We start from the raw sequence: 139,013 nt of genomic DNA, 5'->3' as shown, positions 1-139,013 counted from the left end.
AGACACCGTCGCCGGAAAGCGCCGGGCCGTAGTCGACCGGTCCGGCGCCCAAATCGATCCAAATGTAGCGGTCCGACCCGGTCCAAACGCTGCCCAAGCACTTGGTGAAGCCAGGAGAGGAGTCACCAGATCCATAGCTGTAAGCATAGCTCTTGGATTGGGGCCCCAAATCCAAGAAATAGAGGTAAACGCCGTGGACCGGCTTCTCTTTCTCGAAGTCCTGCTTGATGATCCGGTCGATTGAGTCGTAGGCGACGGAGACAAGCGGCGATCGGAGACTGGCGGGGGTATTGGCGAGCTCGGAGGCTAGGGTTTTGGAGAGCTGAGAGGCGAGGGAGGGGGAGTGACTGACGTCGAGGTGGAGGGAGTGCTTGACGGCCAAGCGGTGAGAGTCGGAGGCGTCGGCGGGGGTGATGACGTGGAAGTGATCGGAGGTCTGGGAGGCGGAGAGGAAGGAGGAGAGGAGAGTGGCGGAGGAGGAAGGGAAGGAAGGGCCGACGAGGCGGACGTGGAGAGAGAGAGGGATGGTGAGGGAGAGGATGGAGGAGAGAGAGTGGGAGAGAGACGGCGAGGAGAGAGAGAGGGAGTGGCGGAGAGTGGAGGAGAGAGACTGGAAGGAGTCGTTGGAGGCTTGCCGGTCGTAGCGGGACTGGTGGGTGAGGAAGGTGTCGAGGCCGAGAATTGGGGCTGAGGTGGAGGTGGAGGTGGCGACTAGGGTTAGGAGGAGGAGGAGGAGGAGGGTGGTGGTGGTGGTGGCCGTGGCGGAGGACATGGTGGTGGTCATCGACGTGACCGTGGACTCTGGTTGGGACTGAAATGAGAAAAAGTGGGAGCTTTGTTGGGGTCAATTGAGCTCTTTGGAGTGGTGGGACTAGACTCTTGTAGAGTAAAAAAGAAAATGAAATTTCACAGTGGGGTAAAAGTTTAACTAGCCTCTTCTAATTTTACTTTCATCCCACACTTTGACGACCTGAGTCAGAGAACGAACACAAATAACTACGAAGAGAAACCTCTAACACAACTTTAGCAAAGTTAGCTTGGAAAATAATTAAATATAAGGATAACTGGTGGTCTCAAATTATGAGAAGAAAGTATCTAAGAAATGTTTCTTTTTTTTAGGCCAAGAAGAAACAGAAGAACTCTATTGCTTGGAATGGCGTCTTAGATGCAAGAGACCTGATCATGAAAGGAATGAGGTGGATTGTAGGCAACGGTAAGAATATAAAGTTCTGGACCTTTAATTGGGCTTTTGATTGTCAGTTACTTGAAGTTATTCCTGATAATAGACAGAATATGATTAATCTAGACGAGTCAGTGGATGAGTATATTGTTAATGGTAAATGGGACAGGGCAAAGCCAGCTTCTGTCCTAGACCCTGATATTGTGAAGCAGATTCTTGGCATTCCTTTACCTGTTTGTGAACAGGAAGATGAATATATTTGGGGTCCTTCCTCAAATGGAAGATTTTCTATTAAATCTGCTACGTGGCTGCAATATGATCTCTTCATAAGCATAGCCAATCCAGGTTGATTAGTAAGCTCTGGCAGCTTAATGTTCAGCCAAAAATTAAAATCTTTGGCTGGCTGTTGCTTAGAGGAAGGCTCAAAACAAGGGATAGGCTTTCCAGGTTTGGAATTATTAATGATAATTCTTGTCCTCTTTGTAATAGAGATAATGAGACTGCTGACCATTTATTTGGTTATTGCGATTTTACTAAGGAAGTTTGGAGGCTGGCAAACATTAACACCTCTGTGGACTGGGAGGATGGGTATCTCAAAGTTTTTGAGGAACTATTCTTACTACAACCTTACAACGCTGACCTGTTTGCAAAAATTATTACTTTGTGCTGGCAGGTTTGGAATACTAGAAATAATGTGATTTTCGGAGCAGCTACTGCTAATCCTATGTCAATTGTTATGACAGTTGAAGCAATAATGAAAAGCTTCGCTGATTTTAATACTAGTACTAGCGGAGCAAAAACTTCAAACATTTCAACCACAATTAAGTGGTCTGCTCCTCCTAGTTCTTTTGTTAAAATCAACTTTGATGGTTCAGTTAGTAGAGATTCAGCTGCTAGTGGTTTTGTTATTAGAGACCATGATGGAAGACCAGTTATCGCTGCCACCAAGTATATTGGCAACTCTACTACCCCTGTCGCAGAAGCTACTGCTCTCAGGGATAGCCTGGTTGCGGCCAAAGACAAAGGTTTCACAAGAGTTGAAGTTGAAGGAGACTCGAAGCTGGTTATCGATGCAGTTAATGGAAGGGTGACCCCACCTTGGAGGATGCTCAAATTAATTGAAGACATTAGAACTATTGCAACTTCCTTTTCTCAAATTTCCTTTAAACATATCTATAGGGAAGCAAACTTTGTAGCTGATGCCATTGCAAATTTAGGACATGGGGCTGTTTTTCCTATGTCTTGGAATGATAGGGTTCCTTGTGAGGCTTCTAGTGCCTTATTGTTTGACGTTGTAAACATTGGTTGCCCAAGAGTTAAGGAAGCATTTTATTTTCATCAAAAAAAAAACTTTCCCTCGGCTGATTAAATCTAGAAAGAGAAACCTCTAATACAATTTTCGTTGGGCTGATCAAATTGAAACGTTGGACAAATAGGAAGGGGGAGACAATGAGATCAAATTGAAACGCTATTAGCCTAATTAGTAATTTTTCGTATTATACGCAAATACTTACGTTTTTTTAAAAAATACTTCCGTAATTCGTATTTTTGAAAGAGACTCGTTAAATTTCCTGTACTTTTGAAGCCAAAAGTATTATACATGTACTATACACGATTTTTACTTTTTTTCCGTATTTTACACATATTATTGAATAAAAATGAATATAAATGAATATTTTTTAATTATTTAATTAATTAAAAATATTTTGCCGAACTTTTCAACGAACTATTTGATAAAATGTCCGAATAATACACGTACGTATTTTTCGCGTACTATACATGTCCCGTTTTTTACTAACTATGGCTATTAGTAGAATGACCCAAAATAGCAATAACATCGACGAGAAAATTAAGTTCTTTGTACATATCCAAATGCTAAGGTCGTTCTTTTTTTTCTTTTTTTTAAGGCCCCCAAATAGATAATATGTGTATACAAACATAAGCATAGTTTAAAAATCTCATTCCAAAGTTCATACCTACAATCATACGTACCATCATCAAACTCGATACATCTCCCCTGCTTATAACCAAGAACACAAAAAGTACTAAGACAGTGATATTTGAAACTACAATTGCCTTTCTTTTACATTTTGGTGGGTATAACTAAAGGAACCGTTCTTCCGGAAATTCCAATCTCGTGAGAATCATCATTCAGATTATTGATGCATGAGTGTTTAGAATCTGATCCAGCATCTAGGCCATCTTTTTCAAAAAGAACAAAGAAATTATTTTCTATGTCTGCTTACTTAGTTATTGGCATTTTATAAGCCAGCATAAAAAATATAGGCTTCCAAAAACATCTTTGGAGTGAACTCCATCTATTCTGCTGACTGTGCCACTCGTTCAAATTCATAGTCATGGCAAAAACTGTCTTTGGAGTTTCAATCAAACTCATTCGACACTCTAGTCACACTCTCCTCGGCCTCAACCTAGTTCCAATTGTATCGGTTTGCATTGTATATGTTGAGTAATCTCTTATGCTGCTTCAAAAAATCTAGTAGAATGTGCATCTATCTTGAAAAGCACTTTCCTCTTTTGGATCTTCATGAATCTAAATTAGTCCCGCGAAGTGGAGAATGGAAGCTGTTTATGCTCAGGAATCTCTTCAGTTGTTTCAACAAATCTAGTGGAATGTGCCTCTGTCTCAAAAATCACTCTCCACATGTAATAGCCTCCGGTTAGCTCTGTTAACAGATGTCCTGAATAATCAACTCTCCTCCATTTCCTACAAAATTGAAGAGTTAAAAATATATTTCTATACGTATAAACTACTGAATATAAAAATAAATACCAAATAAAAAAATACATACTTTAGTCGATTCTCCAAAACTTTTTTGTTGACATAGTCCGGCACATAGAACAAAAAAACCAATACTCCTTCGATATCACGGAAAGCAGTGGTATGCATGTCCAGTGATCCATCTTGAGTTGACTCCCTCTAGAAATGACTGACAAGTAAAGAAATATCATAGTATTCTCGATAAAGCTCAAGCACCGTCTTGCTCAACACTATCTTTATTCCATCTGGTCTGATATGAATCACTGTTAATGAAAATAAAATATTAGTAGCTGAGTATATTACTTAATATAAAGTGTTTTGGGAGAGAAAACTATCTGTCAATAATCCACCAGTGAAAGGATCACATAAAGCGGCTACAAGCAATGACCAGCTTATAGTTTGAATTAATGCCCTCTTTCAACGGCGGATCATTTCCATGTTCAATCCACCTTCGTGCCAATATGTTTCGGGCAGTTGTCGAGCCAGAGCCAATTGCAATCCAATTTTTAACTGGGGTCAATGCACGCACACGTTCTTTACTATTTTCCTTATTATCAATCAGATGAAAACATGTTGGACCCTGCATACAAAATTTAAAGTTAAAACCGAGCCTTAGATTGTCAAACAAATAACATGCAACTTCAATTTTTAAGAAAACAAATAACAAGTTTAATTTTTTAAAAACAAATACCTCAGATTGTAATCCAGCGATCAAGAATTCAGAGGAGTTGGCATCGGCACTTCTCTCCATCAAACGACCAGCCATGGCTACTCTCCGTACACAATCTGGATCTATTCCAGCTCTGACCTCATTGCTGATGGAAAGCACCATGTGCTTCCATGTTTGAGTGGATTCTAGATCGTAACCACACTTTGTAGCAAGCACAAGGTTGGTTATCAGTGTGAATTTCTCGACAATATCTGAGTCTAAAAATGTGAAATGTAGAGAACTTGAGAAGACAAGAATCCAAGAAAACGTAAAAAAAAAAAAAAATAAGAAAAAAAAATTAAGAGTTATTATTACAAATGGTACACGAACTTATCCATTGATAAAATAGATGATAAGTTCAGCTGTTCATGGGTCGTTTGTGATAATAACCCAAAAATTAAACAAATACACAACAACCAAATTTACCTATATTTCCATTCACTGTGGAGGATCGTGAATCACAACCAGCGAGTACGCATTCTTTTAAAACCCACATAAGGTTTGTTGTGCCTTTAACCTGTACATTATGCAAGATACGTGAAATTATGCAACAGAACTCTTTTTTTTTTTTTTTTGAATAGAAGAGGTCATCCATTATGCAGCTCAGCAAGCAGTACAAAAAACGATCCCCCCTATGGGGGCGACAGAAAGAACCGTTCCGTAGAAACTACTACAAAGCCAATCCTAACTAAAAGAGCAAACCAAACTAGTAATCTCCTAGTACACCCACCTTCTAGGATTAAGCCCAAACAAAGAAAAGTAGAGCCCTGAGAATTAATAAAACGCCCCAACGGATCGGAGCCCAACAGGGTCTCTCTTCACTTTGTGATCTTCTCTACTCAAGTAGACAGAAAAGAAACTAAAGCCTCCTCATAAAAAATAAGAAAGCCCACTTTTAAAATGAAAAAAAAAAAAAAAAAACCAGGACCCAATTGTGCCCATATTAGGCCCAATATCTTGTTTGGAGCCCAAACACTCAGCCCACTTGAAGCCCTAGCAGTTGAGCCGCCACACACCCAAGCCCTAGAATCAGCACCGCCACAGATGGCAATGTCACTGCTTGACACTATGCCAAAAAAGCTATCAGACAACAGAGTTCAGACGACAGAATGGTCAATTTCTGTCGTCTGAGTGTTTCAGACTAAACTCAGACGACACATAAATTAAATGTGTTGTCTGAATACAATGAGAAACCATGCTTGTTTCATTTTGAAGATATGGTCAGACTCAAACGACACTTAAATGTCGTCTGAAAAGATGAAAATTTCTTAGCAGAAAGTTTAGATTTCCCTCTAACAAGATTAAATATTTTCCCTCCCAAATGCCCAAACCCTATCGGTGACTAGTCAATGGAAAACTATTCAGACAACAGAGCCAAGAAATTCTGTTGTTTGAATAAGGTGAGTTTGACTTTTTTTATTTTAAGTCTGTTTTGACATAGCACAAAACCTAGCTTCGTGGTTTTCATTCCCACAAACACTACCTCTGTCTAAGACTCTCTTAGCAACCAGAAACTCGAAGCTCACAGCATCTGGAGGAAAACTTAGCCATCTATACCTCTCAAAAATCGGCCATATCTCAAATCTAAGAATCCTTACCCAAAACGCGAAGAGAGGTGAGAGAACCCTATTTTCTGGGTTGCAAGTCAAAACGCGAAACGCTCCGTCACTCTCTCTTCTGGGTTTTGTCGCTCCGTCGCTCTCTCTCTCTTTTCTACACTCTCCGTCGGCCAGTCGCTCTCTCACTATTCGACAGGCTCTCTCTAGATCAGTCGATTGACTCGATTCTCAGTCTCTCTCCGGCCAGCTCTTTAGCTCTCCAGCTCGGAGGTAAACTCGATTCTCAGTCTTTCTGGGTTTTAGTCTCACAATCTCACAATTTCTGGGTTCACACTTTTCAGGGCTTTCTAGGTTTGATTTTGGGCTGGATTTCTGGGTTTGATTTTGGGTTGGGTTTCTGGGTTCAAGGCTTCAAGGCTTCAAGCTCGGTGATTCTTCAACCTCGAAGCTTGGTGATTCTTCATTCTTCAAGCTCGATTTCTGGGTTCAAGTGGTGATTCTTCAAGCTCGATTTCTGGGTTTTGGATTCGGTGTTTCTGCAAGCTCGGTGAGTCTTGTTAAGTGGCTGGGCATTGAGTGATTTCACTGATTTGAGTCATAATTGAAGTGATTCTGGCCTTCTGCAAGCTCGGTGTAGTTGTGTATCTCATAGTCAAGCTTTGGATTTTGGACTGTGGTGTTCTGATTCATGATTGTTGGAGCTGTTTTGGACTTTGCTTACTGCATTGTTTTGAGATGATGATATTTGTCCTCTGTATCTATTTTGGATGGGAATTGAATTAGTTGATTAATTGAATTGCATCTGTTTTGGCCTCTGTGAATGGGAATTGTATCAATTGATTCATCTATTTTGCATGATTAGTGATTGATTACTGCCTCTGCTCAGTTTTTAATTATGCTCTATTATGGACTTTTTGAGTTTTTGGTAATTCATTTAAGTTTTGAATTAGGCTAAGTTTTGGTAAACTGAATTGCATATATAGAAATGGTCAAATGGCTGATTTTGTTTTTGTTTTTCATAGAAATGGTCAATTGCATATATTGAATTAGGCTCAGTTTTTGTTTTTCATTCCCATTTGTTTTTCATCTCTAAGTTTGGTGTGGAGGGTTTCATTCCCATTTGTTTTTCATCTCTAAGTTTCACTATGTTATATTCTGACTAGTAAGAGTTAGCAATTGCTCACTGAACCTTGTTCTAATTTATCCTGGCACTTGTTCTTGAGGGTTTGGGCTTTCTTCTAATATGGCTCTTTAGTTGAAAGATATTGAAATTTGACATTGAGTGATAGAATTATTCTATATATAAAGGATGAATGTTACTGTTACACTGTTGCTAAGAGTTGGAAAAGCCATTTTTATCCTCCACTGTTGGAGAAGAATATCAAGTTGCTAGAAAAGTCGTTTTCCTTGCTTTTGTTAGTGCTGAGAAAAGTTGTTTTCCTTGCTTATTTCAGTGCAGGTTTATAGGTTGTGAGTGAGACAGTGAGTTGCATTACCGAAAGAAGAGAGAAGCAACAAAAGAGAGAGATAGAAGAGAAAAGAAAGACGAACAGAATAGAGGAAAAGAGGACATCTCGGCGACAAGGTATTTCTGAGAATCGGATTTGTGGTTTTCTCAGTGTTGGATAGGCATAACGATCGGGGCAGGAATTGGAAAAAACCCAAAGAAGAGAGAAGAAAGAAAATAGAGATAGAATAGAGGAAAGGTGAAGATCTGGGCAAAAAAAAGTAAAAAACCGAAAGAAGAGAGAAGAAAGAAAAGAGGGATACAAGACAACCCATTGCAAAGCCGATCTGTCCTCTTTGGGAAGCCTCCATCCGAATCAAGGTTCAACTGACCTCAGAGTCGGTGATCAAGATCAAGAACAAGAACAGTGAGAACTTGGTGAGACTTTAGTTCTTTCAAATCGATGTCAACATCATCGTTATTATTCATCTATTAGTCATATACCCAAACTGATTTCGTTGAAATTCTTCTTCTATGATTTGCAGTCTCCATCAAAGTCCAAGCAATCAAATAGAAAAAAGGAGGATGGGTCACTTTCAGTTTTTTTTTCTGCAAAAGGTAGACATCAATATTTTGATTCGTGATTAGCTTCCGAAACGCAAGTTCTCATTCTATTCACCAACAAAGGTATTGCTTTTTTTCTTCTTGCTTTACTCATTCTGTAATGAGATGGGTTTTTTTTGTTGTGGTTGGTTTTGAATGGATATGGGTTTTGATGTTTTAGGGGTATTATTTGTGGCGGAGTTCGCGTCTTCGTTTTTTTGCTGCACAGAAACAGGTAGATCTGGAACTGGTCTACAGTGTTAGAGTAATGGTCTTCTGTTTGAAATTGAATTCTCTCTACTGATTTTGCTGGTTTTCTGTTAAGGGAAAGAGATACGTTGAGTCTGCAACTCTGATCGTGACTCTTTGACAGCCTGTCAGCTTTGTCTTCATCGATACCGCGAAGGTAAAATTTCAATTTCGGTATCATATAAATCTAGCATCTTTGACTGTCAGTGTATGTTTGGAATGAATTGAAATCGGTATCATATAAATCTAGCATTTCTGTGGAGATTCAAAATTTGTGTCGAATTGAAATTGGAGTATACGTTTGATGTGTTATATATTTTGGATTTTGTTGAGTTTGGTCAGTTTAAATAAGTCCAATTTAATTCCCTTTTTGTGACTTCATCAGGAACATGATTCATAGACAGATAATTATCATCAGAGTTTTGTGTAGGTTTGAGGGTTTTCTTATATTGTTCAGCTTTGGATAAATTAAGTGCATTTGAAATTTATTGCATATTTTTATTGTTATATTAAAGGGTTTTTTTTAGTTATGGTTTCTATTGTTTATAACTTGCATTTATGTTTTTTATTTAGTTTTGACTCATTAATAAACACGTCTTCCTTTTGTGATTGTGGATGTTGGTCATTATCTTGCCCGATTCTTATCGTCATTTCTATTTGTTTTGTGGTAGTTTTCAGAACTGGAAGGGGTACTTTATCTGCTTTCAACGTGCTAGCAACAATGGCTCGGTTTTGCTGGTAGTTGATCGTTTGGCGGTAAACAGGTCTTTTTCAGCTTTCTCTCATCTGTGTTTGGCTTCTTATTTTTTGAGAAACCTTCACAAGTACAGACTTCCTTCTGCTTATATTATTATGCAAATGGAAGCTTAATGTTGAAAGCACCTTAACGATGAAAACTGTGTGATTGAATTGTGATGCTAACAATGAAAACTGATTAGACATGACTAAAAATGGGTGAAGGTCATATTTTCAAGCTTTCCTTGGCTTTTCAGTTCAGATATTATTGGAGTGGTATTCTTCTGTTTTGACTGTGAGCAGACAGTACTATTTTGTTTTTTTTTTTTTCGAAACTTCATTTGCTTTTGTGTTGTGGTTAGTTATTTTGAAGGAGGTGTTTCTACAGATTTATTAATGTAATATCTGACTATTAACAAATTAGATAATGGCGATTAATGAAAAGAAGTCTGTTTCTCACATAATGGTGACTGATGACAAAAATTGAATTCGTTCTTACCCTCTGATTTCTTCATGCATTTGGTATGTCAAGTGGAGCTAATTTTTGAGGGCGCATCGATCACTAATTTTTTATGGTTAAGTAAGAGTAAAAATTTTTTGTGAGGTATGATTTATTATTATTATTATTATTATTTGGTTTTTCAATGTTAGAACTAAATTGTGCAGTCAAATTTTAAGTAAAGCTTTTCAATAAGGATTGCAGTAAATATTGCAAGAGAGGGTATAAATATTGCAAGAGAAATTAGCATTAGTCAGCCTTTTCTTATTCGTTCCTTATACTGCTGATTTTTAATTATGAGAATGATTTAACAAAAGATTTGGTAATTTTGTTAATTGAAAAGCTTGATAAAGATTGGCTTTCTATTTTATTAGACCTAATAAAACGTATTTTCTTTAGGGATTTTGTTGTTCGCCCAACACAGAGGGACGAGACGAAACAAAAGAGAGAGAGAGAGAGGAGAACAGGCAAGAACGAAAAGAAGGAGAAGAGAGAGACGGGAAGCTCTTGCTTAGATTGGTAAGATTTTGGTTTAGTAGAGTCAATACCAACATACTTTAAACTGATTTCCTTGAATTAGTTATTTGTATGCAGTTTTCTAGCTGTCCTAATCGGACTTTCTTTTGCAGTTGAGGGTTTTGTTTTCTTCTTTATCGTTAACAGTTAAGTATATATTGCTTGAATTAGTTATATGTATTCATTTAAGAAGCATTCTTGCTTACATGTATGTTTTGACATGTCTCAGGAGTGACGAACTCAGTTTATCATGGGGCTTTGCAATTCAGGTTTGAGCATATAAGCTTGGTGTCTATTGGCTTGCTGGTGAAGTTTTCAGGGGCTTAAAATTTATCAGGTATATATGAAGCTATATTGTATGCTACTTGGGTGCTGAGAAGTGAAAATTACAAAATACGAAAACTTTTTTATAGTCTTATGTACAATTGCATGTTTACAGGGTCTCGAACTTGATATTGACCGGTTTGATCTCCAGAAAGTAAAATTACCGGCCAGGTAAATATATTTTTTTTTGCCTCTTCTATATATATTCTTCCACAATCTGATTTTAGTCTTAATATAGTTATTGATCGTAGGTTGGTAAACATGAACATGAAATCCCTATATTTTGGTAACAGATGGATTCAAGTTGAGAACTTGAGATCTAAACATGGTCTTTGATCTTTCATTCTTTCATATAATGCAGTTCAAGCTTGATATGCTGGACTGTTTGAAGAAAGGTATGTTATATATGTTAACCTTATTCCATATTCCCATTGCAGTTGTCAAAATGTTTTCTTGATTATTGTGTCTTACTGCAAGTAATATAGTTTGGTTTTTTATTACGTCCTTCATAAACCAAAGAGCAACATTTTTTTAATCAAATGTACAATTTCCCTCGCTACTTTTGCTACCAAAAGTGAAAAGCTTTTCCAGAAGATTCATTCTACCGGCTTAGACAAAGTAACCAAAAGAAATGCATTTGCTTGAGAGAAGAAAAGTGTTTCATTGAGTGCCTTTGAATTTTTTATTTTTTGGTAATGGTTTTTCAATTTCATGCTAGGATATGTCTGCTGGAGCAAAGGACAACTTCCAAAACCAGTTTTGGGCTGGAAACCAAGATAGTGGCAGCATCCATTCCTTTTATGATGTCGCTGCTAATCCAGATTCGTATGGCAAAGGCACCAGATTTTTGAGACAAGTAGAACAATGTATAATGTAGTTTTACTATATCTAATGTATCTATAACGTAATTTCGATGTAAATTCAACCATATCAATAGTATACCCGCAGCACCGCGCGGGCATTTTGCCTAATAGGAATATAAATGTGACATTTGAAATACCATGCAACCACTAAATCAAAGTCAAAATATGTTGTTGGAGCTACTTAAGAACAACAGAATTTAGGAAAAATCTATTGTTATATTCCCACTCAAACAACAGAAAATTGTGGTCTCACAATCAAAACAAAGACAAAAATATATAAACTTCTGTTGACTCAAAATAAAAACAACGACATATAATTGTATTTTAAATGAATGTACAACAACAAATAATTGTTTTGTGTTAGTAGTTTAACTAACAGTTAACTGTTAGTTATTTTCCCACTCAAACAACAGAAAACTGTGGCCTTACAATAAAAACAACGACAAAAATATATAAATTTTCGTTGACACAAGACAAAAACAACAACATATAATTGTATCTTAAATGAATGTACAACAACAAATAATTGTTTTGTGTTGGTAGTTTAAATAACAGTTAATTGTTATTAGAATACGAAACAAACAACAGAAAACTGCTGTTGTAAGTCATTATAAATAACAGATAACTGTTGTCTGAATTCTCTAACAGACAACAGATGACTTGAAAACCTTCTGTCGTCTGATAAATAAGACGACAGAGGAAATCTGTCGTCTGATGCCCCAAGAGACGGCACCGTACTAGACAACAGAAATTTTTTTATCAGACGACAGATCTCCTCTGTCATCTGATTGCTTTTTTGGCATAGTGTGAACAGCCACCCCCGTCGTCGTATCGGCCACTACTGCTGCCGCACAAGCTGCTGCCAGCGTTCAAGCTACCAGCACCCTCCACATGAGAGTACATATCCGAAACCTTCCCTACCGTCATGCCCGCCGCCGTCAAATCCTCCCAAGAGTCGGGCACACCCAAACTAGTCCCATCGCCTATGAACGCGATCAAGAACCATGCACATGGAGCGCTCAGATCTCCTGACTCCTTCATCCACTCTGCAATCCGAGCAACCGAGACCCCATCTTGACCAAATCCACCTCGGGTTATCACCGAGCATACCACGCAATCAACGCCGCCAACCCCAGTTGCAATACCCACATCCGCAACAGAATTATCACCAAAACCCAACACCATCACAACATCATCGCTACCCAAAGCAAAAAGAAGGAGAATAAGCAGCCTAAAGGCCACCATGGCCACCATTGACAAGCAATGGGGAGATACGAGAAGCCGCCGCAAGAGGTAGTTTCTCAAACCCTAGCAGAGCTAGTCTTTGGACATCGCTGCAACAGAACTCTTCTAAGATGCCTTGGACTGAACTAATTAATTATAATCAACTATGATGTATAAGCATCATATATATCAACAAGAAAATTTGTATTTAGTGTACTTCCAGTACCTTGCGAGAATCAGAGTCATGAATGAAATATGATTCGCTTGTATTCTCATCCCCTGCATTGCACTGTCCCTTTGCATTGTCAGTCTCTCCAGCAAGCACATCAATATCATTCTGACCATGGAGTAGAGGATCTAGCTTCAAGAATTGAAGGAACCTTGGGTGCAAACAGTGTGCTTTATCCTGTGTAGAGTTCATTTCAGGATACCTAGAGGAGGGTTTCTCTTCCCCATGGCTAGTGACACTTGAGCCCCATATTTCGTCTTCAATACACTTTGAATCACTACCAGAGTCAAGTGAAAGGTCCTGAAGGCACTTTGAATCAACAACATTGTCAGCTGGAAGGTCCTGGATACACTTTGTATCACTGCCGCTGCCAGTTAAAAGGATCTGAAGACCCTTTGAATCACCACCATTGCCACTTGAGAGGTCTGAAAGACACTTTGAATCACCCACATTCACAATGAATGCAGACAAAGACAAAGTGTAAGGTGTTCTGAGTGTAGGAAGGAGTCGGCATTGAGGCCTAGAAAATTTTGGCCGGAGGGTCATGTGAGTTGGAGTTCCACGTTTGCATATGGGGAGAATCTCAATGGCACATAAATCGGAGACACACTTCAGGAAGTCACTGAGCTTAGAGTAGCCCACAAATGAGTGATCCAGTTCTAACCCAAATTTTGTCTTGAAGTCACCTTTTAGAGAAGAGAGAGCATAATTTGAATGCTTTGACATACCTTGTAAGAACCTAGGAAACCTGATGTAGAATGAATGGCAGTCCGAATTGAAGAACAGTTCGATTGTGCAAAAGGAGGTAAACCCAAGTTACTATTGCAACTTTGGCATTCGGTGTTCGATTCGCGATTGCTATAGCTTTTCCGGAAAGGGAACGACGCCAGGAACAAAACTCGTCGCTTAGCCACGACTTGTGGGCTTTTTCGGGCTTTCGGGGTCGTTTAGGGCCTCAAAACTGCAATTTACTATTTTTCAAAATTTTCGGTTTCCTAGTTTGTTTTGGATTTGTTTTATTTTTACCCGTGGGCTTTAGGATTTCTTTGTTAGTCTCCCTAGGGTTTCTTTTCTCATATATAAGCAACCTTAAACGGCTGCAGAACCTATCTTTTATCTTATTATCAATCAAATTGAGAATTTTCTCTTTTATCTGGTTTATTGCTTGTAAACCTAGGTGATCTTTCCGACTGCGTCAAAACCACTTCCTGAAAACCTTCAGCCATATAGGAGTGCTTGGGTCCTCAGAGCTCTTGGTAACATGTGCTTGAGGTTCAAAGGAACAAGCCGCTGGTTGTCCAAGGACTAATCTATCAGCCCAAGAACTTTGTTCAGGGTTATCACCTTCCATAAAATTCTCGTTCGACTTCTGAAGTGGAAGCTGTTACTGAAAATTATTCTCAAGCCTCAGCTCCCAAAACCAATTTTGGAATCAAATTTTTTATTTCAACTTTCTTGCCTCTCATGGTGATGTAGTGCGCTTGTATGGCTTCTGAAGCAGATTTCTCCTCTCTAAATGTGACAAATCCAAAGCCTCGAGATTGTATCTTGTTTTCAATTCGAGTTACAATAACTATAGCATCTTCCACCGATTCAAACTCTTTTTCACAGAGCTTTCCCAAAGCATCTGCCTCACAAAGTAAATACGTTTGTCCTGCTAGATAATCGTGATTAATACAACTTGAATTATTTTGACAAAATTTTCATAGGTGCATTACCAGAGTCCACTGAAAGAGGAAGTCCTCCAACAAAGACTTTGCGTTTTAGTTTAGCAGCAGAAGAATGATTCCAGTCTGCTTCCTCCTTCACTTTCTGACACTCCTCACAATGTGCATTAAAGCACTTTGCTCCCCTGACACATCCTTGATGCGAGTTGAAGAACTTACAAACCTCTGCCTTGGTGTTTGAGTTAACATTTCTAGCATTCACAGGGGTAGAAACATGAGAACTATGAACAAAGTAAAGATATAACACAAGTATGCCTGCTGACACACAAGCACATAAGACAGAACATTTTTCTTTTCTTTGAAACACATAACAAGCAACTTTGATGGATGTAACAAGGCTCACCTTTTGGTAGTGGTGTCTTCATCTGCCAACTCCAGAGCCATACATATTCAAGTTGATTGGGGAAGGCATGATCAACTGCACATGAGAAATTAGGGAAGTTAAATCAAATATACCAAAGATGGGTACAGTTGCTTAATATATTATTTCCACATATTTTAATATTGAACTTACTAAGGCTAATAGTGGTTGGATTCAGCAATATGTAACGCATCTCTTGAGAGGTTGCCAGGTCTATAGCTCTTTGCCTACTGGTATTTGAACAGTATTCCAGAAATTCATGTAAAAAATAAATTTTAGCGTTCAAACCATATATATCTACCTGCATTGATCTCATTCATTGCTTTCTTCACACGATCATCAGGCACGTACAATATCAACAATGAGAGTCTCGACGATTTCAAAACCATAAGCAGACATTGCCTGTAACAGAAATGTATATGATTAGATTGATGGTACTCAGAATGTGCTTATGCAGACATGTACAACTTAATGTTTATTAGTGTCACCTTTTCAAGCTCCTCTTCAACAGCTTTTGCTATGTCACTCTTCTGTTCAAACACAGCATCCAACTCCAATTTGGGTACACTTGCCCTGATAACTGAAGAATAGCAAAATGTTAGCATTCATTAATCTAGTACAAGCAACCATATTTACCTACTACATTCACTAAAACTCGTATAAGCAAACAACGCTGCTTACCATCGAAAACATAGGCCTGAATCTGAGCAGTGGTGTTAGTGAGCTTGTAGAAAGCATCCCCTACTTTCTCTGGTAAGGCACGGAATTGAATCGATGCAACCACATTGACAAACACATTATCCTGAAAACCAATGTAATATTATCAAAGCTAATTCGAGGCAATATTACATCAAACTTCAAAACACAATACATGATACAGGAAATGCAATGAAAGAATGTGCAAATTAACCTTAGTCTTAGTTTCACATTTAACTTGGAGTTGCCGCACACGCATTGATAGCACACCGGCTGCCTTGTATCCGAAACACCGAGGCAAGCAGTGACACCCTGGTTCAAGCACATCATCAAACTTCCCAAAATGTTCCTTCACAACAACTGTCGACTCCTTCACTAGAATACAACCAAGTGCTTGACGCCTTGACCCATACTTCTGCACAAGTATCAGTACTATCAGACTAGAAATCAAGTAAATTTATCTCCATCATAGATAAAAAACCCATCTAACAAAACTCCGATAAATATCAGAAAAGGGTTTATATTTTAGGCAGTACGTAACTTCAAGCAATGAGTCAGAACAAAGATGAATTCCCATTTCAATAACCCTTCAGTTCTTAAAATACATAGAATTTACAAGTTTCAAATCTCTGATTCATCTCCATTTTGAGCCAAAAGAACAATATGCACATTTCTTAAAAGCACAAAACCTGAAGGAACATACAATGATTTCAGAGAACACAAAAAGACCCATTTCAAATTACACAAAAATAGAACTAGTAGGCATCAAAATCCAGTAAAGAATCCAACTTTTTTTTTTTTTTTCTTCTTTCAATTTTTCTCAGAACCAAACAAGAAAACAGAGTTGTATGGTCATACATACCTTCTTGCAAAGTGAGCACTGCTTACTGTTAACTGCAAATTGTTATGCCTCTATTTCTTGGTGTCCAAGTGAAAATTGCTGATATTTAAGAGCAACACTGGCTAGAGGCCTAGAGCTCATTGGATATATGACTAATATGCCCTTCTATGCTGACTTGGCCGGTACTGGCATTTGGGTAAATTTCCTAGAAGACAAGGAGGGAAAGTAGGAGTCACTGAGACGAGTGAAAAGTCGAGAATGCCCTTGATCTGTTCTGTTTCCTTCCACTTTCACAGTAATGGTAGAAGAGGCAGTGAGTGCTTTTCCATTTTCAGAGTGATCGAACGCGTCGCTTCGTTCGGCTTAGAAACCCTAACTTTTACAGGTTCTTCGTTTAGGTCTCTCTCCTCTCCTCTCTTCTCTCTTTTTTTTTTTTTTTTTTTGGTGAGAAGTGAGGATCAATAAAGCTGCCTCAAGCTAGCCCAGTGGGCTGTGAAAGGAAGTCTGATGGACATGCCCATACAGAAAAGTACATAAAACTTACAACGAAAATTAATTTTCCCCTGGACTCTAAGAGACCCAGATCAGAAAATTAATTCATATAACAATAACAACTACAACAAAAGCCTGATAAGAGGCCCCGCCCACAACCGAAACCCTAGATATTGTCGTCCAGATTGCGCCGCTCCGAGGAGCCGCCTGAAACAAAACACTTAAAAATTTCGTCGTGATAAACCGATGCCAAACAATAACCAAAATACAGATCAAGAGAGCAACAACCAAAGGCTCTCTTTCTTTTGTCTTCACTCTCTGACAGTAAAGGAGACACGAAAATGGGAGGGAAGGTTTTGACGCGGACGTCAGAGGTTAATTGATTTGGATTTAATTGCCGTTGTAATTTTTATTTTTATTTTCTTTTTCTTGTAATTAATTAGAACGTACAATAGGTCCTGGCCTGGATAAACCAAGAGATAAAAGAGATACAAATTGATTTGTATCCCATTTTGGTCCTTGTTGATCTTTTTTCCTTTGCATCTTTAACTGCTTTGGATGATTGTCAATAATGTCAAGTTTGGTCAAATTGTCATTAATAGTATCACTTATCTTCATGTACAAGTTATTATCGGATTTAGAAATTTTTGATGCGTATATTATTTCATGCTAACTGGTCTATTCGCGATTTTTCTTGGGACGTATTTGGAAGAAAACAATGCAATTGTTATCATGAAGTAAAGATGGATATGGTAATTTTCTCAATATTGGTTATTTAAAACATATATATGGTGATGAGATTAAGATCGATTAGATTTTTCAGAGTCAATTTATACGCAGATTAATATCATTCCCAAAAAAGACAAACTTAGAAGATGTTGGCTGCCATTGCCATATCATAATATTTACAGAAAAGGAGGACAAAGTAGTTGTTACCAGACAAGGTTTGGGGATCAATCTGAAATTTTGAATCAAATGCAGACTCAGTGGGTCTGAGCCTCAAAATTTGAAGTAGAGCCGAATGAGATATAGAGACAACCTCGCATGGTAGCAGTGTAGCACTGCTCTAGCTATGGCAGTTTGGCAGAAGTGATCATCAAGACACTATAGACTGTAGAACTCTGATCTATACCCAAGTACTTTGCAATTCCTGCTAGTGTTATATGGACAAAAAATTGCAACATTTACTCTTGCATGTGATCCGATAAACCGGTTATTTTTAGAGACAAATTAAGACTAATCTTTTTTTTTTTTTTTTTGATAAGAATTAAGACTAATCTTAAGTTCGGTTGATTATTACATCTAGCTCAAGAGTCTTCCAAATTTCTTGGGTTCAACTCAATTTTTGTCAAGATGTCCTACTATAGCAAACTTCTTTCTTTCTTTCTTTTTTAATGAACAGTCTCATTATTTTTGTATGAACAAGTTTCATTTAAAAAAAAAAAAAACTAAATGCTAGCTTGCATAAAAATTCGTTTGTATTACATGACTGAATCTTAATTAGTTTTGTTTAATTAAAAGCTACCCGCTTCGTTTGAGCCACAAGCGCTCGTCCGTGCTATCGAGATAGACGACTTGACCTGATCAGACTCGTCTCCGCCTCGACCGAGTCGAATCGGTTTCGTAAATACTTGGGTTTAATTTTGACCAGCTGGTACGTACTTCACCTTAGCTTTCAGTTTTTCCATTTTAAAACACACAAGCAGCACAGCACTCTGTGCTTCCAGATATCACAAGAATCACAACCTGCAGCCATGGAAGCAAAGCTGCGTATGCTTTGTCTTTGTCTTTGTAATATTTTTTTTTTTTAATACCAAAGTAGATATCAAATTCAAGGCTGACCTATATTCTCTTGCAAGAAGTGTTATCACTTACCATGCATATGGAATACTGGAATAGTATTACATATGTGGGGGGGGGGGGGGGGGGGGGGGGGGGGTTATACGGAAACATACCTACTTCCAAGTTCCGACTTTGAGAGAGAGAGAGAGAGAGAGAGAGAAAAAAAAAAAAAAAAAAAAGGATGAGTGTAGTCTGTTCAATTCATGTACTATATTAATCCCACAGTTAACCGCTATAGTTAAGAGAGCACTTTACTAGTATCAAATATCAATGTCAGTGTCAACCTGCACTAAATCTCCCATGAGGACCTTCATCAATATGGAAAAAATACTACCACCGGCTTCATTTAAATATTTTCAAATTAAGTCTGGTTGTTTGTTCCAGTTTTGCTCATCTACAACTCGATCTGGAAGTACTTACCTGTGAACACACACACACACATATATATATGACTTATATTCAATATATATGTTCCATTGAAAACCAGAGATAGTAAAACTCTCAAGTCCCAAACAACATCAGAAGAAATTGTCTTGCTAAATGTAAATCTTTCAACGCACGTTAATGCTATTTGAACCTTAGACGTTGATATTATATATACACCATGTATCATACATTCATACTTACATATTTCTAGCTGCTAGGATGTCTTTTATTTCTAGCTGCTAGGATGTCTTTTTCGACTAGTCCAAAGTCCAAACAATGACATAATATTATGATTTGATTTTTTTTTCTTATCCTAAAAGCTTCATTTATTTATTGAAAATATATAGGTAAAGATTTCCCTTGATCAAAAATGGTAATCCTAGCTAGCTTTTGAATGGTCAACAAAAAAATTATAATAGTATATTCAATATTCATCTTCATCTTCTTCCCCTTCTTTATTTTTTCCCAAAGCATAATATAATTTCATATTTGTTTGACCTTTTGTAATTACTGAGTCATTTTTTTTTTTAGAAAGATATTGAGAGCTGGTCATCCACCACTACAAAATAATTCAGCATGTACTGAACCTGAAGTACGAAACTGCTCTATTATTCAAGAAGGCATGTTGTCCGTAGTCAGAAAACAAAAGTGCAACATATTTAATCAGCTCCATCTTCTTCTTCTTCTTTTTTTCTCTTTTTTGTTGCAATTAGCTCCATCTTAATGCCTTCAAATTACAGTAACTAAATTTTCAAGTCTTATTCCAAGAATTAGTTATAGATATATCATATATAGGAGGGAGGGAGGGAGGGAGGGAGGGGTGGAGAGAGTTTTGATTTGATTTCTAGGGATATGATGGCATATATTGTAATTCCTACTTTTATTGATGGCATCTTTTTAATAGATGAACACTAGGACAGATTTCCATATCATATAGTATGACCTTTTTTTTTTTTTTCCCCAATAGACAAAATAACATTAACATTTGAAATGTATCATATGGTATGTCCTTATTTAACATATATATGATCTATACATATGACCTTTTCTTATCAATGCCCCAAATTAAAAAGTTTTATATTGCCAAGTTAAAAGTAACAAACCATCTAAAGACGCTCCATCTTTTTCGGAGCTGAGTATACCAAAACCCTAGGGTTGTTGGTGGCAGGGCGACGGCAACTGGGTTTCCTTGCCTGTCAGGGGGGTCTTCCGGCGCCGTTCGTATCTGGTGTGCGACGCTCGCGTGTGCATCAGAGGGGAGTATTCTCAGATTTGGGATCGGGGACGACCGGCATCTCTGCACTTGAAGTGGGTGTGAGGCGGCGACGGATCTGGCTTCTGGTTGTTGGCGGTGCACCTTTGTCGGCATCTCTTCGAAGGCACTCCTAGTTTTTGCAACAGATCGGGCTTGTTTAGCCTGCGAGGCTATCTTCCAGGTCGGACCTAGGTCCCTCAAGGTGGCGGGGATGGTTGAAGATAGAGGTCGTCCGCCGGAATGGCAGTGGCGGCTTGCTTGCTTGGTGTGGTAGCAGTGCCTCCGGCAAGCTTCTTAGGGTTCCGGTGATCGACGGTCTGAGTTGCAGATTGAGGGCAGTGGGTGTGGGCTGGGCTTCTGGTTCAGTCCATTCTCCCTCCTCTCTCTTGTTTGGGCCAGCGGTTGGCCCGGGGCTCTTGTTGGGCTTGTTGTGGGCTGGACTTCTATATGACTCTAATTTGAGGCTATTCACTGCTTTGAACAGCGGAAGGGTACACCAAGATGGTCTTAGGCCCCAAGCCATTCATGGTAGATGCGGAGAATTAGGGTTGTATTTTGAAATAAACATAGTTGTTAGTTGTTTTTTCTTTGTAGTTTCCTTTTGGTTAGTAGCTTTGTAGTTTCTTTTTGGTTTTTAGTTTTCGCATCCCCTTATGGGGTATTAGTCTGACTATTTGTGTAGTCAGTTGAGCAGTGATTGTAATGGGTGATCTTCGGATCCCCTAGATTGACCTTGTACGGTCGTTATGATCTTTTCGATCATTGGAATATATTCCATTTCCCTTAAAAAAAAAAAAAAAAAAGTTTTATATTGCCAAATTTGGATATTTTGATCCAAAAAAAATGGGGGAATTTTACCAACCCTTCTAGCGGTAAAACATCAATTCTTGTGTATTTATAACTTGTGCACCAAGCCCTTACACATGAGTAAACCACCAAATTTGAACAAAAATTGTCCTACAAGATTGTGGCTCCATATGACCAAACATTTTCATATTATTTTTGTGGCTCCATAAATTATGTAGAAGCAAATCTATTCAGTCTCACTAATCACTATCACTATAAGATTGTGGATTCCAAAACTTTGAAACATGGTCACCTTCACTATTAACAGCAGGACATGAAGCATTGCTGAAGTCCCTATAGCGTAGAACTCCCGAATCTTCCATATGGCTGGTGTTGGCAGTAACAATTTGACACCCATTTACAGCTAGGGCATCCATACTTGCTTCCTCCACATCACAAGTCAGGGAACTGACGAGTGCACCAGTGTTGGACTCCCAAATATTAACATGAGAATCTCCCCTGCCTCGGCCTCCTGTAACTATTTTGTATGAATCCATGTTCAAGTGAGTCAATGGCCCAATGTGTCCACCATCCAACTCGATTACTGGTTCTGCTTTCGAGTTGGGGAGCTTGACCCTCCTGATATCGTAAAGCATCGCTCTGCATCATTACGTTTATTTGTCTCAGTAAGGGCAAAACTACTGGTAAAATTATGAATACTAATTTGTACTAATGAAACAAAAATACGTGAAATCAGAGGAATTCTGACTGATGTACCTGCCATTACTGCTGCCAACACAGAACAAGGATTTTGAAGGAATGGCATCAAAAGAACATAGCCTTTCATCTATCGAATATGGGAGAACTTTTCTCATTGTCCTCAGATCGATTACAGCAACAGAGGAACCGGCAGCAAGATAGAGCAATTGTTCATGGCACTTCATGTTTATAAGGGGACCAGGAATTGAAGTCATTCCCACACAAGATGAAGAAGGAACAGCAGACTGTGCAGCTGCATCCCACAACCTTACCTGTTAGAAACCACAATCATCAGAAAGCCAACGATATAAAACAAAATTGTCAAGAGGATGATCAGATCTGAGTAAGAATGCAGCATTAGATTGATGAATGAGGTAACAACAAAAAAGAAAATGAGCATACCTTAGAATCTCCTGTAACAGTTACCAAAATAGAAGTTTTATGCCTGCCGGGTAAAAGAAAAACACATTATCAGTGTTCCAAAGCACAAGAAACATAGCCAGATGATTAACTATGAGGTGCAGCTAATATGGACAGACTATCATGATTATGCCCCTATCAGCTCATCACACAAAAAGGATGGACTACTTAGAAAGAGATGTTAAAGAAACCAACGAATGTCCACAATGGAATGTTGAAACCCATACAGTTTAGATAAATCATAAATCAGAACATGACTTACGATACAAATCAAGCTATAAGCCCATAACAAAAGTAAATTTACTGAGATACCATGAATTTATAAATTTAAACCCAGTGATCATTAGTTCGTAAGCCCATACCAGGCTAATTAGAAAAGAAAAGGTACCCATTCCCAGATTCATCCTTATTAGGCTAACTGAAGCAAAAATCTACCTTCTGTTTGCTTTCCATCACTTAAAGCTCAGATTAGTTACGAGGCAATCCTTGTGAATTTATGTTATCTCTATCATTTTTCTTCTCCACAACTAGTTAGTTGGCAAGTTCAACATAAAAAAGTATACATATACATATAATTAAAAACAATAACAAAAGTTATCATTCCTACATCTTCAAGTCTTCAACTAAAGGGCAAGTACTTAAACGTATAATTGTGAACTCAAATAAGTAAAGTAACAAAGCAAAGCACTAGACAAATGGTAAAGAGAGAATAATGACACACATTTTTCATTTATCTAGTTTTAATAAACAGAAATAGCCTGAAGGAACCAAATCATACCCAGCAACTGACATCAATTTGATGGGTTTCTCATGACCATAGAAAGTAGCCTTTAAAGCATGCTGACCACGTCTTCCACTGGAAGTAAGAGACCAAAGGCGAACTGTGCCATCTTCCCCTCCACTTGCCAATACTTTTCCAGTGCCATTGCCTAACAATTTATCAGACAGGGTCGTAACTGAGCCTTTGTGACCTGTAAAACATCGTCGGCAAGCACCCTAAAAAGGAAAAAAAAAAAACAAAAAAAAGAGATTAACAGCTTTCAAGGATTCGAAAAGGCATGAGCAATAACCCGAAATCAACTATCATTCTCCTTGTGTCCCATGGAACTGAACCAAGAAAAGAAAAATACTGTTTACAGTAGAATAGTAGCCACTGAATCAGATAGAAAATAATTCAATTACCAACACTGGGTGTCTGTTAAATTGGCTTAGAGCAAAGAGTGGAAGCCCAAGTAATTGAAAGAAGAATTAACAATGAAAGAATCAAAGGTCAAAACAGCCAAATAATAAGACTGTATTCTTTAAGTTCTTGTAATACCTTCCACCATAGCCGGATACCATGATCGGAGCTTGAAGTTACCAAAACATTCTCTTTCTTTTGTGCTTCACTTCGATATAAAGATGTTTCATTAAGCGAAAACAGTCTGCAGTTTATGTCAAAGATGTTAGAATCACAAAACCTGAATATGCCAAGAACCTTTGGTAGAGTAGCAATTGAGACAAACAAAAAAAATCTAAATAATGGAATAGTCGTGACAAGCTCAAAACTAAGCAATTTCAAACGAAACACGAAAACATCATCAAGCAATCAATCATTTAAAAACATCAGCAGCAAATTAACAAAAACCACACACACACAACACCCACCTCATACAAGTAATTCTTGCACTGTGATCACTTAGTGTGACAACCGAATCCCTCCCACTTAACCAGTCATCAATCTTTATCACTTGTATCACTGAACCCTGAGGTCACAGAGGACACATTCGAAACTTAAACATATGCTCAGAAACTAATCGAAACTCAAAACAGGCTTTGTTAAATTGCTTCATACAATAATATGCTGCATTGCATATACCTTAGAGAAGATTATATTCTTTTCATTCAATAAAATGTGGTCAACAGGCTTTGTATCTGTGATGAAATCGGCAACCACCGGGTCCGAAAACTTGAATTGCAGCAAATCCGTGCGCCGCCGTAAATACGCTTCCCTAACTCCTGAAGTTGGCGAAGCAAATGCAGGTGTTTGCTGCGGCCAACTCTCCCTGTAACCAATTGATTTCGAAAAAAGTTTCAGTAAAAACTGAACAAACGCAAATTCCAAAACAAAAATTTGTACTATGCTCCAGAAAATGGTCAACAGTTGAAAACTCACAAGTAGAATTTTGAAGAAATCAGCACAGGAATGATGGAAACTTGGTATCAAATTCTAGTATGCTCGGAAAAGTAAATCTATCGGAGTCGTAAGGAGGAAGACCTGAAGAAGCGGCGCCAGATAGAGTCGGAGTGGGCGACTTTTTGGAGGTACTTGCAGGTCATGGCCATGTTGGAGACGTCCTGGAGGCTAAGGTAGCTGGTGCAGTGAGCCAAGGCGTCCACATCCACGTCAGTCATGTGCGTCGCCGGCCACGCCGAGCTTGGATTCTGGTTCTGGTTCTCACTCATCGTCGGCGGTGATGGCTCCGCCATTGGAAATATCAGATACGAAACTATGATTTCGCTCACAACAGTAAACAGTGAGAGAATAGAAACCAGTTTTGGAAGGTAAAGGTAACACGTAAAAATGATGCGACTGTACGGGCTATAACTACTTGTCATAAAAATGTGGTGTGCCTTCTCCTTCTACTAGTCAAAAAATATTCACACTATCAAGGATTCAAGCACAATTTCAGAGAAACCAACACACGACTTTGGAACGTTCATCTCTCAAAAAAAAAAAAAAAAACCAAATGGAGAAGTCTAGGAGCACTCTTTCCCTCCCGCAGTTAATAGAGATTAGTCGGGCTGTATTAGAGATCTTTCTCCTTTTTTTTTAAATTGTTTTTCTTATAAACGAAAAAAAAAAAAAAAAAACTTGTGTTTTTGCATATCTGGAAAATTTTCGTGTCACAATGAGAATTATTCCGACTGCAAATGGGAATGTAAGAAGGTCCTTTCGAGTATTAGATTACCAAGTCAATCTAATCCTCGTTCGATCAGGAGTTTATCTCTTCAATTCTTCAAAAGTACAAATGTGGAATAGAATTCGAATGCATTTGTTGAACAGAATTACATGAAAATTTTCATTCCACAGTGAAAACTAAATTGTCTCCCTTCTTGAATGCAGGATAAGATACAATCATACTAATGTATTTACCCAAAGATACGTATATCTCAAAATACAATATATAAAAATTCAATTCACCCTCGCAACAGAAACGTATTCGATACCAGACATTTTTTCCTCCAAAAAAAATAATTGGAATACATTCAGACGCAACTTATTTGAACAAGATATGCAAACAATGCAACTGCACCCATCTCTACAGTTTCATTGTGATGGGGGGGGTGGAGAGAAGATAGGGAAAAGATTTACAGAAGATTATGCAGGAAGAACATATAATAATCTCTAATGAACTGCTCTGAGTTTGAGTGTAGATGCAACTAAAATATGAAGACCACGCTGTCATGAACTCTGGACTTCTGGTTCTGAGCCACACACTCGGATATCCACATCAGATTTCTGATCTCCTGCTCCCTCAACCTCATGTACGCAAAGAAAACGCCATAATGAAACTGCAGTCACAGATGAAAACTGAGCATAAGTGAAACTACCAGTGTAAAGATAGAACTTCACTTTACTAAAATGTGATGATCTATGGAAAAGGATATGACTGCACAATAACTGAAGTACAGACCTGTTGCTCAAATGCTAAACAAAGCCTTTTCACCTCCTCTTCATAAAATGCCTTGTCAAGCATCTGGCTCTCTCCATAAGATAGTTTTGAAAATATAGACTGATAAGGAGGATACTTTTCCATGACACCACGAACCTACAAGAAAATAAGTTGATAGCTTAGACAAAAGCATTCCTGTAACTTGAGATGCTGCCTAAGGATGAATATATGGTAAAGAGACAATCAACTGATGTCGCTTTCAATGGAATAAGTACGGACATCATCCAAATAACTCTAGCAAAGTTGTAACATTTTAAATTTCATTATAATTTCCCTTCAAGCACATAAAAAAAAAAAAGTATTGCTGGAACTACGACTTCAAGAAAAGAGGGACCAAGAGCTGCAGCACTTATTTGGCAAGTACTAAAACCAATTGAAGCTCACACCATACCTGATCAATGTCCTCACAGATAGCAAGTTCCTCGTGACCATAGGGATAGCTGTACAAAACCAGCAAACAGAAGTCAGATATAGCAATCCTGTACAGAAACATAGTACCCAATCACCAGCAAATCACAATGTGAGCTTACAGTAAGCCAAAGCTAGAATACAATTTCTTGCGATCATCTCGAGTAAGCTCTGTTCCAATGCTGCATAGAGTGAACAACAATAGTAGAATGAGACCATGAAAAGAATCTTATAACCAAAACTATGAATCAAGAAAACGTGTCATCAATTCAGCACAACTATACCTGTTTATGGTAATATTGACAGCCCTTCTGTCAGCTTCAAAAGCAAGCAAGTCAGACATGATCTCTGCTGTGGCACCACCGAGTTTCTGTCCAACAAATGAAAAGCAGACTAATGAGGAACACAATCTTTAAAAGTCAAAGACTTCACAGACTGAAAGTAAACAAAAATCTTCACTTTGCAATGAATAGTTACCTGACAAAACCTGTAAAAATCTTCAAGGTACGCCTTGTAAAGAGTATTCCTCATGATTTCAATATTCATGTCATCCAGATCCTGAAAAAGAGAATAATGAAAAGACAATTAAAATCAGAAACCTGAGTCCTGGGACCTTACAAAAATTTCAATTCTTTATAATTAGAGTTTTTGGAAATAAAATGGTAAAATGGTGTGACTGGCCAGCTACTTATCACTAGCATATTGCCTACCATCAAACCCTTGATTTTTTTCCCCCTCTTATAATGGGATTTATTCAAACTATGAGATCGCTTGACCAAATAAAAAGCGATTCCTAGTTCTACTAGGTAGTAATTTTAGGACCCAATAGAAAGGTGAAACTTAATAGAAAGAAAAAAAAAAGTTGAAATAGCATCCTAATCTGTACCTCTGATGTAATGCACTCAGAAAAGTAAGGAGCAAGAGGTGTGTCAACAAGCACCAATCTGTAAAGCTCCCGCATATTCTGTGCAACTGCCAGGGTAGCAATGCTGAGGAGACAAAAATGAAAGTCAGATGAAGACTCTATAGAATGTAAAAAAAGTCATGAGAAACACTTCAGCTGGGTGGGGGGAGGGAGAGATGAATCAAAGAAAAGGAAAAGAAAAAGAAAAATATAATGCAATGATGATACCTGTCAAACATGCCCAAAGGGTGGCATTTTTCCAATAGTTCCTGGACATCTCTCTCATGCAAAGTTCCAGTAACGATCAGGACAACATTGTCTATCATATGACCATATCTGGATGAAGAAAAACATTAAATCCACAATTAAAACACTAACTTTGGATACAAATGATGATAAAGATCACAAAAGGTTGTCATTTCACAGTTCACAGTGCTACTCCAGCCTTGAATGGGCTGGACTAGTGCCCAATGTAATATGCTAAGTACTGCCCGGCCAAGACCCAAATCATATTTTATATGTTCAACATCTTTGCATAAGTTCGAATTAAACGCAAAAACAGATTACAAACTTTTGCCGATGCTAATGAGATAATAAAAAACTAATTTTAATAAAAACAATGCCGTGAAAAGACAGAGCTACCTACGTGATATACTCCAAAAATGTTGACAAGGGCTCTGTGGCTTGGCATAGCATGTGCTTGTACTCATCAACCAACTTAAGAGTGCACTTTTCCACAATAGTAGTTGTATGCAATGGAGATGGTTCTGCAAGCAAGCACATTTAAGGACAACAAACACTGATGTGGAAAACTATAGGGAAAACTATGCACAGAGATTCTATAAATAGATAATGCCAGGCAGTTGACACATCCACAGATGATCATGCATGTACAGCACATGAAATATACTCTGGTGAACTCAGTTCCTCATCTTCTATTTCTGAGATACCCTCAAAATCCCGCTAGCTACCTTTTTCAGGATATGTTCTACAAATTCTCACAACCACAACTTTGAATTAAATGCAACGCTTTCGAACTGATAATACGCCTAAAGGAGGAGAGATGAATCTATCTGCTTCCCAGTAAGTTGAGCTTCCCTTTTACTACAATTTCAGGCAGTTATACTGGACCAGTTTAGTTGTCATGAGCAATAAGACATGCTCTAATATACAACGACAATTCCCAATAAGGCTAAAATTAAAGTCTTATTTCAAATTCACTCTCCAAACCCCTTTAATCTACTGCACACAATACTAACACTAGGCAGTGAAATCCAAATCCCTCATTTTACTACAGACATCCAGATGCAATCTGTTAACATACATGCTGGCATATCTGGCGCATTCAGAGATAAACCACTTCCGATCAACTTAAGACATCATATAAGTGTTGCTCATACTAATTCTAAAATCAACACCCCCAAACACCAAAGCCAAATCATTACCTAGCGAAAAATAAAAATCCAGATCAATAAGCAGCATTTCAGTACGAAAATACATCAAATCAAAGCATCCAGATCCACAATTCAATCTCCAATTCTATTCAATTTCCTCAGCTACGGACAAATTAGAACACAAATAAACGATAAGGAACAGAGAGAGAACACCAAAACGCACCGTTTTGGAGGTAGGGGCCGTACTCGGTGGCAGAGAGGTGCATCTTAATGTCGTCGAGGGTCTCGCACTGGCAGAGGTTGTTGTAATCAGCGGCGGTGAGAAGACCGGCACGGTGTCCCCGGACGATAGCCTCCAAGTAGCCGCCGTGAATGTTGAAGGTCATCGCTTCGAAGCCGTACATTTTGTTCGATCGGAAAATTTACCGCGATCTGCCACTGGCCGATCCGAAATGAAATCCGAGAGGGATAGAGAGAGAGAGAGAGAAAGGGGACGATCAAAGAACCAGAAAGCCCCTTCGATTGAAGAAAGAAATCTGAAAACCCTAACGATCCAGACGGAGCTGAATTGCAGGTTTTAGGAGGAGGGAAGGGAGATCAAAAGCCTGGGTGGTGTTGAGAGCTCTGATCCTGTTTCTGAGAAAAAACCCGATCTTGGTTTTTTTCGTTATTAGGAGGGTCTAAATTACTTTTCTGCCCTCGTGAGTTCGGTTTTCGGACCGGTATGGTTTTGTTGTTGGATGGCGAGTGGCGCGTAACTTGTTGGGCTTTTGTTGTTTTTATGCAACGCAGTTCATGGACCAAGTGCTGAGCCTGATAAATGAGAGGTTTAGTCCCAGTCCATACTCTATAGTTTTTTTTTTTTTTTTTCGATACAACCTTTTGAAAATTACAAGGTACTACGAGCAGATTGTCAAACAAGAGAAGAGAGCATTACAAGCAGATAAAGTAGCATAAGGTCAAGGGGAAGCTGTAATTCTACTAACTATATCCGAAGGAAGCATGCATAGAGAGCAATTTATCTTTATTCCAAGAGCCATTTAAGATGTAATCAGAAACAGTTTCATTAGTATTGATATTGGTACGATCATTAGGGGAAATAAAATTGATTAGAGGAAAAGGAAAGATCCAATTATAAAGCCAGAAGTTTATTGAAACCATTTACTATATACTAAAGTTGGTGGGATGGGTACTTTTACTAAGCCGTGTAACGGTGCCGGCTTGAGCCAAGCCGGTCTTGAAAATGATGATTTTGCCCTCTATTTTTGTTTAATTACAGCCTTCCATTTGCCCTTAATTTGCATAAAAGATGATCATCAAGGTAAGGCTGACTTTGTATTTGCGCTTTATCGTTTGATGATGATGGTGAAGACGACGAGATAAGTGAAGAGGGCCTTGCTAGGTTTGAACAGAATTGTGATTTTGCAGGGAGCATGACGATAGTGGGTCAGTGCGTTTGTGCTTAAAGGAATGAGCTTTTTTGTTGTTTGAATACACTAAGATCTAATCGATGGCCAATTTGTTGATTCTGCATCAGGTAATAGTTCTTCTTTTCATTGAAAGAAATGCTCTATTATTGTTTCCCAATGTTTCTAGCTGTTAGTTGTCCAACCTGTAAATTCACGACAGGTTATTTCTTCATTTAGTATAGTTTAAAACTTTCAATTGAAAATTATTTCTCTAAAGGGGCGGTACTTCCTTAGAGTGAAAAACATCACTCTAATAATCATTCTTTTATGTAACTGAGGGTCTGAGGAGCGCCATCAATCACTCAAACATGTAATACTATTTGGTGCATTGTAGAAAAGAATTGGTCAGAGGTAGAAAAGGAAGATCTTCAATAGGGAATAAGACAACAATTTTAGGAAATGGTGCTTCAATCTTTCGTAGATGAATCAAGCTATCTTCACTCATTTTCATCATTTATGATGTCATGTAACAATAACATTTTGGAGTGCGTTTTGTGAAACAAATTGCAATTGGTGAAAGTTCAGAATGAACCTACATATGAATAGGTTATGTAATTTTTTAGCACTTGCTAATGGAAGGCACAAAGCCCTTTATATTCGATAATTAGCAGCTATATATTTGTGAATTTTGTTGGTATGTATAATTCCAACTGGATGCTTCAAAAGAGATTAGAACTGTATATAATATCCTTTGTTGTCTAGCTCAGGCCTTTCTTCAATCCAAATTAAAAGTGGAAATTTTTGGTTTAATCATGCTTATCTATACTGCATCGGTGTACATGGATTTGTGATACTCCACAATGTTTCCTGAACCTGCCTTCCCTGACTTCATTTATCCTTGACAGTTATTCTGAAACACCTCCTGGAGAGTCAATCGACATTGATAACATTTTGGCTTCAATCAAGGATCTTTAAATTAACCCATATAGCATTAGAGAGTTCCTGCCGAAGGTTAACTGAGAGCAGTTGCTTCCATGTATGTTCTTGGACGATCTGCTGAAGAATGTGAAGCAAGGTATGACTTTTTGTAATGGTACCCTCTCATGACATTGAATTTCTAATGGAGTTATTTGTATGTATGTTTGTAAGTTGCAAACAAATAAAAAAGTAAAACTCAAAATGTTGATAACCCAATTTACTAACTGCAGCTTATTGCATGATAATTTTTCTGCTTTATGTTTCTGTCTTTTGTTATTTGCTTTGATTCTTATTCTTTGCTTTATTCGTCCAAATCTACCAAAGTTATGTTTTGATTTGCATAAATGACTAAGTGGCAACTTTTACTACAAATTGATCAGTCTTTCCAAATTCACTGTAGTTATGGAAGCATGCTCGAGGGTGAGGCTAATGGACTCAAGGTATTTCTCATTTCTCTTACTTAGGAAACTTTCTTCAATTTGCATATGGTAATTTTTTTTTTTTTGCTATACTTCCTGCGGTGCTCATATCCAATTCAATTTGGATGAGTATGATTGAGAACTACTTTTTAAAGTTTTGGGCAGTCTATAAAACAAAAGTAAGATGTGATCCATACTGTATTTAATGACCTTTCCCATTGTCATGATCCCGCTTTACTCTTTGGAGTAACTTCTATCACCACATGCTTAGCATTTCCTTAACATTTGGGTAATCCAGATCAGTTACTAACACATTACATTGTGCAATCTTAATCTGCAATGGGGTTTTGGAATGGGCAGTGGGAGACCATCAAGAGCAGATTTGAGGTATAGGCCATGCTGGAGATGTGTCTCTCAATTTGTATTAGATCTTTTGTAATGCCAAGAAAGTATTGTGTAGGGTTTGTTAATTGAATTGTATAAGATTAAGGATTCTATCCTTGGGTTACTTAATAATATTTTCTTCATCTTCTAAACTTAATTCATTTCAAACAGTTCCTATTGTTATTTATCTACATGAGCATGTTACTAAACTGCACCTCATAATGTAGATAAATATTTTCATTACAATAATTTTTCTTCATTAACAACCTAGCTAGAATATATTACCATAATTAGATCAATTGACAATAAAACCCCGCGGCATCGCGGGTGCTCTTTCTAGTCATACTCTATCTCTATAGTTAGTAATATACAAAACATGACCCGCATGTCACAATAAAATATATTTTAATTTTAGCGTGATGAGGTAAAAATGCCCAAAAACAAAAATAGTTATTATAAAAGGTTAGTCCATGGGACTAGTATAGACCGCGCACAATTAATAGACACCACAAAGGTGGTCTACACTAGTTATTGGGTGCATATAAGAAATAGCTACACCATGAACTTCATCGTAAAGTTGATATCAAAGCTCCAAAGAAAGGTTGAGTTTTGCAAGACAATCAACCGGCATGTTCATGTGTTTACATGTATGCTTAAGCACTATTTCCTCTAAAGAAACTATTTTAGATATACTAAATATTAAGTTATAATTTATTAAGTGTGCGATTTATTTTTTTAAAAAAAAAAATAATTTTTTCTAAATTCTGAAATATGCTAAAAATAAAGTGTTTTGAAAACTAAGTGTGCGATTCATTGCAGCATCGTGTCATTTTATTCTTTGCTCTATAAGTTTAGCAAAGAAGATAATCAAAAGCCTCAAAATCTATCATCATCATCTCAAAAATCTTGAAATTCATTAGTCAAATGTTGAGCAACATCTTTAATTTATTCCTCCATTTTCAAAATGCAAGTCAAATTGTGCATGGTTCACGCGAACTCTAGAATTTACGCTTTAACATTAAATATTCAAATCAAAACTATCAATTACCGTGCTCCAACAATGATCTTAATAACGTTAGAGCAACTCCAACAGCTTCCCTATAATTTTTGTATAATAGGGAAGCAAAAGTCAAAACTTTAGCATCTTTTTCTTCTCCAACTCCAACAGATTCCCTATTTTACAGCAATATCTAAAATCTCCATATTCTTTCTTAAATTTTTAGAGATTGCTGTAAATATAGGGAATTTGGTTTTCTCTTTCCTCACTTTCCCTAAAATAGGGATAGTTATAGGGAATCTGTTGGAGCAAAATAGGCTCATTTTTCCCTAAAGTAGAAAAAAATCAAAATATGGGGAAGCTGTTGGAGTTGCTCTTATAATATAAGGATCGTTGTACTAATCGAATTGGAGCAAATCCCTGGGGAACCAACCACATATTTATAACAAAGCATAACACTGATCAAAGTGATTGGATTATATAATCTCAACCCTAGTTTGTTAAATATTTTCAAAGTGGTCTAATCTTTTTTTAATTATTTCCCCATAGCTTTGCCTTGTGGTACTCTGCCACGTAAAAGTTGTATAGAGTTCTTTACCACGTGAGCTACGAGGTTTTCCATGTGGAATCCGTAGGCCCAATGTCTTCCGCCATGTGGCCATTGCGAGCATAGAATAACTTGATATTAATGTGAGATTATTGGAAGGAGACCAACGATCCAAATATTACATTGCAGGAAATTGATGAATGTACTGCTACATGAATCACTTTTTTGGATACTATTTACAACTCACTTTATATGGCACAATCATCTTATTTAATGAAATTATCTTATTGATTGAGATTTATGCTACATCAGTTGTCACATAAAGTGAGATGCAGCTAGTATTTGGTTTACATAACATTACTCACTCAAAAATCAATATATAAGAGATATATATAGCTCACATGTTCCTGAATATAACAATATAAGGTTCGAGAGAAGTGATTGTCTGGACTTAAAGTATGTAAAATTGTCTTTAAAAGAAAATATTGAAAAGAAACAAGTTAATCCATTGATCAATCTACAATACATTAATATAGGAGAGTGAAATTCACACTCCCAATTTTACAATCCACACTTTTTTTTTTCATTCTTAATAATTTAAATTTTGTATTTAGTAATATAAATTTTGTTTTTTTTAGGGATGACAAAAATCCCCAGCGGGGCGGAGTCCATTGGATACCCGCCCCTAATGGGGGGAGAATTCGGGGACAAATAGGGGTGGAGATCCCCAATCCCCGCTATCTAAGATTGGGGATGGGGCGGGGATGGTATTGTGATCCTTATCTCCAAACCCACCCCAATAATATATACATATATTTAATTTATATATATATTAATTTATTTTTTTATAATAAATCACAAATATATACATTTACTACTTTACTTTAATGGCTACACTTTTACTTTAATGGTGTTTTGACTTTTTCACTCACTGAATTATGATTTATGAATTTAATCATGTTTTAATTTTATTTGTTGTAGATTTTGATTTTAAAAAAGGCAATATGAGAAAAAAATTATTTCATTTTATTAAATTCTTATTGGGGATTTAGGGCGAGTTTGGAGGCTTAGTCCCTAGTGGGGATGGAGATGGGGAATAACCAATATATTTTTATTGGGGATTGGGGTGGGGATGGGGATGGTATTGTGATCCCCATCCCCAACCTGCCCCATTGTCATCCCTAGTCTTTTTATAAGAATTTACAAAAAAAACACTAATCTATCGCCGCAAATAGCTGGCTTATAATTGCATGCAATTTGTCAGTGTTTTAACTTTTAATGCATCCAATGAGAAAGTTGTCAAAAGATAAACTCCAAAAATCCTCCCTGATAATTTTGTAAATCTACCCATCTCTCCATTCTAATTTGAGTCTAGGGTCTTGTCAAGCTTCCCATAAGAAAGTAACCTGAAATGGTCAATATCACTATAATTAGGTGGGGCGAATAACTGGTGTCACTTTGAATGTAGATAGTAACTTCAGGATAAACTTTTCCTTTGTCAAATTTAAGGATCTTTTTCAAAACCGAAGAAAATATGATAATAGTTGAATACCATCCATCAATATCCAAAACCGCCAATACCATTTTTAGGAGAATTAAGTATTTAAGGTCGCTTCACGGTCTTAATCAATAATACTTTATTGTTATTATGTTTATATATGGACGTCTATCTAATTTTTAGCCACTTTACCCAGAAAAAAATATATATTAAAATCTAGCTTTTGTAGGCTAAAAAAGACTAAAATAGTTTTAAAAAACCAAAAATGATGGTTAACTCAGCGAGGCTATGTAATATGTACCAGTAGTCCAGCACCATCAAAGCTCTCCTCCTTACTATGAATCCGTTTATGTTTATGTTTATGTTTCTGTTTTGTTTTCTTTTATGTATTTTTATTGATTTTTATGACTTGTGACGATTAGGAGACTCATGTAAATTGTAGATTTGAAAATATTTTGAAAGAGTTCGTCGCTTTTTATTATTTTTTTTAATGATTTCATGATTTTTAGTGACAACAGGATATATAGTGATTTTGACACTCAAGTTTTAGTTAAGTGACTAACTCATAAGTGTTAGTCTATCTCAATGTTTAAAGATGGATTAAGTGCAAGTGTTGAAGATAAGTTTTATATACACATCCCTATTTACTAGATACACAACCCTAATTTTTTTTTTTTTCCATATTCTTCTTTAAACTTCCTCTTCTACCCTTTTTTAATTAGAAAAAAATTCATTTACACATATCTAATTACTTGATACTGAAAACCTGATACTATTATATGATATTCCATGTACGACTATCACTCACTTCATGTTCTTCTAGTTTCAAAGAAGGTGAGAACGCAAAGGTTCTGGAGTGAGGCTAAAGGAGCAAATATACAATTGACTTTCACAACTATAATCAAATTATCATACAAACACAATTAATAGAGTGAGGAATTGATGAGGTACTTGTTATTGCCAGCATTTGTTTAATAATCTATCAAACATATTAATCCAATTGTTGTATTATTCTCTGTTTATGTGTGGGTCAAAATCAATATGAAGATTGAAACCTAAATATGGACTCTATTCCATTCAATTTCATTCAACAATGTGAACAACTGGCGGCATCAAAGGTGGGTGGTGTGGTAGAGGTGATGCGAGTACGAGGTGGACGGTGGTCGATTTAATGAATTGATGTAATGCTTTTAATTGTTTTAAAAGATGAAGTTTAAAAGGAAAATTAGATAAAAACATAAATAAATAGATATGTGTAAATAAAAGTTTCCTAATAAGAAAGAAGGGCAGAAGAGGAAGTTTAAGGAATATGATGGGAAAAAAAATTATGGGTGCGTATCTAGTAAATATGGATGTGTATATAAGACTTCTCAGTGTTCAATGAGGAAAAAAAAAGAGACTTCTGGAGGCCTTACCTAATGTCCAGTATTTTAAATAAGGAGACTGCTGTTATCATGCACTCGATTGATGTCACAGATAAGCCAAGTTTTCCATTAGTTTTTAGTTTACTTTTCTTTCCCTGCAGATTGAAGGAGAAAATTCTCAATGACTTCAAGGAGTCTTACTTGGGCTACTATACTGTAAGCACCTCAATTGCGAGCATTGGCGAGCATCATAGCCGGTTTTTAATGGATGAGGATAATCTACATCACTTTGTAGTTGCTTTGTTTTCTTATTTCCAGAAAGTGAGCTTCAATTTTGTAATTGAACAGCCATCCCAACGAAATATAGTCTGTTCTGCCTTAGATTTTCAATATAACCTTAGTAGGTCAATTTATGCTCCTGTGAATGTTCAGGATGCCCCTATAAACGATTGTAACCATCGTTGAGAATCAATATAAGTTTTATTTTATTCAAAAAAAAAATGAGAAAAAAAAGGAAAGAGATTATAAACTTTGCAGCACTTGTAATGGGAATTTTTGTACATATATAAAGAACTTTTAACTGCACCTAAATTTATAGGTTTTTTTGTTCGTCTCTTGTAACTTTTCGCATCATACGTTTTAATTAAGTGACTAACTCACAAGTATTGGTCTATCTCAATGTTTAAAGATGGATTAAATGCAAGTGTTCAATGAGAAAAAAAAAGAAAAAAAAAAAAGAAAAGAGATTATATACTTTGCAGCACTTGTAATGGAAATTTTTATACATATATAAAGCATTTTAACTGCACCTGGATTTCTGAGTTTCTTTCTTCATCTCTTGTAACTTTTCAACGCATGTTTCCACTAGGCAAAGCATGTTTCATGCACCTCCATGCCCCGACCGACACTCAAATATGATTTTATGTTGAAGAAAAATCTAATGTTAAATTCACTAGATCTTGATTATCAGATTTTTTCATTAATTGACTTTTTCATATTTTAAATATGTAACATGCATATTTATCCATGTGTCCATTGTTATGACGAACTTCATAGATTTTCTTTTCAATCAGTTTAATTTCTTTAACAAAAATGAAAAGGGTTAAGAGGGAAAATACCCGTTCAAGCACTGTTTTTCTATCATGCTAACTTTATACAAATAATTTGATCAAGTACTTTGCTAATTATATGTAATCCATGTTATCAAAATTCTTTAACTAGTACTGAGCAACCCTTTGCACAACAGAAGTTGTATACTTTTTGTTTGTAATGTAGAAAATAATAGCATATTGTGGTAGTGGGAATTATAAATAATTTGATGTGAATAAATAAGTTGGATAACGATGAACTGTTTAGTGTCCAACTCACTTAATAATGCGTTTTGTTAAGAGAAATGCATGACATGCGTGCTCTATTGGAAGCTAGCATAAACCATGGGAGTTCGAAGAGAAAACTGATTATTTAAAAAACCAAATCAGTTGGTTAACTCCACGAGGCTACCATCCCTAAAATGCTCAAAAGCTCACGAGGATAGTACTCCATCCGTTTCAGTTTTTCTTTGTTTTTTTCCAATGTGTTTTTATTTATTTTTTTAAATTGCAACAATTATGATACTCATGAAATGTGCGAATTTGAATACGTTTTGAAAAAATTTATAGTTGTTTTTTGTAGTGATCAGTGACAGCACAATTCAAAATACAGAGACAAATTAAGTGTGGATGTTCATTGATGAAAAGATTTCATGATGCTTTATAACACTTTGGACTAGGGTTTGTGTCTTTGTGATTTATATCAAACACCTATACATGTACTTGGGTTGTTGGGTTTCTTTATATAAATGAAAAATTTTCTTTTTCTTTATTTCTTTTTCATGCTTGCTTTCTCTAGCAATTAGCATACGCGTGTTCCATGCATAACCATACTCGATATCCTCCTTCGTTGACCCTCAAATGAAATTTCACTTTAGAGGACAATTAATTGCTATAATCGCTAAATCTTGATCATCAGATTTGTTCATTAATATATCCATCCCTAAAATGCTCAAAAGCTCGCGAGGATAGTACTCCATCCATTTCGGTTTTTCTTTGTTTTTTTCCAATGCGCTGTCATTTATTTTCTTAAATTGCAACAATTATGATACTCATGAAATGTGCGAATTTGAATACATTTTGAAAAAATTTGTAGTTGTTTTTTGTAGTGATTAGTGACAGCACAATTCAAAATACAGAGACAAATTAAGTGTGGGTGTTCATTGATGAAAAGATTTCATGCTTTAGAACACTTTGGACTAGGGTTTGTGTCTTTGTGATTTATATCAAACACTTATACATGTACTTGGGTTGTTGGGCTTCTTTATATAAATGAAATTTTTTCTTTTGCTTTATTTCTTTTTCATGCTTGCTTTCTTTAGCAATTAGCATACGCGTGTACGTTCCATGCATAACCATACTCGATATCCTCCTTCAGTGACCCTCAAATGAGATTTCACTTTAGAGGACAATTAATTGCTATAATCGCTGAATCTTGATCATTAGATTTGTTCATTAATATATCTTTTAATATTTTACACATGTAAGATTTGTATTCAAACCCTTGTTCAATGCCGTAATTTAAACTCCATAGATCCCTTTCCACTCATCTTTACCAGAAATGAAAAAGATCGAGAAGACTACCCCCTCAAACACTCTTTTCATATCATCATAACTTTACACTAATAAATTTAAGTGATGTGCTAATTACTTGCAACATCAGAGTGATCAAAGCTAGAAACTTGTACGTGTGTTGCAAAGCTGTAAAGGAAAATCCCTTTTTACCAAATTTACTGGATTCTCACGGCAAAGAGGAATGAACACGATAGCTACATTTGTAAATTAATTGGATGTAATTAAGTTGGGATAATCAACGGTTACTGAATTAAGCGTTTTGTTGTGAGCACTTCTTATGGCATGCGTGCACTACCGGAAGCTAGCGTAAACCGGAGTTACTAGTTACAATTGAGAAAGGAAAGAAACAAAGTGTGCTTCACTCGTCAAATTACTACAATGACCTCCTTGTTTAAGTTTATTTATAGAATTAGTAAATTGATTTAATACATGATAATTTTGTAAAATATTTTGTTTTATGGGAGAATATCACGAATTGTCACTTAACTTTTACCTATTCGACACTTTGGTCACTCACCTTTTAAATATATCACTTTGGTCACTCAACTTAAACTTTGTTATTCACTTCTTTAATTTTTTTCATTAAAAAAAATTATTTGCCACAATATTAATGATATTTTCCTCCAACCAATTGTGAAAAATTGAGAAATATATAATAGAATGATTGGGAGAAGTGATCAAAGTGAGATAAAATGCTCATTGGGTGACTAAAATGATTGATAGTGTAATAGTTGAGTGACCAAAGTGATATATTTGAAACTTGAGTAACCAAAGTGTCGAATGAGTCATAGTTGAGTAATCATTTGTGGAATTCTCCCTTGTTTTATATCTTAAACTCTAGGGTTAAAATGATCAATATTTTGCCTAGTATCATTGGTCTAGTGGCGTAAATCTCTTCTTTGTAAGTGAGAGGTCGTGAGTTGAATTTACAATAGATTAGTTGTTGTATATGAGTTGTTTATTTGATATAAAAAAAAAAATCTCTTGCTAATTGCTCGGTTGTGAATTTGAATCACAAAAGACTAGTTGTTAATGTAATAAAAATAACATTTCTTACTATTTTTGTTCTCATATATTCGGAGTCTACTTGTATTTGATATTTTGGTAGATAAATTAATGCCCATTTCGCTTTGCATTTTGAATTCTTCATTAAGTCGATATAGATTTTTAAATATATATCACCATTAACGGTGTTGGCATACAACTCGTTGACAATGTTATACTTTTTAGGTTTTTTGTCTATTTACCCCATTTTTAGAGATTTTTTTCCCACTTACCCCATTAAGTTTTTTTAATTCCCTCTTATCCAAAACACTCTAAGGAGGTCTTCCCTAATACCCTATTAAGATTTTTTTTTTTTGTTTTTTAATTTTTTTTAATACCATTTTACCCTCACCCCTTTGTTACTTAGAGAGAGAGAGAAAATGGAAGAGAAAGAAAACCATAGGAGACTTCGCCGGAGCCCGGTCACAGGCCGCCGGAATCCGGTCATCGTCAGCCTGAATCCGGCCAACTTTCGCCGGATTCCGGTCACCGGCCGCCGCTCACCGGAATTTTCTAAAAATCTCACCAGAAAGGTTTATTGCACCCAATAGACATCTATTGACCCCCAATAGAGGGGCAATAGACCTCTATTGCCCTCCAATAGACGTCTATTACCCCAATAGTCTATTGCCTCCTAATAGACGTCTATTGCCCTCCAATAGACGACTATCAGCCATGTATTGCCCCCCAATAGACGTCTATTGCCCCATAATAAGACTTTTAGTAGCTAGAATGGGAACTAATCTCCCTAAATTTAGACAAATAAAACTTTAATTACAGAAAAAAAAACAAGGAAATTACATCAATTCAAAACGTCTATTGTCATCCAATAGACGTCTATTGCCCCCCAATAGATATTCAAATTTTTTTTTTCCTTTCATTCTGCCCCATTACTTAAAAAAAAAAAAAGATTTGGGCACCCAGAAAATGCTCTGGGCACCCAAGTCGAGATCTGAGTTGAATCGAGCAGGAGGTCACCTTCGATCACTTCCTTCACGACGTACCCGTCCAATTGTTGGAGAAAGAGAATCGAGCAACATTCTCGAGACGAATCCGACCGCCGAGACCGAGACCAGGACGTACTCCGATGACCGTCACAAGCATCGCAGCAGCCAGACGCTTCCGGTGACCACCACCGCCAACATCGCGCTTGATCGGACAGTGATTCAAAGCTAGATCCCTCCCACGACAACAAATTTCGTCGTGTCGCCGTGACAGGTCGCCGGAGCTCGAGGCTTAAACGACGGCTGCTAATGGTTCTGCAAAAAGGAGCTGCGGTCCTTGCCTGATCGGGTCCTCGGGTGGTTTGCCGTATTTGAGAACCAGAGGAAGAAGCAGAAGCTAGACAGGAAAGAGAAGAGGAAATTGTGGTGGATTGCGGTTGGAATCTTCGTCGGAAAGAAGAGAGACGGCGCGGAGGGGAGAGAGAGAGAGAGGCTTGCCGGAGGAGAGAGAGGGGGAAGAGAGAGAGTGTGGGATCGGGATGAAAGAGAGATGAGTGGCAGTGGCTGTGGTTTCTTAATTATGTTAAGGGCAAAGTTGTCATTTATGTTTAAATTGGGTTAGTGGGAATAAAAATATGTTGGTGGGGTAAATGAGATAATTTTATCCAATTTTAGTGCTTTGGGTCAAGATCCCTACTTTTTATGCAAGAAATTATATTAATTCATTTTGGAGATGATATGGTTGCGTTGTTGGTTCTAACCATTTTGGTTCTTATATGCTTCCGTATTTACAAGGGATACTCTTTTCAGCGATTTTAATCACTAATTTAATGAAATTCTAAATTAAAAAAGAAGAAGATATGGTTGGGTTGTTAGATGAATTTCACATAGTAAGAGTTACAAAATAATTTAATGTAAAATAAGTGTACATATCAATATGCGATTATAGTGGGCCGATAATAAGAGTTACAAAATAAAAAACACAACCTAATAAGAAATTAAAGCTAAAGAATTGTAGAATACAAATTCCATAAGGATCAATATTTCTTATTAAACATCTATGATTGACAGATTACAAGTTAATAGCCACAATAGAGATATTGGCGCGGAGAAAAAGCAAAAAATCCCGAGGGTTTGTTATCTCCCGGCCGAACGCTGCCGGCGCCACTACCGCCGCTTTCCGGCCCTAGAGGGGATGCTGATGATGAGTAGCGGTGGGTTGTCTAAGAAGAGGCACAGTTTGGGAAAGAAGGCTGGGTCTTCGACCTTTGGCTGGACAGACAGATCATGTTCTATCCTTCTCGGATCGGAGACAAAGGCGGTTGTGGAGCAGCGACTCGATGGCCCTTTCCGGTGGTGGGATCTGGCGCTACCATTCCGGCGATCTGTGATGCGGCGGACGAGATCGAATCTAGGCCCGGTTCGGTCGCTGTTTTGGATCTGGTTGCGGTCGTATGCAGGTTGTCGGATCTGTCTGCAACGTGGCCAGGCGGCGCGGTGGCGTAGGGTTGCGGCGGCGTGGCGTGGTGATGCGTGGCGGCAGAGTGGTGACATTGGAGCTTGCCGGCGTCGGGAAGGATTGTCTGGGCGCTTGCTCTCTGTTGGGGAAAAGGGTGTTTGGGCTGGGCTTCTTTTCTTGGGCCTCACTGGTTTTGTGTTGTTTTCAGTTTCTTTAGGTTTTGGGGTTTCTGTCCGGTTGTTGTTATGTTGAAAATAAGTCCCTCCTCTTGTGAGCGAGGGTTTGGGGGGTTTTTTTGGTGTCGATGTCATTGTTATGGTGTCATGGTCGTTCTACTGTGTCATGGTCTTGTCTTTTGTCGGTGCTTTTTGGTTATCAACGTGATGGTGAATCACCCTTACACGTGGTCTGGCAGTTTTGGATCGCGGTGTCCGAACGGGTGAAAACATTTCATCGTAGTGTTGGTGGCTGGGTTGTATCGGTACAGATTTGGTTGTTACTCATTGTAGCTCGCGGGTATGAGCGTAAAATTTGGTTAGGGGTTGGGCCTTTTTGGCTCATGGAAGTCACTCATGTTGACGGTCCCGTAACTATGGATCCAATGCTATGTAATCTGTTTGGTTATTAATGGAATTTTCATCTTTAAAAAAAAAAAAGACAGATTACAAGTTAAGTATAAAGGGAAAAATGATGAAACATTTTCCATTGACATAACAATTGGGCCCCAATCCCACAACTTGCCCTTAACTTTGCAAGTAGCCCACGATTCAGCACACGAGCCTAGGGGTGGGCATTTTGTACCGAAAATACCGTTACCGACCCGAACCGCACCGAAAAAACGGTTCGGTAACCGCACCGAACTAAAACGGTTTCGTTTTATGATCACACCGCACCAAACCGTATAAAAGCGGTTCGGTTGCGGTTTCGGGTCATAAACCGCCCGATTTAAACTGACCCACACCGAATTTATTTTAATTATATTTTATTTATTTATTATTTATTTATTAATGGAAATGTTGGTTTTCAATATATAAGAAATCCATTTTTGATTAGGTTTTCAGTTTGTAATAAGTTGCTATGTTTGCTTGATCATTGATATATATATATATATACGGAGGCGTTTCAAAGAGGACGTCCGCACTTTCGCTAAAGTGCGGACGGCGCTGCTTCAACTCGGCTCAGGGCGCGACGGAGCGGCGGGGGTTGCCGGAAGGACACCAGGGGTCGGGCGGAGCCGTCTGCAGTCGGTGGAGTTGCCGGCGACGTCGTTGCAGCGCTGCCCAGAACCTGCAACCCCGACCTCCTCCGACCTCGAACGCTGCCCAGAACAGTCCGAGATGCCTCCGGCCTCCCTCCTGCAAGCCGTGCGCCGCCTTCGCCGCCTGGAATGCCTCCGCTGTGTCGTCGTCCGCACTCTAGCGAAGTGCGGACGTCCTCTTTGGAAGGGGTCTGTATATATATATATATATATATATATATATATATATATATGTGTGTGTGTGTGTGTGTGTGTGTGTAATAAGTTGCTATGGTCTTTCTGCAAGTTGCTTGATATTTGGGTGATATTTGCCGATTTGTGTGGACTCTAAATGCATTCAAAATTTATTTATACCTTATTGAAATTGTTAGGTAAAAATAAGCCTGATTTTGGCCCTCTCTTTCTAGTTGAAATTAATAAATCGCTCCAAACCGAAACCGACCCGCACCGCACCGAAAAATGGTGTAACCGAAATAATCGGTTCAGCCCTTTTGTAATGCGGTTGCGGTTTGATATATAGGCCAACTGAAAAAAGCGGTTTGATTGCGGTTTGGGCCTCAAACCGAACCGAACCGAACCGTACCGCGCCCACCCCTACACGAGCCCACGATTCAGCATACAAGCCAACCCACTAGGGTGATCAATACTATACCATACATGAGACAATACGTTATGAGATTTGATATATGGAAAATTATGTTAAATGAGCATGTTAGCACATTGTTTTACATCTTACACGAAGTTGGTTTTAGTCTTTTAAATGATTGTATTAGAGTTTGACACTGTACGATATGCATAGTTAGTAAAAAACGGGACGTGTATAATACGTGAAAAATATGTACGTGTATTATTCGGACATTTCATTAAATAATTCGTTGAAAAGTTCGGCAAAATATTTTTAATTAATTAAATAATTAATTTTTTTAATTTTAAAATATTAATTTATATTCATTTTAAGTTCAGCAAAATATTTTTAATTAATTAAATAATTAAAATTTTTAATTTTAAAATATTAATTTATATTCATTTTTGTTCAATAATATGGGTAAAATATAGGGCTGCCACTTGGTTTGGTAATTACCAAACAGACCGAATACCGACCGATACTTTAGGTTTGGTAAGCCGACTTTTTGGTAACCGAGACCGATAAAACCAAAATCGAAAATTACCGAAAAAGTTGGTTTGGTTTTGGTAAATACCGAATCTACCGATTATCTAAATATTAGCTTTTATATACTATGGTTTTCCATACACATACATGTATATTAAGAAATAAACATAAAAGCTTTCATAATAGTATGAACATTACTCAATATACTACATAATTAATAATACATGTATTTTGAGTAACCTAGTCCAAGATGGTTAAATAACCTAGTTTTATTGAAAATAGATAAAATTTGATGTCATATATACAAAAGAAAGCTATGATTAGTAGATGAATACGAAGTTTACGGTTATAAAATTGAAAAACCTAATTTTGTTCATTCTAATTTATATTACAAAGAATTAGTTATTCTAAAGTTGGTAATACCGAAATACTGAAATACCGAATTTTGTAGATATGATTAAAAATAAAAAATTTTGGTTGGTAATTGGTAACTCAATTTTGAAACCGAAAGCTTTGGTTTTGAAGTTGGTAATACCTATAACCGATTCGAACCGACAGAATGACAGCCCTAGTAAAATACGGAAAAAAAAAACGTTAAAATTGTGTATAGTAAGTGTATAATATTTTTGACTTCAAAAATATGAAAAATTTAACGAGTCTCTTTCAAAAGTACAAAGTACGGAAATATTTTTGAAAAAAACGTAAGTACGTGTTTTATTCGTCTATAATACAAAAAATTACAAACTATGATGATATGAGGCTATTACCATATATGAAAAGCTACTTTACGAGACTTATAATTATCAAGCACAAGGATTGGTAGATATTTTCAGCACACTGTTTTTCAGCGAAGTTTATAATACCGGTAACCTCGGATGAGACCGTTGCATGATTACAACACAATTAATACGAAACACATGATTATACGACTTTATATTCTCAAAAGCTGCAACCACTGAGCACGGACGTCTGAACACTGTTTTAGATTGCAACGAAAAACTAAATGAAATTTATTGCGCCTTAGTTGACTCCCGAATCCATTTTATACAAGTCTGACATAAACCGTTGGACGTATATTAAAAAGCAAATCTTTAAAAGCCGTGCATGAATTCTTGTACAAAAAGTTTAAGGTCTTACCCAAAATTAAAAACAGATTTTTGCATTCCCAAATCAAAATTTCTTCTTCTCTCTTCTTCTACTCAATGGTTAGCTGCTATCACTTATAGACCTAGCAAATTCCAAGTTTAAGAATATAAATAAGAATTAAGAAAATAAGAGTGGACTTGTGAAAATGACTAAAAGGAGGGGCAAAGATAGAAAAGAGCAAAGAGAAGAGGAGTGGATAAAAATCCGCTGTTGGAACAGCCCACTGGAAAGCCGAGCATGGCCCCTGGTTTTCACTCCCTCACGCCAAAACCAACTGTCTTTCTCTTTCAGCTAACCCTAACATCTCCATTTCCCTTGTCCCTTTTTATACCCATTAAATTCTCCCCACTCCTTCTCCTTCTTCAACAGAAGAAGAAGAGGCAGCAGAAGAAGAAACAGAGCTGCCAAATTTCACATCTCTGTCCTTCGCTCTCCTTTTTCACCACCCAACAGCAACTCAACCTGTACAAACCGTACCTGTTTATCACTATTCATTCCTTCTCTCTCCTCCCCTGTTCCACCTGCTCTGTTTTTCTCGTTTTCTGGGTTCGAATGGGCCATTACCCGGATTGAAATTTTGCATTTTGCTGCGGTTTCTGAAACACCCAGATCGATTCTTTCTTTTTTTATCGAGTGGTTTTTCTGGGCGTGTTAGATTCTGCGATTTTGGAGTGTGAATGGGGGTTGAGACGACGTTACCCAATCGAAAAGACAACAACAAGGTGCTTCATCCATCGCCGGAGGAGACGAATTCGATCAGCAAGTCCAGGAAGTGCCGGCGACGTCGTCGGAAGATGTCGCCGGTGCAGAAGCTGTACGAGACGTGCAAGGCTGTGTTTTCCTTGTGCGGCGCCGGGATTATTCCCTCCTCCGAAGATATCCAGAAGCTATGCTCTGTTTTGGGTACGTATTTTCTTATATTGCATGATGATTCACTGGTTTCCCATTTTACGGATCAATAAATGCTGAATTCAAAAGGGAATTTCGTAATTGGATTGAATTGAAGCCGGTTTTGGATCACAATTTCGCAACTGGTTAAATTTTTCTTCAGCAATATTTGCTTTGTCAGAGATGCCAATTTTTCGTGTCAGACAATGCACTATGTTTAGATCATCTCAATCATTCATTCATTCCTCTGTGCTTTGTTAATCTCAGTCTTGAATCTTTTTCTTTCAATTGCGTATACAAATATTTGTATGAATTTTGCATTGCATTGTTGGTTGTTTGTTTAGAGTCAGTTGCTTGGATTTTTTATTTTTTTAAATTCTGATCCCTGTCCTGGGATAATGGTACATATCTTCTTGGAGTTGGGACTAAATTTCTATATATAAAAAAGAAAATGTCTGTGGCAGTACATATGTATTGCATGGTTTTGTTTCTTTACAGCTGGAGTCTGGTTTGGTTACCCAAGTGTCTTTTAAGTGAAGGGTTTTAAATAGGTCTCATCAAGTGCTGTTTGCATTCCATCTGAGAAAACACTTGGCATTCATAGCACCATGAGGTTGCTGGGACATTGTATTGTTTGTTATGTTTTTAATTTGTTGCCTAAATTGCAAATGTGGCGCACAGTGTATTATATATGCAATGTCGTTCATATTCATGGCTTGTTTGGATGCAGATGCTATGAGACCTGTTGATGTTGGCCTGACTCGTGAGTTGCCATACTTTCGACTTGCAACAGCTGGGCGAACCCCGCCAATCACATATTTGCATCTGTTTGAGTGTGACAAATTTTCAGTAAGTAGGATTCTTTGTGGTACTGCAATGCAACATGCAAATTTAACCAACCATTGCTTATGTTCTTTTATTAAACCAACTATATGCAGATGGGGATATTCTGTTTGCCGCCGTCAGGTGTAATTCCGCTTCATAATCACCCGGGAATGACGGTTTTCAGTAAGCTTCTTTTCGGGACAATGCATATCAAGTCATATGATTGGGTGGTTGATGCCCCTGAGAAAACACCAACAATTGAGAATCAGCAACCGACAATTGAGATTCAGCAACCGACAACTGAGAATCAGAAGTCAACACCTGAGAATCCTATTCCTTCCCAAGGTATGTTCTTCCTTCAGAAGTTATGCTGGATTGCTCAGATTGTGTGTAGTTTCTGTTGTTGATTACTACTTGCTGCAAAAACTAGGGAGCCTTGACCAAAGAAAGAAAGATTAGAAGGAGGTACACTCGGTTGTTATAAGCAAGGAGTCCTGATTTTACTAGAAAGTCTTGAAAAAAAAAAACCATTCATTTTTGTGAAACAAGCACCTCATTTTAGGCACATTAGATGGTCATAGGCCTGGTATGTTGACCAACAGACCATCTGCCTATAGGAATTCTATGGGAAGATCAAATTTTACAAAAGTGCTATTTTCCCTTGATACAACCAAGGCTTTATGGATGGAGTCACGCACAAGACCTTTTCATGCTGTGAGAAATTAAGTAGCTGATCTTATGAAACTTTGACATTTTCACAATACTTCTTTGTCAAGTAAAATTTTTGGCTGGTTCTAGTCACTTCCTGTTACTTGTTATATATACGAGTACATATAAAAATCCCCTGCCTTTGCTTTTCAACCTTTATATTTTAGGTAAAGACTAGAGAGTGCTTGCTTGATGACTTGAGTGCTAAAATCTTTTTGTTGTAAAATCAAGTCATGAGGACCGCCTATTTGTGCAGTTACCATCTTCATTGTTCATAGAAGAAAGCTAAAATTACCAATATTTTGTGTTTGGTTTAATTTCTGCAGTTAATGCAGTTGCACCTCCTGCTACCCGCTTGGCAAAAGTGAAGGTTGATGCCGACTTTACTGCTCCTTGCGACACTAAAATCCTTTATCCAGCTGATGGAGGCAACATGCATTGCTTCACTGCTGTGACAGCATGTGCGGTGCTTGATGTGCTTGGTCCCCCATATTGTGATCCCGACGGTCGCCACTGCCAATACTACCTTGATATCCCATTTTCTCAGTTCTCAGGTACCAAATTTCGTTGAGATGAATAATCTCCTTTTAGACTCATATGAGGACCTCGATTACATTTGCTTGTATTTTGTGAATTTTCAGTTGATGGAGTATCGGTCCCTGAAGAGGAGAAGGAAGGTTACGCATGGCTTCAAGAGATTGAGAAACCAGACGAGCTAGCTGTAGTCGGAGACCTGTATAGAGGCCCTCAAATACAGGACAAATAACAATACTTCTCCCCTCCATAGCCATCTACATCATCACCATTCAATTTCCTCCTCACATCCATCCATCTACACCACAGACATTCCATTTCCCCGAAACCATGTCGTCGTTGTCATGTCAGCTGTCAGCTGCTGCCTCAATTCTGTGCATCAACAGTAGCCACAGTAGTAGAGTTTCTGTTTGTTTTTCCTGTTTTTCTCTGTATGTTTTTTTCTTTGTTGTTCGTGGGACATGAAGCACACTCTGTCTGTGCTTTTTTTATGATCATGTACATACTCAGAAAGGAAAAAACAACTAAAAGAAGAGAAGTACTATGTTTCCTGATGTAGTAGTTCCCCTGAAATGAAAGTTGGACTTAGTTTAACACACCTGTCTCTTTCCCTCCAATTCTTCAATATTTGAACAGAAAGAAGGGAAAAAAAAAATGTGTGGGCGTCAGGGCTTGGAATAGAATGGAATAGAAGGACGGTTTGGTGGGATTTACAAAACGATGACGTGTCATACCGGTTTTCTTTATGACAAGCCGACCAGGCGTGGTCAAAGTATGGACTAAAGGAGAGGAGAGAGGTCATTATCTTCTTGGTTGGTTTGTGGCGTCTTCGTCTTCGTCATCGTCATCGTCATCGTCGTCGTTATATTCAAACATGAATACGACCGAGGAGGTAAGGTGGTGGCGATCTGACGGGGATGGTTTGTCGTAATTGCCATTGGAGAAGGTCAGAGATTGAAAATTTTGGATGTCTGTGCCTTTAGAGACAAGTCGAAGCGTGACGTGATGGCCATGGCGGCTTCTAGAAGGGAGGGTAGGGTGGTTACGGCGGTGCTTGTGCAGGGGTCAATCAGAATTCAGAAATAGGCTAAACTCCCCCAATATTCAATACTCGCAGAAACTGCCCTATATCGTAAGGAAACCTGTATCTGTTGTTTTGCCAAATATGGAAACCTAGTATGAAGCGACAGGATCGAAGGTAGGTTTGGCTTTATCTCCATCGAATCAAAGCCGTACAGTTCTGAAATGAAAATGAAAGGAGGTCGTTGTTGGAGGAGTACTATAGCAAAGTACGTAACTACTGCAATAACTAGAAAGCTTCCATCGTCGATTATATATATGCTGATCATATTCGACAAGTAGAAACAACGAGGTAGCTAGGTGAAACGAACGAGCTATAGGGTTTCAGAAGGAGCCAGGGAGATAGATAGCCTAAATGTTATCGATAACCAGCTGAGCGGAGCATACGAAGATTCCATGTATATGAAGATTTGCTTTAGCAATTTGGCCTAATAAAGGAACCATATATATGAAGAGGATGGAAATTAGAGGAGGTGATCCATCCACTCCATGACCAATAAGTGCTTCCTCTTTTTTGTTTAGGAATAGCACTTATATATCTTTGCTTTTGCTTATAACTGCATGATGAAGTTGGGCCCTTCAGGTTAATTGCATTTAGACCCAAAGGGTTGAGGCCATTCCTATCAGGCTGTAAGAAGAGTTTCTAAGTGGGGCTTACATGACCCATGAGGTCATTTGAATCCTTCGTGAGAAAAATAATGAAGACAGAATTACATAAATTGTCACTTAATTTTAACAAATAAGATACTTTTGTCACTTACTTTTCAAAAAGAAGAATGAAATTTATATTCCCTAATTTGTAATCCAAATTATTTCTTTCATTTTTTGGTTAAAATTATCACAAAAAGACAAAATTTAAGTTATTAAAAAAAAGAAACCATGGAGTGTGCATCGTAAAATTAGGAGTGTTAATTTTACTCCCCTTCAAATATATCATTTTTGTCACTCAACTTAGATATCGTCTTTCACTTTAGTCATTCTGTCAATTTTGTCCGTTAAAGACTTGCAAATTTGCCCTTTATTTCTCTCTCTCGACCACGCCCATATACATTTTTTTTTCAAGATACTCACAATCTTAATTGAGATTCGAACTCAACCATTCTCGATAGATAGAAATAAATAAAAAAATAAGTTAATGAACAAATTTTGTTTTCTTTTTCTTTAAAAACTTGGACTAAAATACTCTCAAGATTAATGGTGTTTAACGGCAGATCTGACGGCAGTGTTAGATCAAAAGTGGACTCATCACAAGTTATCCTAAAGCAACTAGGAAACCATCAAAGCATTAAATCGAATACAACATGGATCTGGAAAAGAATCATCCTAGATATCTAATGTGATAGTGTATTTATCATTGGATTAGGAATCCATTAATTGGACTACAAGAAAGCCCTAAACTGTGATGCATTGGGATTCTTAGATACAAGACTTGATCCTTAAGGAAAACCTTTATGGGAGGATTCTTAGGACTAGTACTTGTATAAATAAGAGGTTAGGGTCCCTGTTATCACCACCGTCTACTAGCATTGTGTTCTGCCCATTCAGAAGCTTAAGTTGGTGAATAGCAGAAGACTTCGACCTCGTCTTCATCTTTGTTTTGCAGCTGCAGCAATGGCTTCTACTTATGACGTCAATGGTATGTTTAAAGTCAATAATGAACATGTAATTGTGTGAGCTTGTTTGTAATCTAATTTTACAATTGGTATCAGAGCTTAGGCTCACAAATTGTTCTTCAAATTTATTTTCGATGTAAAAATCATTTTAGGTTTTCAAAAAAAAAAAAAAAAAAATTTGCTTTGCAATAAACAGGCCACGTTTTGGCCACCTTCAGAAAACCCTTTTGGCCCACACGACAACACATGCTGATCCGAGCCCAGACCCGACCCAAAACCTCCTTCAGAAACTAAAGAAAGTGACCGTTATCACAACGGTCACATGAAGTGGGGATTGGTTCTGGGTATTCAAAAACGGAGACCCACAAGATGAACTCATCTTGTAGGGATTCAAGACCCCTGTGTTGCTCGATTAAGATGCCAATAAGGATTTTTTGCTGCCTTCTGTTATTGAATTCATGCTTCCGCGAAAGTTTCTTGCAGCAAAATTGGGAAAATTGCAAAGATCAGGTTTTTACAGAAAAATTCAGTTTCGATTCAATTTGTTTTGTTGATTGATGAGCACAAGAACCCTAGTAGCATTCCCGGCGTGCACATAGGCTAGAGTAGATGGTGACCGGATGAAATTTAAATTTCTTGGATGCTTCTGTGCCTTGTGAAATTGGTTTTGTGTTTGCATATCTATGTTGCTTCTGCTTGTGATTTGATATGCATGTTTAAGGTGAATTTTTTAGTTTTGTATCTGTGTTTTGGTATGACAATGTATGCAGAAATCTCCCAAAATTCTTTGGCATTGTTAAAATCTTACAGGTACAAAGAGCTTAGTTTCTTATAAAGATCATTGATCCGGATAGAAAACAAGTTTTCAAGCTCGTTTTGGTTTGTGTTTTATGTAGGTTTAAATGAACATATTGCACAAAGCACTCTTCATTAATTCTTGCAGAAGACATTGAGTTAACAAACCTGAAAATTGTATCTTGTGTTTTAAAATTATGCAAATAATTTTGCTTCCAAAGAAGTAGTACAGTATAATTTTAGAATGCAAATAGCAATATGCATAACTGTTGTTTTCAAATATGGATACTTAGAATACAAATTTCTGTCTAAAGATGTGATTTGTTTTCTTTGGATAACTTGTTTTCAACAGATATGGCTTATTGATTTGGAACCTTCAGAATATTATGTCTTCTACTTAAAAGTGTTGCATGATATTAATTTTAGATAAAAAGGGCTATTGGTTGAAATATGGCATTGCTTGTATTTTGTTTTCTGTGTTGTAGTTTATTTTGTCTTGAAATTACTTAAGTCACAGAAAACATCAAACTTAAGATAATAAGAACTTTTGGATTGAAAACTTACAAAAACTTTATTTTGTTTTTTGCTCTTTAGGAGTCCCTACTGTGACCTTGAACACCATTCAGCTTCTAACCGGCTATAATTACAAGAAGTGGAGAAACCAAATTGATTTTTACCTAGCCATGAACCAGAACATGGACCTTTGCTTAACTGAAGATGAACCTGAGATGCTTACTAGTGAGAGCACTGATGAAGAGAAGAAATATTATAAGGAGTGGCATAAAGCTAATAAGATGGCAAAGAATGTGATTAGGACTACTATGTCAGACACTGTCAGAGGTAGCATAGAAGAACCTGATTTAACCATGGATTTTCTGTATGCTATTCATGGCATGTATAGGGAAAGTGATAAGGCTGAGGCAGCTAGGCTGGCAAAGGAATTTAACGACCTTAAATACACTGGAACATGAAAAGTGAGAGAGCATATCATGAAGCTTATTGAGATTAATGCTCAGCTAAGGGACCTCAACATGGGGGTCACTGATGATTATGTAGTGCACACTGCACTGCATTCCTTGCCTAATAGTTTCAGCCAACTAAGGACCAGCTACAATGCTCAGAAGGAAAAATGGAGCCTCAAGGAGCTGATTGCCATTTGTGTGGATGAGGAGGACAGGATTAGGAAGGAAAAAGAGCCGAGCACCTCAGTCAACCTTGTTGAGAAGCCTAAGAAAAAATACCAGAACGGCAGAACCAGTCTAAGCTTAAGCCTACCAAAACCATCTACAAAGGATCTACCTCGGGAGTAGCTAAAGCCAACAAACCATTTAGGTTCAAGTGCTATTTCTGTAAGAAAGTAGGGCACATGAAGAAAGATTGCACAGACTTTAAGAATTGGTTGATCAAAAAGGGTAATTTTTCTAACTCACTATTTTCTTTAGAAATTAATTTAGTTAATGTTGAACCAAAAACTTGGTGGATTGATTCAGGAAGCCCCTTACATATTACTAATTCTCTGCAGGGATTCATAAGGAAGAGAGTCCCAAAAAGTGATGAAGTGAACCTGTGTGTAGGCAATGGCATGAGAGTGGCAGTCAAAGCTATTGGAACCTTAAAATTAGATCTTGGTTTAGGAAAGTTGTTAGTTTTGGATAATGTTTATTATGTACCTTCCATGAGAAGGAATTTAATTTCAGTTTCTCTTTTGGTTAAATCTGGATGTAGACTTCTTATTGACAATAATGGAATTATTATTTCTAAAGATTCAATTCAAATTGGTTCTGGTGTTATATTGAATGATTACCTACAGTTAAATTGTTCACACAGTCAACAAGAAATTTCTCTTGTTGAAAATAATAACACATTGAGTAACACTTTAACTGGTGTTAAAAGAACTAAATGCAATGAAAAGTCTGCATATTTGTGGCATAGAAGACTTGGCCATATATCAAAAGAGAGATTGAAAATTTTGGTTAAAAACAATATCTTGAATGAACTAGACTTTTCTGATTTACAAGATTGTGTTGAATGTTTTAAGGGAAAAATAACTAACTTAAGGAAAAAGACTGCATATAGAAGCCAAGCACTTTTAGAGCTCATACATACTGACATTTGTGGTCCATTTAGAACTCAAACAATCTGTGGCAATGTGTATTTTATAACCTTCATCGATGACTTTTCTAGATATTGTTATGTTTATCTACTTTCAGAAAAATCTCAAGCACTTAAAGCTTTTCAGATATTTAAGGCTGAAGTAGAAAAACAACTAGAAAAGAAAATCAAAACTGTTAGGTCAGATAGAGGTGGTGAATTTTATGGAAAATACACAGAGAGTGGACAACAAAAGGGTCCTTTTGCCTTATTTCTGCAAGAACAAGGCATCAAGGCTCAATATACCACACCATATAATCCTCAGCAAAATGGTGTGGCTGAGAGAAAGAATCAGACACTTTTGAATATGGTCAGGAGCATGATGTGCACAACAGGCCTACCTAGATTTTTATGGGGTGAGGCTTTAAGGACTGCAAACTATGTTTGCAATAGAACACCTAGTAAAGCTATAGAGAAAACTTCTTTTGAGTTGTGGTGTGGCAGAAAGCCTAGCCTCCACCATTGTCATGTGTGGGGATGCCCTGCAGAAGCTAGGATTTACAATCCAAACATTAACAAGCTTGATCCAAAAACTGTAAGCTGCTATTTTATAGGATATCCTGAAAAATCTAAAGGGTATAGGCTTTATGCAACTCATCACTCACCAAGAATTTTTGAAACACATCAAGTCAAATTCTTGGACGAGAAAATTCACAACACAAGTCTTGAGGATTTATCTTCAGAATTTGAAGAAATTGTGGATAATGAGCATACTGAAAGTGTATTGCCTATAATTCATGATACACAAGCAGCCATTAGTGTTCCAGAAACTCAAAATGCACAAGATCAACTTGTTGATCAAGTAATGCATTTTGCAGATGATCAAGCAAATCCTGAGCCCTTACCTGATCAACCACAGCCTGTAGAACCTCAAGATCAGCCTGCAGAACCACACCAAATTCAAAATCCCCAATTAAGAAGGTCTAATAGAGCAAGGAAACCAACTTATGGGGGGGGGGGGGAAGATTCTGACTATATTGTTTATTTGCAAGAACATGAAGTTGAAATTGATCTTGCAGATGACAATGATCCAGTCACTTTCAATCAAGCTATTGAAAGCAGTCAGTCAAGTGAGTGGAAACAAGCTATGGAAGCTGAGATTGAGTCCATGAACCACAATGCAGTTTGGGATTTAGTGAAACCTGACCCCAAACAAAAGGCTATAGGCTGCAAGTGGGTATTTAAAACCAAGAGAGATGCAAATGCGAATATTGAGAGACATAAAGCTAGGTTAGTTTCCAAGGGTTTCACACAGAAAGAGGGTATTGATTTTACTGAAACTTTTTCCCCAGTTTCAACCAAAGATTCCTTTAGGATCATTATGGCACTTGTAGCTCAGTTTGATATGGAACTACATCAGATGGATGTCAAGACATCATTCTTGAATGGAGAACTCGATGAAGTTATTTACATGAAGCAGCCTGAAGGGTTTATAGAACCAGGAACAGAAGATTTAGTCTGCAAGTTAAGAAAATCCATTCATGGTTTAAAACAGGCCTCTAGACAGTGGTATAAAAAGTTTGACTCTGTGATTTCTTCTTTTGGATTCATTGAAAATTTAGTGGATGAGTGTGTTTATCTCAAAACATCTGGAAACCAATTTATATTTCTAGTACTTTATGTTGATGACATTTTGTTGGCCAGTAGCGATTTAAAGCTACTTAAAGAAACCAAAGCTTTTTTGTCAAAGAATTTTGACATGAAAGATTTAGGAGAGGCATCATATGTACTAGGAATAGAAATTAAGAGAGATAGAGCGCAGGGGCTGCTAGGTTTATCCCAGCAAAACTATATTGCTAAAATTCTGAAAAGATTTGGCATGGAGACTTGTGCATCAGGGGAGGTTCCAATGTCTAAAGGAGATAAGCTCACTAAGAAACAAAGTCCAAAGAATGAAGTAGAAAAGGTGGATATGGAGTCCAAGCCTTATGCAAGGCTTGTTGGCAGCCTAATGTATGCTCAGGTCTGCACTAGACCTGATTTATCTTTTGCAGTTGGCATTCTTTCCAGGTTTCAGTCTAATCCAGGTCATGAACACTGGGTAGCTGGAAACAAAGTACTTAGGTACTTGCAGAGGACCAAAAACCACATGCTTGTGTATAGACAAGTTGAAAAATTGAAGCTTATAGGATATACAGACTCAGATTTTGCAGGAAATTATCCTGATTCCAAGAAATCGACTTGTGGATATGTCTTTATGCTTGCAGGAGGGGCTGTGGCTTGGAAAACCATGAAACAAACCTTAGTGACAACATCTACAATGCAGGCAGAATTTATTGCAGTATATGAAGGAATGTGTGAAGGGCTATGGATTAGAAATTTCTTGATGTAGACTAGGATTTTAAGTCATATAGTTTCTGATGCTCTTGTAATTCATTGTGACAATGAGGCAGCTGTATTCTTCAGTAAAAATAGTAAAAGGTCAAATAACTCAAAGCATATTGACCTCAAGTATTACAGTGTGAGAGAGAGAGTCAAGCATGGTGAAATTTTAATATTGAGTATAAGCACAGACTCTCAGCTTGCAGATCCCTTCACTAAGGCATTGTCAGTTGCAGCCTTCAAGAAGCATATTGAGAACATTGGTGTTTTGCCTAGTTTAGAATCTTGAGTTCAGTGGGAGCCTGATTTAGTTAAGAGCAAATTTTATAAGTTTTGTAATTTTCTGAGTTCTTGTAATTTTGATAGTTGTGATTTTCAATTCAGTTATTATCACAACTTTATGTATTATTGAATTTTGATTATCAATAAAAGTTCTCGAGGTATTTCATTCAAATTGTGTTACTGCAATTTTATTAAAATCCTCTGCAACTTTTATTTTGTGTTCTTGATTTACCTAAATGTCAGATGGTCTTGTAACTTCAGTGAACATGTTCCTTCAGTTTAAAGTACAAGCATTAAGACCATCAGTGTTTTCAGTTATGCTTGAGTTTCGTTTTGAAACATTCAGTTGGACCATTCAGGTATATGATCTTCTGGTAATACACGATGTTCATATACTGCATCATTTTGTTTTTAATAGCATATGTGGAATGCAGGGGCTTATGTTAGTGGTCTGGAAGTGCTGCATTTTTGTTAAAGTGTATGCTTTTCCTTGCTCTGCATAAGCTACTGTGTTTTGACCATGTTGAATGGATTTTGAGACTTTTCCTAATTCTGGTGCACACTACAGTTGGTTGTAAATGAGTTGATGTTATTCAGTTTTGGTTGTCCTAGATAACCAGTGATAGTCCAAGTGGGAGATTATTAGATCAAAAGTGGACTCATCACAAGTTATCCTAAAGCAACTAGGAAACCATCAAAGCATTAAATCGAATACAACATGGATCTGGAAAAGAATCATCCTAGATATCTAATGTGATAGTGTATTTATCATTGGATTAGGAATCCATTAATTGGACTACAAGAAAGCCCTAAACTGTGATGCATTGGGATTCTTAGATACAAGACTTGATCCTTAAGGAAAACCTTTATGGGAGGATTCTTAGGACTAGTACTTGTATAAATAAGAGGTTAGGGTCCCTGTTATCACCACCGTCTACTAGCATTGTGTTCTGCCCATTCAGAAGCTTAAGTTGGTGAATAGCAGAAGACTTCGACCTCGTCTTCATCTTTGTTTTGCAGCTGCAGCAATGGCTTCTACTTATGACGTCAATGGTATGTTTAAAGTCAATAATGAACATGTAATTGTGTGAGCTTGTTTGTAATCTAATTTTACAGGTAGTGGCTGAAATACGTGAATTGCAAAGTTAAATTTCAGTGACTAAAGTGATATTTTTGAAAAGTCAGTGATCAAAGTGTTGAATGAATTATAGTTTAGTGACTATTTGTGTAATTTTCTCAAAAAAGAAAGTACCGTAAAGTTTTTTAGGGAAGGGTTTTTGTCCATTTACCCCATTTCTAGAGATTTTTTTCCCACTTACCCCATTAAGTTTTTTTAATTTCCTCTTATCCAAAACACTCTAAGGAGGTCTTCCCTAATACCCCATTAAGATTTTTTTAAAATTTTTTTTTTTAATACAATTTTACCCTCACCTTTGTTACTTAGAGAGAGAGAGAGAGAAAACGGAAGAGAGAGAAACCATAGGGGACTTCGCCGGAGCCCGGCCGCCGACAGCCGGAATCCGGCCAACTTTCGCCGGATTCCGGTCACCAGCCGCCGCCCACCGAACTTTTATGAAAACCTCACCGGAAAGGTTTGTTACCCCCAATAGACATCTATTGCCCCCCAATAGAACTTTCGGTCACCGGAATGAGAACTAATCTTCCTAAATTTAGACAAACAAAACTTTGATTGAAGAAAAAAAAATGGAGATTACATCAATTCAAAACGTCTATTACCCGACGTCTATTGCCCCCAAATAAAACATTTTTTTTTTCTTTTTTCTTTGATTATGGGCGTTTTGCCCTATGTTATCCTTCTACCCCATGTTATCTATTAAAAAAAAAAAAACGTTGTCCAAAAAAAAAAGAAAAAGGAAGAAGCGGTTGATCTCAGACGGAAAAAAAAAATTGCAGAGGGAATCGTTCTTTAGGAGCTACATCTTCGTCTCCGGCAAAGAATCAACGGAAGGTCTAGATTCGGAGCTTTCTGGAGGAGATTTCGAGTTCCGGCTGGAAGATCTGGTCGCCATGCTTCCGCCGATGAGCTCTGAACGCAGCAAAGCTGGGATCGTCTTCTGATCCAATCGGGGTCGGCGCTCAGTTAAGGTCCGGCAGGGTCTGGGAGTAGTGAAGGTCCGGCGGTGGTGGGCTTCTAATTTCGGAGCCGCCATGGCGCAGAGAGAGAGAGGAGAGAGAGAGGTCAGTGGCAGAGAGAGAGAGCGAGAGGTCGGTGTACCTGTGTAGAGATAGTGGCATGATGTAATATATTAATTAAATTGAGGATGAAATTGTCATTTCAATTTAAATTGGGTTAGTGGGAATAAAAATCTGTTGTTGGGTTAAGTGAGATAAATTTAGTCTATTTTGGTGCTTTGGGTCAAGAACCCTTTAGGGAAATGTCATTTGCATCGTATGTTTTTCCACTCTTCTTACATAAGTGTAAATCAAGATGTGAATGAAGACTAAAGATAATAAGCCATTTGGTAATTTTTTTTTTCTTTCCTCGTCCTAGAAACTTAAAAATGAATGATTAAGTTTATTAAATTTAATTCATGATGATCTCACACAAAGGTAGCAAAAATTTCCTTTCACAAATGTCTATAGAATTTCTTAATATCAGTAGGCTTGTTAGTACTATATCATCAATTCATCAAGATCATAGATCTCAGCATACACACTAAACCAAGATAATACGCAAAGGCTGGAGCTAGCCTCCAGCCATATATTAAAGATGATACTCAATAATGATGAATTAATAATCATAAACGGCAAGTAACGTCTCCAATTGCTGAGGTAATACAGATGATTAATATTATACAAGGGGAATTACTATTCAATTTGAAAATTGCAGATTTGTTAAATTATTAAATGAAAGTGAGAGCATTGACCTAATTCAGTATAATAATCACCACATGGCCCTTAAGTCTCTTCCTATAATAGCAACTAGCAAGACTAAGACTAAAAAAACCTCATGTCTTGACAAACTTAATCTCCCTCTCTTTTGCTCTGTCTCTAGAGTCTCTCTCCAGTCTTCACTACGTAAATATATATGTAACCATCACCGTGTATATTATGAGAGTCAATTCAATCATGCAAACGCCAGTAAACTTCATGTTACCTACGCCCAAGACTAGGAGTCTAGGACTATATGTATGACCCCTATATATAGAATTATAGACTATCATTTTCTGCTAATATATACTAATAGGGACTAATAATTTTTTTTTTTGGGCGACGTTTAGTGGTAATCAATTGTTGGTCGATACATGACTAATACTTTTTCGATCTTTTTTTTTTTTTTGGGAATGAAAACTTTCATTAAAACAGAAACCAAAGGAAACAAGCAGAAGGACAAAGCTCATAAAGCCTCAAAAAGGAGAGGCCAGAGCAGAGGCCATTAAGGAGGGCCAGGGCACCCATCATACAACAAGATTTCAGAAAGAGAAGAAGGCGGGTGTGAAAGCCAGTTCACAGGGCACTTTCCTCTGCAAGCAAGAGCAGCTAGATGATCTGCTGCACAATTTGCTGATATGCTGGTCCAAAGCCAGCTGACTTGCCGGGTTTGAGCTAGATACCGGACTTGAGTGATAATGTTAGTAGCCTGCCAATCTGGGGGAACACATCTAAGAATTGGGTACATGTCAACAAACAAGCATACAATTAATCAACTGCATGCATAACGTACTTGTTGCCATTTGGTGTATCCGATCGATATACAAAAGTGTTAAGGGACTTGCTTAGTTAATCAGTATACTCAATAGAGCATCAAAGGTCACTCACTAAAGGTTCTCGAGCATCAAAGGTTCTGTTTTAAATTAATGGACCTAAAATTTAGTCTAATCATTAGTAAATTTCTCCATATATAAGGTGTTAGTAGAGGTCCGAATTCCACTCTTCCCTCAGATCTAGAACAGCATCGCTGTTATGTTCCTATATAACCAATTAACAATATACATCACCTAAGTAAACACCTTGAAGAGGCACTTCAAGTTATTTCCAATTTCAATTGATAGGTTAATTGTTTAACAGGTTAATATATATAGACTTATGGCTCCTTAAGAAACCATCAAAGCGACATGTATCACGCCTAAGATGCTATGACGACTTCTAATTCTTATATCAAAAGCCATCATTGTTAAAAATGCTGATTGAGAATAAAAATTGCAGAGAAAATCTCATGTATGTTTTGTAGAATGTGTTACAATTTTTTTTTTTTTTTTGTAAGGGGTTTGGAACCCAGCCTAGCTGGGAGGCTCAGCCCCACGCCCGGTTCCATTTATTGTATTAATAGTAAAATTTTGCATCGGGGGGGACGTAGCACCTATACCCCGAGCTACAGATAAATAATGACAATAATCCTCATAGAGAACATCTTGTATAATAGCAGGTGTCTCCCCTAACCAAACATCATCAACGGAACAACTACTAGCAAGATGTGCAAGCCTATTTGCAACACCATTTGCTTCACGGTAAATATGTCGGATTCTAATGAATGTGTTACAATTATATACAAAGGAAAAGAAAATTCTAGAGGCTGAGAATCTCATGTATTGCAATCAGCCTATAATTACAATAAGATATGACAATATTAATTGCCAGATTTGTAACCTATCAATTACAATAAAATCCCAACAATTAGTCTCATGTAATCAAGCTAATAAATCAATGATATTCAGTGTGACTTTCAACACTCCCCCTCAAGTTGGAGCATGAATGTCTAGAATGCCCAACTTGCATGAATGTGAATGGAAAAGCGTAGCACCTAGGGTTGGTAAATATGTCTGCAACTTGTTGGGTAGATGGCGTATAGGCTGTTGCAATCACTCCCATTTGAATTCTTTCACGAACAACATGACAATCCATTTCAATGTGTTTAGTGCGCTCATGAAATACAGGATTTGCTGCTATATATAGAGCAGCTTGGTTGTCACAAACCAACCTTGCAGGTTCTGGATGATGTACCTGTAAATCTTGAAGAAGATATTTCAACCAAGTGAGTTCACAAGTAGCAGAGGCCATAGAACGATACTCTGCTTCTGCTGATGAGCAAGATACAACACTTTGTTTCTTGGATTTCCAAGAGATAAGAGAATCACCAAGGAAAACACAATAACTAGAAACTGATCTCTTTGTTGTGGGGCAACCACCCCAATCTGCATCACAATAACCTTTTAGCTTTAAAGAACTTTGTGATGGAAACAATAAACCCTGACCTGGTGTGCCTTTTAGATATCTTAAAACTCGTAATGCTGCCTCAAAATGGGGTTTTCTAGGTTGATGCATGAATTGACTGAGGATATGAACTGAATATGTGATGTGGGGCCTTGTGACTGTGAGATAAATAAGACGACCAACCAACCTCCTATATCGTGAAGGGTCTTTGAGAATCTCTCCATCTGTTGCAGTCAATTTCAAGTTCTGATCCATAGGAAATTTTGCTGGACGTGCACCAAGTAAACCAGCATCATCAAGAAGATCAAGAGTATATTTTCTTTGGGAGATAGCAATGCCTTTCTTAGAACGAGCATCTTCCACACCAAGAAAATATTTCAAATTTCCAAGGTCTTTGATGAGAAAGTTGTTACTCAGGATTTTTTTTGAGATTATGGATGGCAGATTCATCATTCCCTGTAATGATCATGTCGTCAACATAAATCAAAACAACTGTAAATGAATTTTCATGTAACCGAGTGAATAATGAATAATCTGCCCTTGATTGTCGAAACCTTGCATTTTGTAAGGCATGTGCAAATTTTGAAAACCAATTGCGAGATGCCTGTTTCAACCCATATAAAGATTTGTCATCATGATATAAGAAATTGTTATTACTTGGTAATAAACATGATAGAAAATTCTATCTCAATCAGTTATTTGTCCATTGAAGAACACAAAGAGACAGCCTTGAGAGGTTAGGAGAACACAACGATAGCTCGATGTCTCTTCAAAAATTCTCCAACAATCAAGTTATAACAAATAATTAATTTCAGAAAGTTGGCAGCCGTGTTAGCTAGGGTTTTAATTATTGCATCAATTAGGATTAATTGCATGCTAACACATCATTCGTCAATTAGTAAATAGCTGGGTACCTGCTTCAGTTTGGTCCAATATTTGTAAGTTGTTGGTTTGGCTGGTATATATGCATGGTGTACTAGTTGTATGTCGGTTGGGACTAAGTGATCGATGGACTGCACTTCCTTGGTTCAAATTAATTAAGCTTTATCTGCAGAAAGGAGTCATACTAGTCATATGACCCCTTTGACAAGTTTTCATTAAAGGGTTGAAGGTGATTAAGCAGGTACAACTTTTTCAGTCTGCAGATGTTTCCATATGGAAATGGCCGGTCTTCCAGGTTGTTTGCCCTAGATGACAAGGTCACTGGTCTACTCTTATAAGTCAAGATCACTACATATAATTACATCGACTTAATTATTGGAAAAACAATACGACATATCGGAAGAAAATTCAAATTACTATAAAAACAACAATACGAGATCCATACTAGGAATACAATACAACGTATCACAAAACATAATCGAGTTACTGGAAAAACCAATCCGAAATTTTCCGTCATAGTTTGAGCTCTGGTAACTTACATAAATTTCATTTGCAGTAATCATAAATTATGCAGTTGATAGCTAATGGGAATGGGATCTGATTGTTTTTTTAAAAAGCTCGCGTCTGTCTTAGTTAGATGGTCTCTGTACGTAATAAATAAAAACCCTAAAAAGTCATATGTCTCCAAGACAATTTGGTTTGGATCAGTCTCTGAGATATGTTATAAAATTTGATTTATTTATGAACCATAATGATATCATGGTGATCGTGCATTTTAAAAACAAAAACAGTCATCTCTCAGAGTTTTAAAACTTCACTAATTTTCTTTATGGGGTTACAGTTTCAAAAGATCACGTACATTTTGATATTCAATTGTATATACATGGTGTGGGTGTCAATCTCAAACAGTAATGGATGAGATTTGCATGAGTAGATCCAAACAAATTATTACAAATCCTGCTATACTCAGATCCCAAGATGATTAATTAAAGGCTAGAACATGAAGAGGTGGCCGGCTTTTAACCTAAACTAGGTCGTTGATTGAAAATATGAGAGACTTTAAGAAAACCTTCAAACTTTCAAAGTAGTAGTAGTACATACGTACATGTTACATGCTTATATTTTTGAGGGAACATATTAACAAAATACTTATATATATTGTGTAAGAAAGTTGACTTGTCGATGGATGTTATAAGTGTGGCAGCTAGAACGAGTTGGCTAATGCGAAGTTATTTTTGTTTTACAGTTTGAAAACATAACATGTTTATATATATGTCTTTAATCTAATTATAAACCTAGAATATTGCTTTTGAATAATAGTATTGTTTATAAATTTAAATTAACAATCTAATTATAAATATTTTCTAACTTGACGCGTCTAGATTTTACCGTGACTGTATATATCTAGACCGCGTTCCGTATATATCTAAATCGCGTTTTCTCCTTCAATATTTTCTATTTTTCTATGATCAAATAAAATTTGGTCAATTAATGAAATATAAAGGTGAATGAAGTCTCACCTCGTGTATGGCAAGCGTATTGACTGCTGACAGTCATGAATAGGTTAATATTTTTGGGCAGCTGCCTTCTCTCGCTCGATCACCATTAATACTAATCCACTGGCTTGACTTAATTAGCCATATGAATCCAAACTTGTACGAAGCTTCAAAGACGTAGTACCACTACTACAAGTCTTCTCCTACATCATATAAATATGTATTTATGTATATGTTTATATATTTATATAATATATTGAATAATACATGGATACAAGTTAGCTGTCCCCGCGTATTAAGCTCTCTGGAAGCTCATTAATATGCCTCTCAACTGTGGAAATTGAAACATAAAAATCCTTGTTAATTTATTAGTCTTAGCTAATCTGGAAGAATAGGTATTAAAAAAAAAGACTGGCTTGCTGCAGAGAGTTGACATTTTTTCTGTGCCTGCGTAATGAGCGATCAGATGATTACCGGGTTCGTCGACTTCGATAATTTATACTAAAAATCTGAAATTAATGGGTAGTTAACCCCAGGTCTCATCTCTAGCTCCTATATAGATATTTATATTCAAGTTGTTTGGTTGTGAGCGAGAATAAATTGTGTTAGAGAAAAAGTACAAATCTGCTGGCTGCTGGCTGCTGTCTGCTGGCTGCTGTATATATAAAGCAAGAGAGCTACATCATCGAGAATGCCAAACTCTAATTCAACTGCAGCAGCTGAAGAAACGAAGGTTGAAGCCTTTGGCTGCCAAGAAGGGCACAGTGAGGAGGTATGTTGTTCATGTCTTACTTATCTTCATCGATCTCCTAATTTAATTGATGTTTTTGATCTCCTCCTAGCCGGGATCGATCGATCATCGTCGATCATATTCTGATAGTTTTGATTGAATCATCTTAATTATTCGTGTATGAAAGAGATGCATGCAGACAGTTGAAAGTATCTAATGTTAATTAAAGAGTCGAACAAATCGAGGTTCGTTTTTGATTGTTACATGGTTATTTTTATATAGGACAATTATGAACTTGTTAATGCCAAAGCCGAAATGAATGAGGTCAGAGAAGAAAATGCGAGACTGAAAAAGACGTTAGAGCATATGATGAAGGATTACCAGTCTCTACAGTTGCGCTTTTTCGACATCCTCAAACAAGAGTCTCATTCCAAGAAGGCTACAATGAGTGCCAGCACTTCTCATATCGAAATCGAAGAAGCTCATGATCAGCTCTTGTCTCTTTGCCTTGGAAGAAGTCCAAGAGACCCTAAAAATATTAGTGATGAGAGCAGACTTGTACAAGTTGATCATCACCAAGACTTGAAGGCCAACCTTACTCTTGAATTAGGCTCTAAATTGCAGTTGCCGACCGAGCTTGTATTGAGCGGTCCAATTCCCGAGAATAGTTCCGAAGAGCCTAAGGAAGCAGAAGCGTCCCCATCAAGTACTAAAACACCAAAGACAATAAGAAACGAAGATGATGAAGCTTCGCAGCAGGCCAATGCTGCAAAAAGAGCTAGGGTTTCCGTGAGAGCTCGATGTGATACCCCCACGGTACTACTACACTCCACATGAATTTGTTCTCTCATACAAGAATTGCTTTTGTTACAATACTTCTGCTTAATTTTCTACAGATGAATGATGGATGCCAATGGAGAAAATATGGACAGAAGATTGCGAAAGGAAATCCATGCCCCCGAGCATACTATCGATGCACGGTTGCACCAGCATGCCCTGTTAGAAAGCAGGTCAAATCCTTGTTACAAAGACGACATTCAAGTTTCTAAAACCACAATTGAACAGTTTTTAAAGCTAATATGTTAGTATTTTTCATATGATCTTTTTCAGGTGCAAAGATGTGTTGATGACATGTCTATCTTGATCACCACCTACGAAGGAACCCACAACCATCCACTTCCAATGACAGCCACTTCCATGGCTTCCACCACCTCTGCCGCGGCTTCCATGTTATTGTCCGGCTCTTCGACATCTCAGCTTCCAGGTCTTGGTTCCAGTTTTGGTCTCTTTGATAATTCCAGACAACAACAGCTCTACTTGCCTAAATTTTCCTCATCTCCTTTGCTACCCACAGTTACTCTAGACCTCACATCTTCTCCATCCCCTTCCTCAACCCAATACTGCACATTTCGTCCTAGTGTTAGCTTTTGTTCCTCAGAATCCAACATCAATTTACCAACCAGTTGGGGCAATGGGTACCCTAAATTCGGAACACCGTTTGACAGAAAGAACCAAGAGTGTTTCCAACCCAATCACCAAGCCTCTTCTCAGGTGTCCTTAACAGAGACATTGACCAAGGCAATCACATCAGACCCAAATTTCAAGTCGGTAATTGCTGTAGCGCTTTCATCTATGGTTGGAGGTGGTGCTGCAAGTTATGGAAGCCAAGGAATAGGGGAAAGATTAGGGCAACACTTGACACAGAATGCGAAAGGCCGCGCATCAAGCATTTTCAACAGTTTGTCATCTTCCGATTCTCAGAAGGGAAACTTGACGCTTCTCCAGCCTCCACTGCTACTTCCCGAGTCCAAGAGCACTTCGTCTTCCCCTGCCATCAGGGATAAAAGTCTCTAAATTATGTGATCGGAAACTGAATTTCCTATAGTTATAGTTGGACAATCTCAGATGTTATTTTGTCAGACCATCAATATGGACAATCAACCGTGTAAAATGTTACTCAAATGTGTGGTCTAGATCAATAATCTGACAATATCACATGTTGGATATGTCAATTACCAGTAGTTACTGTAATCAAGAGATGTAGGCGTTTATTCACAGGCTCACCCTGTTCTGAAACTATGATTGTCAATTAATAAAATTGCAGCACATTACCAACTGTTTGAGAGATACAAATTACGACTTGGGAAAAAAAAAAAAAACGGCTCTAATGGGCAATTCTTCTGTATGCATCAGAAGACAGAGTTGAAACTTAGACAGTTCACTCTACCCACCAACCAGACATTATTTGAACAGGATCTACGGAATCAATATATTACAAAGTGTAATCTGTAAGAAGAAATAAACCTATCATTTTAACGATCAAAAATGGTCTTTCTCCACTCCAAAAATTTGAAGCCAATGCACCACAATCCTTTCATTTTTGTTGTTCCAACAGCTTCCTCTACCTTGTTATGTTCCTCACCGTGAAGGTTAGCCAAAGTAATCTATATCTGAAAACCTTGAAGGCTGGCTCCTATAATAAGCCACATAAACTATAGGCCTACAAAAATGGGAATCCACATATAAGTGTGTAACATGAAAAGAAAACCTTGTCATTAATTTCACTAACCTAACAAATTAGAAATATTTGAAACTTTCTCTCATGCTACCAAAAATCTTGGAATGAAGGACATAATTTAGTCATGCAACCAAAAAATTTTGTAATGCTTCTGGTCCCATAGATCATTTTGACAACATAAATGCAAAAGGAACATAAAGTAAGAATCAGTCATTACCATCAGCTGCTTTTCTATGAACTCTTTAGTAGTTCATGAAATGCCTCCTGAGGTATATCTATAGAACCAACACGCTTCATTCGCTTCTTCCCTTCCTTTTGCTTGTCTAATAGCTTCCTCTTTCGAGAAACATCACCACCATAACACTTGGCAAGAACATTTTTTCTCATAGCAGAAATCCTAAGACAAACATAGAGAAGCTTAGCTGAACAGTATATGTGTGAATAGTCGTTGCATGAGAGGCAGAAACATTAAATAATACTTACGTCTCCCTTGCAACAACCTTTGTTCCAATTGCAGCTTGTATAGTTATCTCAAACATTTGCCTGCTCAGAATCAAAGATCCCATCATACAGAAAGAAGGGAAAAAAAGATGGAAAAAATTACAATTATGTATAGCTAAGCATACCTGTCTATATATTTCTTCAGCTTCTCCACCAGTTCACGACCAATACGTTGCGCCTTCAAATTATGAACAATAGTTGCCATTGCGTCGACTGGTTGTCCATTTAGAAGGATATCAAGTTTGACCATATCAGATTGCTGATATCTGTTTTATTTCAAAAGACATCAGAGGGAGTGAAATGAGTTTGTAGTTACCATACATAAAAAAAAATAACAGTTGTCTCTTGTCTATTAGATCTAATGATTGCAGTCAAGTATGAGCCATGAATAAAATTATTATAACAATATAAATGCAATACGGTTCTGGTTTTTCCTTCGAGTTTAAACCATCAACTACAAGAGGAATTGCTCTACCTAAGCATTTAATAGTAGTATGCTACCCATTCTGATTATGCTCAATTGAAAATTTGCAGCACCAATTTATCAGATACCAATTGATAGTTAAATCCCTTTGCTTGGCACTAGTATATTATCCTTCCTTATCCAGCCATTAGGTTTCTCTAGTAGATGTGTGTGTGTATAAATGAGAGAGTTGAAACTTACTCTGAGTCCTCATAATCAAATGTTGCATATCCTGATGTAATACTCTTCAGTTCATTGTAAAAGTCAACAACAATTTCCCTCAAAGGCAAGCGGTATTTCATGAAGGCTCGTTGACTGCATAGATCAGATTACAGTATCTCAATTACAGACGAGCTTAATAAGAAAATAAACTTTATGAGTAGGTAAGGCAACATCCCAGGGATTACTTATCTGTGTTGAACAAACCCATGTCCAGTAATAAACACAATTTAGATCTTATGAGCATGAAATTCATGCTCACCAAATTTTGGATCAAATTGCAACAGCTGATAACCAAACTCTGATAAAGTACTATTCTTTTATAAATAAATGTAAGCAACTGGACTTTGACTCAATGGTTGATGAGGCAGGAGACAATAAAGCAAGATGCTCAAAGCGACACCTTGAAGGATATTTTCATCTTTCAATTTGACATATCATTGAAAAATTACCTGTCTATGAATGTATACTCCAACTGCTGACCTCTCCGCTCAGAGCAGAGGGTGATTACAGCCCCCACATACCTTCAATTGGACAACAAATTAACTTAGGAGTCTGCTGTATGAATAAATGCCTCCCAGTGTGGAGAGGCAAAAGGACATGCTAAGGGTGTGCGAGAGCTTACTCACTAGGAATAATGATGGTAGCTAGAACTGTAGGTTCCCAACAAGCCGTTACTTGTTTCTTGGAGTTTGCGACCAATGCGGCAGGATTCTGAACTTCTACTTTGCTAGAATAGAACCCACATTATGTTCGGTAAACCATATGAGATTCTATGAGATTCGTAAGATTACAAAAATAGCATTAAACACATACCTCCCATCAGAATACTCATACATATAAGGAACAGTTGGAATTGTAGAAATTACATGAGCTCCATGTTCCTGTAATCCACAAATTTTGTAGGTGCATATAAGTGAATGTTAAATATGCAATCAATAAGTTCTTTGATGGATTTGTTTTCCTTCAAGAAAGGCTTTCGGATGAAAAATATCATAAACTTTTCATTCTGGTGTATTAAGAAAAGTTCTTATTTAATATTATGACATGAGGGAGAAACATTAGACTCTTAATTGTGCCTTTCTCATACTGAAGTGATACCTTCATTATGAAAATTTCTTTAAAATATCCCTAGAATCACTATTTGGTTACCTGTTCAAGCCGCTGGTGAAAAACATCCATGTGAAGTAACCCTAAGAAACCACACCTACAGTTCAACAAGATAGAAGTCATAACATTTAAAATTATATCAAAATAATAATTGAATATCAATCATGGTAGAAGCAAACCACTTTATTTTTGCAGTGCAAAAAGGTTTTACTGTTTTAGTAATAAGTTCCCTACCTAAAACCCAGACCTAGTGCTGTGCTACTCTCTCTGGCTACAGACACACTAGCATCGTTGCAGGTCAGTCTCTCAATTGCATGGTTAAGTGCCTCAAAATCAGATCCATCAGCAGGGTAAAGACCAGAAAACACCATATGTTTTGCAGGCTTGAACCCTACAATTTGAACACCATCAGTGATAATAGAATACCTTAACTATGAATAATAAATAGAATACCTGACAGGGGCTGGACAATGGTTTTATTATGATGAAGTGTGTCCCCAATACGTGCCTCTTTGGTCGAACGCATGCCACTCACAACATACCCAACTTGTCCAGTATGAAGGACTCCTGTGGAAGTAAGCTCGGGATGCATGATCCCAACATCCAAAATGTCATAAGCTTGGCCAGTTGCTGCGGATGCAATTTTGTCCCCCTTGCGCAGCATCCCATCAACAACTGCAACATGACATATAACTCCTTTATATTCATCATAGTATGAATCCAACAAAAGCATCCGCAAAGGTGACTCGCTCTTCCCAGGAGGAGGTGGTATGCGTTCTATGACTGCAGGAAGGACATGCTCAAGCCCCTGTCCTGTTTTTGCAGACGTTAAAAGAGCATCACTTGCGTCGAGATCAAACATTGATTTAAGCTGAGCTTTGACACGTTCGGGATCAGCAGTCGGCTGGTCAATTTTGTTGATGACAGGTATTATTGCCAAGTTAGATTCAAACGCAAGATAAAAGTTTGCCACAGTTTGCGCTTGAACACCCTGAGCAGCATCAACAACCAAAAGGGCACCCTGGCAAGCAGCTAGTGATCTCGATACTTCATAGCTAAAGTCCACATGACCTGGCGTGTCAATCAGATTCAGCAGAAAACTCGGTTCTTCACTGGCCCCATCTTTATCCGCACCATGAAAATTGTGCTTGTGGAACATGGTAGCTGTCTGTGCCTTTACAGTAATTCCCCTTTCTCTCTCCACCTACCATAACCCAAATCAAAATGAACATATGAAGCACAACCACATTTTCTTTTTCTTAATAACACACAACTACATTCCTGAAGTATGCTGAGAACATCAAGAGGTTCAAATGCAACCAAAGAAAAAAAAAAAAAAACATGAACTGTATGCATAATATAACAAGTAAACCACACTATCAAATGGGCATATGAAGTACAAATAATTTTCCATTTTCTTAACAAAAGTTCAAGAACTTCAAAGCAACCATTTCAATTCATAACCTTTATACACAAAACAGCAAATACACCACACAATTCAGCTCAACCAAGCAAGGAAAACCAATCCCATTTACCAAACAACCATTAAATCCACATATCCTAAACAAAGCAAGAATCTTTCTCTCTCTAAATGACAGAAACAATCATTAAAGTTTCATATACCTGCAATTTATCAAGGTACTGAGGCTGACCATGGCCTCTCTTAATGGTCCCAGTGAGCTCCAAGAGCCTATCTGCCAGAGTAGACTTGCCGTGATCGACATGGGCGATAATGGAGAAGTTCCTGATCCTCTCAGTAGGGTACTGGCTCAAATCCACGGCGTTTTCTTTGCTGTTTTGGCGAGAATGGGAGCAAAAAGCTTGGCTCAATCTCAAAGGGTCGTAGTTGAAGTTGGTGGAAACTGGGTTGCGCCTGAAAATAGAGGATAAAGGGTTTAAGGTTAGGTGGGTTTGTAGTAAAGATAGGTTCTTTGGTGGTTTCAGGGTTTTAGAGGCTCTGCTGAGAAAACCCATTTCGGGGTTTAACGAGAGCTGTGGAGCTGAGACTACGGCGGAGCTGAAGTCATTTACTTTTGGGATGGAGGTGCTTCGGACGACGCCGTTTTGGTTGAAGTGAAGTGGGTCTGGGCTAGACAGTCCAGTTCTTTATTCATGATGGGCCAAGAGGGCAGCTATGTTCCCCCCGGGTACCCGAACCCGATACCCGGAAATCTGCTCTTTTTGGGTGGAGTGATTCAATAACTTCAATGATGGGTAAAGCTCTCTGCTTTCTGTGAAGAGTGAAGAAAAGGTGTTCTCTTTTGTTGTTTCATGTTTGAATTATATTGTGTTTAAGTTGCTGATTAAGATCATAGATGGTTCAGTTACATTAATGAAGCTCTGCTGATACTTTAGTATATATATGTTGTTGATTAAGATCATACATTTTCTAATTTGCCTGTTTATTTTTTTTTTTTTCTGTTAAAGAATCTGTTATGGTTACTTAGCTTCAAGAATCTGCATGGGTTTCTTTCTGGCAAGATACTTGGTTCAATATGGTAAATAAATTTTGGTTCTTTATCATATGAATTTGCTTGTGATGTTATGAATGCTCACTGCAAATTGGTAGTCACAGAAAGCATCATAACTCCTGAGGCTGCTTGCACTCTAGCACTTATTAGTGGGTATTTGGTAGGAGAAAACCTAATTTTCATTCTGCATTCAGGGGATTGTTAAGTCATAGTTACTGTATCGTGGTCGAAAATATGAGAATTATTGTAATCCGAATGTGAGAATTGCTGGATACTTTGTTGAGAAACATGTAGGGGATTGCAAGTCACAGTTATTGCAACTGTGACTCATCTCAGCACTTCTGATTATGCTTCGTTTAGCCATTCTCCATACGAGAACCTTTCGCTTTGCTTGACTGCCAGTCAGTTTGCTTTCATTGATGTGCAAAATTAAACGCTTTCAGTTTGTTTATCTAGTATGCTTAGTTCTTGTAATAGCATTACATTTTTGCATGCACGTTGAATCCGATAGCTTTCCCACACTTACATTGTTCTGATCCTTCCTTTGTTTACCAGGATATCAAGTCTGGTTAAGCTAGTTGAAGGATCAAACCACTAGAAATGATATGCTATATGTTGGATAATGCTCTTATTTCTAAGATATCAAACACTGTGTACCTTGTGGTATTAGGCACTTCAGAAGATTCAATATTCTTAGGGAAAATCTCACAAATAGTACCTGACGTATCGGCCACTAATAACTTTCGTACCTTAAGTTAAAAAAATATCAGATTGGTACCTGGACTTTTAACCCCGACCAAATATTAGTACCTGGGAACAGTAAAGCTGTTAACAGGGTTAACTTTTCAAGGGGGTAAAATCGTCCGTACAGTACCTGATATTTTTCTCATTCTAAACTTCAGTACCTCACGTTCAGAAAATATCATAACGGTACCTGAGGTTTCGATCCCGACCGAAGATCGGTACCCGGTGCCGTTAGCTTCTTTTCAAAAACTAACGGCTGACATATTTTGATCATTAAATAACCAATTTACCCTTTTTTTTAATTACCTTTTTTTTCTCATATAATAAAAAAAGCAAATTTTTTTTTTTAAAGGGGGAATGCCAAAGTGAAAGGGCCGGGTCAGGAGGCTCGTAGGTGGGAAGGGCTCAGGCGACGGTGGCGGGAAGGTTCAAGTCGTGGTCGGGCACCAGCAATTTCAAGGCGTCGCAGCAGCACAACAGCACTCCTGCAGAGTTAGTGAGCAATCATCCATCAGCCACCATCACCATCACCGTAACAGCACTCCAGTAGAGTCGCTCGAGAGGCGGGAGTGGCTGGCTTCGATAGGAGGCGGCGGAGAAATATTTGGAAAGTCATCATCCATCAGCCACCATCACCACAACCACAACCACATGAGCCCGTCCCCAAACTTTGTGATTCTAACAACACCCATAGAAAATTTCAACCCAAAACACCACCAAAGTGGTTAAAGGAAAACAACCTGAGAAGATTTCCATGTCAATCACTTCGATTTCCCAAAACCCAGACAAAGCCAAGTTCTTGAGCAAGTCATTGGGTTTACTCCTTGGTCGGTTTTAAAGTTGGGTTCAACTCTGATTCAATGTAGAGCAAGAAGAAAGAGGAGCTACTAGAGAAGATGGTGGAGGAGAATGAGAGGATGGTGGGTCTGGTGACCGAGCTGGTTCACCGGAAAAACAAATCCGGCTGCTGGGGTCGTTGTCGCAGAGGGTGGAGCAGCTGGAGAGGGCTCTCATCAATGAGAGATTGAGGAGGAAGAATAGTGTTTGAACCCAAAATAACATTTAATTTTTTTCCCGACAAGGGGGACTCGAAGAGAACCGGGCCAATATCCGTGGCCGAAGCATATATTTTCGATAAGTTCGGAATATATTGTTTAGAGGCTAAATAATGCCTACTTAGAGGCCAAGCAATTTTAAAGCAAAACAGGATATTCACTGATTATCAATATATTTGATGATTTTCTTGATTACCAAGTATGTGCAAAAGGGAAAGATGGCAGCTACATATATATGGAGTAGGCTACGTGCAAGGAAGGAATCATGGTTTCCCATGCAATTAAGGGGGACGTGAAAGCAGGGGTTCTTATTGCAAAGGAATGTATGTATCATGGTAATTCATGTATGTATAATTGCTCATGCAAGTAAGTCCTATGGTGGGCCCATGTCATGCAAGCAATCAAGTCTCTCATGCAAATAAGGATTCATGGACGTGGTACAATTCAAGAAGCATGCAATCATGCTTAATTGCAATAAATAAGGGGTGATGTAATTGCATGCCGCGAGCTACGGGAGTCCCCGCGAAGATATATATGCAGTTAATGCATATCCTACCGCATCCAAGAGGAAGATTACATCCAGGACTCTAAGAGGCAATTAATCTTGCCTATATCCTAGCCACGTACAGAGGCGAATCTACGATAGATATCAAAACTATTAAGTGTTTTGATTTGATTCAAGGCCAATAACTGTGGCCTAAAATACAGCATTGCATTCCTATTTGGAAGGAGAAGCTGCAGCAGCCTATATATAGAGGCTAAAGACGACACAACAAGGGACCTCTCTCATATCAATCAATCCTAGCGATTACAAAGCCTCCCCGGAGCAAACCTTCAACCTCGTTGAAACCCGGTGACCGTGCGCCAGTCCTAGTCTCTCCGAGAGCCGACTGTCAGCATCACCAGACCAACCCGGCGACCGTACTTCCAGTCCCAGTCTCCCTAGGAGCCGACTGCGAGCGCAACCGCCACCGTTACTACCAGCGAAGCAAGGGTAACGCCCTCGCAATCCAGCGAAGCTAAAGTCACGCTTTAGCGCAACCCGTGCTTTCTCCAAACTTCCCAGTGATTGCTCTGCTCAACCTACAACGTTGGGTATCGATTCGGTGAACGCAAAGAGACCACAACCAAAGCCCTTACCAGTAAGGCAAAAAGTCCTTTTTCGAAAGGCATAGAAAAGAACCTTGTGACGAGGTTGGTGCTCTCCTCGTCCACATCGTTTGAGAAGAAGTCAGGTCAAGGGACTCCCCGACGACTGCACCCCACGGTGCTAGCACGCCTGCGCACACGCTCAAAAGAGACAGTTTGCAGGCCACATGATGTAGATTGCAGGGAAGGGTTCTTCTAGATTCTGAAAAATTGTTTATGGGTTTACATGAGGCAGGAAGAAGATGAGTTCAGCATATGAAGGAGATGTACAAGCAGTGTCCCAGAAATCCAATAAGACCCATCTCCATTTTATATAAAACCCAGATGAGAATAGAGCTTTATGAGTTTGTAAAGTTCAAATCTTTGTTCTTTTTTTCTTCAAACAAATGGTGTTGTGAGGAAAGCACTCTGGTTCAATTGGGTCTTGGAGCAAAAGTACCATTGTTGCAGAGAATAGGACGAGAGAGAGAGAGAGAGAGAGAGAGAGAGAGAGAGAGAGAGACAGTAGGGAGAGAGAAAATAGAGAAAAATGAATTAGATAAAAAAATTATGGATTAAAATATGAAAAGACGAAAATATCCTTCAGCTCCCAGTTTTTGTAACGGAACTAACGGCACCAGGTACCGATCTTGAGTCGGGGTCGAAACCTCAGGTACCGTTCTGATATTTTCTAAACGTGAGTTACTGAAGTTTAGAATGGGGAAAATGTCAGGTACTGTACGGACGATTTTCCCTTTCAAGGGTAGAGTCGCCCATTCTCTACCTATCTTCAACTCTATTCCTCTTTCCCAATTTTCAGACTCTCTCGGCAGGGACGACGACGTTGTAAACGTTGTGGGGAAGGAGTCTGTGAAGCAGATAAGAGGGTACTCAAAATTGGAGCTCGGGTCGGTTGGACCGGACGGCTCGTGGAGGGTCGGGGCGGAGATAGGGACAAGGGAGTCGAATAAGGAAAGTCTGAAGGAGTTGGTGAAGGCTGGGATTGATGTGGTGGTGTTGGATATCTCACAGATCTAGCTCATGGCATTGGTTGTTTGATGGTTCATTTTCGACTGCCATCAATGAACTTGCACGAAGACCTCAATTGTCGGCATCTTATCCGACCTACAGATTTTGGGAGCTAGTCATCTTCGTTCGGAGGAGCTAGCCGACCCTCTCTGATTTCATATAATGTCAGAGCAACCCCATAACAACCACCTCCCTCCAATGGGCTTTGTTAATTATTCAAAATCTCAACTGGGTTTTGTTGATTATATGAAATTTGACGTTTATTGTTAATTATGCTATTTTGTCTTCAGTGTTCAACTTAGACTCATTCAATTGTCAAACATAAACTGAGTTTTGTTATTTGTGTGAAATCTCAATTGGGTTTTGTTAATTATGTTAATTATGCAATTCTCGATTGAGTTTCTGTGATTGCATATGTGTTTGATCCATTTTATGATGAGTCTTGGAGCTAGAGGGAAGGAAGGCAACTCGCAGATGAGCTAGAGAGGATTTCATCTTCTCTCCCAGAAAGAAAAAGTTACAAATAATCAAATTCTGCTTCAATCCATTTTGCTATGCATCTACTCATCACACAACTACCCTTCAAAGAAAATTCACTTCTAGATGCAAATTAAATCCATATCATGATAACTACTGATACTCAATTGCGTTGCTTGTCTCGAAAAGTCAAAAGCATAATGGGGAGCTTTACCGAAGACAAATTTGGGTTTTTAGATGCCTATGAGGATATTGCATCAATGTCTAATGCAAGCTGTGAGAACATTGAGGTGTTGGATTCGACTTCTTCGACTATGAGTTTCTGGTGTTGCAGCCAGTTTGAAAATTGGGGAAGAGGAATAGGTTTCCCTTGAAAGGACATGTTTACCTTTGAAAAGTTAACCCCGTTAACAGCTTTACTGTTCCCAGGTACTAATATTGGGTCGGAATTAAAAGTCCAGGTACCAATCTGATATTTTTTGAACTTGAGGTACGAAAGTTATTAGTGGCCGATAGATCAGGTACTGTTCCCATATTCTTATTATTATTTGATCATTTTATCTAAGAGAAAAGATACATATTGCACCGAGGGGATATTTGTAGTTATTAAACACAGAAGGCATAGAACGAGGTTCCTGCAGTGTAATTTGGGTTCACAAATCCATTAAAGACCTTGTAACCATTTCCGAGGTAAATGCATCCATTGCTTACCGAAATCCCCCCATACACAGTTGCTCCTGTATCATACGACCACAAAATCTTTCCTGTCTTAGCATTCATTGCATATATTGGTCCTTGCCGGTACGTGGAGCCACCAAAAACAACACCATTAGCCACAGTAACTGCAGCCGGGGCGGTAGCATCATTAGCATTGGCTGTGGACCATAAGATATTGCCACTGCGAGCCTCCATTGCTACCCATCCACCAGCAATTGTAGTGTTCTGGGATGGTTTTAGGGTGAAGTTCTTGTGTTGGCTGTTGGCAATGTTAGTATAGACCCTCTTTTCGTCAGTGGCTGCACCCCACATGGCTCCTCCTCCTAAGCCTCCTGGTCCAGCTTCCTGTATCAAAGCATGTACGTTGTTCAGTGATTTATACAGAAATAAGACCAGTTTTAGTTAATCCAATAGTTCAACTAGAAAACTAACCGTAGACCACACTAAGCTACCAGTATCTCGGTCCAGAGCCCATGCAAACCCACTTTTCTGAACAGCAACTACTATATCTCTCTTAGTCCCATTAATTTTTGTGGTAAGCATCATTGGTGCTTCCCCAAAATCAGCGTCTGGACTTGGACCGGGAGGGCACCTTGGGTCCAAATGCCGATGGCATGCACCGAACCATATATCATAGCCTCCCAGCTGCTTGTACCATTTGATTTTGCCAGTGTCTAAATCAAGGGCTACAATAGACTCGGAGTGGTTGTCAGGCTCAATGCAGGCATCTGGTTGTGAAGGTATGGTTTGATTATTTTCCCGTTCCTGGCATTCAATTATACGCGGAGGAGCTGAATACAGGTTCGAAGTGGCAATGTAGACATGGTTACGCTTCACATCGATAGAAGGACTACTTCCCCAGATTGCTGCACCAGCGTACTCTCCAAACTTGCCAAAGTTGTCTGGTAGCATGAAGGTCTGCCACAAGATTGCTCCTGTTTGGACATCTAATTTAAGGAAGCTCCCCCGAAATGTGCAGCACAGATCGATGGTGAGGCCTTCTTCTAGAGAGGATGTTCCAACATAGTATCCCCTTTCAAAAGGTACATACAATAATTAGATTATAAATTGAAATTTGGTGCCTCTAAGGATTGTATATCCTAGTCCATGACAATATATGCTAATCACATTGTAGACTACCATTATAGACAGGTGGTATGTATATGCACTAGCAGTACTAGTGTACTACTATAAATTTAGTAGGGTTCGAGGTAAGTGATCACTTCAGTTTCACACAAAACAAATAGGGTGTCTAAATTGTCTTGAAAGGATCTAAACATTGTCATAAAATTAAACAAAGACCTGTATGTTAAGTTGGACAGAGTCTAACACCTCTGTTGACATATACAGAAACTACAATATAATTAAACAGAGACATGGGTTACAGCAAGCTATTTGGCACATTACTGAATACTTAATATATCAAGTTGGCATAAAAGATTCTCATGATTCTACAGAAGCAGGCATAAACAGCCACGAACCACATGCATGGTGTTCCTTATCTGTTTCCCAACTTCAACTTCTTTTGAAGTAACACCATTGACTTACTGATGAGTTAACTAGCACTGTATAATTCAAAGGGCTAAAACCATACTTTCAGAGAATTTCTAATCCTAAAATTGAAACTAAGAATTAAAACATAACAGAAAAGTTGACTAACCCATTGTAATATGTTCCAGACATGGTGACAAAGGCTCTGGTGTGGTTATCAACCCTGGTAGACCAAACGAGCTTCCCATTGGACCTTTTGACAGCAATGACAAAAGCAGGACCATAGATTCCAACAATGAGAAGGTCACCGGCGATTGTTGGGGTTGATCTTGTCACTGTGGAGTTGACATTGAGAATGAAGCCAGTGTTATTGAAGCCTGTCAACTTCTGCACATTTTTCTTCCAGACAAGGGATCCATCAGATTCTTTAACGGCATAGAGATATCCATTCCAGCTAGGGAAGTAGAGAATGCCATCAGAAATGGTTGGTGTTACAGTTATGTCACCTCCCACGGAGAATTTCCACTTCACACTGAGATTGGAAACTGTTGCAGGGCTTATCTTCTTCTCCGTGTTAGCATATCTTCTGTTATACAAGTCTCCTCCATGGTTCGGCCAATCTTGAGTGCTAGGCTTGTATTTCTCTGCAAAAGGCCACTGGAAACAAACAAGTGAACCAACAATTTGTGAACAACCAGCAGGTAATTAACAAATTAATGAGAGAGTGCGAGTGGGGCTTACAATATTGAAACCTGAGCTTGGTGTCATAGCTATAAAGAACATACATAGAGAAAGGAGAAAAAAAGTATTGGAGAATCCTAGAGGCGCCATTCCAGTGAAAGCTTGAAGTGGTTACTCTGAGTGCTTGGACTTATCCTGCGTATTTATATAAGATTAATAGCGTATAATTTTGCTGTTATACAACATTAATGCATTACATTTATTAATGACGAGATTATATTATATTACTAATCATATTTCTTATAGATTTAAGATACGTCATACATGTAGAGCCACATTACATTAAGAAGTAGGCATTCGAGTTGATAAGCTTATATACTAGAGTATATAATACTTCATTTTACATACATAGTAATCAAAGTTTATTCATTTGGTTTTACATCTACGTTGTTATTTGGAGATGCCTTATTATACATATATAGAGTTGCTTATGTTACACAGAAGGCGAACAACGAGGTTCCAGCAGTAAATGGAGGTCTATATCCATTGCCAATGTAAATGCAACCATTGCTTATGGACATGCCACCATACACGGTTGCTCCGGTGACATAGGACCACAAAACTTCGCCAGTCTTGGCGTCCATGGCGTATATCTCCCCTTTTGGGCTTGTGGATCCACCAAAAAGGACATCATTAGCTACGCTAACTGGTCCATAAGAAGTTGCATTGCTGGGATTCGCTGTTGACCATAGAATCTCGCCACTGCCAGAGACCATTGCCACCCATCCACCCGAAGTCGTTATCTTGTTCGATGGCTTGAGAGTGAAATTTTTGGCACCAGAATTAGCAATGTTGGTGTATACCCTTTTCGCATCAGTAGCTGCTCCCCAAATTCCTCCTCCACCAATGCCACTAGGCCCAGCTTGCTACACATCAATTAAAATAGTTGATTTAGTAGAATCGCATTGTAATGTACATGTATTTGATAACATAACTAGTCAGATATCATTAGCAATCTTGTTTTAAATATTTTGTTATTACTTATTAGCATGCAGTAACATTGTTTGATGAAATGAAAAGTTAGTCAAATTCATGTACCGTAGACCACACAAGGCTGCCATTATTCCGATCTAGAGCCCATGCAAACCCGCTTTTCTGAACGGCAACAACTAAATCTAGCTTGCTCCCATTGACTTGTGCACTAAGCATCATAGGTGCTTCCCCAAAATCAGCATCCACATTAGGTCCAGGAGGGCAGGTCGAAGTATTAAACAGACATTGCAAAAACCATACATCGTAGCCGCCCAACTGGTGGTACCATTTAATTTCGCCAGAGTCCATATCAAGTGCTAGGATTGAATTGCCATGGTTGTCGGGCTCAATGCACGAATCTGAATGAGTAGGCAAGGTTGAATTGTTCTGATTTTCTTGGCATAGACTCACATTTTCGGGGACTGAATACGTGTTTCCAGTAGCAATATAGACATGTTTTCTGAAGACATCGATGGATGGACTACTTCCCCAGATTGCAGCTCCGGAGTATTGTCCCAAGTCTCCATGATTATCCGGCAACATGAAAGTTTTCCACATAATAACGCCGGATTTGACATCCAACTTAGCAAGACTGCCACGAAATGTGCAACATTTCTCAACGGTGACAGATTCTTCTTGCGATGACGTTCCAACATAAATACTCCTGTAAAAATTTCAGCAGATAATATTACGTATTCTTTTTTTTTTTTATTTGGCAATCACACGGTGTCCTCAAAGGCTTCCTAGGCCCAGAGACTAATCCGTGTAAAAATTTCAGCAGATAATATTACGTTTTTTTTTTTTTTTTTTTATTTGGCTTTTTGATTTGGCAATCACACGGTGTCCTCAAAGGCTTTCTAGGCCCAGAGACTAATCCGTGTAAAAATTTCAGCAGATAATATTACGTTTTTTTTTTTTTTTTTTGATTTGGCAATCACACGGTGTTCTCAAAGGCTTCCTAGGCCCAGAGACTAATCCGTGCTCGGGGGACCTTATTGGGATTTAACTCCAATAAGCGTCGGCGGGATTCGAACCCGGGTGTGGGGGTTCCACACCTGAAAGCTCTTACCAACTCGACCACCTGTGGTGGTTATCAATGATCACAAGTTATCATTCTTTTAATCCAAATTACAAGCTTCAATTATATTGTGTGTACTAAAAGAACACATCTCAATAATTTAATTTGCAAAATGTATGGAGGATTGCATCCTCCATTTTGTATCCATTTAATTCGTGTCAGGAACAATTATATGACTATGAAAACTGTGATTTTGAAACAAAAATAATACATAATGGGGAAGGCGTATTCCAAATTAATTTGGCCACAATATACCAAAGTCAAACTATATTTATATGTTGCAAGTGATTATTATTCCATATATACAAATGAATTTTTTTTTTTGTCATTATAAGGAATCTCCTGTGGGACTCACTTTTTTATCACGTATCGGCATCTCGACCGTTCACTTTTTAGATTTCTATGAGTAGATCATCATATCTGTAAATTTTCAGCCAAGTTGATGGTCGTTTAGGTGTTCATAATCGTGATTTAAAATTATGAACATTAACGGTTCAAGTCGGACAAATTTGGTTCGTCCATTGATTTGATCTAGTTTGGTACCTTAATGATTATCAATTTGACCGAAATTATGCAGAAGTTATTTACTCATAGAGACCTAAAAAATGAACGATTGAGATGCCGAAACATGATCGAAAAATGAGTCCCACAAGCAATCCACTAAAATGGCTAAAAAAAAAGATCCTTTACTAGAAGAGTCCAAAATTTTATAATATATATTAGGGAAAAATCCTCATATGGTACCTGAACTATTGTCTATTGCATTTTTTGGTACCTTAACTTTTAAAACTACCCTAACCGTACATGAACTAAAGCATTGTTTCTCCATATGGTAATTCCATCCATTCTGCCGTTAAATTTGCCTACGTGGTGCCAACGTGGACATAAAAATGCCGAATAAGCTCTGGGCAAAGGGTAATTTCACCCACAAGCTTCGGTACTCACCGTTTAAACCCCAAATGAATTCCTTTTTTCTTTGAAACATACACTTTCTAAGCCCTAACGAGATTCGATTGAGAGGAAAAAAGATTCAAAAGTTAGCTTATGGTCCACTTGTGAAGGCTATGAAGGCCTTTACACTGAAAAGTGAGATTCGTGATGGTGGAAATTAATCAAAGATTTGGAAGAGTTTTGGGGAGAATTTAGGATTTTGGGTGAACCCATTATTTGTCTTTCAATTGGACGGTTGACAGTTAAGTGATGAGATCTGTGGTGAGAGCTGTCAATCGTCCGATTGAAATCGGACGGTGAGTGACCACACAATCCCTGGTCAGCTGCTGACCAGGGGAACATGACTGTATATTTGATTCCAATCTTTTATGCACGAAATTGATTGTTTTGAAGAAGATTTGTTGGTTGTATTGATGAGGTTGATGCGTGGATGTGGTTGGATGAGTGGGTATTTTTGAATGATGGGTTTGTGAAGCATATTTTGGCAGTATTGGAGTTTATTAATTGGGTCTTTGAATATATTGATGCTTGTGTTGGTATATGTCTATTAGCCAACACTTCAATTATTCCAGACGTATCTATAAATTAAGAAAGACATTAGTGTTGCTGCTTTGTGTCTTGTGTGTGGTCTGATTGAAAGTGTTGGGTGGTAAAACATGTGGTCTGACTTATTTCATTGTTTATGTTACTCTATTGTTTCTATCTTTGCAGTAGATGATAAAATTAGTTGTAGAGTTCCATGAAATGTTTTCCCTTTCAAGTTGCTGCAGAATTTGTGTAGCGGTATTTGTAGAATAGGTTCTTGTATGGAAACATATTAGACTACTTCATATGCTTCAAATTTCAAGGGAGTACATATATAAATGATGATGTTATTTTATTGAAAGGTGAATATGTTGCCAAAATAGCACCAATGAGGGGTCAGATCTCTAAGGCACCTAGTCATGCTACCCAAATATTATCGAATCCTTCATCAAGCCAACCATCACCTGCCACTTTCTCACAACAACCAGTGTTTCACAACCCACTCCAAAGGTGAAACCCAAAATGTCAAAGCAGCCACCTAAAAATTATGTATGGAAAAACTAAAGGTTGTCATACCTTGATGGAGTATATTTTTGTGGGAATTGGGATACGTTCTGCTCATTTATAAAAGTTAGAGTATAATCATGTAATGCCTTGTTTCTTGGTTAATATGTGATAATATTGTACTATTTTATTCAGGTGCAAGTGTGGTTTCACCTATTCATGGTCGTAGGTTATATATTCAAGTTATATTTATGTGAAGTTTGTATTTTTATGCAATTAAGTTGTAAATTATGAGTTTTTTTTTTGTCAAAAGGAAGTTGTGAATTATCAATTATATTTCAGCTACATAAAACTATTTCTGAACTTGTTAATAGGGACGACATTCAAAAAAAAAAAAAATTAATAGGGAGGATGGAAAAAAATGGCAGCATAGAATTGATTGTCTTCCCCTCTCAATTAGAATAGAGCAAGGTTAGATTTTTGGGCTCACTGGAATTTAGAGGGAAAATATGTGTTTTGGCGGGAGATTTGGGGTTTTTAGGAGGGAAATGACTAAGAAAGCTGAAGATGTATGTGCGTGCTTAGTGACTTGGCTTGTTGTTATGACTAATTTGCCCCTATAAGTATGGGCCACGTAGGCAAATTTAATGGTAGAATGGATGAAAGTACCATATGGAGAAACAGTGCTTTAGTTCAGGTACCATCAATATAGTTTTAAAAGTTAAGGTACTAAAAAATGCAATACACAATAGTCCAGATTACCAGGTATCATATGAGGATTTTTCCCTATATATTATTCTTAGACGGAAAAAGAATGTACAGATATTCCAGGATGGTGATGGACTAACCCTTTGTAGTAAGTGCCTGACATGGTTATAATACTTGCGGGGTGGCTATCAAGAGACGTTGACCAAACAAGCTTCCCTGTTGACCTTTCCACGGCAATAACAACCGCAGGTGCATGCAGTCCAATGATCAGCAGCTCATCATGATCACCAGCAATCGTCGGGGTTGATCTGGACACCGTAGTGTTGATGGCAAAAACGAAACCGGTTGTATTAAGGCCGGTCAAGGTTAGCAAATTCTTCTTCCAAATAAGGGATCCATCGGACGCTTTGACGGCGTAGATGTAACCGTTCCAGCTCGGAAAATAAAGCTTGTCATCGTAGGTTGCCGGCGTTGCAGTTATATGGTCACCTGCAAAGAACTTCCACTTCAGGCGGAGGTTCGAAACCGTTGTAGGGCTGATCTTGGTCTCCTTGCTGGCATATCTTGTGTTGTACAAATTACCACCGTGGTTTAACCAGTTCTGCGTAGCAATATGCGACTGGAACCAATCATCACCATTGGCCCCTGGAAGAGTAATAAGTAGACACAAGGTGGTGAATAGAGAAAGGGCTAGAAGATTGTTGAAGGATCTTAAAGCAGCCATGTTTATGCGCGCAATGTAGCTTACATATGTATGCTACAGGAAAAACTGATCTGTTTCCTCTCACTATATGTCTATATGTATAAGATGGTTAAATGCAACTACAAGATGCGTGGACTTGAGCTTAACGAATCATCTTAAACGATCGAGTCATGTATATATATATATAAAGGCAAATGGGATTATTATTTATTGTAGTGACGCATTACATGTACGATCGAGAAATATTTTGTTTAGGGTTTGACATAATTAACTATATATAAATCTCGTTGAAATCTCAGGTTGATCATGCGACACAGAAGGCGAACAGCGAGGTTCCAACAGTATAGGGGAATCTATATCCATTGCCAATGTAAACGCAGCCATTGCCTATGGACATGCCACCATACACGCAGGGCCGGTCCTGAGAATTCAGAGACCCAGTGCGAAAATTTAACCGAGGTCTTGTGTTCATTGCATAATGATTAGCAATGTTAGTGTATACCCTTCTCGCATCAGTAGCTGCTCCCCATATTCCTCCTACACCGGTGCCACCAGGCCCAGCTTCCTATATTGACCATTGTACAGGTAAATTCATAAGCTAGCTTATAACATAACTCGTTAGATATCCAATAATTAATAACCTTGTTTTAATCAGTAACTTAGTCGGACGTTACGTACCGTAGACCACACAAGACGGCCGTTATTCCGATCTAGAGCCCATGCAAACCCGCTTTTCTGAACGGCAACAACTACATCTAGCCAGCTGCCATTGACTTGTGCACTAAGCATCGATGCTTAGTGCACATAGGTGCTTCCCCAAAATCAGCATCCACATTAGGTCCAGGAGGGCAAGCTGAAGCATTAAACCCACACTGCACAAACCATACATCGTAGCCGCCCAATTGCTGGTACCATTTGATATTACCAGTGTCCAAATCAAGTGCCAGGATTGAATTACCATGGTTGTCAGGCTCGACACAGGCATCTGGATGAGTAGGTACGGTTGAATTGTTCTGATTTTCTTGACATTGACTCACATTTTCGGGGACCGAATACGTGTTCCCAGTGGCAATATAGACATGTTTCCTGAGAACATCAATTGATGGACTACTTCCCCATATTGCCGCTCCGGAATATTGTCCCAAGTTTCCATGATTGTCCGGCAACATGAAGGTTTGCCATAAGCTGAAGCCGGATCTAACGTCTAATTTGGCAAAGCTGCCACGGAAGGTACAACATTTCTCAACGCTGACGGTTTCTTCTAGCGATGACGTTCCAATATAAATACTCCTGTGTAAATTTTAGTGCATATATGTAACAGATCAGTTATCACAATTTTCAATTATTATAGAATCACAAGTTTCAATTATGTACACAGAAAAATTAAGTCGCATTCCAACAATATTTTTTCTTTCTAAAGTATAGAATGACTTAATTCGTAAAAATATAAATTTTAGATTCAATCCTTCATTTTATATCCATTTTATTCATCAGCAACATTCCAATATAATATTTCGTTTCAAATCAATTATGATCCTACCAAATTCTCTGATCTTTTGGACTCAGCAACTTTATTCTTCTAAATCACTGTTTAATAATCAATTCTTGATAAAGTCAATGGAATATGACATAGCTTGGTAGTTCTACTACTGCATCAAAGAAATAGATGATCTTGGTGATAGTTAGATTTTTTTCATGAACAAAGTTTTTATAGAAATGATCTCTAAAATGTGATTTAGAAGATAAGTTTTCATGACAAAACAATGCTAACTGTTAAGAAAAATAAAATAAAAATTTGGACAGCCATTTGTTTTGACCAAGTAATATGAAAATTGGTCTATAAAATCAAGGGAAACCAAAGTCTATCTTGCAATTGATGGATCAACTTGTTTTGATCACCTTGAACAATATTAAATACAGTGCACGCATGATAATGAACATGTATATATATAATATATTGAATATCGAAGTATATGTATATATAACATTGGACTAACCCTTTATAGTAGGTTCCGGACATGGTTATAAGACTTGCGGGATCACGGGATGTATGTCAAGAAATGTTGACCAAACGAGCCTCCCAGTTGAACGTTCAACGGCAACAACAACCGCAGGTGCATAGAGTCCAAAGATTAGGAGCTCACCCCGATCACCAGCAATTGTCGGGGTTGATCTTGATATTGCGGTGTTGACAACATAAACAAAACCGGTTGTGTTAAGCCCAGTCAACGTTAGCAAATTCTTCTTCCAAATGACATACCCATCGGAAGCTCTGACGGCGTAGATGTAGCCATTATTCCAGCTCGGAAAGTAAAGGCTGTTGCCATAAATTGCTCGCGTTGAGAAATTTTTCTATCCTACCGTAGAACCATATAGGAGTGCCAAATGGTATGACAACCCAATCAACTGTCGCCACGTGGAGTTTTTTAAACAACTCATATCAGGTAAATTAGCCATGCATTTAACAAAGAATAAAACCAAAATGACATGAAAAAAAAAAAAAAATATTGCTCTGCCTTCCGTTAGCTAACTACCGTTATCTGCAATGTTTTTCTCGTTTATCAGATCACCAAAGAAACCCTAAACAATCCATAATTCCAATGCCGTCGCTTCTCTCATAGCCCAAAGAGTTCACAGCTAATTCCTCTACAAAAATTGCAGTTTCACCCTCCAACAATGAATGAAGATGGAGCCAAAGATCATAATCAAGGTAAACAAAGCCTTTCAGATAAGTTATTTTAAGTCTCATATGATTACATCGATCATGCATGTACTTAGATTCATCTGAATTCTTGAATATATAACCTCATTATAGTATTTTATAAGTTGGGGAAGTTGGGTGCTTTTGCGAAATTGAAGAACGAGAAGATTAGAAGGGGTTTGACGAGAGAGTGCTGGAGGTGAGGAGAGCGACCAAGGTTGTGAAAGGGTGAGGAGAGAGATGTCGTTTCAGCTCTACCTTGAGGGCTACGTTTTACTGTTTTTCCTTTGGGTTGTTTTTGTTTCCTGTTCTTTTTTTTTTTTTTTTCTTTTTTGACTTTTGCTCTGTTTCTGTTTCTTCTTCTTTGGTTGTACGCAATGGTTCTATTGTCATAAATTGTATGACGCTTCATACTTCATAGTGGTGGTGCGTGATAAGGGAGGTTTAGTGGGTGTGGGTATGGACCGGGGAAGGCTAAGAAGCTTCTTGATGGGATTCAAAAGCCTGCTACTAAATTCACAGCTGATTCATATATATATATATATATATTGACTTCTTATATACATGTGTAATCGATTCAAAAGCCTGCTACTAAATTCACAGATTCATATACATATATTGGCTTCTTATGTATGTGTAATCATACATAATCATGCATGTAAGTAAGTACTAAATTGACATATTCATACACACACACATATTGGCTTCTTATATGTATATATGTTATCATACATAATCAGGCATGTACCTAAATACTTATACATAATCATATATAGCCATGCAAGTTCAAAATTTTGTGAACTGGCTTGTTATATCCAGAGAGTATTCTTTTGGACAGATTTTTTTTGGTTCTATTGCTATAGCTACATATTACAATTAGGGTTTTTTACTTCAACAGTGTCTGAACTCTTCGAGGACTTTTGAAATGATACCTGAACTTTCAAAGTTATCAATATGATACCTGGACTCTAATTTTCTTGTCAACGGAATACCTACGTCAGTATTCCGTTACGGGACCGTTATCTGGAGGAATGTGAGGCGCACGTGATCAAAAAAGCAAGGGCAAAACAGACTTTTTATCCCAATTCCCCCTAAAATCGATCAGAAACTCAATTCCTTCTAAAGTTAGAAAGACATGAGGTTTGAACTCCCAACCTCTCTCACAACAACTCAACTCCCCACCACCTGAGCACGAACTGTCCTCGTTATAATACCTCCAAACTTTATATTTATACTCTTTTTAAAAGATACCGAATAATTATACAAAACATATAAACCATGGAAGACATGAGGTTCAAACCCTCAACCTCTCGCACAACAACTCAACTCCCCACCACTGGTGCAGGAGCTGCCGGCGTTATAACTTCTACAAAATTTATATTTATACTTTTCTTAGGTGATAGATTAAACACGTACAAAACATAATCTTCTCTCTCTCTCCTAGTCTTCGACCTTTCTTCTTCTTCTTCTTCTTCTGCGTGTAGTTCTGCAATTCTGCTTCATCTTTTTTTTTTTTTTTTCTTCCTCCCCAATCTCCATCAAATCAACACAGATCAACATCAGATCTTGTAATTACAACATATTCCACCCCTTCTACATCACCAACCGAAGATTCTGCTCAGAATGATCCACCTCAGGTACCCCTAAACTTTAATGAGTCTTCTGAGTTAGAGAGTGTTGAACCTAGGAAATCACAAAGGGTTACCAAGGGAATTCCTAAGAAACAATATGAACCAGATACCAAAGCCAAAGCTAAATACCCTATAGCTAACTTTATGTCTAACCATAGGATTTCCGGGTCACATGCACTTGTTGTTGATCAATTGTCTACTGTATCTATTCCTAGTAATGTGCAGGATGCATTGACGGACCGAAATGGGCAAGGGCGATGAATGAAGAATTGGAGGCTCTTCAGAAGAATGCAACATAGGAGTTAGTACCTATGCCGGTTGGAAAGAAGACGGTAGGATGTCGTTGGGTGTTTACTGTGAAGCTTAATGCGGATGGAACTATTGATAGATACAAAGCTAGGTTGGTTGCCAAAGGATACACACAACGTTATGGGATTGATTATGAGGAGACTTTTGCACCTGTGGCAAAGATCAATACTGTTCGGATTCTAATCTCACTTGCAGCAAACAAAGATTGGCCCTTGCACCAGTTTGATGTGAAGAATGAGTTTCTTAATGGGAATTTAGAGGAAGAAGTGTACATGGATGTGCCCCCTGGTGTTAAGAATTATCCAAGTGAAGTTGGCAAGGTGTGTAAGTTGAGGAAATCGTTGTATGGCCTGAAGCAATCTCCAAGAGCCTGGTTTGGGAGATTTTCAAAGTCCATGAGAACTTTTGGATACAAACAGAGCAATTCTGACCATACCTTGTTTATCAAGCGCAAGAATGGTAAGATTACAGCTCTTATTGTGTATGTTGATGACATGATTGTTACAGGGGATGATCCAAAAGAGATGAATGAGTTGCAAAAGTATCTGTCAAAGGAGTTTGAAATGAAGGATCTGGGGCAACTGAAGTATTTTCTGGGTATTGAAGTTGCGAGGTCTAAGAAGGGAATTTCACTGTCACAGAGGAAGTATGTTCTTGACTTACTTGCTGAAACGGGGATGCTGGACTGCAGTCCAATTGAGACACCCATTGAGATGAATCACAGACTTGCCATTTATCCTGATCAAGTTCCAACTGATAAAGGAAGGTATCAACGTCTTGTAGGAAGGTTGATTTATCTTTCACATACTAGACCTGATATTGCTTATGCTGTGAGTGTTGTCAGTCAGTTTATGCATTGTCCTAGTGAAGAACATATGGATGCAGTTTTTCGGATTTTGAGGTATTTGAAGATGGCGCCAGGTAAAGGATTACTGTTTGAAAAAAAGGATGAATTGGAAGTTGTGGGATACACAGATGCAGATTGGGCTAGTGATAAAACTGATCGGCGTTCTACATCTGGGTACTTCACTTTTGTAGGAGGAAACCTTGTCACTTGGCGTAGCAAGAAACAGAAAGTTGTGGCCAGATCAAGTGCAGAAGCTGAATTTCGAGGTATGGCACATGGAGTCTGTGAAATGTTATGGATTCGTAATGTCCTGAAAGATCTAGGTTACAAGCTTAAACAACCTATGGATTTGCATTGTGATAATAAAGCTGCAATTGAGATTGCACATAATCCAGTTCAGCATGATAGGACAAAGCATGTAGAGGTTGACCGTCATTTTATTAAAGAAAATCTTGACAGAAAGGTTATTCGTTTTCCATTTGTAAACTCAGAAGAGCAGTTAGCTGATGTTCTTACTAAAGGAGTGTCCAGGAAGATATTCGACAGCTCAGTTGACAAGTTGGGCATGATAGATATCTATGCACCAACTTGAGGGGGAGTGTAGAATAGCTGTAAATCTTATGTAATTATGATTCTTATTTATTTAGGTTATCATGTAATTATAGGAATGATTGTTTCCTATTAGGGTTAGACTACTCCTCTTGTCCTTGTATATATACCCCTTTGTGGGATGAATAGAATATCAATTGAAAACCCTAAATCAAAGTATTCTTTTCTACTATTATTCCGGTCTAGAGCCCATGCAAACCCACTTTTTTGAACGGCGACCACTATATCCAGCTTGCTCCCATTGACTTGTGCACTAAGCATCATTGGTGCTTCACCAAAATCAGCATCCACATTTGGTCCGGGAGGGCAAGTTGAAGCATTGAGGAAACATTGTACGAACCACACATCATAGCCGCCCAACTGACGGCACCACTTGATATTGCCAGAGTCGATATCAAGCGCAAGCATTGAGTTGCCGTGGTTAGCAGGTTCAACACATGCATCTGGCCGGATGAGTGGGTTGGGATGTTGAATTGTTATTCTGGTTTTCTTGGCATTGGCTTATATTTTCAGGGACCGAGTACACGTTCCCGGTAGCAATATACACATGTTTTCTATGGACATCAATTGATGGACTACTGCCCCAAATAGCTGCACCGGAATATTGTCCCAGGTTTCCATCATTATCCGGTAGCATAAAGGTTTGCCATAAAACAGTGCCAGATTTGACGTCTAATTTGGCAGGGCTACCGCGAAAGGTACAACATTCCCCAACGTTGGTGCTCTCTTCTAGTGACGAAGTTCCAATATAGATACTCCTACAAGATTATATGCCATAAACATAAAATAAAAGAACTATATCTTGCCAAAAATAAAAAAGATCTACACATGCTGAACATACATTAATTATTGATATTGAAAATGACAACATGAAAATCAACAATTTGGTCTACTGATATTCATTACTTGGACCTCAAGTTATCAACTGTCCGGATATGAATTTCTTGAAATTATTAGCTTCTCCTATAAGAACTAAATTTTTAATTAAAGTTTTTCAAAGCAACGCAAAGACAGAAATGCTAACTTGTATAATCAATCAAAGGATCATGCATGTTCATAAGAATATAATAAAGGGAAGTCAACTATATCATGCAATCGATGGATAACGTATTCTTGTTCAAGATAACGTACTAAAAGAAATGGCCCAAAATTTCAAATACACGATATGGATAAAATGTAATGAACTAACCCTTCGTAGTAAGTTCCGGACATTGTACGTTATAAGACTTGCCGGGTGGCTATCAAGCAAGGTTGACCACACAAGCCTTCCTGTTGACAATTCAACGGCGATGACAATTGCTGGTCCATAGATTCCGACAATCAACAGATTATCGCCTGCGATTGTTGGGGTTGATCTCGAGACTGTTACATTGACATCAAGAATAAGGCCATGCAGTTGCATTAAGCCCCAACAACGTTCCCAAATTCTTCTCCCAAACCAAAGTACCATCAGAAGCTTTGACGGCGTAGAGGTATCCATTCCAGCTTGGGAAATAGATGGTATCGTCGTAGATTGCCGGGGTTGCAGATATGTCTTTGCCCGCATGGAACTCCCACTTCAAGCGTAGTTTGGAAACCGTTTTAGGGCTGATCCTGGTCTCACTGCTGGCATATCTTCTGTTATCCAAATCTCCACCGTGGTTCAACCAGCTTTGTCTAGGAAAGCTTACATTTGAGGTTGCATTGGGCAGGAGAGTAAGCAGGAAGGACGAGACAAGAGAAATGGCGAAAAGATTGAAGAATCTTAAAGGTGCCATATATATATATATATATATATATATATATATATATATATATATATATATATATATATATATATATATATTCCGTATGTTCTTACAATTAGATATATAGGGCCAAGGGGAGTGGTACACTACAAATCGTCTGAATGAAGTTTTAGGTAATGGTTCCAAATATAAAATATATAATTGCTCACTAAGACCGCTATGAATATTTGCATATGATTTCGGTATAGTGCGAGGTTAAGGGTCCATTAATTTGATGTTCTGTTAGGATATATAGAGTACCCATTAGAGGGAGCGGCATTGCCATGTGACATATCGATTTATATATACCATCAATTACATTTAAGGGTACTAAAATTTTACCCCTGCTAACCACATTTTTGTACATAAAAAAATTGAAATGATCCTTAATTATCTAGCCATCACTATATTCATGCATTTTCTAGAAGACAATTAGAGTGATAAACAAAAAGTCGTGAGAAATTATCTTCCATGCTTTTTTGCGTTAACTATATAACACCTTAATAAGGACTTAAGGAGGATGTCATGTATCTTGGTGCTAGAATATATTTAAATAAACTGAAGAATGTAAATACATTTTTTTATGTTTAGTTAACCAAAAGACTTTGTATAAAAAAAAAATTAGAAAAAATTAATAAACCACTTGCACTCGTTGTAGCTAGAAAACCTAAATCCTCAAGTCTTTCTTTTACCAACTATGCATTTGTCGTCATGCATGACTGTCAATTAGGTTGATCTATGAACGTATATTAACTGAAGTCTGCCAGAAGAAAAGGAAATGAAAACTATAAAGAACTATAGTGTCTTGTCTGATATTGTTCATACGTTGATACGGACTCAAGTGGAAGTTCATTTAGGTTTTGCACTTAGCTAGCTAGATGACATTTCCCTCTATGGGTTTGAAGTATTGCAAATATGATTTGCATGCATATTAGTTAAGTGCGTACGTATTTACCTTATTATGCTTAAATTGATAACATTATTTACATGGAAGTAACTCATGTCACACAGAAGGCAAATAGGGAGGTTCCGGCGGTAAACATCGGTATTGTAGCTCCAAAACCAGATTTATATCCACTGCCAACGTAAATGCACCCGTTGCTTATGGACATGCCACCATACACGGTTGCTCCAGTTTCATACGACCATAGAACTTCACCGGTTTGGGTGTTCATTGCGTATACAGTCCCTTTTGCATTTGTGGATCCGCCAAATAAGACTCCGTTAGCGACACTAACTGGTCCGGCAGAAAATGCATTGCTGGGATTGGCCGTTGACCATAGGACCTTTCCACTCCGAGGATCCATTGCTACCCATCCACCGGAAGTTGTTACGTTGTTAGATGGTTTAAGAGTGAAGTTTTTGCCTTCATTGTTGATAATGTTGGTGTAGACCCTTTTCTTGTCCGTAGCTGCTCCCCATGATCCTCCTCCTAAAATCCCACCAGGCCCAGCTTCCTTTAAATAGCAATTCGATCAAATAGTTCATTAACTCATTATTCATTAAGCATAATCATGTCTATTGTGCATTGACGTACATATGGTAAAAGCAAGAGTAAAACTTACCGTTGACCAAACAAGGCCGCCGTTATTCCGATCAAGAGCCCAAGCAAACCCACTTTTCTGAACAGCAACAACTAAATCTCGCTTGGTTCCATTGATATATGGTCTGAGCATCATCGGTGCTTCCCCAAAATCAGCATCCACGTTCGGTCCAATAGGGCATACCGAAGTATTAAGGAAACACTCTACAAACCATACATCGTAGCCACCCAGCTGACGATACCATTGGATTTCGCCAGTGTCCATATCAAGAGCTAAGATTGAGTTGCCATGATTACCAGGCTCAACACACGCATCTGGATGAGTAGGTACGGTTGAATTATTATTCAACTGGTTTTCTTGGCATTGGCTTACATTTTCGGGCACCGAGTACGTGTTCCCGGTACCAATATATACATGCCTTCTATGAACGTCGATGGATGGACTACTCCCCCATATCGCTGCACCGGCATACTGTCCCAGTTTTCCCTGATTATCCGGCAACATGTAAGTTTTCCATAAAACGGCACCGGTTTTGACGTCTAATTTGGAAAAGCTTCCACGAAAGGTACAGCATTGATCCGGGGGAAAGCCTTCTTCTACCGACGTCGTTCCAATGTATATGCTCCTGTAAAGCAACATCATTGACCATATTGCTTACTATTAGAATAACATATTAATTAAGGCTCAAGCATGCTAATTAACAATAATTAGGAGAGGTCCACTATATCTTGTAATAGATGGAGAGTCAACTTATACCCTTTGTAACTTTACGCGATGATTTTGGGATGGCAGGTGGCAAAGCAACGTGGTTTTACTCATATTATTTTGGAATCGGATGCTAAGGAAATTATCAATGACTTAAATTGCTTGGAGGAAAATTGGTTAGTTGAAGATGCTCTTACTGAAGAAGATAAATCTTCTCTTAAAAAAAAAAAAAAAAAAAACGTATACCCTTTGTAGTAAGTTGGGGACATGGTTATAGCACCTCCGGCATGGTTATCTAGCCGGACTGACCACACGAGATTCCCCGTTGAGCGTTCCAGGGCAATAAGAACGGAAGGGCCATAGATTCCAACAATCAAAAGCTCATCATTATCACCGGCGATTGTTGGGGTTGATCTTGACAAGATCCAGTTAGGAGTAATAAATCCAGTTGCATTGAGCCCGGTTAATGTTCCCAAATTCTTTTTCCAAACCAAAGACCCATCGGAAGCTTTGACGGCATAGAGGTGTCCGTTCCAACTAGGAAAATAAAGGGTACCACTGTAAATTGCTGGAGTTACAGTTATGTCCAGGCCTGCCTTGAACTCCCACTTGAAGCGTAGTTTGGAAACGGTTTCGGGGCTGATCTTGGTCTCGTATTTGGCGAATCTTCTGTTACGCAAATCCCCACCGTGGTTTAACCAGTTTTGTGTATGCCACTTAAATACAATATAAAACAGTTAATTACCACATACAAACCCTAATCACTTTATTTATATGAAAAGGACAGAGATACTTACATCAGAAACTGCATTTGCTGTGGTAGCAAATAGACAAAAGACGAATAGAGAAAGGACCAAGATCTTGTTGTAGAGCCTTAAAGTTGCCATGAATCAAAAGTAGTATAGGCTAGGCTACCTACACAATCATGCTATTAGAAGAAACAAATTAAAGAGTACGTTCTCATCTCAATGAGTCGCGAATATATAAAGGAATTAGGGTTGAATGAGGAATTTATAGTTTGCTTATTTATTCGATACACTAGTTGTTTATAGAATACGGTCGCATTCGATTGATTATATGTTTTTTTTTTTTTTTTTTTTACACAGAACGTTTACCCGTGGCGCACCTTCTGGCCGGTTTTCATATATATAATCATAGTTATGTTGTGGCCGGCTTTGGAAGATGACAATGCGGAACGAATTAGATTATATATGCACGCATTTATCGTCATGCATGATTGCAAAAATTAGGGTTAATTCATTAATTAGTCTGCGTCATTTATAATACAATAAGACCTAGCAACAACTGAGGAGCAGTTTACGGAATAAATTAAGCTAGAAACAAAAACAATTTTATCTTTGATTACCACTTGCGGCTTTGCACGCAGCAAGGTAGAACCAAAAATGGAAGCCTAATACAAAATTTTAGGTCTAATTAACAATCATTTTTCGTCATAAATGATTTTATATATTAGGTTGAATTAGTTGATATCTGATAAATAGTACTCCACTAGGTTGAAGAAGAAACAAAACAAAACAAGAAAAAAAATAAAGCGACACCCTAACAGCAATCCTTCATTGGAATATAGCAGACCCCAAGTTATTTGCAGGTTTTGCGTAGACACGGCATCCCTAACTAATAATGCAAATATGATACAGATCGAGATGCATTATTAACTATGCGTCTTTTCAATTAACACCATAATTAATAATCAACACAGAAGGCGAACAGTAATTTGCCGCCTGTAAACGGCAAAAGAGCTCCAAGATTAACCGCATATCCATTGCCAACGTAAATGCACCCATTGCTTATGGACACCCCATCGTACACGGTTGCTCCAGTATCGTACGACCACAGGATTTCACCGGTTTTGGCATTCATCTCGTAGATCGGCCCTCGCGGGTTAGTGGATCCGACGAATAAGACAGCATTAGCCACGCTAACTGGCCCATTAGCAGTTTCATTGCTAGGATCCGCCGTTGACCAAAGGATCTTGCCATTTCGAGGATCCGTCGCTACCCATCCACCAGAAGTTGTTATGTTGTTTGATGGCCTAATGTAAAATATTATGTGGACCTAATATTATCTACTTTAAGTAAATAACAAACTGATTAAACTTATTACAATAAATGGGAAATATATGAATTATCTACCTAGACACCTAATGAGCTTTGGTATGTCACTCATATGGTTAGGAATCCATTTTGATAAAGATAAATATCTAATTAGTTGATATGATAATTATAGCATCTTTCAGAAATAACTCATTGGCTATAATCAAGGATTCTTTTATGGGAAGACTTATCTAGCTTGTATATATATTATATAGGTGCTTGAAGTCCCTATTCACTGTGTGACAAAACATTCAGTCCTGCCCCATAGAGAGGAGTTAAACACATAGTTGAGTAGAAGATTTCTTGCGTGTGGCTGCTTGAAGTTTTGGAGCTCGGATTATTTGTGTTGAATAGCTGTGTTGCTGCTATTGCTTTTGAAGGAATGGCTGTTGTGCATGAAGTAGGTGATGCATCTCCTCTTGTTGTATTCTAGTTCATATTGTATTGATTATTTGGTTGTGTTTATGCATTTTGTGAAACGATCTTGGTTTGCTCATTAAGTTAACAAATGGTATCAGAGCCAAATTTCACAATTCATAAATCATTTTTTAGAAGATCAATTCATTGTATTTTGAACTAGAGTTTTGTGTTATGTTGAATTGCAAAACGTTTTGGGAAATTAGGGTTTTGGTTAACAGGCCAAGAAAAAAAAGATTAAAATCGGATAAAGATCGTTCTTGGGGAATACAAGTATTGAGAATTATTGCTTCCGCTAAAATTGTTGCAGAATTGCAGTCGCAAAGGTTAGGCCTTCCGAGAACCATATTTCGATTCAAAGCTTTAATTCGTTTTCTGTTGAATTACAAGAACACTAGAAGCATTCCCGGCGTGCACCTAGGCTAGAGTAGATGGTGACCGAATGAAATTTAAGTTTTGGTGTGCTTGCCTTTGAATTGAATTGAGTTGAATTGAAACGATTTTGTGATTTCTCTGTGATTGCTTATGGATGGTTGTGCTTAATATTTTGCATTCTGCTAATATATATCTGTGATTGAACAATGATTATATGATAAATTGATGAATGTTTGAGTTAAGAAGTTCACTGTCTCCCTGTAAATGTTGTCATATTTTCATTGAGAAAATTGTAGATTGAGTAAAGTTTCTTTTCAAGTGCCTTGATGTCTTGAATTGAATTTAGTTAAACTTTATTTAGGTCACAGGTACGTTGTTGCAAATAAAAATAGGCATGTTGCACAAAGCAATTTCTGTTATTATTTGCATTTGATCATTAAGATAAAAATGACCTGGAAACTTGTGTTAATTGTTTTCAAACTGTGCTTACTCGTGTCTTCCAAAGAAGTGTTAATATAGCATAGTTTGGTGAAAAACAGCTTCACACATGATTTTGAATTCATATTTTGATACTTCAAGACTCTTCTACTGTCATAAGATGTTGATTGTCTTTTTGGATAACTTGAATTCTCTAATTATGGGGTGAAGATTCAGAAACTTAAGTACATTAAGTCTACTGCTACAAAAGTGTTGCCTAATGTGAAATTCATATTTGGGGTATTTTCATTGACATAGTATCTTGTGGTACATGTTGCCATTATGGTTGATATTTTGTTTTGGTGTTTTATGTGTTTTTGAACTACTTTTGGAACTAACACATAAATCTGCATAAATATTGCTAAATTGAAACTCTGTATTTTTTGAGTTTTGAAATTGAAACTTACAGAATTTTTCTTTTTGACTTTGCTCATTAGGAAGTATTTACATGAACCTCAACAATGTTTTGATGCTCACTGGAACAAACTTTAGAGCCTGGAGAGATTCGGTAGAGCGTTATATGATGATGCATGAGAATATAGACCTAGTCTTTCATGAGGATGAACCTGAGGCATTAACTAAAGATAGTTCAGCTGAGGAGGTTAAGGCATTTAAAGCCTGGCACAGGTCAAATAGAATGGCCAAGAACATCATTAGAAACACTATGTCTGACATTGTAAGAGGTAGTGTAGAAGAACCTGACTTGGCTACTGACTATATGGAGGCCATTGAGAGAAAATTTAAAGAGAGTGAGAAAGCAGAGGCTGCAAGATTGTCTAAGGCTTTCCATGAGCTGAAGTATGAAGGATATGGGGGAGTTAGAGAGCACATAATGAAGTTGATCCACATTAATGCTAGGCTCTGGGAGTGAATGATAGCCAAGTGGTGAATGTTGCACTACATTCTTTGCCAAATACCTTCAGTGGGCTTAGAACTAGCTACAATGCTCTAAAGGGTACCTGGACCATAGATGAGCTCATATCTATCTGTGTTGATGAAGAAGATAGAATTAAGAAAGAGAGAGAGCCTGCAACCTCTGTGAACCTGGTGGAAAAGCCAAAGAAAAAAGAAGAACAAGCTTAAGGTCACCAAAACCATCACTAAGCCATCTGGAAACACTGCAGCACCTAACACCACCAAAGCTTTTAAATTCAAGTGCTACTTTTGTAAGAAAGTAGGACATATGAAGAAGGACTGCTTAGGTTTTAAGGCTTGGTTGGTGAAGAAGGGTAAGAATTTCTTAAGTACTACAGAAACTTTTTCTTTAGAAATTAATTTTGTCAATATTGAACCTCACACTTATTGGTTAGATTCTGGCTCACCCTTGCATATTACAAATTCTTTACAGGGATTAACAAAGAAGAGGGCACCAAGAAGTGAGGAAACCAATGTCTGTGTGGGAAATGGCATGAGGGTTGCAGTGAAGGCTATAGGAACCTTAAGACTAGATCTAGGGTTTGGAAATTTTTTAGTTTTGGATGATGTTTATTACATTCCCTCGATTAAGAGGAATTTGCTTTCTATGTCTCTTTTGGTTAAGACTGGTTGCTGTTTTTACATTGATTTGGATGGAATAAAAATTTCTAAAGGTTCCTTGTTATATGAAATTGAATTGTTCAATACCTCAACAAGTAATCTCACTTGTTGAAGACAGAAATAACACATTAAGTAACAACACCATCACATATGTTAAAATGACTTTGTTCAATGATAAATCAGCTTACTTGTGGCATAGGAGACTATGCCACATTTCAAAAGAAAGACTGCAAATATTAGTAAAGAACAAAACACTTCCAGAACTAGACTTTTCAGACCTAGCAGACTGCATGCATTGAATGTTTTAAGGGTAAAATGACAAACTTAAGAAAAAAGACTGCTAGCAGAAGTGAAAAACTGCTAGAGTTAATTCATACAGATATATGTGGTCTCTTCAGGCATAGAAAAATATGTGGAAATGTTTATTTCATTACATTCATAGATGACTATTCAAGGTACTGTTACATCTATCTATTGTCAGAAAAATCACAGTCACTTGAGGCATTTAAAATTTTCAAAATTGAAGTTGAACATCAACTAGAAATGAAAATTAAGACTGTGAGGTCTGATAGGGGGTGAATTTTATGGTAAATATACTGAGCAAGGACAACAAAAGGGTCCATTTGCTTTATATCTGCAGGATGTAGGTATAAAAGCTCAATATACAACACCATACAATCCCCAACAGAATGGTGTTGTAGAGAGAAAGAATAGAACTCTGTTGAATATGGTAAGTATGATGTGTACTTCTGGGTTGCCAAAAATGTTTTGGGGAGAAGCTTTAAGAACTGCAAACTATCTTTGCAATAGGTCCCCAAGCAAGTCTGTGGATAAAACACCATTTGAGTCTTGGTGTGGTAGGCAACCTAGTCTGCATCGTTGCCATGTATGGGGTTGTAAAGCTGAGGCAAGAATTTACAATCCCAATTTAGGAAAACTTGACCCTAAATCTGTAACTTGTCATTTTATAGGCTATTGTGAAAAATCTAAAGGTTATAAACTCTATGCACCTCACTACTCACCTAGAATTTTTGAAACTCATCAGGTTAAATTTCTGGGGGAGAGTATTTGCAATACAAAATTTGAAGATTTAACTGATGATTTTGAGGAAATTGCAGAAAGTGAGGATACAGAAATAGAAATGCCAAACTTTAAAAATAATGCAGACTCTGAAAGTGAAGTTCACAATGCAGTAGGTGGTGACTTAGAACTTGAAAACCAAAATGTTGAAGTGGCTGAACCTATACCACATCAAAATGTTCCTGAATCTCAACAAAATGTAGCTGAACCTAGAAGATCACAAAGAACTAGGAAGCCAACTTTTGGTGGTCAAAATGATATTTATGAGGTTTATCTGCAAGAAGTTGAGAGCACTTTAGCAGATGATAATGACCCTGTAAATTTTAAGCAAGCTGCAGAAAGTAATGAGTCAAAACAATGGAAGAAAGCCATGGATGCAGAGCTTGAATCCATGTATAATAATGAAGTGTGGGAGCTTGTGAAGCCAGATCCAAATCACAAGCCTATAGGCAGCAAGTGGGTGTTCAAAACTAAGAGAGATGCCAAGGGAAACATTGAGAGACACAAAGCAAGACTTGTAGCTAAAGGGTTCACACAAAAGGAGGGTATAGATTTTACAGAAACATTTTCACCAGTTTCAACTAAGGACTCTTTTAGAATCATAATGGCTCTTGTAGCTCACTATGATATGGAGTTACATCAAATGGATGTAAAAACAGCATTCTTAAATGGTGAATTGGAGGAAGTGATATACATGTCACAACCAGAAGGCTATATTGAAACTGGAAAAGAAAACTTAGTCTGTAAGCTTAAGAAATTTATATATGGACTTAAACAGGCATCTAGACAATGGTATAGAAAATTTGATTCTGTGGTTGCATCTTTTGGTTTTACAGAAAATCTAGTAGATGAATGTGTTTATCTTAAAGTTGTTGGAAACCAGTTTGTTTTTCTTATCCTATATGTAGATGACATTCTCCTTGCTAGCAGTAACATTAAGTTACTGAAAGATACCAAAATATTTCTGTCGAAAATTTTTGATATGAAGGATTTAGGAGAGGCTTCTTATGTATTAGGAATTGAGATAAAGAGAGACAGAGCACAAGGTTTATTGGGATTATCTCAACAAGCCTACATTTCAAAAATACTTCAGAGATTTGATATGGCTACTTGTGCTCATGGGGAGGTTCCAATATCTAAGGGAGATAAATTAAATAAGGATCAATGCCCTAAAACAAGTGTTGAGAAAAGGGAAATGGAGTCTGTACCATATGCTAGATTAGTTGGCAGTCTCATGTATGCACAAGTGTGCACTAGGCCAGATTTATCATTTGCAGTTGGCATGTTGTCTAGATTTCAATCTGATCCTGGACACAAGCATTGGACTGCTGGCAAAAAGGTATTGAGATACCTACAGAGGACTAAGAGTCACATGCTTGTGTATAAGCGCGTGAAGAAACTTGAACTTGTAGGCTTCACAGACTCAGATTTTGCAGGCAATTATCCTGCATCAATGAAGTCTACTTGTGGCTATGTATATATGTTGGCAGGTGGTGCAGTGGCTTGGAAAACAATGAAACAATCATTGATAGCCACATCCACAATGCAAGCAGAAATTATAGTCATATATGAAGGTGTATGTGAAGGCCTATGGATAAGAAACTTTCTTTTGAAAACAAAGATTTTAAGTAATCTTGTTGATGGAAAGCTGAAAGTTTATTGTGATAATGAAGTTGCTGTGTTCTTCAGTAAGAATAGCAAAAGGTCCAATAATTCAAAACATATAGACTTGAAGTTCTACAGTGTGAGAAAGAGGGTAAAAGATGGAGAGATTGAAATAGCTGCCATTAGCACAGATGCACAGCTTGCAGACCCTTTTACCAAGGCATTACCAGTTTCAGTTTTCAAGAAGCATGTTGAAGACATGGGAATTCTCTCTAGTTTAGATTCCTGAGTTCAGAAAGAGCAAAAGTCATAAATATTATGTTTTCAGTTTCTTAGTTTGAAAGTTTCAATTTTATTTCAGTTTGTAGTTCATATCAGAAACAATATGTATTCATATTTTGGTCAAATGAATAAAGCTTGAGGTATTTCCAGATATATTGTTTCACAGCTTGATCTTATTTTGAAAATATTTGATTACTGCTATTTTAGTTTTGTTGATTATCAGGTGGATGGAAATATGCATATATTCAGTAAGAGGCAAACATGCAATCCACTGGTGCTTAAGTAAATAATGTTTGCATTATGATTTTGATATTCAAAAATTTTAGTTGGACTATAATCAAGTGTTTAATGCAGAATGACATATTTTACCAATTGATTTCATCATATCAGTTTTGTAGTTCATGTGAGATGCAGAGGTTATTATTGGTAATTTGGAACAAATATGTTTACATAAGCATGTTTATTTCCAAGTTCTATTTTAGCTGTTGCGTTCTTGACAGAACTGAATGGATCTTGAGAAACCATATATTTCAGTGCACACTTTGGCTATTTTCTGGAATGAGTTTTGGTTCAGTTGTTATGTAGACGATATTGGTCCAAGGGGGAGATTGTAAAATATTATTTGGACCTAATATTATCTACATTAAGTAAATAACAAACTGATTAAAATTATTACAATAAATGGGAAATATATGAATTATCTACCTAGACACCTAATGAGCTTTGGTATGTCACTCATATGGTTAGGAATCTATTTTGATAAAGATAAATATCTAATTAGTTGATATGATAATTATAACATCTTTCAGAAATAACTCATTGGCTAGAATCAAGGATTCTTTTATGGGAAGACCTATCTAGCTTGTATATATAGGTGCTTGAAGTCCCTATTCACTGTGTGACAAAACATTCAGTCCTGCCCCATAGAGAGGAGTTAAACACATAGTTGAGTAGAAGATTTCTTGCGTGTGGCTGCTTGAAGTTTTGGAGCTCGGATTATTTGTGTTGAATAGCTGTGTTGCTGCTACTGCTTTTGAAGGAATGGTTGTTGTGCATGAAGCAGGTGATGCATCTCCTCTTGTTGTAATCTAGTTCATATTGTATTGATCATTTGGTTGTGTTTATGCATTTTGTGAAACGATCTTGGTTTGCTCATTAAGTTAACACCTAAGAGTAAAGTTTTTTCAATCAGAGTTGGCAATGTTGGCGTACACCCTTTTCTTTTCTGTGGCTGCTCCCCAAGTTCCTCCTCCAGCAATCCCGCCAGGCCCTGCTTCCTACGTACATTTCATAGCTCTATGTATTCAGATAAATATGACGGGCATAGCGATAGTTAATCAATAAATGTAAGTTAGGTTTACTTAATCACTGTGCTTAGTTGAGTAGATAAATATGCAAATCTAATTAAAAGTTTACTAAATTTGTTTACTACTATGATTTTATTTTTTTCAAACTAGCTTTTTCCATACATGTTCTGCATGTATAATAGTTTTTTTTTAAAGAAAATAAATGAAATAAAACAGTTATTGCAGAGAGAAAATAGTGGGTGACAAAAGTGGGGGTTGTAGGAATTTTTTTTTTAAAAAAAATTTCTTAATAAAAATCTGTTTTGTAATTGTCATATTTACCCTTGTGATTTAATTTATTCTCAAAGTTTTTTAATCTTTGAGGGTTAAATATGTCAAAAAAATTTGTTTTGGCTAACAAAACCTCTTATCTTAATAATAGTATAGATAATGTGACTGTGTGATACTTTCATATTGGGGCTCATCCTAATTTTTATTCATTTCTACTTAAGCATGAATATTCATTAACATTGTATTTACGTATTTGATAAATAAATTTGGTAAATGATAACCAACTCACCATAGACCAGAAAAGGCTGCCTTTATTTCGATCCAGAGCCCAAGCAAACCCACTTTTCTGAACAGCAACAACTACATCGATCTCGCTTGGTTCCGTTCACATATGGACTTAGCATCATTGGAGCTTCCCCAAAATCAGCATCCACATTTGGTCCGGGGGGGCAAGTTGAAGGATTAACCAAACACTCAACAAACCATACGTCGTAGCCACCCAACTGGAGGTACCATTGGATTTTTCCGTTGTCCAAATGAAGTGCTAGGATTGTGTTTCCCTGATTACCCAGCTCGATACATGCATCTGGATAAATGGGTACTGTTGAATTATTATTTTGGTTTTCTTGACATTGGCTTACGTACATTTTCCGGAACCGTGTATAAGTTCCCACTTCCCAGTAGCAATATATATATATATATATATATAGCAAGGATCTGAAGAGAACGTCCGTGAAGTTGGAAAGTTGCGGACGATACGTGTCAGCCACCGATCAACTTAATTTCCATGCGGGTCCTAGCCACATCATCTTCTCTGTCTCTCGGTCCAATTAGTCAACACTCCTTCTCTGTCACTAACTCTTCCAGTTTTCTAAACACATAGAACTTGCTCTTGATCCTGATCCTCCTCTGTCTCTCCAAAAACTGGAAACAGACACTACTAGAAATCTGTTCATAGACATCGCATGTTTTAAATCGGTCAGACTTGCACACGATGTAAAAACGTAATCTAACATCGTTTTACGAAAATACCGATTTAAATGTATATCATTAGCATCGGGTCTTAAAATGACCGGTGTTAAAAGTTTTGTTTGAAAATTTGCGGGAACCTATTTTTGCAAAACGCGCTAAGTGTTTTAAGTGAATTGAAGAAGCGGGTACTAAATCTAAAAACTTTCACACTTAGAAAAAAAAAAATTAAAGCCCGATCCCAAAAGTTAGACAGAAAACCCTAAGCTCTCGCGCGGCCTCCTTCTCACTCGAACTTGCCTTCATTCTAAACTCACCCCAATCTGGATCTCCTCCCAAACCCGACCTCCATCTCCTCCCTTCCTTCCTTCCTTCATCTACGTCCTCAGCTTCTTCGGCATCAACTCCGTCCAGTCTGGCATCGACTTCGTCCAGTCCGGCATCGACTTCGTCCAGTCCGTCCTCAGCTTATTTGTCGAAGCATTTCTAAACAGCGCCGTTCAGTCTTAGCCTGTGGAATCGAATCAAGAGAGCGGCGGCCAGTCGGCGCGACTCACTTCAGAGAACGACTCCGTTGTGGGATTCGAAGGATTTGCCTGTAGAAGGATTCTAGGAGTCGCCGGTCGGAGGCGAAGTAATCTTAGTACGTATCGTTCTAGTTCTATATATGTAAATGATAGAGTCAATTTCAGTTGATGGTATCAGGCTTGTGGGAGATTTGTTGTGTTTGTACTTTTTCTGTTTTGTTTTGTTGCAATTCTGACTGTTTGATAATTTACAACGTCTGACAGACTTCCCATCGTTTGCTTTGTGGAAACCTAGACCTAAGAATATGCTGCTTGACTAGAAACAACAGAGCCTCAAGATTGGCGATGGGATCAGTCAGTCTTTCACTTTCTTTTGCGAGTTTTTATGCTGGACATGGTCACTCTCTGTTACCAGGTGCTGGAGATTTTGCTTGGGTCCACAGATTACTTGACTTGGCGGACATTTGGAACCTCGGCTGCATCTTCGGTACTTTCAATTTCCATTCATACTTTCTTAATTCAGTTGAGATTTTAATGGTTCAATTAGTTGATTGAGTGTTTTGTGTATTCTGAAATTGAATATTGTAGCTGAGATGGTTATCGGGGATGTACTGTTTGTTGGAAGTACTAAGATTCTCCCAGGTAGGGCTTTGGGGATCTGGATAAAAACAATTTATTTACTGGGATCTGGATAAAAACATTCTTCATGGAACTTGTTCTTAACAAAACATTAGGAACTTGTTCTACAGAGAATTTAGACCCTTCTCTCAGAAAAAAGAAGAGAGATTTCTATCTCAGAGAGAGAGAGAGAGAGAGATTGGAGATCGTGTCAGATCGGGAACAAAAACTTGTAAGAGAAATCTCTAACATTCTTGGTGTTCTGTTCTGTGTTTGTTTTTGGGATTTCTGCAATGTTGGTTTAGTTTCCAGTGCAAAGCGTGGAACTTTGAGGGTGTTTCTAATTTTTCTTTAATGGGTATATCTTTGTTCTGCTAATGGTGGCTATTAAACTACTATTAAAGAAGTTAAAATGGAGAACATAACTACTATTAAACTAGTAATAGACTTAAAATCTAAGGACGGAACTTTTGTCAATGAGTGTGATACTTGTTCTTGAGTCTCATTGAGCTTATGGTTGCCTTTTCCTGACTTGATTTAGTGCAAGGGTTATAGATGCGTTGTCCTCCAAACTAACAGAGTCTGGGGAATTTGTTTTGATGTGTCGATTAAATGGTCACGGTGGTTTATACTTTGTAATTTTGCCCCTGCTTCTGTTTGTGAGTCCCAATTGAACTGGGTCATAGAAAATTTTGAGTGTTCTTGGTAATTATTATTGTGGATTTGTTCTTGTAACACTTGCTTAATGATTATCTGCATTGTATGTTCAATTCTTCATATGGTGATGAATTTGCTGATGATATGATTTTGTATGAGCTTGAGAATGGTAAGCAAGAACAATTTTAGTGACAGTTGGTTGGTTCTTGGAAAATTCTTCAGAAGTTAATGTTCTATTGGTGGTTGTTTCTGCGTTTATTATCTGTTTCTTGATAATTGTATATTCAATTTTCTACATTGGTCTCTCGTCAGGTTTTCGCACGATTTACACCTCTACAATGTGGCTGGATTCTTGGACTAAGAATGAGATGGACCTGGGTTTCTTGGTATATAAATATGCAGTGCGCTTTGGGTTGTCTTCAAAGAGCTTTTGTGACCTTATCACTGATATGGGTTCTCATGGGTGTACAGGGGTGGAATTATGATTTCTTATTTTGAAAGTTGATGATTATACTTCTTGAATCTCCATATATTGCAGCTTTTTACCATTTGGAATTGTATTAATAAGGTCATATCTACTATATCAAGTTAATCGAGAGATGCTAGTATGACATGCAAGATGTAATATATACCGGTCATGACATTGTTGATGCATGTAAGAGCAGTAAGTTCCTTTATTTGAATCAATAGATTTAACTTTGACCTCAACTAGCAACCTTCCATGGATACATGTCACCTCAACTAGCAATTTGACTTAAATGTCTACATTGGTATCATTCTTTGTCACAACATTTCTGATACAATCTGTTTACTTAGGTGCTGATCTCCAAAAGGGAATAGCCAGAGGCTCCTCTTTCCCCTGCAATGGATGCTGTAATAAGAGTATTCAAACGTGTCGCTGGATTATCTAAGTGTGCAGGCGAGGCAGAGTTGTCTGGTGCTGCTGGAGTTGCATTCTGTTCCATCCGTTTGTTGGTAGCATCCACACAAGCGATTAATTTAATTGGAAAACAAGGATCATTAATCAAATCTATAGAGGAGAGTACCGCTGCTTCTGTGCGAGTGTTGTCTGGAGGTATGCTTTTAGTGTGGTACAGTGTTGATTTTCTCTAATCAGTAAAATATCAGTGGTTTCCGTATCTTATCTTCATTGTCTTACCAGTGTTCAAGTCTTATCCTTTTTTCTCCAAGGCAGAGTATAATTATCATGTAGCTATTTTATGTGGTTATCACCGTTTCAAATTAGCAAGGAGTCACTTACTGAAATTTGGAACTAAAATGATTCTTGTATTTCAAATTAGCAGCATAGAGCCACAGAGAGAGGAGGAGAATTTTTTTGACCCATCACTTAGCTGAGAATGACCCATCACTACTATCAATTAAAAGCTTTGTTATTTGCAATCTCTCTTTACGTCCAGATTTTTGTAACCGTGTAGGTAAAGGAGCTTGCAGTCCAGCACGTAAAGTAAAGTACTTTTCAGCTGTAAGAAAGTACTCAAATTTTTGGAAGCAACAACTAAATGATCACCATTGTCTTTTCGGGTAGCTAGCAGCACTTTAATGATCAATTTTAAGAGAACCATCCAAATTGAGCAGTTTTAGTTTTTCTCTTAGTATGAGGAGGATTATGTCTCCTATAATTTGTGAAAATTAAAGAAGCATAAAACATAATTTGAACAGGTTCTATGAATATTTAGAAAATAAATCATAGCAAGTACATAAAGCAATAGAAAAAGTTGATGGCTTTGATGGCTTTGACCACAAATGTGATGAGAGATGATAGTGATAAGGTAAAGTGGTCATGCTTTTTCTCACTTGGTATTCCGATGTGAATTATGTGTATTGAGATTCACTGCCTTTTTAGTACCTTTTAAGCTCAGTCATGTCGGTATTTCTTTTTGTTTAGTTTAGTAATACCAAAAATCACTGTCATTAGGTTTTTGTTGCACTGTGAAACTGACTTTGTCATTCTCTTGCAGGGCCTTGGATTACAAGTTGTGAAATATTTGGCTGCCAAATATGAAGAGCTAGGGTGTGAAGTGAAATGGATGGGCAAGCCTGATAAGGTGATCTAGTCACATTGGTCTGGTTACCGCTGTTAACTTCACTTCATGTGAACCTTTAGCTTAATACATATTTCTCTTGCACTTGACTACTAAGATGAATTTTGAGCAAGGCTAGTTTTTGCTTTGAAGCAAAGTTTGGTGTTGAAATTTTGTAGATTGTTGCTCATATGTTTCTAGGCTAGCCTTTGTAGGTTTTGGGGTTTTCTTTTGTGACATATGTTCAATCATGAATTTGGAAAGAAAATTAAGGAGAGCCCCAATTTTTGGATGATTATGAAATGCATTTCTTTTCCTAGCAGCAGCTAGATGCAAACTTAGCTCATCACGCTTGTCAAAATGAAGTGAAGTATATAAAAGCATAACAAAACAGTAATGCCAAGGAAAACGAAGTCACTTGAGAGATTAGAAATCAGTATCAAAATAAAAATCGATGTCTTATGATTATTAATGTATCGAGTTGTGTCCGCAGAACCGATGTACTCAAAATCAGTGCACATTGATTTTACAAAACAAAAGCGATGTCTACAATGAAACAACACATCGGTTCTAGAAAAAGCAAGCGATGTACATAAAACCATTGAACATCGTTTTGCTTAAATGAAAACGATGTGTTGTGTTAAATGAAACATCAGGCCTTAAAAAAAAACCGATGACGCCTAAAGATACAGACATCGGTCCCAAGAAAATAATGTGCCAAGCTACATGTAAAAATGCCCACGAACAAACCATACTCATGGCAACTGATGTCTACAAGTGTACTGGACATCGCTTATGGAATAGAAATCGATGCAAATGTTCACGTAGGTATTGTTTGACATATACTTTATTAAGCATAAAATGTGAAAATATGAAGAATTAGACATACCTAACATACAAAAATATGATGATTATAACGATTATACATCGATTTATTTGTTAGAATCGATGTTGGTTGTTGTCTGGGACATCGGTTGAAAACGCGCTTATACTGATGTCTATACTTTTCTCTACACCCACTAAGACATCGGTCGAAAATTAGTTTAACATCGGTCCAGAACCGATGTCTATGAACAAAATTCTAGTAGTGAGAAACAGATTGATTATAAATTGTATCTCCAATCTCCAATCCTCAGTATTCATATATCACCATAGCACTCTAGTGTTGCTGCTAATCTCTCATTCCCCAAAGAAACCCGCCAACCACCGCCGTCTCAAGCTCCACTCCAACTTCACATTCGCTCCTCCCTTCCACCATTCTCATAATCCCATCCCCTTCGACCCTCTCATCTGCTCTAATCTTTAAACATCTACAAGTATGGAATAGTGTGCTATTAGTATTGGAGACTCCAATTTGTCGTAACTGATGTAAAGCTTTCATCAAGAATTCTTTTTTCTTTTTAATTGAATCACAGTCAAGCAAACCCAGATAGTTTTATAAATCCAAACATGAATTTCTAATTAAGAGAGTTGAACCCAGAAATTGGTGCCCAGAAAGAAGGAAACTATGTATTTGAGAAACTGATGCCCAGATAACTTCTTGATTTTGAGATAGAAGAGTGAAATTCAAAAAGATAGAAGTTCATTACCAAACTACCGACCCATCAAAAAAGAAGAAAAAAAATTTCTTCTATGTCGAGCTTTGTCGGTGAGATACAACCATGGAAACGCAATGGTAGAAGGGATTGAAATTTAAAATTTGAGATGGGTCTGGTTTTTTCGTCGCTCCGCCTCCGGAAAAAGACCAGGGTCGAACCGGCCACCATGTGGGTGAAGCTATCTCCCCTCGGCTGGATGCAGAATTCTGAGTCGAGAAATGTTTTGAGAACCACCGACACAGCGTCCTAGCACGAGTCGGACTCGTTCTGGATCCTAGCTTCAAGAGAGATAGAGAAGATGATGTGGTGGGCCCCGCATATAAGCCCAGCTCATTGAATTCTTTAAACCAACCAACGCCTGACACGTATTTCGTCCGCGACTTTCCAACTTTACGGACGTCCTCTTCAGATCCTTGCTGTATATATATATATATACAGATCCTATCCAGAGCGAGGTTAGGGTTTAGGGTCACTTTTCGGTCGCATATCCACATCTCAACCGTTCAGTTTCTAGGTACTAATGTATAGATCATCTCTACAAAATTTCAGCCAAATTGATGGTCGTTAAGGCATTGATAACTGCCTTAAACCTAGTACGGTTCAGGTTGGACAGATTCAGTTCGTCCATTGGTTTAAGCGAGTTAGATACCTTAAAGACCATCAATTTCGTTGAAATTTTGCAGAGATGATCTATACATTAGTACCTAAAAACTGAACGGTTGAGATGTAGATATGCGACCGAAAAGTGACCCTAAACCCTAACCTCGCTCTGAAATTTCAAAGCGATGCCTCGCTCTGGATAGGATCTGTATATATATATATATATATATATATATATATATATATATATATATATATATATATATATATATGTCTGCGATGGACGTCAATGGACGGACTACTACCCCAAACAGCTGCTCCGGAATATTGTCCCAACTTTCCATGATATTATCCAGCAGCATGAATGTTTGCCATAAAACGGCGCCGGTTTTGTCATCTAGTTTGGCAAAGTTGCCACGGAACGTACGTGCAACATTCCTCAGGGCTGAAACCCTCTTCATTTGATGATGTTCCAATGTAAATATTCCTTTTGGAAAAATACCACTTCACATATAATTAAGGAAAACTTGCAACAACAAAATATTTTGAAAATAATTAAGTAATATTGTGTCAAAATACGAATGTCCATATTTAACGTACCCGTTGCAGTAAGTTCCGGACATCGTTATTAAACTTGAAGCGAGGTTGACCATACGAGCTTTCCCGTTGACTATTTTACGGCTATAACTATAGCTGGACCGTATATTGCACTATTAGGAGATCGTCACCGGCGATTGTTGAGGTTGATCTTGAGACTGTCCAATTGACATTGTTAACAAAACCGGTTCCGTTAAGCCCAGTTAGTGTTTCCAAACTCTGCATCCAAACTAGTGACCCATCACAGGCTTTAACGGCATAGATATTGCCATTCCAGCTTGGGAAATAAAGAGTATCATCATAAATAGCTGGTGTTGCAGTTATGTCTTTTCCTCATAAAACTTCCACTTAAGACGTAGTATGGAAACTGTTTTAGGGCTTATCTTGGTCTCGTGTTTTGCATATCTTCTGTTAAGCAAGTCTCCACCGTGATTTAACAGGGTTGTGCTTGTGCCTCCTACCAATACCGTGCCACTGCAACGAAGTTAATTCCCATATTTCTGACTATGGCCTTACATGTTCTGAAGTTACACTTGCTGTGCTAGTAAGTACCAACAAGGCTACGTGAACACAAAAAGAGCTAAGCTAAAAGCTACCATGGATATCTTACAGGATGCAAGGACTATGAGAGGTCACAAAAAGAGTTAGTAGTACTAGAAGTCACGTACGTTTATATAAGAGGTCACAAGGGGATGGCTTCATCATAACAATATATATTGAAGCTTCAGTTTGAATGATATAATGTTAGCTAGGTAATCCATGTTTTCAATTGTTGGTTCCTGATAAGCTCACGCATTTATGTGCATGTATATACGTATAAGCAACGATATGATCTAGGGTGGTTCTAGTTGGACCTCCAAATTTGCTATTTGAACCTCTCATATTTAGTACACCTCTAATTTACTTTTTAGAATACTTGAAAAGCTAAGTAAACCTCCTTATTTTTACCAAAACATCCTTGAACATAATATATAACAATTTGTTACTCTACTTTTTATATGTATCTTCAACCACGGGAAGAAAAAATCAAAATCACATGATATTGCACTCTTATGAGTAGGTCTCTTCTCCACCAAAATTAATCAGAGGGTTCGTTCCCAATCTTGATGTTGCTGGAATCCCTTTGAATTTGCTAAAAGAAGGATTTCAAAGGTTTTGGGTTCGAAGATCGAGTAATAACTATATCATAATATTCAATGAATTTAGTTTAAGGAAATTCTAAATCAGATTGTTTTGAATTTAATTTTGTATTAAATGATAATAATTATTTTTATTTAATTGTTTTAGGTCAATTATAAAACTATATAGGCAATATAAGGAAATTCCGGAAAAAAAATAATTTATATTTGGGGAGGTAAGAAGAGTATTTTTTTTTTCATTTTTATCTCTTTGTCTTTATTTATCTTTTCATATGACTTGACAAAGTCTACTAATAATTGAAAAAAGTTGGAGGTCTATACTTCAGCCCCGGCCATGTCTCGATCAGAGTCAACACAGCCCTCGCTCAAAGCACGACGGTCGCTGAGTCTGGGATTTACGAAAAGCTAAGTGCTTTTTCTATATGCAGTTTTGTTTATATTTTTGAAGTCGCCGACATTCATATATATATATATATATATGTTAGAATAAGAGAACGATATGAAACAGAGAAGGATTATTGGAACTGAATTACATTAACATTGATTGAAAGAGGCTCTGTATAAATAGAGCGTACAAAACAAACTAAGCAAAAAATCTGGAACAACTACCCATGACTAACAACTCCTAAGTTCATGGGATATCCCTAAAGACTTGGTAAACAAAACAAACTCCTAGTAGACTAGGACTTTTACTTATTCAAAGCTAATTCAAAACATAAAACACTTAACAATTGCCCCCTTAAACTAATAGTCATCAAGACATCAGTTTAATTAAGAAACTCCAGCAAGTCAATCCACGTGCATCAGTAATATCATCAGCAACTTCTTTCAAAGAACACATGCCAAGTAGTCCTCGCAACTTCATAAATGTAGCAACCTTGAGAGGCTTTGTTAGGATATCAGCAATCTGATCTTCACTTTTACAATGAACCAACTCAATGATGCCATCCTTTGTCAAATCACGAAGGAAATGGTACCTTACATCAATGTGTTTGCTCCTGCCATGTAACACCGGATTCTTTGACAACTTGATAGTAGAACTATTGTCACAATAAACTGCAGTAGCTTCCACTTGAGGAAAATTTAATTCTCCAAGCATTCTCCTTAACCATACTGCTTGACAAGCACATGATGCTCCGGCAATGAACTCGGCTTCAGTTGTTGACAAAGAGACAACTTGCTTCTTTGATGACCAAGAAACAGCCCCACTACCCATCATAAACACATAACCGGAAGTACTCCTTCTATCATTTACATCCCCAGCATAATCACTATCAGTAAACCCAACAAGTTCTGACATTTCTCCCTTCTTATAAAAGATACCAAAATCAATTGTACCTTTCAAGTAGCGTAACACCTTTTTTGCAGCAAGGATGTGTTGCTCAGTTGGATGCTCCATAAACCTGCTAATAAGGCTTACTGCAAACATTATATCAGGCCTTGTGGCTGTGAGGTACATCAGGCTACCAACAATCTGTTTGAACAACGTGCTGTCAACCTTCTTGCTTTTAGGATCGTTAGCCAACTTCGATCCTAGTTTAGGATTTTTAATCAACTTCAATCCTGGTTCTGCTGGGATTGCAACAGAATTGCAGTTCTTCATCTCAAACTTCTCCAACACCTCCAGTGCGTACTTCTTTTGTGTAATGAAGATTCCAGTTGCTGATTGTACTACCTCGGTACCAAGGAAGTAATGCATCATTCCCAGGTCCGTCATATCAAACTCCTCCATCATAGACTTCTTAAAATCATGAAACATCAGCTCATCATTTCCGGTGTAGATTAGATCATCTACATACAAGCAAACAATCAAATACTTCCCTGCAGCTCCACATTTGATGTACAAAGTATGCTCATAAGGACACTTTTTGAACCCAGCTCCAGCAAAGTAGGCATCTATACGGCTATACCAAGCTCTAGGTGCTTGTTTAAGCCCGTAAAGTGCCTTTTTCAGCTTGTAGACTTTCTTCTCACTACCTTTTTGCACATAACCAGTGGGTTGATCAACATACACCTGCTCTTGCAACTCTCCATGCAAAAATGCAGATTTAACATCCAACTGAAAGATAGGCCATGCATTTTGTGCTGCAACTGAGATCACTAACCTGATTGTGTCAAGCCTCACAACTGGAGCAAAAACTTCCTTATAATCAACACCATACTCTTGCTTGTATCCCTTTGCTACCAACCGAGCTTTGTGCTTCTCCACTTCCCCCTTTTCATTCAACTTGGTCTTGAAGACCCATTTCACTCCTATAGTCTTCTGCCCCTTTGGAAGATCAGTAAGCTCCCAAGTGTCATTCTTCTCTATTGCTCTTATTTCTGCATCCATAGCATTCTGCCATTTCTTTTCTTTGACCGCATCCTCAAAAGTTAAAGGATCACTGTCTGCAAATAAAATCAAATAAGCAAGTTGATCATCATCAGAAAGTTCATCTCCACTTACATAGTCAATCATCCATGCAGGTATCTTCCTGTTTGTTCTTTGAGATTCTGAGCTTGGAGCTGCTGCTTGAGCTTCATGTATTGGCTGCTCATTTGTCATGTCTTCGATAGGAGAGATTTGCAGCTGCACTCCTACTGTAGGAGGGATTTGTTGCTGCACTCCTAATTGTTCTTCATCAAAGCTCACAAATATTTGCTTCTGTTGGGTGCTCTTGTCTGCCCAATTCCATGTGCTCTCCTCATCAAAAACAACATCTCGGCTGATCACAATCTTCTTCGTGATGGGATTATACAATTTGTAGGTTTTGGACTGCTCACTCACTCCAAGAAATATGCATTTTTCACCCTTGTCATCAAGCTTCTTTCTTTTTTGATCTGGAATGTGAGCATAAGCAATGCAACCAAATATTTTGAAGTGATCAACAGCAGGTTTACCTCCATTCCACGCCTCTTGTGGAGTCATATTTTGAACAGCAAATGTAGGGCTTCTGTTCAATATATGAATGCTCCAATTTACTGCCTCCGGCCAAAAAGACTTCCCAATTCCTCCTCTTGCAAGCATGCTTCGTACCATATTTACAATAGTACGATTCTTCCTTTCACATACACCATTTTGTTGTGGTGTATAGGCTGTAGTAAGCTGCTTCCGAATTCCATGCAAAGCACAAAAACTCACAAACTCCTGTGAGTTGTACTCACCACCACGATCAGTCCTCAGGATCTTAATAGGTTTGCCAACCTCCTTCTCAACTAGAACTTTAAAGCTTCTAAATGTAGCAAGAGCTTCTGATTTTTTTAACAAAAAATAAACCCATGTTTTCCGGCTATAATCATCAACAAAAGAAATAAAGTACTTCTTTTTACCATTAGATTCCGGAGAGATGGGTCCACATATGTCAGAATGAACTAGCTCAAGTGGTGCACAAGCTCTCCAGGCTTTTCCTTTTGGGAATGACTCACGATGCTGCTTGCCAACACAACAATCTTCACATACTTTGTTGGAGGGAGGACAGATTTGAGGAAGACCAGTAACCATCTTCTTCTGATATAGTGTCTGCAATCCATTAAAATTCAAATGACCATAGCGAAAATGCCATAGCCATGTTGAATCTTTTATCTCGGTCAAATGGCATGAATGAGCACTCTTGATTCGCAGCGGAAACAATCTGTTTGGGGTCATCTTTACATGAGCAATTAGACCTCTTTGAGGATCATAAACTTCACAAGCACCTTCCCTGATTGTAGACACATATCCCTTCTCTTGAAGCTGACCAATACTCAACAGATTACTCTTCAAATCAGGAACATAGAACACATTGGAGATTGTTTCAATATGATCAGCTTTAGTTCTAATTCGAATATCACCCTTGCCCATAACATTCACAGTAGAATTATCACCAAACCTTACAACAGTGCGAAATGCTTCATCCAAAACAGAGAAAGATGACTTACTACCGCACATGTGATTGCTACACCCGGAGTCTAAGTACCATGTGTTTACTTCAGGCTCCTCCTTCACATGCAATGCCATAAGAAGTGTCTCTTCTTCCTCTTCCTTTTTCTCTGCAAAATTGGATTGCTCCCCATTCTTTTGCTTGTCTTTGTGAAGCTTCACATGACACTCCGAACGAAAGTGACCGAGCCCATGACATCTGAAGCATTCAACTTTGGACTTATCAAAATGCCCCTACCTGTACTTTGGGAATTCGAGGACTGATGATCGTAGGAGTGAAGATCATGTTTGGTCCTATCGTAGGATTGAAGATCATGTCGGGTCCTACTGCCACTGCCATCTCGAAAGCCTCTGCCTCTACCTCTCCAAGTCCCACGATCTTTTCCTCTTGTTGAAAAACCACCATTTATTGCTACTTTCAAGGCTGCTTGCTCCTCTCCATTATTTCGATTGAGTTTTTGCTCATGTACGAGCAACGAACTCTGCAGCTCATCCACTGATAACTGATCAATGTCTTTGGATTCTTCAATGGAGCAGACTATGTAGTTGAACTTGTCAGTCAAGGAGTGAAGTATCTTCTCCACCACAGTAACATCTTGCATCTGTTCGCCATGGGTTCGCATCCTATTTGCCACCGACATAACTCTTGAGAAATAATCTGAAACAGACTCACCAATCTTCATCTCAAGGGTCTCAAACTCTCGACGTAGTGCTTGGAGATGAGAGCGTTTCACTCTTGCATTGCCTTCATACTTCTTTTTCAGCGAGTCCCATATCTGCTTCGCTATGTCCTTTTGGAGAATGGTCTCCAAAATTGCGCGGTCAATTGCCTGAAAGAGGTAATTCTTTACCTTGAGATCTTTCAGCTTCAACTCATCCAATGTCCTTCTCTGTGCAGCTGTCATCCCCTCTCCAGTGGCAGGCTCAGTAAAGCCTGTCTCAATGAGGCTCCAATACTCCTTCGACCTCAGGAAGTTCTCCATTAGCATACTCCAATGGTCATAGTGACCATCAAAGCGTGGTATTGAAGGCTGCACGTAGTTGTTCTCTGTTGCCATAACCCTTGCTGCTGCAAGACGCACAAAGCTGCTGCTTTTCACCTCAGGCCCAGTGGGGGCTCTAATACCAGATTGTTAGAATAAGAGAACGATATGAAACAGAGAATGATTATTGGAACTGAATTACATTAACATTGATTGAAAGAGGCTCTGTATAAATAGAGCGTACAAAACAAACTAAGCAAAAAATCTGGAACAACTACCCATGACTAACAACTCCTAAGTTCATGGGATATCCCTAAAGACTTGGTAAACAAAACAAACTCCTAGTAGACTAGGACTTTTACTTATTCAAAGCTAATTCAAAACATAAAACACTTAACAATATATATATATATATAGGATTTTTCTCAGGTAAGGATGTCCTTAGTTTTTCTTATGAAACGGATTTACTGTTTTCACCCACTTTCCGATCACATTTTCACATCTTAACCGTTCAGTTTTTAGGTCCTAATGTATGGATCACCTCTGCAAAATTTCAGCCAATTTGGTGATCGTTAAGGCGTCCAAAACTGCAATTTACACGAACGAACCGAATCTGTCTAACCGGAACCGTTCGTTTACATTGTTGTAATTTGCAGTTTTGGATGCCTTAATGATCACCAATTTGGCTGAAATTTTGCAAAAGTGATCTATATATATATATCCTTAGTGTAGCCGGACTGTATATATATATATATATATATATATATATATATATATATATATATATGCTTTTCGACTTACTGTGCATTCATACTTCATGCTTGTATCTGCATGTGTCGCCCAGCAGATTCTACAATTATATATGCGGCCACATGTACACTCTTAATCTGTTTTGATTCCAGATGTCCACCGAACAAATGGTTTGGCAAATGCATATATGATGCTATACTAGACACCTCATGCTTCATTCTAAGTACATACTGCATCATCCGTGCACGTTACAACTAGCCATATATGACTTTTGAGAGCATAATAAACTAGTGTCATGAGGTTAACATGTGTTTACCTTATTTGGCTTTCATTATTATCAAACTGGCATTTACTTGGACATGACTCTGTGATGTACATGGACGAAATGGCATCAATTATCATGTCATGCATATCTGATACCCTGGTCCGTATTAATCGTCTCTTAGATGGTTTACTTCAATTATTTTGGTGGTCAACCACAAGCATATACTTATCATTAATCAACACTATCACACATGGGTTTCATTTATTTATGTGTGCAAAGCATTGCAATTAAGCTTCTGCACGTGTACAACCTTCTTGGTTTATAAAGCTAGCAATTAGACAATCACACCTTGAACGAGTACTTGCCATGTACCCATGCTCTTATATAAGCTCCACATGCCATGATCACACAGTAGATCAATTTTTATTTTTTTTGCTTCACCTAATTCAAATATGATGCAAATTTGCATCTGCACATGCGCATGAAATTCTAGACTTTACATGTCAATTGATGCCATGCATATATACGAAGCAACAATATCACTATGGTCACTACCGTGACATTCTCAAACATGTGTACATTAAATATCTATGACACATATTTAATCAATTCAATTATATGGAAGGAGTACTAATCACTTACTTTATCTTATGTTGAGGAGGCATAATCACCGATCACCTCCAAGATTAACGAAATCATCATCATTCTACAAGGATGCTTCGCTGGAGCAATGGACCGTCATGCTTGGACAACTCCATCATGATTTGGGTACTTATATCAATTCCAACTCCAACTTACTCGAAATCGACATAAGATAAGTCACTCTATCTTATCTTTTACGCTCTTGCAATTAGAGCATTTGCCATGACTCTTAAGCATGCCTACAAAATGTTATTAATTAGCAACTTTACTACAAGTACATGCTACACACATACATGCTTAAATTCACTTTCATGTGACATACATCTAGAAGCTTGTGACACTTACGACTTAATTAAACATGCTCGGATAAACGACTTGCTCGGGTTACGACTCGCTTGGGTATCGAGTATGGCCACGACTTGCGCTTGGGCCACGCCTCGCATGCTCGCACAGCGCCTACACACTCAACTACACCCAACTTGCTCGAACAACCCAACTTGCTCGATCATGTCCAACATGTTTTACTTAAGCCCCAAGTTCACAAACGCTTCATTCTATGTCACCGGGACTACTCCCACAAAATTACTTTGGACACCCATTACACTTGCCACTATCTATTGTGCGTGTTATATGGCCATAAGATCCACATATACAACTACCAATATTTTACATGTTCATACACATTAATGGAATATTGAATTCTTCTACCATTTGTTGCTCACTACAAATCGAATTCTTTTCGCATTCCATTAATACGAGCGATAACCAATACAACAAAGCATTCTACATATGCGCATTTTTGTCTCATTGTGCAGGATCAAACGAGTCCCTTCTTGCTTACGGAGTTCGGGGACTTGTAGGGGCTCCGTACCGCCCGGTTACTTATGCTTGGTGACATCATGTGTATAACTCCCCAACCAAGAAGCTCCTCTTACTCGGGGACTTCGGGGACTTGTACATACCTCCAACAATATAGAGTATTTGCTATCTCACCAAGCATAAGTAACACCCTCTTTGGGACACCCACAAGCCATGGTGAGGCCCAACCGCTACTTGCATCTTGTAGCCCTATGTTCAAGCTACGCTACGGTATCCGAAAGTCACAAATCCGTCGCCGGGAAGCCACATTTCCGGCCTTGCCAAGTTGCCTCCACAATATGCTTTTCTAGACTAGAATAGTGACTTTGAGTCCTACATCTAAGAAAATGTAAATGAGAGAGCCTCCTTCCCCTATATTCCCACTTACTCATCCATCCCATTACATCTTTTGTAATCCCTTTGGGCCGCAAGGCCCGAACACACTAGTTAAACATTCAAATGGACGTAGTTTCCCGCTAAGGCGGGAAATGAACCACTATACTTCTTGTGTCGTTCTCTCTCTCTCTCTCTCTAAAGCTAACTAGAGACCCCTCGGTCACTAACGTTAACAAGGTCCAAATATCAAATTTGGAGGTCCAACTAGAACCACCCTATGATCTATTTTAGCATTATTCTTTTTTTGGTAAAATCCAGCTAGCTAATATGAGTGATCCCTTGATATAATTTTATTTTAACTTAACGATAAGACTTTCTCTAAGAACGCTAGTTCAACATACATCAACAATATAGAAAGATCCTCAATTCTTAATCACTTTGATTAGTTTTGGTGTTTAGCCAATCCAGCTTAGTGCCCGGCTGTGTTCAAATTCAATGCAATGGGGATAGAGTTTTGACTCAGATACATATATAGGGCAGTTTTACTAAGAGCTCGCTTTCTTTGTGCAGTTTTAGAAATCATGCGGGGATATATATTATGAAATTTTGTTTCAATGAAGAATAATGTATATATGTATTTAGATGAGTAGATAGAAATTCAAATCTAATTAAAAATTTACGAAACTTCTTTACTACTATAGTTTTGTTTCTTCAAATAATGTGACTGTGATAGTGTGATACATATGTTTTTGAAAAGAAGAGGTTAACTTTTATTAATCATAATAAGAATTACATATGGTCTTGCTCAGCTGCAATAACAGCAAGCAGAAAGGGAGGAGGAGAAAAATAAAAACATTCTTGAGATAACGAACTAGCAAATGCAGCCATCAGATGCGCTGCTTTATTAGCACCTATTCTGATATAAACTACCTTCAAATTAGAGTGAGCTCTCAAAATGGAGTCCAAATCATCATAAAGCCGCCCAAGCTGTGAGAAATTCCCCTCAGACCTGCACAATTGCTGCTGCACAAGCTGAGAGTCAGTCTCCACGATGGCCGATACCAAAACCTGATCCAAGACAAAGTCAAAAGCTAGTTTACATGCCAAGGCTTCTGCATGTTCAGCTGAAAGCAAACCACTCAGCGGTTTCCCTCCTCCTGCTATCATTGTGCCATTGCAATCAAGCACCACAAAACCAGCGCTACATTTTCTTGAGACATGATCAAAACTGCCATCCACATTAATTTTATAGAGACCCACTGATGGAGCCCGCCACCGAGCCAATCTTGAGCTGCCAGTCTCCCTCAAGGTCGGCCTAGTATTATGAAAACAGAAATCCTGTAATCTTGTAGTAGCCTTAAGCAGAACATCCCAAGGTTGACCTTTCCTATCATCCCATACTCTACTATTTCTTTCCTTCCACACACTCCACAAAAGAAACAGAAGATCCCCCAAGTCCTTTAAAGATAAAGCATGAACACAAATGCTCAACCACCCTAGCAAGTCACAATTCAAAGCTTGTGGACTGAAACAAGTTTGAACCAACACACCATTACCCTGTAAAACTTGTTTTGTAAAAGGACAATCACGACAAATGTGCAAAGATGTCTCAGTTGCACTTTCACAAAGAACACAAACCTGTGTTTCAAAAGGCACTCTTCTAGACAATAATCTTTCCCTTGAAGGGAAAATGTTATGACAAACCCTCCAAATATGAATCTTCGCTGAACTAGGCATCACAACTTTCCATAATTTCTTCCAAAAATCGACACCAACAAAGAGTTCAAATGTTTATTTCTCGTCTGAATTACGTGTGACATGCCTTTGTCTCCATCCAAATTCAAAACTATTTACACCACATTGACTCTGGTATTCAAATTCAATGCAATGGGGATAGAGTTTTGACTCAGATACATATATAGGACCGTTTTACTAAGAGCTCACTTTCTTTGTGCAGTTTTAGAAATCATGCGGGGATATTATGAAATTTTGTTTCAATGAAGAATAATGTATATATGTATTTAGATGAGTAGATAGAAATTCAAATCTAATTAAAAATTTACTAAACTTCTTTACGACTACAGTTTTGTTTCTTCAAATAATGTGACTGTGATAGTGTGATACACATGTTAAAAGAAAGTAAAATCTTTATTTCTCGTCTGAATTACGTTTGACATGCCTTTGTCTCTATCCAAATTCAAACCTATTTACACCACATTGACTCTGGTATTCAAATTCAATGCAATGGGGATAGAGTTTTGACTCAGATACATATATAGGGCAGTTTTACTAAGAGCTCGCTTTCTTTGTGCAGTTTTAGAAATCATGCGGGGATGTTATGAAATTTTGTTTCAATGAAGAATAATGTATATATGTATTTAGATGAGTAGATAGAAATTCAAATCTAATTAAAAATTTACTAAACTTCTTTACTACTACAGTTTTATTCCTTCAAATAATGTGACTGTGATAGTGTGATACACATGTTAAACGAAGTAAAATCTTTATTTCTCATCTGAATTACGTTTGACATGCCTTTGTCTCCATCCAAATTCAAACCTATCTACACCACATTGACTCTGGTATTCTCATGTGAAAACCGCCACAATCAAACTCAATTAAACTCATTCCATCTATATCACTTTGAATAGACTATATCTTTCCCTAAAAGGTAAAAAAGAAATTGAATGGAGAATAAAAAGTAAGAAAGGAAGGAAAAAGTTTTGAAATTCCCAAATATGTTTTCTTGGGTGCATATATATATGGATGAGATTTCTACCATCCCCACGTTACAAATTAAACTTGTGCCTGAGAGATGAGGAATTCAAGTGCGGACTTAAGTTTTGTTGCCAAAGCACTCCGCATATTTGGCTCTCTTATTTTCTTGCTTTTGTTCCTTCACCTCAATAATGTTGAAGGAATTCGGATAGAAAGATCTACATCAGTAACGGAAAAACAAAACATCCATGAACATGGTGAAGGAATGGATGATGTTGTTGAGTTTGAGGTGAATTCTCTTCCTACAACACATCCTCTTGAAAACTACCCAGATGGTGAAGATGAGATCTATGTTGATTACTCTCCTCCAAAGACACATCCTCCAAAATCACCTCCAACATATGCAAGAACAGACCCTCCAACTCAACCGCCGACGTTGAAAGGTGATTCACATGGCAAAGATGAATTTGGTGCGGACTATTCTCTTCCTACAACACATCCTCCTGAAAACTACCCAGATGGTGAAGATGAGATCTATGTTGAATACTCTCCTCCAAAGACACATCCTCCTCCAAAATCACCTCCAACATATGCAGAAATCACACACATGCACAAATCCCTATAATCTAGGGCATGGAGAACATCCAGAAAAATAATTGATATATAAAAACTAAATAATTAAGGAGAATTTTAGGAAAATTCTTCTATGTACCGGCGGTGCAAATAGTGAACCAGCAGATCTCAGCTGTTGATATTTATAAGCAATTTTTTTTATAACAAAAAAATATATTTTATGTTATCCAGTCGTCCATTTATGTTGGTGCACTGAATATTTGTTCTCATAATTTCATAAAGTTTTGATTCCTTTGGGTTTGTCGCTTTATCCAATATGCAGCGTATTAATTGAATCAAGTGCTAAAAAGGGAAATTGATTGAAGCCGAACTAAAACACAAAAACTGATACTTGTTACATATTATAAAATTTCCTGAACAAATGGAAAATGAAAGATCTTTCTTCTTGATCTATACCTGTTCTCAAGGCTGGTCCTGAGATTTTTGTCATCTATACTTCTTGACCAATTTCGTGCTCCAAATAAAGAAGAGATTCAAGATTGGGTGCTTCAATCTTGTAGCTCAAAAATTCATCTGATCGAATTGCCAAGTTCAACATCCTTGAGCTTTTGAAAATCATATAGTTGAAGCTCTTTTATGTTTTTACAAGAAAATAATACCAAAGTCTCGAGAGAAGGGCATCTAGAAACCACAAGTCCATTAAAATTTACATAAAGCACACTCCAATCCTGTCTAGTTTGTTGAGATTATACATCCCACATGGAAAAAATGGAACTTTGTCTATGAGTTTATAAGAGTTTGAGCAAATTCATCTAGGGCTGGGCACGGGCCGGGTTCAAGTTATCATTTGCTGGGCCCGGGACTGGCCCGTTTCATTTAGGGCCGAGTTTCCGGGCTTTCGGGCCCAAAATACATTTTTTTTTTCTTTTTTCTTTTTCTTTTCAGGTCTCGGCTCTCAGCCCTCTTCCAGCCTTCCTCTTGCTCTTTGGTGGTTTGGGAGGACGAGCACATGTCGAAGTCGACCTTCCCATCAGCAACCATGGTACAATCTTAATAGGGAGAGGAAAAATTATATCAGAAACACCCAAATGAACTGAAAATTTACTTCAATCTACACTACGAACATAAATTTACTTCCACATGAAGGTACTTAGATTCTAAGCCATCTTTACTGCAATACCACACAATTCCACACTGCTTCAAATACATACTGAAGACAAAATCTCTAAAAACAGTGCAGAATTATTTTCAATAGAGTTCATAATAATCAATCAAAAGTCAAAACCCCAACCGAAAAAAAAAATTAATTAAAACAAGTACCTTCAGCGCGGCACACTGATTCAAGATCCCGCATCTTAATCCGTTTTCTAAGCCCAAGTTCATATTCACCTCCCAATTCAACACCAACCCGCTTCTCCCCCAAAACCTGAAACAACCCACCAATCAATAAAATGAACAAGAACACTCAAAAATCCATGAAAAATTCAAAACTCAAAAAAATCAAGAACCCACCTTGGAATCTGATCTGGGCACCGACCCATTTCCGGAATCGACCCGATTGACGTCGCTGTTGGGAATGGCTTCGTCGGAGCCAATAGCAAGGGCGACCTGGACGGGGAGGCCGTAGTCGAGATCGAGGAGGCAGACTTGGCAGACTAGACGTCGCTCTTCACTTTCTTGGCGAAGCGGAAGAGGAAGATCCGAAGAAGTAAAGAGGAGGAGGAGGAGGAAGAAGAAAAAACTGAAGGAGAAGGAGAGAGGGTATTTGACGCGTGGAGAGAACTCAGAGAAGAATAAGGACGCGTGGAGAGAATAAAATAATCAATAAATTGGTATATACGGGCCTTACAGGCTTTTTGTTTCTGAAAACACAAGGCCCGGGCCCGGACCGTTTTTATTTACTTCAGGCCCTGACCGAACCGTTTTGCGGGAAAAAAATTTAGGGCCCGGACCGTACGGGCCGGGTTGTGACGGGTCGGGCCGGTCTTCCGGGCTTTCGGGCTAAAATGCCCAGCCCTAAATTCATCCATTGTCAATTGGTTTTGGATGTGAACCCCAACTTACTTTATCATGGTATCAGAGACAGAGAGGGTTATCCCACGTGTGCATGCCTCACGGCCACACGAGCTCCACATCACCCAAAGTTGTCCACGTGTATGACTTGAAAATTCGCCACACGTGCGGAGCCATGTTGAGATTATACATCCCACATGGAAAAAATAGGATATGAGTGTTAGCAAATTTGATCCAAATGCATGTGATGGATGTGTGGCATATATGTGCCATGGGGTTATTTCCACAATGAAGAAGGTGATGATGATTATGTTTCTTCTCAAGAAGATGATGGATTGAAGAAGGTAAATTGATATACATGTGATTTTATTTTTTTGCCTTTTGTGTATCACTATTTTTATAAGGGGAAATGATCATTTACCCAATTTTAGACTAAAAATTGCCCACTTACCCAAACACTCTAAGAGATTGCCCACTTACCCAAACACTCTAAGAGATTATTTCCCTAATACCCAATTAAGTCTTTTTTAATTTATTTGTATTTATTTTTGGGACAATTTTGCCCTCTTCTTCTTTGTCACTTACAGAAAGAAGTCATTGGAGACCTTGCTTGACTCCGGTGGCGGATTCCGGCGTCTGAATTTATTGCCCCCTAATAATACACAGTAACCATATTATTTCCCCTAGTAATCATATTATTGCCCCCCAATACTCATATTATTGCCTCCCAATAATCATATTATTGCCTCCAATAATCATACTATTGCCCTCCAGTGAATTGCATAAACTCCCAAAACCAAAATGAATACACTACAGGCGCAATTGATCAATTTATATGCATATTATTACCCCCCAATACTTATATTATTGCCTCCCAATAATCATATTATTGCCTCCCAATAATCATATTATTGCCTCCAATAATCATATTATTGCCCTCCAGTGAATTGCATAAACTCCCAAAACCAAAATGAATACACTACAGGCACAATTGATCAATTTATATGCATATTATTGCCCCGCAATAGACATGTATAACTACTCAATAAAACTTTTTTTTTCATTCTTCTTTCTTCTTTCCTTATAAAGGCCAAATTTACCAAAAAAAAAATAAAATTATGTGTTGGTGATGATCTCAGCTACGAGAATCTAGATGGTGACTACTATTCTGTGTTGGTGATGATCTCATTTTAGAGCAGGCTACCAAAACTTTGTAGTCATCAGTGGTGGACAAATAGCCCACACCATAAAACTTTCCAGGCATCAGTGGCAAATAACTTCCATGTAAGGAAAAACCTGGGTTAGGTAATTGCTTGAAGAATCCAATGAATGGGTTCCAGACATAAAACAATTGCTTGAAAAACCGGAGTTGATTATGGTCTCTTCGCTGAATTCATCTCCCTCATCCTCTTCACCAACACCTGGTCAGGTCTCTTCGCAGCTTTGCGGAGTTGATTATGATCTCACTTTCTCGATCAACTCCTCCGCGCCGCCACAGCCCCTGGCTACGACGCCGTTTTACACCTCTCAATCACTGCCCTCGCCGTCTTCATACTTGTTCATCAGAATCGTCAGGGAGTGTGGACTCGCTGCGAACTGGAGCCCCTACATCAAGGTCAAAACATCGTGCCACCTTGTGAAGTCGGAAATGGCGGTTCACCGGCGGATCTGGAAGAGAAGGTGGAGGCAATCTGAGAGAGAAAGAGATGGAAGAGAAGGCGGAGGCGATCTGCGAGAGAGAGAGAGAGAGAAATCAGTGAGGGGGGAGGAGAGAGAGTATAGATCGAAGAGGGGAGGGGGGAGAGAGAGATGAGTGTAATTTATTAGTTAAAATGAGGGCAATACTGTCAATAGATGTTAGATTGGGTAAATGGGAGTAAAAAACTCTTAGTAGAGTAAGTGAGCAATTTTTAATCTAAAATTGGGTAAGTGGTCACGGCCCCATTTTTATAATATAGGAAGTTCTTTTGGGTATTTGGATGCACTTGTACTAGTTTTCTTCAACAGTTAAATGATACACATAGGAAATATTTTTATTTTACAGTAAGCATGCAAAACTGTTGAAGTGACTGAAAGTTTTAATTGGAGTTGTTTGATTCTCTTCCTTGCAATTTCAAATTTTTCATCTTTTGTATGATTTTGGCTTGCTACTCTGAAGATGGTTTGTGTTTGTTGTACTGGTCAGTGGTCAGTACCTGAAATGTTTTTTTATCCCTTTGGAATTTTTTTTCTAATGTATAATTAAACAAGATTGTTCATATATATTCAGATTTCAGAGCCAAGCAATTTTTGCATTTTCTAAAGCGTACATGCAGAGTATTGACTTGGTTGAACGTTTGTAGGCCGGAAAGGCACACTTTGTGCTGCAACTGAAGAATGTGAAAATTTGAAAGAGGAACACATGCCACAAGTTCATCGAAGATGAAACGTACTATTATAAAGGCAGAAAACTCAGCAAAAACATGGGTTTCTTGTACCTTGCACCCTTTTTTTAATTTTTTTTCCTTTTCTTTCATGCAGCTATGATAACAAAATAGGGAAATTCTAGTTTAGTGGTGGGTATCTCATACCCACATTTACAAAAGTGAGAACAAATTTTGTTGTCAAAGTTGTAATTTGAGTCCTACTTTGTGTAATCGTAGTTCTAATAATGGTAATTACACATCTTAGGACATTTTACAAGTTTTTGAACAAATTCGTTGTCAATGTTGTAATCTTAGTTCTAATAATGGTAATTACACCTCTTACGACATTTTTACAAGCTTTTGAACAAATTCGTTGTCAATGTTGTAATTTTTGTTTAACTATATGTAAATAGTGTAAATGAATATGGTAACTTTTGTTCTCAATGTTGCAATTTTCGTTCAGGAAAATTCTACAATGTGTTAACGTATGACATGCATACAATTGCCTTAAAAGTGGTAAAATGAGTCATCAAAATAGTAATATTAGTCCTCAAAGTGGTAACATGAGTCCTTAAAGTGATAAATTTTCTTAGTTTACCGTATGAGTCCTCAAAATAGTAATATTAGTCCTCAAAGTGGTAACATGAGTCCTTGAAGTGGTCAAAATAGTTGATGTATGAGAAATGTTAACATACCATAGCTTTACCCTTTGGTTCAAATACTTATAAATTTTTGTTTAAATAGTTGTAAATGAGGGTATCTCATACCCACCAGTACACTAGCTTATCTCAACAAAATAAAGAGGAATTGGAGGCGGAGTGAAAGTTCGTCCAAGATACAAGATTTTTTTTTTTTTTTTTTTTTTTCCAATCAACAAAATGCAAGGTTAGAAAGTTGGATTGTGCGAATGTCAGAACTGATCTTGTACATTATTTGAAAGATGGGCAAAAATATATGAATTGTTGTCTTTTATTGCTCTAGTTGAACTTTCTTTTTTTGTTTATGGATTATTGACTTATTTCTGTGGTCTAATGGATGAACAAAATGGGTCTTCATCAATCATCATAATAGCCAAGATTGGAATTAGCTTGTTTGTTTGATTTGTAAAAGCTCTCCTGCATTATCTGAAAAGTCTTTTGTGTGGTTTAGTCTCTTTCGTTTAAATGTAACCCAGTGTGTGTTTTCTCCTCTGATTGCAAATTTTACTTTTCTTGTTAATAACATATTCTAAGATCATAATCCAGCACTCCAGCTTTGTCAATTTGGCGCGTGCTAAAGACTTTTCTCAGTATACTAGCTGACTAGTCGTAACTTACTTCAATCTACATCTACAAAGGAGAATCCCACGTCTCATATACTTCACATTTAGTCGCATGAGCTTTATCTGTATGAGCTAAATCTCACGGGACTGATCCGTTGTGACCTCATAAGATGCCAAATATTTTTGAAAGAGAGAGTCAAGACAAAGGTCATCTTATTCAATCTTATCTCTCATATCATTGCTCGAAAAATGAGTTGTATTTGATATATAAAAAGAAAATTGAGCAGTATACTGTGAAATACCATCTCTTGGTTGGGGCCACACGTTGAACTATGAAGTATGAAGATTCTTAGCACATTGTATACCTTTTACCAAGTCAAACACTGCTCAAGCGGCAAGCACCATAAGAGCTCAACCATAATGAACAAAGTGCGTCTGCTGTGACTTGTCTCTGTCTTGCCTCTTTGGAGCCCTCTGCCTCAAACTGTTTGCATAAGTACCCATTAGTCGCTCTGGTGTATTTTAGCTTTCTGTTTTGTTGTTGATTAAGAAAATGGCCAACATTTCTGTGCTCCTTTGTTTGGTCATTACCATCCTAGTAGCTTCTGGGTTTGCTTATGGTTCTGGTTATGAACCAAAGGAGAAGGTTGGTGTTTATGAGCTCAAGAAGGGTGATTTGTCTGTCAAATTCACCAATTGGGGTGCAACTATCATCTCCCTAATCCTGCCTGACAAACATGGTTTGTTCTTGATATTTGGTTAGCTATTAATTGTGGTTTTGCCTCACTATATAGTTTCTTTCTCGAACTGATTATGTATTCTTTTTTTGATGTCTTCAGGAAAGCTGGCAGATGTTGTTCTTGGGTATGATTCAGTGAATGAGTACAAGGTGAATTTTTGTTCTCTTTTTCTAGTTGCTTTTCTCTTTTCTAATGTTTTAGCATTCCTATAATTCATTATACATTAATTTCACATTAGTCTTCAGTCTTCCAATAATGTGATTATTAGTTGGTGCTTGGGAGCTATAGCTTCTGTATCTCTTGTTACTTTTTTCTTAATGATTAACACAGCTATTCTGCATTTCCTGTTATTCATTTACATATGTTCTAAAGCTTCTAACTTTTTGTTATGAGGAATCTACATCCACATTGCTCTGTGGTTCAATTCTAATTTGGATTTAACTTTTAAGCAAGAATATGTTGGTTATAGTAGTTCTTCTTCCACATAATTTGATCAATTAGTTAGGGTCTGGGAGCTGTTTATGTTTTCTTTTATGATTAACTTTGCTAATCTCGAAGTTGTGATTAGCACTACTGAAATATAATATGTTATTGTCATTTGTCACATTGCACCAAATTAGTATATTAGAATACAATAAAACTAGTTGGCCATTTGGAAAGTGTTGGGAAAAGAAGCTGCAGAACAAGTTGAGGGCCGGTGGATATGGAAATCTAGTTCCTTTCACTTGATCTAAAGTAAAAGACTTTCTTCTTAAAGACTTGAGAAAGTAAATTATATTATTCAAATTGCATGATTAAGAGGAACACGTGAATAGATTAGTGGAGTGAACCTAGCAAAAGTTGACTAAACAAAAGACTTTCTTACAGTATCATTTCAAATACAGCTAGAAAGAGATGACTTAACTTGTAATGGCAATTCTGCAGAATGATACTTCATACATCGGTGCTATTGTCGGACGCGTTGCTAACAGAATCGGTGGCGCTCAATTTACTTTGAATGGAACCCATTACAAGTTAGTTGCTAATGAAGGAAAAAACATGCTTCATGGTATGCATTAGACTTGTCTTAACTTGAAACATATAGCAATCCTTAACCCCAAAAATTGAGATATATAAGGACTTCAATTTACCTTGTTGAATTGGCCAACTGAAATTTCAGGTGGGCTTAGAGGATTTAGTGATGTTGTTTGGAAAGTGAAGAAGTACAAGAATGAAGGTCATACTCCTTCCATTGTCTTCACTTATCATAGTGCTGATGGGGAACAAGGTAGATGCTGGCTTAATTTACATAATACTTTTATATATGCACACAAGAAATTCAAAACATAAACTGTCACATTTTATTTACAGGGTTTCCTGGAGATGTTATTGTCACTGTCAGCTACACACTCCTTGGAGACAAACAATTGATCGTGAAAATGAAAGCAAAGGCCCTAAACAAGCCAACTCCAGTGAATCTAGCTCAGCACACTTACTGGAACCTTGGCGGCCACAATAGTGGTGACATTCTCTCCCAACACATCCAGATCTTTGCATCCAAAATCACTCTGGTAGATAGTGGTCTCATCCCCACCGGAAAATTTGCATCCGTGAAAGGCACACCCTATGATTTCCTCAAGCCTCAAGCAGTTGGAAGCAGGATCAACAAGCTTACGGCAACCAAAGGTTATGACATCAACTACGTGCTTGATGGCCCAGCTGGCAACAAGTTGAAGCGCGCCGCGGTGGTGCATGACAGCAAGTCAGGAAGGATGATGGAGCTCTCAACAAATGTTCCCGGTATGCAGTTCTACACAAGCAACTATCTCCAGGATGTGAAGGGGAAAGGTGGGTTTGTATACCAACCACGTGCAGCATTGTGTTTGGAAACTCAGGGATTTCCTGATGCTGTGAACCACCCTAATTTCCCTTCAACCATTGTGACTCCAACAAAGTCCTATAGGCATTATATGCTGTTCAAGTTTTCAACTACAGCTTAACCATATGTTCACATCCCTTTGCTTCGTGAGTTCAATAACAAAAGGAGGAGCATGCAATAACTGTTTCATTTGTAGTGGATGAGGAAATGTCAAGCTTTAAATTTGCTTTTTGTTCTTCCAATTCTTGTAAAACTAGGCACCGGCCACTACTACACAAAAGGCTTCACACGACACCTCTCATACGACGCTACACTGTTTTCCGTGGTGTGAATTATTTCTCATTATTGAGACGACGGTTGTAAAATTTCTGTCTTCTAATATGAATTCAACCAACGGGTGTTTTTCATGCTGAAATTATGTATTGCTTCAGAAGACGTTTATGAATAGAAGCGTGGTATGACTGTGAAAAACTTTGAGCGCCAATCTTCCCACCATTTAGTGGTGCTAGTTTTCACCCCAAACCCTAAGCTTTAGCTTCATCTGATATCAAGAAAGTTAGAACATATATTGGTTGGTACAACGGATAAGTCTAAAACTGTGGTATGAATGAAGTCAATTAGCAAGAGATAAACCCCCCAAAGCGCAAACCCAAAATTCAAAATTTGAACATTTGGACAACATATTGTACGAGGGCTTGTCCATTAACTAATGAGCCCGTGCCCATGCCCGTGTCCATGCCCTAAACGAGGGGTTGCCCTCTACACTTGGGCAAAAAATTGAAACTCTCTTCGACATAGCTAGCCTTTCTCTTTATCTTCGACAACTTTCTTCGTTGGCCTTTCTCTCGACAACTTGTATTCAACAAAACCATTCCTCTAAAAACCGCGACCCCGACCCCGACCAAGACCATCACTCTTCGACAAACCCCGACCCCGACCGCAACCATCACTCTTCGACAATGCTAAGATTAATTAGAACCAACTCTGCTTCAAGGGTTCTTCAAATCGCTTCCCTTCCCATCCCATCGCTTCAGATCTGTTGGCGGTGGTGATTGTTGCTTTATTTGGTTGCTTGTGGCTTCGATTGGCTTCGGTGGTGGTGTTAGCTTCGATTCGGCAATGGTTGTAGCTTTGGAGGCTGTGGTTGGTCTCGTGAGAGGTTGAAATTGAGTTCTGGCCACTGTAGATCTGAATCGAACTCTCAAATCAATTTTGTTCTGAGGCATCATAGGTATCTTTGTTTGGGTTTTGAGATTGGAAATCTAAATTTCTTTGATTTCCCCAGAATTTTATCTCTGCTACCATTTCTGTACAGCCTTCTCCATTGGCTAATCATACAAACCCACACAATGACTTTAGGTACCTTTCCTTCAACAACGACGAGGCCAGATCCCCATTCATTCTTTGCTGAATTCGAAATCCCCAATTTTCTAGGGTTTCAATTTTCAAGCATGAGGAGCTTGGATCAGTTCAAGTCCCTATCCAAATCGGTCTCAGAAGGACCTCCGAAGACCTTCGCCTACTCTTCACGTCCGCCGGAGTCGACTTTGTTGGGAAGCTTGGCGAATTTGAAGCTCACCGCAGGTTCTGATTGATTAGAATTTCTCAGTTTTCTAGTTGATTTCATTGGTGATTTTGAATTTCCGTGATGATTTCTTGTTCGTTCCCTTCGTTTGCAGAGAAATTGGTGAAGGAGCAAGCTTCTGTGAAAACAGATCTGGAAATGGCAGTACTCTCTCTCTCTCTCTCTCTTCTGTACGATGAGCCTGTGATTGTGCGAGTGTGAATTGTTAGGATTTGGTTCAATTTCATGTCAATGTAGATGTTTGTTGTCTCTTACTTGAAGTTCAAAGGCATTGAACGAGTAATTTACTGATAAATGCAGAACACTAAGCTGAAAAAATTGATTTAATTAGTTAGATTCGTAGTTAAATTTATGGATTAACTCTGATATACTTACTGTTGGTTTGACCTGAATTATCCCGTAGGCTTTGATTTGGTTTACATAACTAAGGATAATGGCTATTGGGATGTGATCATTTTCTGTCTCAAAGGTAGAAGGTTTGTAGGTTTCTTAAAAAATGGTGGGGAAGATCATATTTTCTTTGCTACTTATCAGAATTAAAACTAAAAGTCTAGAACATGTGATATGTTCTTTGCTATGAAGCATTTGCTTTCTTTGTTTTCAGTTGTAGAAATTTAGTTCATATGTGATCTTTCTAAGGGCAATATGAGCTTTCAAATGATTTAGCTAGTTGTATTGTTTAATAAAATTGTGTGATATGTATCTTGAAAGCTTCCTCTCAGTTTCCCCTGCGTCTTTTTTTATGCTACAGACTAATAGTGGGCCAAATTTTCAAGTGCATTTAGTGTGTTTGCTAATATCTTTTAAGATTATAGTGCTTATGGTTGTCATTGTTAAATTTTGTTAGCTCTGGCTTGGCATCCTTTTCATGAAGAATATTTTGTCAGTGGGAGTTCTGATGGATCCATTTTCCATTGGCTTGTTGGGTAAATTCCATTCCTGATCCATAGTTTCTGTGTGTCAATTTTCTTTAATCAGTGTTATAGAGTAGTTTAATCTATTCATTTCTTAGATCTTTGACGTGCTGCGTTAATTTGGAGGTATGAACTGTGCTCTTTCTCCATGGGTTAAGTAAAGTACTCTGTATTAGTTTTGGATTGTTATAAATGCTCTTTACATTTCCCTTTGCTATTACTCTTTTTTCTCTTAGCCAAATTGTTGCCGTAGCAACCACATACTGATTGGCTACTACAATCTAGAAGAGATTCTTGACTTGTTTGATTGTACCAATGATTTTTTAGACTAATGGACAGGTAATATCGTTTCCTCCATATTTGAGTTGAATATCATTTTCAACCTTTTAGGTTCAGTGTAGTTTGCGCACTCATATCTTAATTTAGGCATCTGGAAATAAAAGGAACAAAAGGATTTAGTTTTTCCTATTTATAGAGTTATTCAGTGAATCTGTGACGATATATTTTGTGCCAGATGCAAGGCTATGGGCTTGACAATTCATTTGACGTGGCTAGTAAAAGTACTATTTCCCCCTGTATATATAGCTCAAGAAAATGGCTTTGATGAGCAGGATATTGTGTATGCACTAAATCAAAGAAACACTCTTAGACAGGTATTGATCGATACTTCACTGACAATCTTGTCTTTATTGTGCAGTTGTTGACTAGATATTAGCATGAGGGCATGGTCCGACGTCATTTGAATGTGTTGATGAACTTGTACAGGTTTATTCAAATGGTGGGATGTTGTTGTGGTAGTGGTTATGACTACTGTGCTAGTGTTAAAGAGGAAGGAGCTACTGTGCTAATGTTAAAGAGGAAGAAGGAGATCAGCTTTGCAGAGATGGCCACCTTGGCAATTATGGATGTATATATTTGTGGAAGCTTTGGAGTTTTGCTCCTTGTTTTGGAGATACATAGGCTAGTGAACTCCTTAGTGAATTAATTTATATACATTTATGTTCGGTTATAACAGCAATATATTGGGATCAATTGTCATTGTTCAATTGGTAATTTTGGTATCATAATTGAATCTTGATTCTAATCATTCTTGAATATAAAATGAGACAACAAGCATAACTAAAAGGCATTGTCTAAAATGTATATACACAACAACAAATGTTAAATGTGTCGTCTCAATGCACACATTTATGCTAGAAGAACTGTCGTGTGTATAGAGTTTGCACAACGTCTTCAAAATAAAACCGACTTCTGAATAGCAAAGAGACCACATCTATGCCAGAAGAACAGTCGTGTGTATAGAGTTTGCACAACGTCTTCAAAATAAAACCGACGTCTGAACAACGAAGAGACAAGGCTGGATCATAAAACCGTGGTATGAATAAAAGTCACACCACGACATATTTCTGTCGACAGCATGTCGGCATATCTGCCGGTCCATCATACGACGGATTCAGCTGCAAACCGTCGATCCAATGATCGGTATACGACGGTTGAAAACCGTCGTCTGACAACGTTTCATCAGACGACGCCTCGATAGACCACGGAAATGCAAAACGTGAGACGACAGTTTTAAACCGTCGTGTGAAGCCTTTTGTGTAGTAGTGGGCAATAAAATAAATGCGAGGTTCAAAGTTGATACACATCTGAGTACTTTCGATTTCGATATTGAATTATTGATTGATACACATGGACACAAAGCTGCCTTGATTTGAATATTTAAAGGCCATTCTTCTGATCCAAAACGCAACTATGGCATTACTGGTATCAAATGTCAATCACAGAAAACTATGAACAAGAAGCAAGAGACGAGCCATCCGGTTGAAATTTAACAGGCAAAAGATTCGATTGATCATAACTAAATCGAAGAAACCAAACAAGGATCTAGCCATCTGATTGAAATTAAACGAGCAAAAGATTCTATTGATCATAACTAAATCGAAGAAACCAAACAAGGATCTGAAGGACCAAAGGTAATTAACGAATTATACAACATTCTCTTCTTTTTACATTCATTAACAGTGGATAAACTCCTGTATCCTGTTGTTGAAAAACATCCCATACAATTTAATTATAATAAAGCTTTGCTTAATTTGTTGCAGAATTGAATTGATGCTATGGAGAGCTGGTGGTCAAAGCCTTGTTGCTACTGCACAATGTACATGTCTGCTGTTTGTCTGATAACTTGTGATCCTAACTTAATGATACAAACATTCCACAGATCTACACTTTCCGGGATCAAAAACAAGATCGCCAACAAAGATAACTGAAAACATGCCTCAACCAATGAGTTATATTGAAGGTGGAAGTGAGTTAATTGGAGGTGGAACTGTGGAAGACGTGAAGAATGGGAGGCTGCAGAATCCACAATCCTTCTCCACATATCAAACCAGAAGCAACTGATGGTTCCATCAAACTGGCTTTATCGTGTTTCAGTTTCTGCCACACAAACACCATAAAAACAGCAAAGTAAGCTCCGACCAGGAAAGGAACAGCCGAATCCATTGAAGCAAGTGATGCAATTAATGGAGAGCTTTCTTTGGAAGCCATCGCTCAGTCTGCGGGCACAATCATATCTCTGCGGTTTCTCTGATAACTTGTGATCCTAGCTTAATGATACCCTTCTACAGTCCAGAGATCTGCACTTTCCGGGATCAAAAACAAGATCAGCAAAAAGGATAAAAGAGAAAACATGCATCAACATATTGCCTAATAACAAAAGTTGGAGGTGGCGGACGTGAAGAATTTGGAACCGTACGTGGTCGTTACGGCTGAGGGAAGGGTTAGGTTTAAGGAGAAATGAAGACGGAGGAGATGAATTTGGGGTATAGATAAGGCGGGTCAGAGTGTGAGGGATGGACTTGTAGGCCGTACATAGGCCTAGGGAGGAGACATGAACTGGCTGTTGGGCCATTGTGGGCTGAGAGTGAAGAAATGAGAATTCTTGAGATATGAATAGGCTGCGTCATTGTAATGCACACTCTCGCGCAAACCATGACAAAAATTTTATACGAGTTGCTTTTAATTACAAAAATTAGTTTAAGTAACGATACAGGCTAGTGATGTATCGGGATCTCAAGCCTCGTCATTTGAAATTTTGAATCAGTAATAGTCACATCTATGTCAAGTTGTAAACGTCTTTGAA

At 37.9% G+C, this 139,013-nt stretch overlaps 13 protein-coding genes, 4 long non-coding RNA genes and 2 pseudogenes across 30 annotated transcripts in view; 8 read left to right on the top strand and 11 right to left on the bottom strand.

The window, feature by feature from the left end:
* LOC133733898 (uncharacterized) overlaps positions 1–874 on the bottom strand; it is a 1,232-nt gene extending 358 nt beyond the window's left edge. The window contains exon 1 of the mRNA XM_062161547.1: positions 7–874. Coding sequence (XP_062017531.1) covers positions 7–784 — 778 coding nt within the window. The 5' untranslated portion in view covers positions 785–874. The remainder of the gene's footprint in view (positions 1–6) is intronic.
* Positions 875–6,759: 5,885 nt separating this feature from the next.
* On the top strand, positions 6,760–11,571 carry LOC133726423 (uncharacterized). Of its 11 annotated transcripts, none has more exons than XR_009854796.1 (12): positions 6,760–6,774; positions 7,682–8,112; positions 8,220–8,361; positions 8,459–8,512; positions 8,603–8,683; positions 9,198–9,290; positions 10,160–10,279; positions 10,390–10,422; positions 10,506–10,613; positions 10,716–10,771; positions 10,962–10,995; positions 11,319–11,571. It is a non-coding gene; the product is annotated as an uncharacterized LOC133726423 (long non-coding RNA). The 11 variants fall into 11 exon arrangements; XR_009854795.1 differs by lacking the exon at positions 6,760–6,774 and adding an exon at positions 7,373–7,389; XR_009854800.1 differs by lacking the exon at positions 6,760–6,774 and having other exon boundaries at positions 7,469–8,112; positions 10,690–10,771; positions 10,852–10,995.
* Positions 11,572–21,409: 9,838 nt separating this feature from the next.
* Positions 21,410–25,208, bottom strand: LOC133746300 (uncharacterized). The gene is made up of 8 exons (XM_062174480.1): positions 24,779–25,208; positions 24,380–24,566; positions 24,169–24,266; positions 23,840–23,945; positions 23,300–23,517; positions 22,504–22,546; positions 22,120–22,373; positions 21,410–22,002 (listed from the first exon to the last, which is right to left on the bottom strand). Exons 1-8 carry the CDS (start codon positions 25,117–25,119, stop codon positions 21,603–21,605), a joined length of 1,647 nt encoding a protein of 548 aa, XP_062030464.1. The 5' UTR covers positions 25,120–25,208; the 3' UTR covers positions 21,410–21,602.
* Positions 25,209–25,670: 462 nt separating this feature from the next.
* On the bottom strand, positions 25,671–29,599 carry LOC133726421 (V-type proton ATPase subunit d2). The gene is made up of 10 exons (XM_062153968.1): positions 29,167–29,599; positions 28,196–28,316; positions 27,778–27,885; positions 27,532–27,634; positions 27,123–27,203; positions 26,930–27,015; positions 26,768–26,827; positions 26,629–26,677; positions 26,199–26,333; positions 25,671–26,076 (listed from the first exon to the last, which is right to left on the bottom strand). The coding sequence occupies exons 1-10, from the start codon at positions 29,345–29,347 to the stop codon at positions 25,945–25,947; spliced, it is 1,056 nt and encodes a 351-aa protein (XP_062009952.1). The 5' UTR covers positions 29,348–29,599; the 3' UTR covers positions 25,671–25,944.
* A 701-nt stretch (positions 29,600–30,300) lies between these two features.
* Positions 30,301–32,311, top strand: LOC133746290 (uncharacterized). Of its 2 annotated transcripts, XR_009864056.1 has the most exons (4): positions 30,301–30,480; positions 31,258–31,427; positions 31,731–31,770; positions 32,110–32,311. It is a non-coding gene; the product is annotated as an uncharacterized LOC133746290 (long non-coding RNA). The 2 variants fall into 2 exon arrangements; XR_009864057.1 differs by lacking the exon at positions 30,301–30,480 and having other exon boundaries at positions 31,146–31,427.
* A 14,089-nt stretch (positions 32,312–46,400) lies between these two features.
* LOC133726420 (plant cysteine oxidase 2) lies at positions 46,401–49,715 on the top strand. 2 transcript variants are annotated; one of them, XM_062153967.1, is made up of 5 exons: positions 46,401–47,067; positions 47,783–47,901; positions 47,991–48,222; positions 48,921–49,139; positions 49,227–49,715. In XM_062153967.1, the coding sequence occupies exons 1-5, from the start codon at positions 46,842–46,844 to the stop codon at positions 49,349–49,351; spliced, it is 921 nt and encodes a 306-aa protein (XP_062009951.1). In that variant the 5' UTR covers positions 46,401–46,841; the 3' UTR covers positions 49,352–49,715. The 2 variants fall into 2 exon arrangements, with proteins under 2 accessions (XP_062009951.1, XP_062009950.1); XM_062153966.1 differs by having other exon boundaries at positions 46,404–47,067; positions 48,912–49,139.
* Positions 49,716–51,810: 2,095 nt separating this feature from the next.
* LOC133733879 (uncharacterized) lies at positions 51,811–53,578 on the top strand. Its single transcript, XM_062161535.1, has 2 exons — positions 51,811–51,835; positions 53,202–53,578. The coding sequence occupies exons 1-2, from the start codon at positions 51,811–51,813 to the stop codon at positions 53,576–53,578; spliced, it is 402 nt and encodes a 133-aa protein (XP_062017519.1).
* Positions 53,579–62,024: 8,446 nt separating this feature from the next.
* On the bottom strand, positions 62,025–62,984 carry LOC133733864 (uncharacterized mitochondrial protein AtMg00810-like). Its single transcript, XM_062161512.1, has one exon. The coding sequence runs from the start codon at positions 62,982–62,984 to the stop codon at positions 62,025–62,027; it is 960 nt and encodes a 319-aa protein (XP_062017496.1).
* Positions 62,985–65,275: 2,291 nt separating this feature from the next.
* LOC133726419 (probable WRKY transcription factor 72) lies at positions 65,276–67,758 on the top strand. Its single transcript, XM_062153965.1, has 4 exons — positions 65,276–65,684; positions 65,925–66,458; positions 66,539–66,652; positions 66,753–67,758. Exons 1-4 carry the CDS (start codon positions 65,604–65,606, stop codon positions 67,494–67,496), a joined length of 1,473 nt encoding a protein of 490 aa, XP_062009949.1. The 5' UTR covers positions 65,276–65,603; the 3' UTR covers positions 67,497–67,758.
* On the bottom strand, positions 67,690–72,536 carry LOC133726418 (translation factor GUF1 homolog, mitochondrial). The gene is made up of 12 exons (XM_062153964.1): positions 72,077–72,536; positions 70,907–71,657; positions 70,688–70,844; positions 70,496–70,550; positions 70,160–70,227; positions 69,969–70,073; positions 69,796–69,867; positions 69,326–69,439; positions 68,787–68,927; positions 68,644–68,703; positions 68,378–68,557; positions 67,690–68,142 (listed from the first exon to the last, which is right to left on the bottom strand). Exons 1-11 carry the CDS (start codon positions 72,425–72,427, stop codon positions 68,392–68,394), a joined length of 2,040 nt encoding a protein of 679 aa, XP_062009948.1. The 5' UTR covers positions 72,428–72,536; the 3' UTR covers positions 67,690–68,142; positions 68,378–68,391.
* Positions 72,537–77,903: 5,367 nt separating this feature from the next.
* Positions 77,904–80,527, bottom strand: LOC133726416 (uncharacterized). The gene is made up of 4 exons (XM_062153961.1): positions 80,307–80,527; positions 79,735–80,222; positions 78,507–79,107; positions 77,904–78,419 (listed from the first exon to the last, which is right to left on the bottom strand). Exons 1-4 carry the CDS (start codon positions 80,394–80,396, stop codon positions 77,964–77,966), a joined length of 1,635 nt encoding a protein of 544 aa, XP_062009945.1. The 5' UTR covers positions 80,397–80,527; the 3' UTR covers positions 77,904–77,963.
* Positions 80,528–80,654: 127 nt separating this feature from the next.
* On the bottom strand, positions 80,655–85,882 carry LOC133726417 (uncharacterized). The gene is made up of 3 exons (XM_062153962.1): positions 85,185–85,882; positions 81,345–81,942; positions 80,655–81,172 (listed from the first exon to the last, which is right to left on the bottom strand). The coding sequence occupies exons 1-3, from the start codon at positions 85,766–85,768 to the stop codon at positions 80,735–80,737; spliced, it is 1,620 nt and encodes a 539-aa protein (XP_062009946.1). The 5' UTR covers positions 85,769–85,882; the 3' UTR covers positions 80,655–80,734.
* Positions 85,883–86,051: 169 nt separating this feature from the next.
* On the bottom strand, positions 86,052–89,192 carry LOC133733855 (uncharacterized; annotated as a pseudogene).
* A 1,516-nt stretch (positions 89,193–90,708) lies between these two features.
* LOC133746276 (uncharacterized mitochondrial protein AtMg00810-like) lies at positions 90,709–91,310 on the top strand. Its single transcript, XM_062174454.1, has 2 exons — positions 90,709–91,154; positions 91,237–91,310. Exons 1-2 carry the CDS (start codon positions 90,784–90,786, stop codon positions 91,286–91,288), a joined length of 423 nt encoding a protein of 140 aa, XP_062030438.1. The 5' UTR covers positions 90,709–90,783; the 3' UTR covers positions 91,289–91,310.
* Positions 91,311–91,994: 684 nt separating this feature from the next.
* LOC133733847 (uncharacterized) lies at positions 91,995–93,601 on the bottom strand (annotated as a pseudogene).
* Positions 93,602–94,410: 809 nt separating this feature from the next.
* Positions 94,411–96,813, bottom strand: LOC133746266 (uncharacterized). The gene is made up of 4 exons (XM_062174443.1): positions 96,657–96,813; positions 96,106–96,575; positions 95,176–95,779; positions 94,411–95,067 (listed from the first exon to the last, which is right to left on the bottom strand). Exons 1-4 carry the CDS (start codon positions 96,744–96,746, stop codon positions 94,609–94,611), a joined length of 1,623 nt encoding a protein of 540 aa, XP_062030427.1. The 5' UTR covers positions 96,747–96,813; the 3' UTR covers positions 94,411–94,608.
* Positions 96,814–106,271: 9,458 nt separating this feature from the next.
* On the top strand, positions 106,272–110,465 carry LOC133746255 (uncharacterized). 2 transcript variants are annotated; one of them, XR_009864045.1, is made up of 5 exons: positions 106,272–106,934; positions 107,083–107,305; positions 108,406–108,748; positions 108,910–109,168; positions 110,073–110,465. It is a non-coding gene; the product is annotated as an uncharacterized LOC133746255 (long non-coding RNA). The 2 variants fall into 2 exon arrangements; XR_009864041.1 differs by having other exon boundaries at positions 108,406–109,168.
* Positions 110,466–131,125: 20,660 nt separating this feature from the next.
* Positions 131,126–133,634, top strand: LOC133746246 (uncharacterized). Its single transcript, XM_062174429.1, has 5 exons — positions 131,126–131,511; positions 131,611–131,660; positions 132,436–132,559; positions 132,671–132,778; positions 132,862–133,634. Exons 1-5 carry the CDS (start codon positions 131,325–131,327, stop codon positions 133,488–133,490), a joined length of 1,098 nt encoding a protein of 365 aa, XP_062030413.1. The 5' UTR covers positions 131,126–131,324; the 3' UTR covers positions 133,491–133,634.
* A 4,130-nt stretch (positions 133,635–137,764) lies between these two features.
* Positions 137,765–138,813, bottom strand: LOC133746239 (uncharacterized). Its single transcript, XR_009864037.1, has 2 exons — positions 138,627–138,813; positions 137,765–138,507 (listed from the first exon to the last, which is right to left on the bottom strand). It is a non-coding gene; the product is annotated as an uncharacterized LOC133746239 (long non-coding RNA).
* Positions 138,814–139,013: the final 200 nt, after the last annotated feature.

The sequence above is a fragment of the Rosa rugosa genome, chromosome 1 (genome assembly GCF_958449725.1).
Source record: "Rosa rugosa chromosome 1, drRosRugo1.1, whole genome shotgun sequence".
NCBI classification, from domain to species: Eukaryota; Viridiplantae; Streptophyta; class Magnoliopsida; order Rosales; family Rosaceae; genus Rosa; species Rosa rugosa.
Note: the sequence above shows the minus strand (reverse complement) of the source record. Positions and strands in the feature narration are given on the sequence as shown.

Excerpts from the sequence above, each read along its gene's own strand:
- LOC133746300 (XM_062174480.1), bottom strand. The coding sequence starts at position 25,119 with ATGACAAGTAGTTATAGCCCGTACAGTCGCATCATTTTTACGTGTTAC. Across the intron at positions 24,267-24,379 it reads AGAATATAATCTTCTCTAAG|GGTTCAGTGATACAAGTGAT; the intron begins GTATATGCAATG and ends CTGTGACCTCAG. Across the intron at positions 22,374-22,503 it reads CTGTTACAGGAGATTCTAAG|GTAAGGTTGTGGGATGCAGC; the intron begins GTATGCTCATTT and ends GGTTTCTAACAG.
- LOC133726421 (XM_062153968.1), bottom strand. The coding sequence starts at position 29,347 with ATGTACGGCTTCGAAGCGATGACCTTCAACATTCACGGCGGCTACTTG. Across the intron at positions 27,204-27,531 it reads CTGAGTGCATTACATCAGAG|GATCTGGATGACATGAATAT; the intron begins GTACAGATTAGG and ends TCTCTTTTTCAG. Across the intron at positions 26,678-26,767 it reads TATTCTAGCTTTGGCTTACT|CTATCCCTATGGTCACGAGG; the intron begins GTAAGCTCACAT and ends GGTTTTGTACAG.
- LOC133726420 (XM_062153966.1), top strand. The coding sequence starts at position 46,842 with ATGGGGGTTGAGACGACGTTACCCAATCGAAAAGACAACAACAAGGTG. Across the intron at positions 47,902-47,990 it reads TTGAGTGTGACAAATTTTCA|ATGGGGATATTCTGTTTGCC; the intron begins GTAAGTAGGATT and ends AACTATATGCAG. Across the intron at positions 48,223-48,911 it reads GAATCCTATTCCTTCCCAAG|TTAATGCAGTTGCACCTCCT; the intron begins GTATGTTCTTCC and ends TAATTTCTGCAG.
- LOC133733879 (XM_062161535.1), top strand. The coding sequence starts at position 51,811 with ATGGCTTCTACTTATGACGTCAATG. Across the intron at positions 51,836-53,201 it reads TTCTACTTATGACGTCAATG|GAGTCCCTACTGTGACCTTG; the intron begins GTATGTTTAAAG and ends TTTGCTCTTTAG.
- LOC133733864 (XM_062161512.1), bottom strand. The coding sequence starts at position 62,984 with ATGAATCTGCCATCCATAATCTCAAAAAAAATCCTGAGTAACAACTTT.
- LOC133726419 (XM_062153965.1), top strand. The coding sequence starts at position 65,604 with ATGCCAAACTCTAATTCAACTGCAGCAGCTGAAGAAACGAAGGTTGAA. Across the intron at positions 65,685-65,924 it reads AAGAAGGGCACAGTGAGGAG|GACAATTATGAACTTGTTAA; the intron begins GTATGTTGTTCA and ends ATTTTTATATAG. Across the intron at positions 66,459-66,538 it reads CTCGATGTGATACCCCCACG|ATGAATGATGGATGCCAATG; the intron begins GTACTACTACAC and ends AATTTTCTACAG.
- LOC133726418 (XM_062153964.1), bottom strand. The coding sequence starts at position 72,427 with ATGGGTTTTCTCAGCAGAGCCTCTAAAACCCTGAAACCACCAAAGAAC. Across the intron at positions 70,551-70,687 it reads GCACTAGGTCTGGGTTTTAG|GTGTGGTTTCTTAGGGTTAC; the intron begins GTAGGGAACTTA and ends GTTGAACTGTAG. Across the intron at positions 70,074-70,159 it reads TATGAGTATTCTGATGGGAG|CAAAGTAGAAGTTCAGAATC; the intron begins GTATGTGTTTAA and ends GTTCTATTCTAG.
- LOC133726416 (XM_062153961.1), bottom strand. The coding sequence starts at position 80,396 with ATGGCGCCTCTAGGATTCTCCAATACTTTTTTTCTCCTTTCTCTATGT. Across the intron at positions 80,223-80,306 it reads CAAGCTCAGGTTTCAATATT|TGGCCTTTTGCAGAGAAATA; the intron begins GTAAGCCCCACT and ends GTTTGTTTCCAG. Across the intron at positions 79,108-79,734 it reads TCTGGAACATATTACAATGG|GGGATACTATGTTGGAACAT; the intron begins GTTAGTCAACTT and ends ACCTTTTGAAAG.
- LOC133726417 (XM_062153962.1), bottom strand. The coding sequence starts at position 85,768 with ATGGCTGCTTTAAGATCCTTCAACAATCTTCTAGCCCTTTCTCTATTC. Across the intron at positions 81,943-85,184 it reads TCAGGCACTTACTACAAAGG|GAGTATTTATGTTGGAACGT; the intron begins GTTAGTCCATCA and ends AAATTTTTACAG. Across the intron at positions 81,173-81,344 it reads GCAGCCTTGTGTGGTCTACG|CAAGCTGGGCCTAGTGGCAT; the intron begins GTACATGAATTT and ends ATTGATGTGTAG.
- LOC133746276 (XM_062174454.1), top strand. The coding sequence starts at position 90,784 with ATGAGAACTTTTGGATACAAACAGAGCAATTCTGACCATACCTTGTTT. Across the intron at positions 91,155-91,236 it reads GTTCCAACTGATAAAGGAAG|TTTATGCATTGTCCTAGTGA; the intron begins GTATCAACGTCT and ends GTTGTCAGTCAG.
- LOC133746266 (XM_062174443.1), bottom strand. The coding sequence starts at position 96,746 with ATGGCAACTTTAAGGCTCTACAACAAGATCTTGGTCCTTTCTCTATTC. Across the intron at positions 96,576-96,656 it reads CAGCAAATGCAGTTTCTGAT|TGGCATACACAAAACTGGTT; the intron begins GTAAGTATCTCT and ends ATTGTATTTAAG. Across the intron at positions 95,780-96,105 it reads TCCCCAACTTACTACAAAGG|GAGCATATACATTGGAACGA; the intron begins GTATACGTTTTT and ends GTTGCTTTACAG.
- LOC133746246 (XM_062174429.1), top strand. The coding sequence starts at position 131,325 with ATGGCCAACATTTCTGTGCTCCTTTGTTTGGTCATTACCATCCTAGTA. Across the intron at positions 132,560-132,670 it reads AGGAAAAAACATGCTTCATG|GTGGGCTTAGAGGATTTAGT; the intron begins GTATGCATTAGA and ends CTGAAATTTCAG. Across the intron at positions 132,779-132,861 it reads TAGTGCTGATGGGGAACAAG|GGTTTCCTGGAGATGTTATT; the intron begins GTAGATGCTGGC and ends TTTTATTTACAG.